The sequence below is a fragment of the Prionailurus bengalensis genome, chromosome C2 (genome assembly GCF_016509475.1).
Source record: "Prionailurus bengalensis isolate Pbe53 chromosome C2, Fcat_Pben_1.1_paternal_pri, whole genome shotgun sequence".
NCBI classification, from domain to species: domain Eukaryota; kingdom Metazoa; phylum Chordata; class Mammalia; order Carnivora; family Felidae; genus Prionailurus; species Prionailurus bengalensis.
In genome coordinates this window covers 118211484-118333379 of record NC_057350.1, presented here as the reverse complement: position 1 = coordinate 118333379, position 121896 = coordinate 118211484, and the positions used below count along the sequence as shown (strand labels likewise).

Below are 121896 nucleotides of genomic sequence, written 5' to 3'. Positions count from 1 at the left end.
GAGAGGGAGACACAGAATCCGAAACAGGCTTCAGGCTCTGAGCTGTCAGCAGGGCCCGACGCGGGCTCCAACCCACAAGCTGTGAGATCATGACCTGAGCTGAAGTCGGACACTCAACTGACTGAGCCACCCAGGCACCCCAACACTCATACTTTTAGAACTAATTACTATTATTAGGAATAGCCCCAGAGAACCTCTTCCATATGTATACAAGGAAATATGCACATACATAAATATTCTGGAAGATTGATTGTAGAGGAAAGTTAGTGTATTAGGATTCTCCAGAGAAACAGAATAAGGGAAAGGAAGGGTGGAAGGGGAGGATGAGAGAGTGGGGGGAAAAAAAGGGATTTTAAGGAACTTGGTTCACATGATTACGGAAGCTGACAAGTCCAAAATCTGTAGGGTAGTCTGACAGATCAGAGACCCAGGAAGATATGATACTGCAGTCTGAGTCTGAAAGTGGTATGTTGTCATAATTCTCTTTTCTTTGAGAGAGGGTTGATCATTTTTAATTAAGGCCTTCAACTGATTGGATGTGACCCACCAATATTATGAAGGGTAATTGGCTTTAGGCAAAGTCTATAGATTTAAATGTTAATCTCACCTAAAAAATACCATCACAGAATCATGTAGAATAATGTTTCATCAAATAGCTGAGTACCTAGGCCTAGCCAAGTTAACATAATGTCAACTATCATAGTTAACAACAACCAAAATGCCCGTCCAGAACAGAATAGGTAAATACATGGTATTATATTCATAAAATAGTTACTCTATATAACCAAAAGAATGTGCAAACCAGAGTTACAAATATCAACATTGGCAAGGTATGAAAGAGAAGAGTAATGAAAAATAATTTCAGTTGCAGAAAGTATATATAGTATGCCATTTATATGCTATTAAGACACGTGAAAAGTAATATTCTGTTCCATACACACACACACACACACACACACACAATGGGAAGAATAATGGCCCCACAGAAATGTCCATATTTTAAGCCCAATGTTATGTTACACAGCAAGGGTGAATTAAGTTGCAGATAGAATTAAAGTTGCTAATCAAGTAACCTTAAAATAGGGACATTATCCCTGATTATCCAGGATGGTACAGTGTAATCCCCAGGGTCCTTTAAATTTGGGAGAGCAAAGCAGAATTGGAGTCAGAGATAGAAATATTGTAATGGAAGCATTTGCTGGTTTTAGATGGAAAGAAGTTCTCAGTCAAGGAATCTCAGTAGCCTGTGAAGATGGAAAAGGCAAGGAGGATTCTACTCTAGTGCCTCCAGAAAGAAGGAAGCTCTTTCAGTATCAGTCTTGATTTTGATCTGGTATATTAGTCTGTTTAGGATACTATAACAAAATATCACAGACTAGAAGTCTTAAACACAGAAATGTATTTTCTCATAGTCCTCAAGACTGGAAGTTCAAGATCAAGGTGCCAACATGATTGGTTTCAGTTGGGAGCTCTCTTTCTGACTTGTAGATGTCCCCTTTTGCATATGTCCTCACAAGGCCTTCCCTTGGTGCGTGTGCATGAGAAGACACTAATCCAATCAGATCAGCATCCTTTATGCTCATTTAACCTTAATTACTTACTTAGAATAATTTATATTGGTGTTAGGGTTTCAACATGATTTTTGTGGAAACACAAACATTCAATTGATGCCTACTAAGACTCATTTCAGACTTTTGACCTCCAGAACTATAAGATAGCAAATTTGTATTGTTTAAAGCCCTTGAGGTTTTTTTCAGTGGTTTGTTATAGCAGTAACAGTAGACTAATATCGGTTTGGGATCTGGAAGTGGGGTGCTACTGCCACAAATACCTAAAAATGTAGAAGTAGTTTTAGGATTTGGAAATGGGTAGAAGCTGGAAGAATTTTGAGGAGTGTGAGAAAAAGCCAAAATTGCCTTAAGTAGATTGTTCCCAGAAATTTGGATATAAGGGACTCCACTGTCAGTACTCAGAAGGAAGTGAGGAACATGGTAGAGAAAATATATACTATTTTAGAGGACATCTCCATAATCATGAACAGACTGATGGTAGAAATATGGATTTAAAGGCAGCAAAGGGGAGGGTTCAAATGAAAACAAACAATGGAAACTAGAGGGAAGGGGATATTTGTTGTATTATGTCAGAAAGCTTAGCTGAACTGTATCCTACAGTAACTGTACAGTTACTGTCTTTTTTTTTCTTAATTTTTGAGAGAGAAAGAGAGACACAGAGCATGAGCAGAGGGGCAGAGAGAGAGGGAGAGAATCCCAAGTAGGCTCCACACTGAATGGAGCTCAAAGTGGAGCTTGGTCCTATCACCTTGGGATCATGACTTGAGCCAAAATCAAGAGTCTGACCCTCGACCGACTGAGCCACCCAGGTACCTCAGTATAAATTACTATCTTACTTTTTTAAAATTAGTAAGTATCTCACAGGGAGTTACTTTGAGCAGTGTAATACAGTATAATACAGCAGCATAGGAATACCACAAGTTTTTACCACTGATTTTAGCAGCCGTTCATGTTTTCTTGCGGGAATCTAATTATTATGGTGAGAACTGGCAAATGGTGATTTTCTAATTCCATTATTTCTTCTACATTTTTTTTAAGTTGGCTTCTGCAAAAACTAACTTTCCTTCCTTCTTTCTCTCTTCCATTCCTTTCTTTTCTTTTTTGGAGCAGAAAAGTTCTTGGGGAGCCTTGAATCATATTTTAAAAATGCCTTCTTACTCTAGCTACTGGATTAAATGGTGATTATTGTTTTCATTGCCATAGAATAATTAAAGGGAGTCAAGATAAATACACTAATGAACTTGAATTATGAGGACATTCCTTATTCTGCTTCTAACTGGAATCATTAGGTATCTCTACTTGTTCATTATCTTTTGACCAAAAGTTGCTATCAGCCCTCCTCCCCAACACCCTATCACCCATCAACTCTCCTCCCATAAACACACCCAGACACAACAGCTCTGAGATTTCTAGCCAGTCCTGAGCTCTCTGGGAATGCCTGTGGTGCCTGATAGCTAGCTTGGCAAGCCCTCCCCTTCTGGACCTGGCACAAGTCATGCCACTAGGAAACAGCCAGGCAAATCCCTTCTTTTTACCTGGGATGCTGTGTGTACCAATTCTAAACTGTACGTGAGCGTTTCGGTTACCTCTCATTGTTGGGATCCGACACGGGGGAATTCTTTGGACTATAATGAAAAGGGGTCTAGCTCCCCAGTCATCCCAATATTTTCAACACTAGGAGCTAGTGGTGTTGTTAGGGTTCTACTGAAGATGAACAGGAATCCTTCCCCTAAGTCCTTATTTTCCTAAACACACTTTTCCTTTGCAGCAGCTAAATTGTGGGTTGGACATCTCCTCTCACTCAATCTAGGCTTTCTTACAAAACACAGTATGAAAATTCCTTTGTTTCGGACAGGTAGAAATCTTAGTTTATAGCCCTGGTATGAAAATATGCTTTTGCTCCTTTTAAAGGAGAATTTGTAAGGGAAGAGGTGGTAAATGTGTAAGGTTCAGAATACCATCGAAATTGATTGTTCACAGTTTGTTTAAAAACAAAAATCAAATATGCAGAGAAATATATCAATAATTTTTAATTCAGTTATTTGATTGTTCATGTAAATAACAGACAGTTACTGAAGTTTCTACTCAGATGGAATATATACGTTCTATTTAATACCTGAGTGCTCTCCTAACTATCATGCTCTGTGAAAGACAGAATGAATACAGGAGCTAAACATTCCACGTGTAAATAATTACTTCAAAAATTATAACAATCCTCCAGTTCTATAATGAATTTTTAAATGTGTCCTTCTTTAGGACATGTCTTTTTCAGAAAATCATAAAAAAATCAGTAATTTATATTCTTATCAATAATGAAAATTTTTTTATAGTAGCAGATTAGCTTACAAAAGAAGTTTAATATACTGTGACTTGCTGAACAAAAGACAAATACACGTTTTATTTTTCTTTGGTAATATGAATATTAAGTGTTAGTTTAACATAATTGTAAAGGAAACAAATTACATTCATTTTTAACTTGTTTGAACATACATTATTTGGAAAATAACATGATTGTTATGTGTGAAATAAATTGGAACCATATTTAATAAAATGCACATTTATATTTTAAAATTAATAAGGACTTAATTTGGTGTAAAATTTGAAAATAGATTGTAGTTCAGAACAATTTGCCACAGGAAGTTTCATGATTAAATGTAAAAAAATTAACATGTCCTTTCTCTAAAATACACAAGGAAAAAAATGTATAAAACAAAACAAAATGCATAAAAACATTTATAGGTAAGTGATATAGAAAATAAACTCTATAATTTGAAAAGTCATCGCATATACCAGGCATCACAGAATTCACAAATGCTAGAAGTCATTTCAATAAAGAAAACCAATTAGTTTTTCCTTGACAAAGTCCCAGTAAGTACACAGACTTCACACTTTCTGAGGCTTTCATTGATCCCCTACCACACTCCTTCTTTTTATTCTGTGTTTCCACTCCTTTCAAAAAACATGAAATCCTAGATAAAAACAAAAATACAGAAATGAATTTTCAGCAACAAAGCACAGATCATAAATGTTAAGGGGTCTGATGAAACATAACATATCTGCTTAAGAGAAAAATTGACCAAATAAGCAGATCTGGGAAAAGTTGATAGTTTTAGCCTTCCATTTTAACAGCAATTAAATCCTGTAATTCTATTCACTTATTGATTACCTGCATGCATTTACATTAAAAAAAATTTTTTTTAATGTTTATTTTTGAGACACAGAGAGAGTGCAAGTGGGGGAGGGGCAGAGAGAGATAGAGACACAGAATCTGAAATAGGCTCCAGGCTCTGAGCTGCCAGCACAGAACCGGACGCAGGGCTCGAACCCACAAACCGTGAGATCATGACCTGAGCCAAAGGAGGATGCTCAACCGACTAAACCACCCAGGCGCCTTGCTCTGCATTCATTTAATTAATCCTCTGGTAATTTCTTTAAATTTCACTTTTTCACATGCCACTTAGAATATTCCTCTTTCAATCTTTCTTCCTTTCTCCTTCTCTAGTAATACAACTTTTCCTGAGACCAGAATACACTGTACACATTTCAGATTTTTTTTAGAATGACAGCCATCTTAGAGGTAGCAGGCATCTTAAGAGTTTTTGGGCCCAGTTTTATGATTTCTCCCGCAAACTGGTCTACCACGGTTTCTCCCAACTATCTCCCTACATCAGTGTCTAACCAGACCCACTTCCCTATGATTTTCATCAAGTCCTATGGATTTTCTCTCATGTCTATCATTTTCTCTTATCTGTTCACAAAGAAAAAATTGAATTCTTATCACCATTCACTTGCAGCTGCACTATTGCAATTTTCCCTCTCGTCAATTCACTTCTCATCTAGGTACCAAGATTTATCTTCCTAATAAAATAACGATTTTATTTATACCTTGTTTGAAACCAACCAAATAATTGTCAGTATCTTCCCAACAAGAAGTTGTCCAATATTTAGAAGTCCTTTAGAAGAGGCCCAATCTACCCCATAGTCATTTTCTGATAACCCCACCACAAATCCCAATCCCATTTCTCACCTATCCAAACACCCTGGACTAACCTCTCTTCCCTTCGCACACCAGATATTTAGTGATGGTATATATACCTTTGGTCAAACGGTTCCCTATGGTTAAGTTTTGATTTTACTTTTCATGTGAAATAAACAGTGAAAACACAATTTTTAAACAGAACTGTGGTTCTATTTTTAATTTATACAGAAAATATTGAATCTATCCCCAATGAGATAGAATAGCAAAATAAAATCCCAAAGGCCACTCATCCAGCTTTAATAATTAGTTAACATAACCTATCTTGGTTCATTAATTACTCCATCCCCTAGATCCCCCTGCCCTCACTCTCTTTATTTAAAAGTAAATCTTTGATATCATAACCATTTTATACTGAAACACACTTCAGTGTGAACCTGTAAAAATTTGGACTCTTGTTTTTATATAAGCCCAGTATCATTAGGATATCTTGAAAAAAAACAATAATCCATTAAAATATCATCAAATAGCCAATGTTCAGATTTCTCTTAAGTCCTTCTAAATGTTTTTTCAAATGGTTTTTTCAAATGGTTTGTTCAAATCAGTATCTAAATGTGAGCTATAAATTACATTGAGTTGATGTCTCTTAAGTCTCTCTCTTATGTTATTTTTATCTTTTTATTTTCCCAACATTTATTTGTTGAAATAACTGGATCCTTTTTCTGTATATTCTCTCACTTTCCACTTTTTGGGGATTGCATCCCCAGTGTCAGTGTTTAAGATGCTCATCTAGTGGCTCTAAATCTTCCTTGCATATTGGAATCACCTAAATCTAAACAGATTGCAGGCCTGATCCCACTTCCCGAGATTTTGATTTCCTATCTGGATGTAGTCTTGACCTAGGGAGTTTGGAAGCTATTCAGGTGTTTCTATTATGCAGCTAGGGTTGGAAACTATTGTGAGCCCTTGAACTTGGCTGCATATGGAGTCACCTGGGGAACTGTACAAACTTCTAATTCTGAGCTTCTAATTTAGTTAAATTGGGGTATGGCCTGATACTTGTTTTTTGTTTGTTTGTTTTGTTTTTTGTCTTTTTTTTTTTTTAAGTTTCCTAACTGATTTGATGTGAAGGTAAGTTTGGAATCACTGCTCTGTCCCACATAATTCCTCTCAAATGGCAGTTCCATCTAATGGCTTGACTAGTTATTTACTTTTATTGCAGTTTCACTCCTGTAGTAGATGATTTAATCAATCAGGAGGAAATCTTGTTTTCCTGAGTCTATTCCATGTAAGCCCAGATTCAAGCCAAGTTTCTTTTCCAATGCACTGATTTCAACTTTTAAATAAAAATTCCAAAGACCGAGGCCCTTCCTAATCACATGAGGTCCATTTGTTATCATATAAAATTGCATAGACTCTCTAGAGGAACTAGTTACCTGTGAACCCAGAGTACCAGGAGAAAATGAAATTTAAGGGCTTGAATTAAATGGTGCCTCTTTGAATAAAGCCTATAAACTTAACAAGGTCATTTAAAAATGTACAGTTTACTAAACCATTTCAGAATGGTACTAGAGAAACCACCTAAACCCAAGATTATTACGGATAGACTCACAATGAGGAAACATGCACCAAGCATTACAGCTTTCATTTTCACATCAAGGTCTAAAGGGAACTGGATACCAAAGTTATCAGCATCTGTAAATGCCTCTCTCACAAAACCAGTCCACTGCTTGGAAATCTTGCCAACTATAGTTTCTTCATCAAGAGATTTAATCTAAAATGGGAAAAAAAAAAGATTCTTAAAGAATTCTAGAAAAATGAAAACAAACTACCATAAAAGTTGAAATAAAATGAAATACTCTATTAAAATTATGTACCATACTTAACTATGAACATTGTATCACTCATTACATATATATGGATTCCTGTATCTACTTTTACATGCATGAAAAACACCTTTGCTGTAGAGAACTTACATGAAAGTAGTTCTGCTTAAATATTTAACATTTCCTATTCTACATTATGATAGGTAGCAATAAATGAATTGATCTAAAACAAAATTTAGGCAGGAAAAGACACAAATATAAAATGTTTCTTAGATGAAATTTCTAGAAGCCATCAGGAAGGCACTAAACTAATCCCCCATGTTACTTTTGTTGTAAGAGAAGCACAGAGAGTTTACATAGGCTGAGCATTTAAATGTGAGGGAGGGTTCATTGCCACCATCAGCAGGAAAATGTGAAATGCATAGATCCTGGAAAAGAGGACTGGCAGTTTTGAGTAAAGGAAAAGTTAAGTAACCAATAAGTAACTTGATGGGATGCCCCGGGTCAAGGGATAGGTTAAGACTGGACAGTGGGGTGGATGGATGGTGAACAACAAGAAGGATACAAGATAAAAAGAGCTCTGAAGTAAAGTTTTTCTAATTTTACAATTCTGCCTGAGGAAAGCCCAGGGCCATCGTAAAGAGTTGAACAGATTGTAGCTGGATAAATGGACCTCACCAAGTTGGCATGTGGGCGGATGAACAGAGCCCACACTCACCATGGCGTGTACATGGAGAGTTCTGTGAAACCAGAGGGGGAAATGTCCTTTTCAAATATGCACAAGGAACCACAAGTGCTAGCAACACCCACTGAAGCTCTAGTTCAGGTTGAGAACAGGAAAACAAATGTAGGGAAACTAAAAACAGTTGACTCATTTTATTTTGGTGTGGGTAGATGGGTTCTTTAAGATTTGAAACAAACATCTAATATGATAACTGTGATAACATCCATTACCGCTCAGCAAATATTCATGCACTACCCTCCCCCCGACAACTGTAGGCCCAGTATATATCCCTGCACACTGATAGTTAGGCTTGGCCATGTGACTTGCTTAACCAATGGAATGTTAGCAGATGTGACAAGAGAAGAGGGCTTCAAGGTGGCTAAATGGTTTGGCCTGGCTCTTGCTCCCCAGTGATCAGCCACTAGAAATGCATGATCCAGGTAGCTGCATTTGCTACAGCTGCAGAATGAATATATCTGGTATACACCTGAGGCCAATTTCCAGCCCAAATCAGAGCCAACTAGGAGAGTTGGATAGAGTCCCTAAGACAAAGTTGCCCTGCAGATCCATAAGCATGAAAATATATACCACTGTTTTAAGCCACAGAGCTTTAGGGGTTATTTGTCATGCAACACTATTGTGGCTCAACAGACTAACAGAAATCCCTCTTGCCTACCTGTTGTATACACTACTAACTGTCATCAGCATTTGAAGCTAGTAATGAAACCTTACATGTATTGTTAAATTTAATTTCTCAAGTGTTTTTTAAATGAAATATACAAAAGATAAAATAGCAACCATCACAGTCCTGCCACTGGACTTAACTAATATTGACATTTCTCCTTTATATTCCTAGAGCAAGATTTTAAAAGTTTACATAAGAAGTAGAACATATCATTTTTTTATGAAAAGGCTCAGAAATGGGAATGATTTACAAATGAAAAGTCAATAGGATCATATAATTTTTACCTAAATTTAGATATTTAAAAATGGAAAATCTATATAATGAAATGGCTGCAACTTCTCAAAATAATAAACTAGTATTATATACCTATGAAGCAAAACTTGATAGAGGTATTCTAAAAATAGATCTATAGGTTCATCTTATAATATAAATATAAATGCAAAAAATTCAAATTGAACAGTAGCACATAGACCTCAGGTAAGTATCAAAAGAATATACTGTAATAAATTGTATAATACTAGAAAATCATAGATTTCAAAACTTAGTGTATCAGACACTGAAAAAGTATTTTATTTACTTGCTAATTAAGCATTTATAGAATATTTAGTATATGTATAACATACAAATGCTTTATAAGTATTAGGTAATTTTTTTCTTCATATCTTTGTAAGATACATATATTATTAAACAGTTTTCATATGAAAAAACTGAGGCAGACAGAGGTCAAGGAATTTGTCCAAGTTCACACTGATAAGAAGACATGGGGAGGTTTTCAAACCCAGACACTCTTTCAGAGTCTGTAGTTAAGACCATTGTGATACCCTGCTTTTAGAAAGTTAAGTATCAATTCTTAATAAAAATCTAGGTCAGGGTGAGCGAACAATGGTCAGTGGGACAAATCTAGCCTGCCCACTGTTTTTATAAAAAGCTGTATTAGGACATAGTTATACACAGTATTCATGTATCGTCTGTGATTATCTTCATGCTACAATGGCAGATTTGAATAGTTGCACACAATGACCATATGGCCCATAAAGTCTAAAATGTTTTCTATCTCTTATTTAAAAAAGTTTGCGGATTCCTGATCTAGGTAAATAGTAGTAGAAAATCACTATGAAAAACAGTAGCCAATGTCTTTCTAAATTATGAAACATTTGCTATTTCAATTGAAGTCATCAGCTTGATAGGTATTCACACAATTGGCATTATTATTCAGTTTTGCTGTGAAGTAGATTGGAAAAGAAAAGGAGCTAATTGGTAAATATGAGAAGAGCAAAAATGATTTCATTTACTCTGTGATTTTGTATCTAGAAAAATCAAGTGTAAATAAGCAAAAATGTTTCTTTTTTTTAATCAAAAAAAAAAAACCTTAGTGTTTTATTTATTTTTGAGAGAGAGACAGAGTATGAGCAGAAAGGGGCAGAGAGAGAGAGAGGGAGACACAGAATCCAAAGCAGGCTCCAGGCTCTGAGCTGTCAGCACAGAGCCTGATGTGGGACTCGAACCTGTGAACCACGAGATGGTGACTTGACTGACTGAGCCACCCAGGCGCCTGAGCAAAAATGTTTCTTGAAGTTAAATATGAGAATCCAGTCAGAAGACTGGATAAAAGGTAAACAAAAAAAGTAGTCTTTTTTAATATTAACAACAAGAACCTAACATATACATTCCTGCTTAGTAGTGATAATGCCTATAAATTACTTAGGAAAATGTTAACATAAAGAAAAAGAGGGAAGTTTGGGCACCTGGGTGGCTCAGTCGGTTAAGCATCAGACTTCAGCTCAGGTCATGATCACCTGGGGCTCTGTGCTGACAACTCACAGCCTGGAGCCTGCTTCGGATTCTATGTTTCCCTCTCTCTCTGTCCCTCCCCTGCTCACACTCTGTCTCTCTCTGTGCTGACAACTCACAGCCTGGAGCCTGCTTCGGATTCTATGGTTCCCTCTCTCTCTGTCCCTCCCCTGCTCACACTCTGTCTCTCTCTCAAAAATAAACATTAAAAATTTTTTTTTAAAAAAGGGTAAAGTTCTATATAAAGAAACACATATGATCTTATGAAGAATATAAAATTAGATATGAATGAATAAAAAGACATAACACTTCTGGGATGAGAGAGGTTTAGCATCAAATATGCTAATTAAAAAAACTGAATACAAATTTAATATAATAGTAGGATTCTATCTTCTGAAAAATTGCTTTACTATTCATAGGAAAGGAAAAATCTGATAATAGCAAAAACCTATGATAAAGAAGAATAACAAGTGGCTGTTTGGCTAGGAGTAGATATATAATGCAGCATTAAGTTACCATAATTGAATCATAAGGCACTTGAAGGAACAGATAATTAGATCAATGAAACAGAGACAAATCTAAAATACATCCCATTACTTGTGGGAATTTAATGTAATGTATTTCAATTCAGTAAGGAATGAATACTTAATAAATCATGGTGACATAGTTCTCTAGTCACCTGAAAGAAAAAAATGTTCAATCTTGTATAAATACAATTAACTCTTTATGAGTTAAAGATTTAAGTATAAAAAGATTTAAAAGAGGAATAAATAAAATAGAAAGTTGGGGGTAACTTCATAATCAAGACAGGAGAATCAGAACATACTAAAATAGATATACGTGACTATATGTGACATAAAATAAATAAATGTATATAATAAGTTCCACAAAGAAAGGGTTGATTTGTGGAAACTAAGATCAGAGGACAGATGCAGGATCAATGTCTTCAACACACAAATTACATTTATAAATTGATAAGAAAAAAGTAAACAACCCAGTAAAAATACAGGCAATGGATATGAATAGACAATTCAAAGAGAACAAACACAAATAGCCAGTAAAATGTTCATAATCCCTAATGGTCAGGGAATTACATATTTGAGATAACCTTCCCCCCTCCCACTTGCTGATTTTAGATTTCCTTTTTAGTCTAAGTTTACATTTTATCTAAGTTGTCTCTGGGTGTCATTTCTTTTTCTTACCCAGAACTCCTTGCACTTTTTGATTCTGAAAATCCATGGCATCTAGTCTACAGAATTCGTATCCATTTATCTCTTTGGATATCATCTCAGTACATTTTCTGTATTCTTTTTCTGTGACTCCTCTTTGGCATATGCAAGAGTAGTTTATTCTAGCTTTCACATACGTTCAATTTTTTTTGGTCCCTTCAAAAATGTTTTTGTTTTAATTTATTTTTGAGAGGGGCACGGGGCAGAGAGAGAGAGAGAGGGAGGCAAAGAATCAGAGCAGAGAGGAGAGAGGGAGAGAGCCTGATGTGGGGTTCGAACTCACTAACCCACTAACCCACTAACCATGAGATCATGACCTGAGCCAAAGTTGAATGCTTAACCAACTGAGCCACCCAGTCTCCCCATCCCTTCAAATTTTTATCTTTTCACCTCTCCTATTTATTTTCCTCCTATAGATCGTCCAGTTCATTAATTCCCTCTTCACCTGTATCTAATTTTCAGCTCAACCTTCCCAATGAGGTTTCATCCATGAGTGTTCTTATTTATGGAATTTCTATTTGGTTTGTTTTCAGATTCTCCTGTCCTTTTTAAAAATAATCTCCTTCTTCTCAGTTATTGGAATAATATTACATCAGAATCCTCTCCAAATTTTCTTTCATGCTCAATTGACATCAAATCCATGAATCAGTTTCCCCTTGGTACACTTGTGAAATGTCTCTGAATTATTTCTTCCTTTAGCATGGCTCCTGCTCCTGCTGTGTTCAGGGCATTACCTCTTTCCTACTCTAAGTATCCATGCCATTAACACTATGATGGAGTCCATGTTCCATAGTGGCTCCTCATACTGATAATTCCTGCTTTCAAACTTTCCATTATCTAGCTTATAGAAAATGATTCAAGGGACTATTTTCTCAATCCCCTCAAAGATGTTACATAGTTAATGCCACCCTAGACAAGAGAGTAGTTAATTTATTACATGTAACAGATGGTTTAAGGCATCCACTGAGAAGGGCTGCTGGTTAGTTTCTAAATTCCTTAGCATTAAATATAAAAGTTTCACAGTCCAGCTTGATTTGTTGCACCAGTAGTTTCACTTACTTTCTACAAATATGTCAGCAAAAATTCTGTAATATTCCCTGAAAGAACAATTACCTCTCAGTCCTCTGGCTCATTCATAGGAATGATAACCCCTACATAGAGAACTATTGTTATACAAAAACCTATAAAGTCTTTACACATGCATGGTATACATCCCCCCTACACTATGTATATGGTTTTGTTAGAGTCTTCATAAAGTCTCCACTGTATCACATGTGTTTCCTCAAAACTGCCAGTCTCTCTCATTCTATTCTGAAGTCAGTAAAGGGAAGGATTCACTTTTATACAACTAGGGTCTAACAGAGGAATTGAAAATCATATGACTAGGGAAGCCAGGCAGATAATATAAAAGAATGAAGCTGGACAGTGGCAAACTTTCAGAAGCCAGGGGACAGTGGCAGATTTCATATATCTTATCACAAAGGGGCAGCCCTCCTCAGTTTTAGATTTTTGCCCCTCTTGTGGAAAAATGTTGGTGTAGCTTAACATATTTTGATTTTCCACGAGAATCACGAGAGCAAGATTAAATTATAAAAGTCTCCCTATTAAAAAAATTTTTTTAACCTTTATTTATTCTTGAATCAGAGACAGAGCATGAACAGGGGAGGGTCAGAGAGAGGGAGACACAGAATCTGAAACAGGCTCCAGGCTCTGAGCTGTCAGCACAGGGCCTGACGTGGGGCTCGAACTCATGGACCGCAAGATCATGACCTGAGCCGAAATTGGCCGCTTAACTGACTGAACCACCCAGGCGCCCCAAAAATCTCCCTATTTTTAAACATTTGCAACTACATTAATTTGGGCTACAAGGCTAGGACATCTATTGGACAACTGCTGTAATGAAATTACTCCATGTAATAGATACATAGATTATCATGTGGTTTATAGTGATCTAATTTAATAAAAGGAGAAGGAAAGACATAATTGGGAAGTATGTTTTACACTATCTTTCTTAAAACTCTCTCTGTATCATGAGCATTTTGTAGGAACTCAAAGATGTCAGAACTTCTGAAGAAGGGTCTAGAGCACTGGAAACCTGTATTTCAGACTAGGGAAGGATTCATATGCTTTGGCACTCAGACCTAGATGACAAGGTTAGCATTTTCTTTTAAATGTTTATTTATTTTTGAGAGACAGAGTGTGAACAGGGGAGATGCAGAGAGAGAGGGAGACACAGAATCCGAAGCAGGCTCCAGGCTCTGAGCTGTCAGCCCAGAGCCTGATGTGGGGCTTGAACATGACCTGAGCTGAGGTTGGATGCCCAACCAACTGAGCCACCCAGGCGCCCCACAAGGTTAACATTTTATCTTAAATGCATAACATATGGAGCCTGCATATAGAAACTACCATGGTCAAATGTTGGATGTTTTGCATATATTTATTTATTTGACTAAGAAGTTCTGCTTCTCTTTTTTCCATTTAGTATAGTCAACACTGATGCGTAATCAGAGCAAAAATCACCTCTCTGACCAAAGTTAAATATATAAGCACACTGACTTCCTCTTGAAATATCAGGATACACAAATTTAATGTATTTATAACATCCTCCCAAATTATATTATTCTTATATGAGGAAAGCAAGACCTATAAATGTTATCACATCTCTTACCTCAAAATCAACATCTGCACAACAGCTGCACACAACACATGGACCAATAATTTTTAGTACATCCTCTCTCCTCTCATTTTGAATTGTAAACCTTGGCAGGCATGGATGCCAGGTCTGAGTAACATAACCTACAGGTACACCAGGAGGAGCATGGACTTCAATCTACAAAGGCAAAAGAATATATATAAATCATAATAATTATGATGCCTGGTAATAACTCATTTATTGAATACTTTCTAAGTGTCAGACACTGTTTAAAGCACCACTTAATTCATAACACATCCCTGCAGGGTTGGTACTATCATCCCTATGTAGAGAGAAAGGAACCGAGGAAGAGAAGTTAATGAACCTGTATCAAGATTCCCAACTACAGGTGTGGGCAAGATGGCAGCTTAGGAGGACGCTGGGCTCACCGCACATCCTGCTGATCACTTAGATTCCATCTACACCTGCCTAAATAACCCAGAAAACCACCAGAGGATTAGCAGAACGGAGTCGCTGGAGCCAAACACAGACGAGAGGCCCACGGAAGAGGGGCCCCTCCTGAAGTGGATCACCTAAGAAGAAGCGATCTAAGCCTGCCCCACCTGCCCCTGAGCACCTTGCCTACCCACCCCAGCTAATACGCCAGATCCCCAGCATCACAAGCCTGGCAGGGTGCAAGTAGCCCAGACGGGCCACGCCACCCCACAGTGAATCCCGCCCCTAGGAGAGGGGAAGAGAAGGCACACACCAGTCTGACTGTGGCCCCAGCGGTGGGCTGGGGGCAGACATCAGGTCTGACTGCGGCCCCGCCCACCAACTCCAGTTATACACCACAGCGCAGGGGAAGTGCCCTGCAGGTCCTCACCACGCCAGGGACTATCCAAAATGACCAAGCGGAAGAATTCCCCTCAGAAGAATCTCCAGGAAATAACAACAGCTAATGAGCTGATCAAAAAGGATTTAAATAACATAACAGAAAGTGAATTTAGAATAATAGTCATAAAATTAATCGCTGGGCTTGAAAACAGTATACAGGACAGCAGAGAATCTCTTGCTACAGAGATCAAGGGACTAAGGAACAGTCACGAGGAGCTGAAAAACGCTTTAAACGAAATGCATAACAAAATGGAAACCACCACAGCTCGGCTTGAAGAGGCAGAGGAGAGAATAGGTGAACTAGAAGATAAAGTTATGGAAAAAGAGGAAGCTGAGAAAAAGAGAGATAAAAAAATCCAGGAGTATGAGGGGAAAATTAGAGAACTAAGTGATACACTAAAAAGAAATAATATACGCATAATTGGTATCCCAGAGGAGGAAGAGAGAGGGAAAGGTGCTGAAGGGGTACTTGAAGAAATCATAGCTGAGAACTTCCCTGAACTGGGGAAGGAAAAAGGCATTGAAATCCAAGAGGCACAGAGAACTCCCTTCAGACGTAACTTGAATCGATCTTCTGCACGACATATCATAGTGAAACTGGCAAAATACAAGGATAAAGAGAAAATTCTGAAAGCAGCAAGGGGTAAACGTGCCCTCACATATAAAGGGAGACCTATAAGACTCGTGACTGATCTCTCTTTTGAAACTTGGCAGGCCAGAAAGAATTGGCACGAGATTTTCAGGGTGCTAGACAGAAAAAATATGCAGCCGAGAATCCTTTATCCAGCAAGTCTGTCATTTAGAATAGAAGGAGAGATAAAGGTCTTCCCAAACAAACAAAAACTGAAGGAATTTGTCACCACTAAACCAGCCCTACAAGAGATCCTAAGGGGGACCCTGTGAGACAAAGTCCCAGAGACATCACTACAAGCATAAAACATACAGACATCACAATGACTCTAAACCCGTATCTTTCTATAATAACACTGAATGTAAATGGATTAAATGCGCCAACCAAAAGACATAGGGTATCAGAATGGATAAAAAAACAAGACCCATCTATTTGCTGTCTACAAGAGACTCATTTTAGACCTGAGGACACCTTTAGATTGAGAGTGAGGGGATGGAGAACTATTTATCATGCGACTGGAAGCCAAAAGAAAGCTGGAGTAGCCATACTTATATCAGACAAACTAGACTTTAAATTAAAGGCTGTAACAAGAGATGAAGAAGGACATTATATAATAGTTACAGGGTCTATCCATCAGGAAGAGCTAACAATTATAAATGTCTATGAGCCGAATACCGGAGCCCCCAAATATATAAAACAATTACTCATAAACATAAGCAACCTTATTGATAAGAATGTGGTAATTGCAGGGGACTTTAACACCCCACTTACAGAAATGGATAGATCATCTAGACACACGGTCAATAAAGAAACAAGGGCCCTGAATGAGACATTGGATCAGATGGACTTGACAGATATATTTAGAACTCTGCATCCCAAAGCAACAGAATATACTTTCTTCTCGAGTGCACATGGAACATTCTCCAAGATAGATCATATACTGGGTCACAAAACAGCCCTTCATAAGTTTACAAGAATTGAAATTATACCATGCTTACTTTCAGACCACAATGCTATGAAGCTTGAAATCAACCACAGAAAAAAGTCTGGAAAACCTCCAAAAGCATGGAGGTTAAAGAACACCCTACTAACGAATGAGTGGGTCAACCAGGCAATTAGAGAAGAAATTAAAAAATATATGGAAACAAACGAAAATGAAAATACAACAATCCAAACGCTTTGGGACGCAGCAAAGGCAGTCCTGAGAGGAAAATACATTGCAATCCAGGCCTATCTCAAGAAACAAGAAAAATCCCAAATACAAAATCTAACAGCACACCTAAAGGAACTAGAAGCAGAACAGCAAAGGCAGCCTAAACCCAGCAGAAGAAGAGAAATAATAAAGATCAGAGCAGAAATAAACAATATAGAATCTAAAAAAACTGTAGAGCAGATCAACGAAACCAAGAGTTGGTTTTTTGAAAAAATAAACAAAATTGACAAACCTCTAGCCAGGCTTCTCAAAAAGAAAAGGGAGATGACCCAAATAGATAAAATCATGAATGAAAATGGAATTATTACAACCAATCCCTCAGAGATACAAACAATTATCAGGGAATACTATGAAAAATTATATGCCAACAAATTGGACAACCTGGAAGAAATGGACAAATTCCTGAACACCCACACTCTTCCAAAACTCAATCAGGAGGAAATAGAAAGCTTGAACAGACCCATAACCAGCAAAGAAATTGAATCGGTTATCAAAAATCTCCCAACAAATAAGAGTCCAGGACCAGATGGCTTCCCAGGGGAGTTCTACCAGACGTTTAAAGCAGAGATAATACCTATCCTTCTCAAGCTATTCCAAGAAATAGAAAGGGAAGGAAAACTTCCAGACTCATTCTATGAAGCCAGTATTACTTTGATTCCTAAACCAGACAGAGACCCAGTCAAAAAAGAGAACTACAGGCCAATATCCCTGATGAATATGGATGCAAAAATTCTCAATAAGATACTAGCAAATCGAATTCAACGGCATATAAAAAGAATTATTCACCATGATCAAGTGGGATTCATTCCTGGGATGCAGGGCTGGTTCAACATTCGCAAATCAATCAACGTGATACATCACATTAACAAAAAAAGAGAGAAGAACCATATGATCCTGTCAATCGATGCAGAAAAGGCCTTCGACAAAATCCAGCACCCTTTCTTAATAAAAACCCTTGAGAAAGTCGGGATAGAAGGAACATACTTAAAGATCATAAAAGCCATTTATGAAAAGCCCACAGCTAACATCATCCTCAACGGGGAAAAACTGAGAGCTTTTTCCCTGAGATCAGGAACACGACAAGGATGCCCACTCTCACCGCTGCTGTTTAACATAGTGCTGGAAGTTCTAGCATCAGCAATCAGACAACAAAAGGAAATCAAAGGCATCAAAATTGGCAAAGATGAAGTCAAGCTTTCGCTTTTTGCAGATGACATGATATTATACATGGAAAATCCGATAGACTCCACCAAAAGTCTGCTAGAACTGATACAGGAATTCAGCAAAGTTGCAGGATACAAAATCAATGTACAGAAATCAGTTGCATTCTTATACACTAACAATGAAGCAACAGAAAGACAAATAAAGAAACTGATCCCATTCACAATTGCACCAAGAAGCATAAAATACCTAGGAATAAATCTAACCAAAGATGTAAAGGATCTGTATGCTGAAAACTATAGAAAGCTTCTGAAGGAAATTGAAGAAGATTTAAAGAAATGGAAAGACATTCCCTGCTCATGGATTGGAAAAATAAATATTGTCAAAATGTCAATACTACCCAAAGCTATCTACACATTCAATGCAATCCCAATCAAAATTGCACCAGCATTCTTCTCGAAACTAGAACAAGCAATCCTAAAATTCATATGGAACCACAAAAGGCCCCGAATAGCCAAAGGAATTTTGAAGAAGAAGACCAAAGCAGGAGGCATCACAATCCCAGACTTTAGCCTCTACTACAAAGCTGTCATCATCAAGACAGCATGGTATTGGCACCAAAACAGACACATAGACCAATGGAATAGAATAGAAACCCCAGAACTAGACCCACAAACGTATGGCCAACTCATCTTTGACAAAGCAGGAAAGAACATCCAATGGAAAAAAGACAGCCTCTTTAACAAATGGTGCTGGGAGAACTGGACAGCAACATGCAGAAGGTTGAAACTAGACCACTTTCTCACACCATTCACAAAAATAAACTCAAAATGGATAAAGGACCTAAATGTGAGACAGGAAACCATCAAAACCTTAGAGGAGAAAGCAGGAAAAGACCTCTCTGACCTCAGCCGTAGCAATCTCTTACTCGACACATCCCCAAAGGCAAGGGAATTAAAAGCAAAAGTGAATTACTGGGACCTTATGAAGATAAAAAGCTTCTGCACAGCAAAGGAAACAACCAACAAAACTAAAAGGCAACCAACGGAATGGGAAAAGATATTCGCAAATGACATATCGGACAAAGGGCTAGTATCCAAAATCTATAAAGAGCTCACCAAACTCCACACCCGAAAAACAAATAACCCAGTGAAGAAATGGGCAGAAAACATGAATAGACACTTCTCTAAAGAAGACATCCGGATGGCCAACAGGCACATGAAAAGATGTTCAACGTCGCTCCTTATCAGGGAAATACAAATCAAAAACCACACTCAGGTATCACCTCACGCCAGTCAGAGTGGCCAAAATGAACAAATCAGGAGACTATAGATGCTGGAGAGGATGTGGAGAAACGGGAACCCTCTTGCACTGTTGGTGGGAATGCAAATTGGTGCAGCCGCTCTGGAAAGCAGTGTGGAGGTTCCTCAGAAAATTAAAAATAGACCTACCCTATGACCCAGCAATAGCACTGCTAGGAATTTATCCAAGGGATACAGGAGCACTGATGCATAGGGCCACTTGTACCCCAATGTTCAGAGCAGCACTCTCAACAATAGCCAAATTATGGAAAGAGCCTAAATGTCCATCAACTGATGAATGGATAAAGAAATTGTGGTTTATATACACAATGGAATATTACGTGGCAATGAGAAAAAATGAAATATGGCCTTTTGTAGCAACGTGGATGGAACTGGAGAGTGTGATGCTAAGTGAAATAAGCCATACAGAGAAAGACAGATACCATATGGTTTCACTCTTATGTGGATCCTGAGAAACTTAACAGAAACCCATGGGGGAGGGGAAGGAAAAAAAAAAAAAAAGAGGTTAGAATGGGAGAGAGCCAAAGCATAAGAGACTGTTAAAAACTGAGAACAAACTGAGGGTTGATGGGGGTGGGAGGGAGGAGAGGGTGGGTGATGGGTATTGAGGAGGGCACCTTTTGGGATGAGCACTGGGTGTTGTATGGAAACCAATTTGTCAATAAATTTCTTAAAAAAAAAAAAAAAAGATTCCCAACTACAAAGTGGAAAAGATGAGATACAAACTTGAGGAGGCTACACGTATAGTCTCCACTCCTAAGCTTTGTTTTACTGGTCTCGTACATTTTTAATCTCCCCATTTATGAAAAATGTCCAAATTGTTAAGGAACTCTTTTCTTAAACTTTAAAAAAGAATGGTGGTTTAGATGTAGGAACATGGCTCTGATCGGTGGTGCAATTTTCAAATATAAATAGCAATGGCGCCAAAATGGAAAGAAAATGAGGCTTGGAGTCTTGGCTCTGCTACTAGGGAGGTGACCTTGAAAGTGCCTCAATGTGCTCATCAGTAAATGGTGACTTCCTAGGTCCATTTTTTACCATCAAATAGTATAATACATGTTAATGTACTATTTATACTGTAGAACATATTCCCTCAATTTCTCAGTATTTCCTCAGAGATTCCTATGGGTAAATATTACTCTATCTAACCTAAAGGACATGGGGAAAAAAAATAATTCAGTATGAACAACTTCGATTATCTTCTTAAAATAGGTACAGTATTAGACTTCAAATATTCATGTGCTTGTCACTCTGTCTTTCACGCTGGCACAACTACCTGTATGGAATGACTGAGAGACCCCAGCAGAGCTGGTCTCAAGCCAACGGGGACACAAGCAAAACCCCACATCCCTGTAAAGTCTCTGTGCCCCAGCATCTCCCCTGAGATCCACATTCTCCATCACTGGGCTGCCAAGTAAATGAAACAGACACTTGGTCTTTCTGGAGGTAGGTACTCACAACTAGTATACGCCCCTTATAGGCGACTCAAATACATTAACTTTTTTAGGGATTCATAAAAACACAGGCATTGGTATTTTTCAGGGAGGGCTCCTCCTAAGTTTGTTTCTTACGTAGGTTGGCCAAAATTGTGAGATGAACACACTTACGATATTTTGGGATATTTTTCTATAGTGTCCTTGCTTTGGCTTTGGCCAGGCCTTTCATGTTCATTTTAGGTAAGGGACTTGTCCAAGGTGCCCTACCTTCTCAACTCTCCATGAAGATCAACAAGACTGGTCTCTGAGATCTCTGATCACAACCCCATGAGACACACTACTCATGCGACATGGGGCTAACTGCTCAATTGTTTTTCACCTGCCTTTCTTCTTGAACAATTCACTTTCAAGTATAAACCAAGACCTTATGGACCAATTGTCCTTTAAATCTCTTTTGATTACATAAGTTCAATGAGAGGGTAAAAATTCTTTCTGAACTACTTTACAAATCACTCTGGTAATTGCTCACGGACCTCCTGAAGGCAGCAAGGGCAACAACAGCTGTCACACCTTAGTGGTCTCTCCAGAGTTATAACTTCTTGGCCCATATTATCAATAATCCTCATGGTAAAAGGCCGAGAAGCCCCACAGCAATTCCGGGTACAGCAGTCTGTATCCTCTACTGCAAAGTAAATCTTCTGTCCAAAGCTGTTCTTAATTTCATATTTGTTATTAGTTTCAAAACCTGTTATGACTAAAAACATAAAAGAGGGAACCATTATGACCATTATATAAAAAGAATGTTGGATCTATCCTAAGATCCTACAATATGTAGTTACACCATTTTTGGATTATACTTCTAGTAAAACAGGGAGAAAGAAAAGGAAAGGTGTTTAGCGATGATCTAGAAAGAGGAAGAAAGGGAAAGGGAAAGGAGAGTTTATTAAGGACTAGAAATTAAGCATCTGTATGTGAAACATGGGAAAGAAAACAACTCAAATGTTCCTAATTGCATAGACTTCTTCCAGAAAGACAGACTGCTCCTAAGGGATGGAGCAATGCTGTAGATGATAATAGTTGTGCTAGGTGTATGAACAAAATATCCATCTGTTTGCTATAGTTTTCTATATATTCAGTTATGTAGGGGAATATGAGATGGTTGCTATGTTTATCCTCTATGATATATTTTACCAAATTGGTTTGAGATTATATATTTATGTATACACACACACCCTATGCATGGCTTATCTTTTTTTGCACTGTATGAGGGGAAGTGATGAGAGGGCTTGCTCTTAATGCATACATGTAGGAAGGGAGAGGGTGAAAATGGAAGGTAAATTAGAACATCACATTGGGCCCAGAGGACCCTTGTTTAGCTTAGCGGTAGTTGTTCAGAAGTGGGAGATGAATATTCGACAAGGGGAAGAGGTGCTTGGCAACCAAGGTTGCCACTCACAGGATGTCTAGACCAGTGGCAGCCTAAGTGAGCTCTGTACCTCAGAGGGGGCTAATGTCTTCACAGGGAAACAGAAGTATGCTGGATGCGGACGCTCAAGTGGTATCTTACCAATGGGCTTCCCATACAGACCCACACATTGCAAACCTCTCCTTGCTTAGAGCCAGGAAGGAACAATTAATGGTCTTGCTTGTCTATAATTCTTGTTAACATGGGTCATAGCAGGTCAGAAGCCACGAAAATAACGATTAAAAGATATACAGAGAGATAAAAATCATTCTCTAATATCTGAGTGATTGACTTTTAGTCAGATAGAGATGTCCTTCATAAATTCCATCATCTTGACCTCCCTTCAGTTCCTTTGCTCTGGCTCAGACAGGCTCTGGACTCTTCCTTTGTAAAAAACACCCTTGACCTGCCAGTTAAATGTTATGCGAGAAAAAAAAATAAACTGATTCATAACATGGAATTCAATTATCTAAGTGTTTTACTAAGTAGCTTAATCTCAAAATTCTTCAGCTTGTTCATCTATGAAATGAGATCAGTGGGTTTATACAATCTCTAAGTTACTCAAAAAATGAGAATAAAACGAAAGAATTCTATGGCTATCATTGTTTATAAAGTTCTGAAATGGGAACTATTTAAGTGCCTGTCATAGACTCAGATGCTAAAAATAAATGGATTAATCTTCATCGCTCTTTAAATTTTTGTTTTGTTTTGAGAGAGAGAGGGAGGGTGCGTGTATGCAAGACTGGGGGAGGGGCAGAGAAAGAGGAGAGAGAGAAGTCCAAGCAGGTTCTGCACTGTCAGTGCAAAGCCCAATGTGGGGCTCGCATTCACTGTGAGATCATGACCTGAGCAGAGATCAAGAGTCCAATGCTTAATGGACTGAACCACCATAGCTTAGAGGCTCCTAAGCTTTATATCTCTTTATACTGTCATAATGTTACAATACACACTTTCATTGAGACAAGAAAACAGGACAATTAAAGACATCTCTTAAAAAAGAGAAGAATTAGTAAATACTAAATTTGGAGCTTACTTTATTTACATTTCATGATTAACACATACAAATTTCACAAATATATATAAAACTAACACATTTAAAAACTATAAATGGAGTGCTATATAATGTACAGTATCTGTTTTGTTTTGATGTCATAACCTCAAAAACAAATTTCTTAAGATAAAGCATTACAAAATTCAGGGCACAAGTTATCAAACAACAAAGAACTCCTTTCTAGAGAAAGCTTAGTATATACACACTAGCAAAACAAGAACATTATAAGTATCTAACGATGTGCATTATAAGCAATTTAAATAAAATAGGCAACAACTGTATATTCTAACCAAATATATTACTCTGCTTTTACAATTCATGTTATATTTCTACCAGCAGATAGGGACTTTGCAGAGAGGTGAAGAAGGACTTAACAGATATATTCTAAAAACTAGTCAAATGTTCATTAGACTCTTTATATCTAGAAGAAAGACACGGGTTCATGAATCCATCCAGTTCTCTTTCCCCTGGCAAGAGTCCTGAAACATCTAACAGCTTAAGTTTATCTTGCATCTCAGGAGTGCCGTACCCAAGGAGATATTTATTGAGGTTAGGTCCCATTCACAGGAGCAGGAGTGCTGTTCTAAGAAGCCAAGCCTCCAGGCTTGCTGGTCAGCATCCTCCAACACTCCAACAGAAGCCTTGCAAACCCAAGGCAGGAATACAATTTTCCAAAATATACCCATCCAAACTGAAGAAGTTCACTTGCTTTAGAAATGTACTGAGGTAACTGAACTACTGCATGTGGCTCTGTGTCAATCTCAAAAACATCACAGACTGGGGAAAAAACAGCTGAAGTGATGAAAGTCATGTAAAATGACAGAATCACTGGAGTGATTTCTAAAGAGCAGGGGGAGCAAAAGTAAGTTTGGTTTGGTTTCCTTCTAAGGTAAGGTCTGTATCATGAGGACAGATTGTCAGAGTAACAGTATTTTACTAGTCGACTCCTAATTTCCAGAAATGAGCTACTGATAATTGTCATCATTTTGTTATCATGAAGAAGAGAGACATTTGTAAGCAACCAGATTTAACTGTTCCACATCAGTGAAAGCATTACATTTGTGGTTGTTGATATGCGTTTATCTGCATAAATATCTTCTCTTTCTAGAAATATGACCAATACAATGAATACATACCTTCCAGAAGCTCAATTTGCTGATGAACCAGTATCTGATCTATCTATTATAGTAAAAAAAAAAAAAAAAAAGCTGTAAATATATTTCCATGTTTTCTATGCCAACTAAATTAACAATAGTGTTTTTATATTTTAAGAAATGCACATAATCACTTATCAATATTTATCAATATTTAATAATATAACTTTATACCTAAAAAAGTATAAAATTAAAGTCAATATATCTTTATTTATTTATTTATTTATTTATTTTTTTAAACAATTATTTATTTTTGGGACAGAGAGAGACAGAGCATGAACGGGGGAGGGGCAGAGAGAGAGGGAGACACAGAATCGGAAACAGGCTCCAGGCTCTGAGCCATCAGCCCAGAGCCTGACGCGGGGCTCGAACTCACAGGCCGCGAGATCGTGACCTGGCTGAAGTCGGACGCTTAACCGACTGCGCCACCCAGGCGCCCCAAAGTCAATATATCTTTAATTGAAAATCTATTGAATGTGTTCACTATTAATGTGGGTAAATCCAGGTCAAATAAAACTGACTTACTCTGGAATCCCTCTAAAAATTAAAAAAAAAAAAGTTCCTTCTTGAAAAGGCTTAAGAGATATTAAGATTCTTTATTCATTTAAAGAGCTTCTGTCCAAATCTAAAAAAAATTTAGAAGTGTGCTTGATATCCTTTGGAGCAGGTAATAATTTCCTCTATATATTTTGTAAGGCCTTGATTTAAAAAAAATATTTAAGCTATTTCTTGGAAAATGTATGAACTACTAAGAGTTCTTACAATACTTGCTGCCCAAGTGCATTGTGGGAAACTAAATTAGTACAGACCGTACAAGAGAGATAATTCATTTACTGAAAACTGGATGGTTACCACAGGGATATTTGTTTATAGATTAGACATATAGAATTTCATATTCCTATTCTACCTACCAGATTTCTAACACTAAACAAATACTAGCCCTCACATCGCTGGTATATGGTATCATGCAGTACATTATAATCCAGGATTTTTTCCCCCTTACTGATGGCATTAATAAAATTGGTTCTTTCAAAGCACAAAGCATCATAAAATACACTTTCATTAATTATAATAAAAAAGTGACTCATGTTATACACAAAATATGAACTTTTTTTTTTTTTTTTGGTACCACTATTGACACTCAACACTAAATTTAGTTTAATGTTTCTTTCCACCTCCTTGGATGTTATTTGGTGTTGGGAATAAAGACAGTGAAATCCAGAACCAAGATTACAGTAGCAAAAAGTCACTCCCTCTTCCTTAGTGTTTTGACTCTGAGCAAATTATATAATTTCTCTGGACCTCAGGTTCCTCTTCTGTAAAATGTATGGTAATTAATAGTACCTATATTATAGGTTTCTAAAAGGATTAAATAAGTTAATACATATGTTACACTTAGGGACAAAGTCTGGAAAATAGTGCTTAGTAAAGGTTTGCTATTGGTCATTACCATGGATTATATTCATGATCATAGAAAACACAATTTCCTAAGACATTTGTACTTTGCTTTAAAAGTTAACTTGACCTAGAAGAATTATAGTAATTTTTTAGGGAAAAATGTTTTGCCATTTCAGACTTTTGTGAATTAGTCATTTGTTAATTTCATTAAGTAAACTATAAGCACAGTTTTATTAAAAAATAAAACGAGTGTTTCATTTATTTGAAATTACCTGACTTAAATATTCCAATCCGGGTGGACAGCCTGATGGAGGTGGTGGTGCTGGCATCCATGGTACCCCTGCACGTCCACCTGGCTGATTATACACAGGCTGGTGTTGGACAGGAAACCCTACTGGGCCAGCACCTGAATAACCAGCTGGTGGAATTGAGTAGCCAGCCTGGGGGCCAGGATAGCCAGCCTGGGGGCCAGGATAGCCAGCCTGGGGGCCAGGGTAGCCAACCTGGGGGCCAGGATAGCCAACCTGGGGGCCAGGGTAGCCAACCTGGGGGCCAGGGTAGCCAGTATGTCCTGGAGGTCCTAAAATAAAAACAAGTGAAATAATTTGTAACTGCACAGAAAAATGGAAATATGAACTCTTTTGGGATTACTCCTAAAACTCTACAAACTCAAATTGCAGCTCAGATATCTTGTTTCTACGAAGCTTAAACTCTGTGTTTTTATCCTTCAGTGATTTTTCAATGAAGTATCTGTAGTTTCATATCCACTCTTACAGGGTTTGGGGCTGTGAACAGAGTTGGCCCAAGACTTACCCACCATTCAAATCTCAGTTGCAAAGATACTTGAAACCTAAGAAAGTGACAGAAAATCAACAATGGTCTAGAGTCACCTTTATAAGGATTATGGAATGCCTTAAGAGAAACGCAAGATGGCAAGAAAGAGTAAAAGGCCCAAAATAAAGGCTTTGAGTCAGCATTTCTAAAACCAAAGCACTCTATTTTTAAAAAAAAGATTAATTTATTTAAAAAAATGATTGTTAGAAATGGTACCTCCTTTATGTACAGAACTGGGGGTGGTTTTGCCCCCTCAAGGAATTTTTGGCAAGCTCTGGAGACATTTTTGGCTGTTTATAGCTGGAAGGAAGAGTGATACTGGCATTTGGTAGATAGAGGCCAGGGAAGCTGGTAAATATTTCCTAAAATGCCAGAATAGTATCCTGAAAAAGAAGAATTATCCATCTGAAAATATTAGAGTGCTGCTGTTGAGAAACTCTGGCGTAGAGGTAAAGACGCATCCTTACTTCCAGAACTGTCCAGATGCTTATCTGGGTTAACAGTTTGCCCGAACTTTTACCCCATGGTGCATTCCTATCCTAAGACTTCCTACATGAAAAGCAAAAAAAAATAAAAATAAAAAATAAAAAGAAATCATTATTGATAGTTAAGTTACAAATTTAAATTTCATAATTTACCACCCTCAGCACTCTGGAAAATACAGTTGGAGAACCAAGGAAGATAAAAGTTACAACAGGCAAACTTGCCTTGAGTATTTAATAAGCACAGGAGAAGAATAAATTTACTAAGTGTATACTCTGTATTCTATGTGAATTTGTAATTACAATGAAGCTTCATAAACTTATATGAATAGTCCAGAGTAGTAATCCATAGCAATGGAATACAATTTCAAAGGAATGTGTTCCATAATATTTTAACAGAAAAGGCTACATAAAATTTAATGCTTATACAATTTATAAATACTTTAAAAAAAGACACTGATGGCAAAATACATCCACTATTAAAAAGATTTCTGGGGCACCTAGGTGACTCAGTCGGTTGAGCGTCCGACTTCGGCTCAGGTCGTGATCTCACGATTCGTGAGTTCGAGCCCCACGTCGGGCTCTGTGCTGCTAGCTCAGGGCCTGGAGCCTGCTTTGGATTTTGTGTCTCCCTCTCTCTCTGTTCCTCCCCTGCTTGCACTCTGTCTCTCTCTCTCAAAAAGTGAATAAAGATTTTTAAAACATTAAAAAGGAGATTAAACCTCCTACTAGTATCTTTTAAATATAGTTTTTATAATTCATTCATTCTCACAACAAATAAATATTTACAGATGTTCTATAATGTGGGTGGCTCTGTTCTAGAATCAGAGGATTCAGTTCTCAACAAGGCAACCTGCCCTCAGGGAGTTTACAGGCTACTTTTGGGAGAGAGGAAATAAATTTTTTAAAAAAGATTTCAGATTGAACTCACAGAGAAAATGCATGGTGGAGAGGGAAAGGTATCAACCAGGTACTTCAGATAGAAAAAAATTCTGTTGAGATCTAAGATATGAGAAAGGTAAAGCTTTGTGTAAAGAGCTGGTAAGAAATGTTGCGGGAGGAAGGAAAACCAAATGCAAAAATCCCTGATTTCAGGAGTGAATTTGGCATGTTTGAGGCAGAGAGAAACATCGTAAGGGAGAGGAAGAGTGGAAACTGTTGTCAGTGAAAACGTAGAAACAGTTCATCTAGGGAGCCCATTAATAAGGAGCTTAGATTTGATTCCAAGTGTGATCGACAGGCCTTTGAGGATTTTAAGCAGACAAGTGAGTTCCATAATCTGATTTATATCTTACAAAGTTGGTGGGAGTGCTGAGCACTGGGATTTAAAATAAGAAATGCAGATGCCCTCACTGCCTAATGGGGTAGATAACTTCATATTTTATCCTTTACTCTAGGGATCTACAACACCAGTATGATCAATTGATTAACTAGAATCGAAGACAAGCTCTTTGAAAGGAGGGACCAGATTTTTATGACTATATGCCAGAGGAAAGTGATGGGATGGGGAGAGAGAAAAGGGAGGAGTTGGGACAGTTTCCTTGAGGGCTGCCTTTGAGCTGAGATCTAAAAGATCCAAAGGAGTAGAGAAGACCAGGGGCACAGAGAAAAACGTTCCACAGACAAGCCCTGGGATAGTAACACATACAGGGTTCCTAATAATCTGTAAAAAGCCAAGTCGACTTGAATAGCAGAGAGCCAGGCTTAATAGACAGGTAAAGAGAAGGCAGGGGAGGCCCTGTCTGGTGAACCAAATTAAGCCTTTTGGCCTTTATCCTAAAAGCAATGAAAAACCAATGATTTACACACTGAATACTGTCTGTAATATGGACAGATAGGCATTTTTAAAGATCACTGGCTACAGTGCAAAGATCAGACCACAGGCAAGCCAATGAGGAGGACATGTGAGTTCACATTAGCATTGTTTTAATCTTCTCAAGACCCTTGGAGAGAGAGGATAGTTGATTATTTCCGAAATAACAGATTAAACATACAGAATTACCTGAAATTTGGATATTTTCATTTGTATAAGGTCTAACTGATTTAACAGATTATTAACATAATTACAAATATCTGTCACTCAGTATTTGTAAATCATTATACCAGGCGCTTTACGTATACTCTCATTTAATCTCCAAGCTAACCTGAATGAGAAAATGTTATTCCTGTTTTATAGCTAAGAACTGAGACTTGCAGGTATAACGAGTTGTATGAACCACCACACAGCCATTTAGCGCAGAAGCCAGAACTGAACCAGAAGTCAGGTTTAGCGCAGAACTTGAAACCTGATACAGCCTCTCTTTGCCTTTTTCCCACTTGCACACTGGGTACATGATGCTATTTACCTCCTAAGATTGACAGTTAAATGAGTTTATTCACATTATGCACAGTAAGCTCTCAATTTTAAACTGTCACTATTGTTAGCATCATTGTCATATTAAGACCTGCACTATATATGGCCTTGGACTTGTGAAATAAAATTAGGCTATTTTTCTCACAAACTCTCAAGTCTGATTATAACTGAATTTAATTATGTATCACCTCATTTTAACTAGCTGTGGGTGGATTAAATCATTCTCCAAGTGCCCTGGATGAATATTCCAGCTTGCTAATAATTCATCAAACAACCACCATATAAGAATTTACGGCAGCGGTTCTCAGCCCTGGTTGCACATTACAACTAACTGGGTAATTAAAAAAATCACCAATCCCTGGGTCCCGTGACCTGAGCTTCTGCTTTAAATTCTCCTGGGATAGTGCCCTGGTACAGTGTTTTAAAATCTTCCACGTAATACTTAAGGGCAGGCACCCTTGAGAACTATCTCCTTAGAGATAGTCTAGCTCAGATTCTTCTAACTGCAAACACCTGGATGTAATCCAGGCCCCGCTGGGAAGTTTCTTGGCTACACAGTTAAACAGGCCATTGAGTTCCCAAGCAGAGTTATTCGCTCAGAGTAGAATACAAAATGGATACACCCATCTACCCAAACCGGATACCTTTTGATCCTAAGTCTCCAGAGTGGTCTCTCGGTCTCTCAAGAAGGAAGTAGCCTGACTACTTGCAAATCTGGGTACACCATCAATTTTGCCATGTAGTGAAGTTCTAGTAATTTTGATAACTGCATTTGTCTACATGAAAATCTCTGAGGTCTTTCAATAACTGGTTCAAAGGGAAAAATGTACTCCCTAGAATGTAGTGATAGGACTCGATTACTTTTCTTAGATATAAGGCATGATTAAGCATGCGTACAAAAAGCAAAGCTTTCATATATGTTACAAAGTGAACATGAGAATGACCCCCAAGCAGCTACACTTTTATTACCTACAGCTTCCAGTTTTAAGCACTCACGTCTTTTCTGTGACTCTCACTGTACACGATTACCCTCAGCTAATATAGGACTCAAAAATACCCAGGGATAAATCTAAATGTGATTATGTGATGACAATTTTCAGAACAGATGAAGGATCAATTAAATCTTTTACTTCTAATGTATATTTTGGTGCAAACTTTATTTTATTTGCTACATGTAAATGGACTGTTTTTGTTAACTCTATATCTTTACTATCCTGCATAAGTAAACATTACTTTTATGATATTATTTATGCTAATATATAGTCAGAAAAAAAAATCAAGAACTAGGCTGCCAATTTCATTATTACACTTTTAATAAAAGACACTACTAAAATACACAAACAAAGGCAGACACACACCCATACATATGCCCTTTGGGGAATATCAGTAATTGAATAATTTTGGATTTTTATTATTAGACAAATGTTTTACCTTGGAGTGTTGCTGAAGGATATTGAGGGGGATAGTCAGGTGGTAAATTTGTTCCTGGGTGAGGAGCATTCATTTGTCCGTCTGCAATTTAGGGAAAGGTAAACATATATGTGCTTTAATGAAATACATATTAGAAAAAAATAAGGGGCGCCTGGGTGGCTCAGTCGGTTGAGCGGCCGACTTTGGCTCAGGTCACGATCTCGCGGTCCGTGAGTTCGAGCCCCACATCGGGCTCTGTGCTGACAGCTTGGAGCCCGGAGCCTGTTTCAGATTCTGTGTCTCCCTCTCTCTCTGACCCTCCCCCCATTCATGCTCTGTCTCTGTCCCAAAAATAAATAAATGTTAAAAAAGAAAAATTAAAAAAAAAAAAGAAAAAAATATGTATTAGAAAGAAAAATACATTGTTCTTAGATAATTTCCATTGATATGATCTTTATATGATCTTGTGCTGTACTAAAATAATGTGATTTCTTCACTTAACAAAAGCTGTTTGTTATCAGACTTAATTGGCAGGAGCATCGGTTTCAAACAAATTCCTCTTTGGATAAAATGAGACAGCTGAGTTACCGGGGCTGAACTTCTAGCTTTCAAACATGTCTGATGAGTGTTCCATATTTGGAAGTGTTCCAAGTGTTAACACCTAATTCCATGTTGGTATTAGGGGAAAAAAGTGTTTTAGAACCACATACAGACTGTAAAGGAAGAGAGAGAGAAATGAAACTACTTGGATATGGGGATGATGATGGAAATAGTATGATGATTTTTAAAGATATGTAGTTATTGCTATACCAATTAGCCTTTTCCTTTTATCTTTGACAGAGAGAGCACATGCGCATGCGTGCAACCAGGGGAGCGGCAGGGGCAGGAGGAGAGGGAGACCAAGAATATTAAGCAGGCACAACCTCCAGCGCAGAGCCCAACATGGGGGCTCGACCTTACAACTATGAGATCATCACCTGAGCTGAAATCGAGAGTTGGACACTTAACTGACTGAGCCATCCAGGGGTCCCAAAGAATTATTTTCAAAATATTTAAAATAGTGCATATATTTCAATATTGAATATCCCCTTTATGCTTACTCTGCAATTACCCAATAAGGTTGAATTTCCAATAAGGAATTCAAGAATATCCAATACCAATAAGAATACCCAATAAGGAACTTCCTAGTCTCTGACTGGTTTTGCCCAATAAAATCATAACTGACTGAATAACAATAAAATACCACATTAAACGTTGAATATTCTTAATATATGTACAAATGGTTGAACCTCCTAGTCCTTCATATTTGTGTTTCCTAGTCACTCATTTAGCAGCCGCCCCAGCCAGACAATAAATACTTGTTGGCCATCTCCTGTATTGCCTCTGAGCTAAGCTCTGAGGCTATCCTGGCCCTGTCTTCATAGAACTTAAGGTCTAGTGGACACTACATTTGTCCCATGTCCTCCTCTGGCTCATTATGGCTTGCTAACTATAAACCCAAAACAGTTTCTTATTGAATGATGAGCACATGGCATCAATACAGAAGAAAAAGTTAGTCAAACTTTCCATTTGATACACTGTCTACACACTTCTTTATCATAGGCCTTCAAAGACTACTCAACTCATGTGGTTTCAGCGGGAAAGCTGGGTTGTGAGCCAGCCTTCTCCTTCACGCAATCAACTTCATGATCAACTTCAGCAGACTGGAGTCCACAGAGCTGGTGCATATTCCGGTAACAGAACCCTCTACTTTCATCAGGGCTTTTCCCTAAACAGTTGCCGCAACGTACCCTGACTGATTGCAGATCTCTCAAATACCACAAAAGTCATTCCATCCCGACCATTCCCTTGTTTGTTGGTTTCAAGTGAGTGGCCGAGTTCCTAGTTCTCCAGCTCTCAAGGCTTTGCCCACCGCTGCCACTCCCCACCTGAGCTGGAAACAACCGGATCACGCTTAACAGATCTCAAGGAAAACACTGCAAGTCTGACTAACATACCTACTCTTAAATGATAGGTCACATTTTGGCACCTCTAGGTACCAGTGTTTGAACAATAGTAAATACATATACATATCTAGGAGCTGACAGATTCAAGAAATTAGAAGCTCATAATCTCTGGGGTTTTGGTTCCAGAGTATTAATCCTGGTTTTAGGAATTTCAGCAGGAATTCATACAGAGGGAAAATAAGCAAATAAGCAAGTGGTCAAATATACCAAAGATCATATGAATTATGAATGGATTTCTGCATTTGTGAAATGGAACTTAAAATAATTTATAGATACCATAGGACTGTCACATTAATATAAAGATATTTTATTTTTACTTCTGTATGTATTTATATACATATATACATTTAACTCCTATTTATGCACATACACACAGATATACAAACAATTATGCATATGAAGATGAAGAGTTAAAAGGTGACTATGATGGTGGCAAAAAGAATCTTTCTATGGTGATCTGAAGCATCCTAATGCTTGTAGCAGATAGAAAGTGTAATACTATATCAATTTACATTTAAGAAGCCTTGAGTTTTGTAAGTAAAATTAAATTCATATAGCAAACATTAAGAGATCATGAAGCTTCATGAAGGAAAGCTGAGGTTTCTAGTCCTAAAGAGTATCTAATACAGCTAGTAAGGCTGACATTATGGTGAGAGATAAACATGTCTTCAGTATCTAAACAAAAGTAAACAGACAATGTAAATCTTCTCATAAAACAGGATTTTTTTTTCATATTTTCCCCCATATGCATTGCTTTTCTCTTCAGAACTTTAGATTAAAAAAAACAAAACCAAAGTCTTTTATTATATGCTTGGTCGATATCCATTTTATTTAGAATTTTCTTGATAGGAAAAAAGCCAGAACGTAATCATTGGTATTTATTAAACCTGTTCATGTGTGGATGTTATGAAATATATAGCAGGGATATATCCAAAGATTTTGTTACAATGATCTGACATATTAAATTTATTATCTGGTTAATTTGAGTTGAATGATGTTTATGTATATAAAATGCACACAAAAAGGGGAAAACTGACCTAAATGGAATATAGTATAAATTATATAACATATTTCCCAGTAAGACTAAAATTCCTTAGGCTTATCTAAGGTTTTATTTTTACAGGAAAAACTAGCAGTAGTGGATATATGTGTACATTGTCTTTACAGTAAAAAAAAAAAAAATGACCTAGACTTCGGGTTCTGGAGCATAAACAAAGTAAATTACATCCTTTCAGAAACTGAATACAGCATCATATAAGACAAAGAACATATTAACAACAGATTTAACATTATAAAAGGAAGTCAACACTTAAATTACTTACTTTGCTTTTCCATGATTTATAGAGTTCTGAAAAAGAAGACCTGATATTACTACATTGTCTACAAATTTATAGGTCAAATATGACTGTTGTAACAAGATATTATGAAACTATACGTACACATAGGATATTCCTCTATTCATCTAGTCTACCAGAATCTGGTTATTTAAACCCTTTGCTCTTGACCCCATCCCCTGTTGATGTGATTCTGAGTATGACTTAAGAAGTTGTGAGTCACCCCAGGATGGTGGATGTTTTCCACAAACCTTTGCGGGGAGAAGGTCCTATAAGGCAGAAAGCTGAGAGGAAAACGTTGTAAGCCTAAGACCCCACCTTGTAACCGAGTCAAAAACTGAAGCCTTCCAGTCTACACAAAGGAGGCTGGGCTCTAAGTTCACCAGGACAGACAGACGGGTTAGCTATCAGACCACACTAATGCAAATATCTCTGGATTCCAGATTCTATGGATAAGTTCTGCCCATCTTGAACAGCAAATGTGAAAAGGCCTGACTCTTTGTTATGTTACAAGATATACTTTTAGCCAGAAAATCCACTCTCAGGGGTTGTCATAGTTGTAGCACCATCACAGACCAACCAAAACTTTGTGTTAGGTTATTTCTATACAAAATAATAATTAAAAAACCCAAAAAAAACCATTGTACTCGGCACTTCTGATGAGGTTTTTGGGGTGACAGTGGGGTTTGTGGGATCCGGAACTGACAGCCAAGAAAGAATTCTTGGAGATGTTTTTGGTGCAAAAAGGTGATTTTATTAAATAAAGCACGGGGACAGGACCCGTGGGCAGGAAGAGCTGCCCTGGGACTTTGAGGAGAGACTGGCTATATAATAGGGAGTTGAGGGGGTGGTAAAGTCCAGGGAAAGTTTCCAGTGAGATTTGCATATGCTAAAGAAGACTCCCAGGATACTGGAGGCCTAACTGTTGTCAAGCTAAGGTTGTTTTCCCTCTAGCAAAGCATTAGCCTTAAGACAGTAGGGACTTCCTGGAGAAACAGTTTACTTGGCCAGACTCAAGTATTTGTCAATGGGCTGCAGGTTACAAGGAAATTTAGTTCTATCTGCCATTTCCTTCTGTTTTTGTCTTCCACAGCACTATGGAGGGGTGATACTGAGGCTCCAGGAAACGAGGTCCATCGGTTTCTGGAGATTGGGCTATTGATATTTGTAAAATATTTGTAAATAGTTGGGAGACTCAGGTACTGGGCACAATGATCTCTATCAGTTAACCATTTCTTTTTCCCCTTTCTTTTGTTCTTGGGCAGCCAGGAGTGCCTGAGGAGTATCACATGGATTCCCCCCGGGGTGGGGGTGGGTTGCAGCCTGTCAGTTTGCCTTAGGCTCCCTCACCACTTCTGCCTTCCAGTTCCTTGATTCTTTTCCCCCTGATCTCTCCACTTTAAATCCCAACCCCCTTGATGCCTGTTAATTGCAATTAACTCATAAGGCAAAACCTCTCGCCCAGAGATCCCAGGAAGTGAAACTGAACAGACTCTAAAGCAGAGCTTATTTGTCCCTATTTGCTCTTTTCTTTCCAATTTGGTTACATTATTTTGAGTCTTAAAATGGCACATGTGTGAGAATAAGTCCCTAATGGCAAAACTACTGCAGAACATAATCTGGGTCCTCTCTTTGCTGTAGGTTTTAGAATTTTTGCAGTTAAATAATATCTCAAGCACAAAACGTGGCATGTCATAAGTTCTGGTACAAAATGTTAAGTGAGTTGTAGTCACCTGTGTGCCAGGTAGAATAAAGCACTTGTGGAATAAAGATGATGCCACAACACCCTGTCCGCTCCTGTTTGCTGTTTTGAAGATCTTTTGATTTTCTCAAACTTAAGGGTCTATTAACAAGAGGTAATGTCACTCAGTTTTGGAAATGACTAGGCTGAGTCCTGGGTGATTTCATTAATTAATTAACATGATAACTTTTAAATAATGTTTTCCACTACTCTTTTTGTTTTAAATTTATTTTAAGTAGGCTCCACACCCAATGTGGGGCTTGAACTCACAACCCTGAGATCAAGAGTCACAGGCTCTACCAACTGAGCCAGCCAGGTATACCCCTGCCTTCCACTACTCTTAATAAGAAACAAATCCTAGAAAATTTTCCAAGAAAAAGAACATCATATTCATCCTGTACTAAAAAAAAGTCTCTAAGAAAGTCATATATGTTGTACCACTGGAATCTTAATTACTTCAAGACAAATATATAGTTTCAAATTATAATCTGATTACTATATACTCATCCCTAACTCTGCTAAATGAGAGTTTCTGAGATTTAACACATCATATACTATATACAAGTAAGTACATCTCTGGTAAAAATTATTCTATTAGACACCATAAGACCTGATGCAATTTGAAGTGGGGTTCATATGCAAATGGCTAAGAAAGAATTCCTGAGACATGTTTGGTGCAAAAATATGATGTTATTAAAGCACAGGGTCAGAACCTGTGGGCAGAAGAGCTGCTCTGCGACTGTGAGGAGTGAGTGATAATGTATTTGAAGGTTTGTGGAGGAGGGGACATAAAGTTAGTTTCTAAGAAATTTCTGTATGCTGAAAGCAGGGTCTTACAGGACGAAGATTTACCTACTGTCAAGATAAGGTTGCTTCTAGTTTTTAATGGAATGTAAACATGAAGGCCTTAAGGCAGCCGTAAATTCCTACGGAATGTTACAGACTGCAGGTCTCTGGTATCACTGGGCTTCAAGCTGTAAGGGGATTTAATTTAAACGACATTTTTTTGCCTTTGTTTTCCTTATCAAGACCCATTGCTGCTCTGGGCTATTTGAAAATGATAAATCTCTTCCATCAGGCATAAGGAGAAATGATGCCGGTGACATTAGTCATGGTTCCACAGTTCACAGGACAGTGACATTCTTGACCCATCTATCTCTTGGGGTCCTGGAATTTCTATCTTATTGCTTTCCAAAAAAGTTATTGATGTAAAATCTGGAACCCAAGGGAAGCATCCATAATTTTGGAAGTTCCTAAGACTCCTATGCCTATATACTAGGCATAATCTAGATTTGGATTCTTTATCCACATTTACTTCTTAATTAAGAACAAACCACTTAAATATTTTTCTGAGTCCTAAGAGGCAGACACATGTTCTTAATTATTTTAGGAAAATGTTACTGCTCTAATGACAATGGTAGAAATCTATATCCCTAAACTTCCTTTGAATCTGAGAGCCAAAGGTAGTCTAAAATCCACCAGGCCATGGGTTGGGGGGTTGAGACAGGTGGTTAGGCATTATACACAGAGGGAACTGTACAAGTCCTGTGGCTACAGGGAGCTTGACTCATTCAAGGAAATGAAAGACTTGTGGATTATAAAAAAAAAAAAAAAAAAAAAAAGATAATCAGATATGAGAATAGAGAGGTATATGGGACACAGTTTGTACCCATTTAATGTCTCTCTATCTGCATTCTATGCTCTCAAAGACCAGAATATGGCCTGTCTTGTCCAGGACAAGAGACTTAACTGCTGCTTGTTGACTGAACAATATGTGCACAGTATGATTTCACTCCTTTTGTTCATAAAGAACAGCTCCCTTACTAATGGGAAGGCTGCTGAATCTCTGACCCAGCCACTTATTTTACATGCCACTTTTCGGTTTTTTTTAATATATTAAATATAATTTATTATCAAATTGGTTTCCATACAACACCCAGTGCTCATCCCAACAGGTGCCCTCCTCAATGCCCATCACTCACTTTCCCCTCTCCCTCACCCCTCATCAACCCTCAGTTTGTTCTCAGTATTTAAGAGTCTCTTACGGTTTGCCTCCCTCCCTCTCCATAAGGTTTTTTTCCCTTCCCCTCCCCCATGGTCTTCTGTTAAGTTTCTCAGGATCCACATATGAGCGGAAACATCTGGTATCTGTCTTTCTCTGCCTTATTTCACTTAGCATAACACCCTCTAGTTCCATCCACGTTGCTGCAAATGGCCAGATTTCATTCTTTCTCATTGCCAAGTAGTATTCCATTGTATATATAAACCACATCTTCTTTATCCAGTCCTCAGTTGATGGACATTTAAGCTCTTTCCATAATTCGGCTATTGTTGAAAGTGCTGCTATAAACATTGTGGTACAAGTGGTCCTATTCATCAGCACTCCTGTATCCCTTGGGTAAATTCCTAGCAGTGCTATGGCTGGGTCATGGGTAGATCTATTTTTAATTTTTTTAGGAACCTCCACACTGTTTCCCAGAGCATACATGCCACTTTTTGTATCCACTGCAGAAATCCACTCGTTTCCCTTTTCATTTTAAAAAAGGGAAAGATGAGTAAACCATATTTCTCAAATTGCTCAACTAGGAGAAACAATGCCGCCAGTTCCTGGAACTGAGAAGCGGCCATTCCAAGATTTACTGGAATAACCCTAGAAATAAAACCATGTGGGAACCAGATTCATGAGTTTAGAAGCAGGGATTCTGTCAAGTATCAAAAATAATAAAAGCTAACCTTACCGAGTACTCTTGGGGCTAGCACAGCTCCCACAGCTTTACACTAATACACGCCATACTGTAACTCTTGTAACTCTTTTTTGACCATCGCACAATTTCAGAGATGAGGCCAGGAGAGCACAAGGATGAAGAAACTGGTTCAGAGTCCACAGCAATTAAGTAGTAGAGGTAGGATTCAAATCAGGCAGGTGGACTCCTGAACTAATTAATGGTCTTAGCTTCTATGCTATAAACCAGCTCTATCTTTCCAATTCGTCTGGTGTTCCAGAGGGACTAGCACAGGTTTAGGGTACACCATACTCCTGAGGAATACATACGGTTCTATGACAGCTACGAGGCCCCACTAATCATCTCTTCTAATCCTCCCAGCGCGACAGCGGACACCCACAGTCCTGGTTCTTGCCGGGTTCTTCAGCGCGGCCAAGAGGTGGGCAGTGGTAGTAAAGGGGCGCTGAGCACGCAAGGCAGTTTCGGGCAAGAAACACCTTACCAGTGGTGCCGGGTGGTGGGGCCTGGGGGCCAACTGGGGCCACTCGCGAGTCGCAGCTCCGCTTCCGGGGGTCGCTTCCCCGGGACTCTACCCACCCCCCACCCCCCCGCGCCCGCCTCCTCTACTCAGCTCACCCCGCACAAACACAGCTGGCCGGACCCCGCGCCCCGCCCCCGCTAGCGGCCCCCAGCGCCGCGCAACTGGCCCCGGGAACCCACGCGAGTCCGGCGCCCGGTGCGCGCGCGGGGCCGAGGGGCGAGAAAGGCGCCCGCCCACCTGGGGCTGCAGGTGCTCCGCGCTGCCGAGAACCTCCGAGGTGCGGACACGCTCTCGGTTTCGTTTCCCGGATCCTAGGTACACAAAAGGGCTCTCCCACCGGCGCGCCCGCGTCGCTGCCGGAGGGCGTGAGAGCTGCAGGCCCCCGCCCCCTTCCTCGCTCCCCGCAGAGATTCCGAAGTCAGTTCAGCGGGGAGGGCAACGGAGAGCTAACTAACTGGGAGGTGGCCGCCCGCTCCGACACGTAAAGTCCTCCGCAGGGGAGTGGCTGCCGTGGGGGTGCTGTAGTGGGCGCCAAACCGTAGGGAACTTCCGTTTCTCGGCTCTCAACCTGCATCACTTGCATTTCTGTTACTTTCAAAGCTTGTGAGCAGCGCTGGCCCCGGGGACCAATGAGGACGGGTCCGGCGTGTTTGTCTCGACGGGGCTTTTTCTCTGTAGCTTCCTGACTCTTTGTCTCTCTCCCAAGGTCTCTGTGTCTCATTGTCTCACCCTCTCCGTTTTTCCCTTTCTCTGCCTCCGTCTCTCCTCTGCCCCCCCCCCCCCCAACGCCATTAACAACTTTTAACAATCACAGCGACTAGACGTGTTTAGACTGTTGAATTTTTCTTCACCGCCGCCCGACCGGCAAACAGACTCAGTAAACAGGTATTTGTTGAGCTGAGCTAAAGGACCCATTGAGTTTTTTTTTTCCATGAAATTATTTTATTTACAAAAGGAACCTGTGATCTTCCACACAATAAAGATGAGTGTGGAGAAAAGGTGAAGCATACTTTCTCCACCTCCCCTCCCCTTTTCTTCCCCTGACTCTGTTGACAGATACTTGAAGGATTGCCAAGACACCTCCTTGGAGGAAGGAAGAGGGTACTGGAAGGGAGGGGACTAGAAAGCGAGATTGAGAAAAAAAGTAAGAAAGGAGGGAGGAAACCAGCTGCTTGAGTTTGAATCCCTTCTCCTCTCTGTGACTGTGCAAATTAGAATCTCTGTGCTTCTTTTTTAATCTGTAAAATGAGGGTATTTTATCTATCTCATAAGATTTTTATGAGGATTAAGGAAGTTAAAATACGCAAAAAGTTTAAGTGATGCCTATCATAGAGTAAGCACTCAATAAATATCATTAATCTACCACTGTTCTTCTGCCAATAAAGTTTTACCACCTCTCCACTTCCTGAATATCAACTCTAAATGTTTGCTATTCTAATTGGCAAGTATGACCTTGTTATTGTTTTTGTTAATTCTGACTGTTGGCGATATTCAGTAATCATTCAGAGGGTTACTGAACATTTTAACATTTTATTCTGGGTTATGTCTGACATTTAATACAGAGTTTTCTGTCAGATCGGGATTGTTTATTTTTGAGACAGAGAGAGAAAGAGCATGAACGGGGGAGGGTCAGACAGAGAGGGAGACAAAGAAACGGAAGCAGGCTCCAGGCTCTGAGCTGTCAGCATAGAGCCCGACGCGGGCCTCGAACTCATGGACCGTGAGATCATAAACTGAGCCAAAGTCAGACGCTTAACTGACTGAGCCCCCGGGCGCCCCAGATTGGGATATTTTTTGCACTTGCTGATTTGTTGTGCTCTTTACATTTTGTGGACTGAATCCCTCATTTAACAGAGGCCTACTTACTGGGTCTCTGGATTATAATCTTATTTAAAGTTGCTTTCACAACTCTTTCATTTTTAAATCATCTTTTACTGTGTTTTTTACTTTTCACCTCTGGGCTTTCTCTCTTATTTTCAAAAGCCTACTGTATGTTAGGACATCCAATATGATTCCTTCCTTACACCTGTTTATTCCTAATTGCCAAGAAGTTAGAATTTTCTAGTTACCTTATTATATATAGTTGTATTGTGGTCCATGAATATACTATGAATAGTTTTAATCATTTGAAATTTTTTGAGACTTGCATTATGGCCCTTCAGTACATAGCCAATTTTTGTACACACTTTATAAATACTTGAAAAATAGGTATACTCTTCAGTTGTTGAGTATGGTATTGTATTTTTTTGTGTTAGGGCAATTTCTTTTAAAATTTATTTTTTTAATGTTTATTCATTTTTGAAAGACAGAGAGAGATGGAGCACAGCAGGGGTGGGTCAGACAGAGAGGGGGACACAGAATCTGAAGCAGGCTCCAGGCTCTGAGCTGTCAGCACAGAGCCTGATGTGGGGCTTGAACCCACCAACCGTGAGATCATGACCTGTGAGATCATGACCTGAGCCAAAGTCAGACGCTTAACCGACGGACCCACCCAGGTGCCCCATGTGTTAGGTCAATTTCTTAATTATGCTGTTACCTTAGCTGATACTTTGTTTGTTTATTCTACCAATTATTCAGAGGAATATTAAAATTTCTCATTAGAATGATAGATTTGTTTATTACTTCTTGTTTTGACTTTTTTGCTTATAGTTTTTGGTTTTGTGATTAAGCAAAAACTAAAAGGAGTTCTATTATCCTGGTGAATTGAACCTTTATCAATAATGAAGTGATATTTATTTCTAGTGATGCTTTTCCTTCAAAGTCCATTTTGTCTGAAATCCATGCTCTTATTGTAAGTTAAGGAGTTTACAATGATACTTCGATCGATCGATCGATCGATCCATCCATCCATCCATCTTTTTGTGCATCCATCTTGGTGCACAACTGGCACCAAGGCCCAGAGGGTAAGTTTTCTCTGTGCCCTTCCCTCCTACATGGTGGAGTTTACTTCTCTTTCATATTACAAGGTGGTAATTCTATGAGCAGAGATTTTAGTGGGGGGTCTTCTCTTAACTTTTCCTTCTTGATGGGCCAAAATTTATCTTTGGTTTTAACACTTTTATGGGAGTCAAAGTAGATGCCCAAAGTCTCCAGTGCTTGCAGAAGCTTCTCCTTAAGATTTAGCTTCCTGACTGCTGAACTTCTGCTGTAGATGGGGCAGGAAAACTGTAGAGATCTAGTAGATAACACTTTCAATGTTATTTTTCAACCTTTCCACCTTGATGAATATTATTTTTGAATCCCTAGATATTTCCATTCTGTTTTAAACAGAAGTCTCCTGTATCTTGCTTAGGGTGGTACGCACCATTTCCATATTCAATCCATGGGGTAGGTGAATAGGCTTCTTAATTCAGGCTTTCAAGCATTCCTCCCTTTAATTTCTAATTTTAAACTTTATCCTCTCTTTATTTGTCATCACTAAGTGCTCTGTCTCTCTGGGAGTCTGTGGAGGTAAATTGAATCTCAATTATTCTTACACATTTTATAACTTCTTATGTCTTACAAAATAGTTACCACATCTGACTCATCTAATTTCTCAAATTTGTTGAAATCTTATTCCGCCTGTACATTATTACCTTTTTGTAACCCTTGTGGTTTTTACATCTTTTGTGTTTTTTTATTTTGTTTTGTCTTGACTGTTTTCTATTTAGTTTTATTATGATCTCCAAAAAAGAGTACCATCTTTAATTAGAAAATATTTAGGTAGGGTATAAACTGTTAGTGGCCTACCCAAAACTTAGTATTTTCTTTTACAGGGTAAAATAGTGGTTCTCAAATTTTAGCATGCAACCAAACTACCTGAAATTCTCCTTAAAACTCAACTTGTGAAGCTCCACCCTCAGTTTTTCTGAATCAGTAAGGCAATAATGGACCTGGAGGGAATCCTACTTTTGTAAGGTATTGGAGAACAATGTGTTTATGGAAGGAGGGTCCTAAAGCAAAAGATGCTTTTTCATTACTAGAAAATCAGCTTCTTTCCTTATGATTGGTTTGCATGTGGGCATATAACACAGATTTGGCTAAGGAAAAATCTTCTAGAGGACTTCTAGAAATCTGCTTTCTGCTTACTTGTATGAATGTATATATGTGTATGTGTGCATATATATATTTACACACATACACATACATGTAGGCAAACATATACATGTATACACACACATACATATAGGTATGTATATGCCTCCTTCTCTATATATGGCAATGATATGTGGAATTGTCTTGAGACTGTGAGGACAGGTCTTGATGATGATAGAATCAAATTGTGGAAAGAGCTCAAGAACTTGATGACACTGAAGAATTACAGCACTTATCATGGACTTACATAGTTCCAGACGACTTGTTCTGTGAAGGTTAGCTGGTGGTTATGGACTCTCCAAGGACATTTATATTTGTTTTCTGTTCAGTTTCATACTCAAAATAAGCAAGCTTCTTTATTGTTGTTCTCTTATGCATGGTGGTGTGTAGGATTTTTTAATTTTACACCTCGGTTGTATCTCTTAGTGTTTCAGGCTTTTTATTTAAGCTATTTAGGGTTATTTTCAGTCAAAAGCATTGTACCCTTGAGAATCTTGAAGGTATTCTTTCCAAAACTCTCTTTATTGCTCTTAATCTCTGTTTTCTTGTCCAGGCTAACTGCTGTAGATATTAGCTCTAAGAGTCCCACAGCCCCAAGGTAGAATTGATGTAGTAGGGCTTCATGGAAACAGCATGAGAATGTTGTGAAATCTGGGTGCCTTAAGTTTATTTGTGTAGGACAGAATTTTCTATGTTGAAATATTAACCTTAGCAAAGATTTTTAACTTTCCAATTAGATTATCAAACGCAAATTCTTTAGTCATCAACATTGGTCCATATTATTTGGGGGTACTGCTGGTGGCATTATCAACCTCCAACTCCAAACTTCAATGACATACCAGAAAGCTTGTTTGTTTTTTTTTTTCTTTTTACATGATGTAACAACCAATGGAGGTGTTCCTATGCTGGGGTAGGAGCTCTGCTTTACAGCATGGCCCAAGGACCCAGGCTAATGGACGCACTGACATCTTTAGTACATAGCTTCCATGATTTTTCTGGGCTTTGACACTGAGTCTGCAGAGAGGAGAAAGGAGAAGTTGGTTGCATAGGGGAGGTTTTTATGGGCCAGACCTGGAATTGACACACATCATTTCTGGTAACATTTCCTTGGCTGAGCTCAGTTGTATGGCCACACTGGACTGCAAAGCAAGCTGGGAGATGCTATCTGGTGTCTTCCCAGAAATATAAAGAAATAATTTATTATTAAGCAAGAGATTTTTAGATTTTTATATCATCTTCTACAGGTTTTTCTGAAGATAAAAACAAACCAAAAGCTCCTCTTTTAACAAACTATCTATTGCCAGATGTATGATCACAACTGTTTATAAAATCTGAAGTTCTGTTACTTTACCAATAATATTTTCAGAAATTTGTCAGTGTGCCTGGGTGACTCAGTCGGTTAAGTGTCTGACTCTTGGTTTTGGCTCAGGTTATGTTTCATGGTTCGTGTGTTTGGGCCCCATGTCAGGCTCTGTGCTAACAGCTCAGAGCCCGCTTGGAATTCTTTCTCCCTCTCACTCTGACCCTCCCCTCCTCATTCTCTCTCTCTCTCTCTCTCTCAAATAAATAAATAAATAAATATGAAAAAAAAAAATAAAGTTGTACCAAGAATTGCTCCAAATAAGTCAAGTGTCATTTTCGATACTCATAGTTTTCCAGTCCCACTGAGAGGAGAAATGGTCATTTTTAAAGTAAAAACGTATATAACTGAGTCTATCAAGACTTTCCAAGCACCTGTTACAACAGGAAAATAAAGAATGTATAGAGAGGATATTCACCCAGAAATAAGAATTCTGTGATGGCTTTCTCTATAAAAAGATTTTTCAGCTAGATTTTGAAAGAAGACTAGAAAATAGCCATAAGCAAAAAGCAGCAGCATATGCAAAGTGAGGACATATATCTTTCAGAAATACAAGTGGTTGAGTATGCTGCAGTGTAAGCGGGGGCAAGATAGGGACTTGAACTTTTGATGTTGAGGCAAAGACAATGACCTGTTCGCCAAAATTTGTGTTTTCTTTTTCTTGGTATAGAATTGCTGCTGAGAAGCGGTCACCTAACATGTGGCAATATGGCAAAATTTTAGCCAATAGAATGTGAAAAGGAACAAAGCCAAGGTTCTTAGGAAGTAGGTGAACCTTCACCGTGCTCTTTCCCTCCCATTGACCTGATGCAGAAGATGATGAGACCCTATGAAATGGTGGAGCTACAAAACAGAAGGATCCTGTGGCCCTGAAACACCATGTGAATAAAAGCTGCCCACAGACTAGAAACTCCAACCTTGATAAGTAAGTAAGAAATAGCCTTAAATTGAAAAATCCATTGAAATTTGTTACAATAGTTATGATGATCTAAACCCATCAGTCCTGGAGAAGGTAAGCAGCAAGCCACAGGGAGAAGTTCATACACTATGCTAAAGAGATGGTGTTTGATGTTGGAGGGTGGATTGATGCCATAATTTTAAGTATGAAAAGGACACTATTAGGTTCTTGCTTTAGAAAAACTAAATTAGTGTCAAGAATGATTTGTAGGATGGGAAAACCAAAGGAGAGCATTTTAGTGACAATTCCAGACACAAGATAATACAATATTGAAAAATATAGTGAAGTGTGTTCAGTGAAATTGGAAGGAAGGGGATGTACTCCAGGGATAGAAAGAAAGAAGGAAAGAAAGAAAGAAAGAAAGAAAGAAAGAAAGAAAGAAAGAAAGAAAGAAAGAAAGAAAGAAAAAGGGAATAGGTTTTGCTTGGTGACCAATTTTGGGTAGGGAAAGGGGACAGAATTATTTTAAGAATGTTTTCATCTTGAACAACTGAATGAATGGTAATGCACACATATAAACAGGGATCACAGAATAAGATTAGGATAGAGTCCGGTTAAATTAGTTGAGTTTAAGATGCCTATGGAACAAAGGGCAGACAACTGGTAGATTGTTAAAATATTCCTACTTACCTGTTGAGAGAAACAGAAATATGCACAATAATCAAATTTTCAAAACAGGTAGACTCCCATCATTGAAACTTTGCAGCATGAGGAATGGGTCAGGTATGGAAATAAGAGACACCAGTATTTAGAGATCATGGGCTCTTTATCTGTTGCCAAAACAAAAACAAAAACAAAAACCAGGAATGGCAAACAAGGATGTGTAAAAAAAAAAGAAGTGTGATAGTTCTGGGGCACTTGGGTGGCTCAGTCGGTTAAGTGTCCAACTCTTGGTTTTGGCTCAGGTCACCATCTCCTGGTTTGGTAAGTTCGAGCCCCGTGTCGGGCTCTGCGCTGACAGTACAGTACAGAGCCTGCTTGGGATTCTCTGTCTCACCCACTGTCTGCCCCTCCTCTACTCACGCTGTCTTTGTCTCCCTCAAAATAAATAAATAAATTTAAAGAAAAAAAAAAGTGTGGTATTTCTAAAATTGAGGTGGGAGAGACTTTTAATGAAGTAATCTCTGGTGTCAAAATCTGCAGGAAGGAAAAGGAGTTGCAGCTGTGGTGCCGAGTGCTGTATGTAGGTAAAACATCATGTTCTTTTGCTTATATCCAATGACCGGAAGAAGTGCTCACACATAACTTCTGGTTAAACACAATGCCTAATTTATTACGCCTTCCACTTCCCCAGTTCTAGTAGGAAAGGGTGGTCACTGAACAGAAAACATATCCCATAATCTCATACCACAGTCTGAAGCCTAGTAGGTGGATATAACCACAGTGGAAAGAAAGTAGGATCTCACTCTATTTCAGGTCCCTCTAATGTACTAGTTCCCATTCCTTTTCAGGCAGGAGACAGAGACACAGAGTGGGGTGGGGGTGGGGATCCTGTGTTCAGTCGGCAGAGTGAGATTAACCAATGCTGCTTTATCAGGTTGTCCTGGCAGGGTTACAGGGCTAAATTTTTTCACGAGTTATACCAGTTGTAGCTATGGTCTATCAGTCACCATCTGATAAGCTTATCTCTTTTAGTTCTTCACTTTGCAAATATCAGTTTTCACTTACCCAAAATCCAAACCAACAAAACAGAACAAAATGGTTGAATTTAGGGCCTAAAAGTTTCCACTTATTTAGCCAATATCAAATGACTGTATAAAGGGAGAATTATTCAAAATCTATAAAGAACTTATCAAACTCAACACCCAAAAAACAAAGAATCCAGTGAAGAAATGGGCAAAAGACATGAATAGACACTTCTCCAAGGAAGACATCCAGATGGCCAACAAACACATGAAAAAATGCTCAACATCATTCATCATCAGGGAAATACAAATCAAAACTACCACGAGATACCACCTTACACCTGTCAGAATGGCTAACATTAACAACTCAGGCAACAACAGATGTTGGCGAGGATGCAGAGAAAGAGGATCTCTTTTGTATTGGTGGTGGGAATGCAAGCTGGTGCAGCCACTCTAGAAAACACTCAAAAAACTAAAAAGAGAACTACCCTACAACCCAGCAATTGCACTACTAGGCATTTATCCACGGGATACAGGTGTGCTGTTTCGAAGGGACACATGCACCCCCATGTTTATAGCAGCACTATCAACAATAGCCAAAGTATGGAAAGAGCCCAAATGTCCATTGATGGATGAATGGATTAAGAAGTGGTATATATATATACAATGGAGTATTACTCGGCAAACAAAAAGAATGAAATCTTGGCATTTGTAACTACATGCATGGAACTGGAGGGTATCATGCTATGTGAAATGGGTCAGTCAGAGAAAGACAAATATCAAATGACTTCACTCATATGAAGACGTTAAGAGACAAAACAGATGAACATAAGGGAAGGGAAACAAAAATAATATAAAAACGGGGAGGGGGACAAAACAGAAGAGACTCATAAATATGGAGAACAAACTGAGGGCTACTGGAGGGGTTTTGGGAGGGGAGATGGGAGAGGCACTAAGGAATCTACTCCTGAAATCATCGTTGCACTATATACTAAGTTGGATGTAGATTAAATAAATAAATAAATAAATAAATAAATAAATAAATAAATTTAAAAAGATAAAGGGAGAATTATAAGGTTTAGAAAAAAAGGCCAAAAAATCTAAGCACAGAAGCTATTTTTTAAATATACATTTTTTTTGGCTTTCAGTTAATTAATAGTTTTCATGAAGTCTATCAATGAAAAGGCCATTGCCAACCTTAGCAAGGGCAACTTTATTGGAATGGTGTGGGGGGGGAACCATATTTCAATGGTTTGCAGAATAAAAGTGAAGACAATGAAATATAAACAAGTTTAGGATTAAAAGTAAAACAAACTATAATTACTGCTAACCATGCTTACTTAAAAGTAATTATGAGCAAATATCAAGATTACTAACACCAGGTTATAATGAAAGACCCAAAGGAGAATCAAGTTCATTGGATTAAACCTTTTTTTAGTTGAAAACAAACTTTCCTGGCTGTATCACAAGCAAAAACAAGAGATATTTTAATGAAACTCTAAGAACAATTTGAAACCTTGCTAACTGGAGAATTTAATATTCAGATTCTAAAGTTCATGCTTATGAAGTACAAATATTTGGTTACTGAGTCAGTGGCTGAGCTTGTATGTCATACTTTTTTTTTATGAGTGCTAAATGTAAACAAACAAAGTAAAACATTACAAACAGAAACCCATAGGTCAACAGTGACTTCAGCTCCTCAATAAGTCATGTCAGTAAGGATGTCATATGTCAACCTGAGTTCACGTATAGATTATATATTCAAAAAGGTCAATGGATAAAACCTCAATTATTAGTTACATTGTATCATGTTTACCTTCTGCTTGCTCTCTCTTCTGTACTTATTTGTACCACCTACAATCAGGTTGCCAGTAGAATCAAACACTGACAACAAATAATAACGTGGCAACCATGTATCACAGTTTGGTTAGAGATTAGTTCTACCTACACCAGTTCAATACTGTTGGTAATTCAATATTTTAACTGCATTTTAAAAAGAAGAGCACCTTGGGGCACCTAGGTGCTCAGTCGGTTGAGCATCTGGCTTCGGCTCAGGACATGATCTCACAGTTTGTGGGTTCGAGCCCCACATTGGACTCTGTGCTGACAGCTTAGACCCTGGAGCCTGCTTCGGATTCTGTGCCTCCCTCTCTCTCTGCTCCTCCTCCACTCTTGCTGTCTCCTTCAAAAATAAATAAAAACATTTAAAACATTTTCTTTTTAATAAAAAGAACACCTTAAACTTGAACTTTCCAGTAATGATATGTCTTTTGTGGTAAAAAGAAGAAATTGCTTGTTATTTGATGTTCAGTGTAGGTTTGCAAATACAGATGTGAACTAAATTCATTTGCAAAGTAATCTTTTAAATGTATACCAGAGAAGGAATGATATTTATTTATTTAGTCATATATTCATCTGTAAAGAGATAATAGTGAAGAAAAACTTTCATAGCCATGTGTGATAAATACAGTGATATTAAAAAAAATTTTTTTTAATGTTTATATTTTTGAGAGAGAGAGAACCCACGTGTGTGTGCACACAAGCAGGGAGGGGCAGACAGAGGAAGACACAGAATCCAAAGCAGGCTCCAGGCTCTGAGCTGTGCTGTCAGCACAGAGCCTGATGCGGGGCTCAAACTCACTCACCGTGAGATCATGACCTGAGCTGAATTCGAACACTTAACCAACTGAGCCACCCAGGTGGCCCTAAATACAGTGATATATTAAGGAATGTGATTTGCACTTATTAGCCTGGTAAACAGATTCCAAACCATCCCTTCACTGGGTACTGATTTCTAATTTATTCTTTAGGTTTATAGGATTAGTACATATTGGGGCATTAACAAATAAGGTATAGTCTAGGTTGTGTAGGTGAGGAATTCAAACAATCAAGGATAGATGCTGGTTTTTTTAAAGCTAGTATTGGAAGGAAAAATTTTAAATGAAGTTAAATATTCATTTATTTCTTTTTCTTTTGAATCATTTTGTGAACCTAAATTTCCATGTAAATTTTACAGTCAAAGGACTTGATCATTTTAATTGTTTTTATATATCTTGCTAAAATACTTTTCAAAAGGATTATACCAAATTTATTGCCACCTAGACGTTTATTTATATTTCTACTTATACAATGAAATATTTTTTAAAAAAGGATAGCTTTCCTAAATTAAAATTGATATACATAATGTTTATTAAGCTTTGAGTTAGATGCTTAAATCTAATTTTAATGACATAAAATAGTTTTGATAAATGTAGCCTCTTTATATATAATCATTAAAATAATGAATTCAGTTAAAGATTCTTTCTTATGAACATATATACGAACCTTATTTTATTATGTCAAATGTTACTATAAGGCAATGATAAAAGCATAAATGTTTTGAAAAGTCACAGAACAATCTCTATGGTTGTCATTTACATAAGAATATTACTTAACATCACAATCCCAGACTTCAAGGTGTACTACAAAGCTGTAATCATCAAGACAGTATGGTACTGGCACAAGAACAGACACTCAGATCAATGGAACAGAATAGAGAACCCAGAAGTGGACCCACAAACATATGGCCAACTAATCTTTGACAAAGCAGGAAGGAATATCCAATGGAATAAAGACAGTCTCTTCAGCAAGTGGTGCTGGGAAAACTGGACAGCAACATGCAGAAGAATGTACCTGGACCACTTTCTTACACCAGACACAAAAATAAACTCAAGATGGATGAAAGACCTAAATGTAAGACAAGAAGCCATCAAAATCCTCAAGGAGAAAGCAGGCAAAAACCTCTTTGATCTTGGCCGCAGCAACTTCTTACTCAACACGTCTCTGGAGACAAGGCAAACAAAAGCAAAAATGAACTGCTGGGACCTCATCAAAATAAAACCTTCTGCACAGCGAAGGAAACAATCAGCAAAACTAAAAGGCAACCGACAGAATGGGAGAAGATATTTGCAAATGACATATCAGATAAAGGTTTAGTATCCAAAATCTACAAAGAACTTACCAACTCAACACTCAAAAAACAAATAATCCAGTGAAGAAATGGGCAAAAGACATGAATAGACACTTCTCCAAGGAAGACATCCAGATGGCCAACCAACGCATGAAAAAATGCTCAACATCACTCATCATCAGGGAAATACAAATCAAAACCACAGTAAGATACCACCTTACACCTATCAGAATGGCTAACATTAACTCAGGCAACAACAGATGTTGGCAAGGATGCGGAGAAAGAGGATCTCTTTTGCATTGTTGGTGGGAATGCAAGCTGGTGCAGCCACTCTGGAAAACAGTATGGAGGTTCCTCAAAAAACTAAAACTAGAACTACCCTACAACCCAGCAATTGCACTACAAAGGCATTTATCCATGGGATACAGGTGTGCTGTTTCAAAGGGACACATGCACCCCCATGTTTATAGCAGCACTATGAACAACAGCCAAAGTATGGAAAGACCCGAAATGTCCATGGATGGATGAATGGATAAAGAAGATGTGGTATATATACACAATGGAGTATTACTCAGCAATCAAAAAGAATGAAATCTTGCCATTTGCAACTACATGGATGGAACTGGAGGGTATTATGCTAAGTGAAATTAGTTAGTCAGAGAAAGACAAATATCATATGACTTCACTGAACTGAGGACTGTAAGAGACAAAACAGATGAACATAAGGGAAGGGAAACAGAAATAATATAAAAACAGGGAGGGGGACAAAACAGAAGAGACTCATAAATATCGAGAACAAGCTGAGGATTACTGGAGGGGTTGGGGGAGGGGGGGTGGGTTAAATGGGTAAGGGGCACTAAGTTACACTATATGCTAACTAATTTGGATGTAAATTTAAAAAATTAAAAATAAAAATTAAAAAAAAGAATATTACTTAAAATAATCTAAAGATAAACTAAGGTAGCATTTTCCCAATGCTTTGTGTTCGTGTTTTTATTATCTTAACTGTCTTCAAAACTCATGTGGTAGTAGGATGGAGAACAGAAACATTTGTCTTGATTTAAGACATAGCATACTTAGCGTCCAGAAAATGCTCATGAGGGATGAAAGCAACAGTGACATGAAGGAGAAAAAAGCAACGTGAGGGGTGTGTCAGTGGCTCAGGCGGTTAGGCATCTGACTCTTGATTTTGGCTCAGGTCACAATCTCAGGGTTTGTGAGATAGGAACTGCAATTTCCAGCCCCACATAGGTCTCTGCACTGACCAGCAGTCCGGAGCCTGCTTGGGATTCTCTTTCCCTCTGTCTCTTCCCCTCCCTTGCTCTCTCTCTCTCACTCTTTCAAAATAAGTAAATAAACTTTAAAAAAAAAAAAAACAAAAGAAAAATAACAAAGTGCCAAATCTAAGTGATGACTCTAGGGAGATATATTATAAACCGAGGGTTTTCTTGACACTTCTGTATGTAGATATTCTTAGAATTTTTATATTCAAAGAGATGTTAGGCCCTTTGGGTCAATTTATTTTGGGAAATCAGGAAACCAAAGTGCTAAAAAGTTAATTTCTCAAAGTAATATATAGAATTAATGGCATATGTGTACATAGCAAACTAATTCTACAGAGTAATATTTGCTTTAAAATATCAAATTCTAAAAAATATGTAGACATTTTATAAAATATATAAATAAAAACATGTAAGAATTACTAATAACTCTACCACCTATTAATGACCTCTATAACACAATGTATTCCAGTCTTCTTTACAATGTGCAAGTATTTTGTGTTTATAATAAAATTAGACTCAGTGGATACAATTTAGTATCCTCCTTTCGTTTAATATATAGTAATCCTTTCCTTCAAAAATCCACGGAAAGACTGCATAATATTTCATGTAGTAATTGTGCCATAATTTGTTTATTAATATATATAATGCTGTGAACAATCCTTTCCATCAAATATGTGAGCCTCTACAATTTTTTTTTGTTTATGTATATATTTTGAGAGAGAGAGAGAGAGACCAAGTGGGAGAGGGGCAGAGAGAGAGAAAGAGAAAATTCCAAGCAGGCTCCACACTGTCATTGCAAAGTACAATATGGGGCTCAAATTCACAAACTGAGATCGTGATCTGAGCCAGAGTCAGATGCTTAATTGGCACAGTCACCCAGCACCCCTAGAATGCTTTGAGTGGGTTATAATCCTAAACATAAAATTATTAGATATCAGTGCTATTTTTCCTTGGTAATAAATACTTGTACAAAATGGGATTATTCTGCATAGAGAAAAAATATTCAGGCATTTGGTTTTGTGTTATGTAATTGTAGATACAATGTAGGAGCCGATATGTAGCACTCAACTTGCTGTATTTCAGCCGTTAGCTGGTTCAGGTAAAACATTACATGGCATGGCCAGGTCTGGTAGTTAGCAGTTGCTTGACTGCACGCAAGGTGTACTGATAAGTTGGGTGTTTACAGTGGATTTGTATTGCTGCTGTTAACAAATGACCACACATTTATCAGCCTAAAATAACTTCACTTTGTCATCTCACGGTTCTGCAGGTCAGCAGTCTGGGTTGGCTTGTCTTTGTTCTCTGATCTGAGTCTCACAAGGTTGAATCATCATCTCTGCCCCTTGGGCTTTTAACTGGAAGCTCTGGAAATAACCCACCTTCCAATTCATTCAAGTTGTTGGCAGAATCCACTGTGGTTGTAGACTGAGACCTCAGTGTCCTTGTTGGTTGTCAGCTGGTGGCCTGCTCGAAGCTCCTCAAGGGTCCCCATACCTCAGAGCCAGTGACTGTCCTTTGAATTCTCCTTATGCCTGGAATCTGTCTGATCTCCGTCTTTGCTGCACCTTTCCTGTCTATCGCCCCTTCTGCTTTTTAGTCCTCCTGTGATTCCATTGGACCCACCCAGACAATCCAGGAGACTAGCCCCATCTAAGGTCAGCTGATCAGTAAATTTAGTAACTTTCACAGCAGGAGCTAGACTGGTGTTTGATCAAGTAACCAGAAAATGGCAAACTGGGGGAAAATCCTTAGAATTATATCCACTCCAGCACCTATCTTGATTGCTTGGGCCCCATGCCAGATGAGTTATACTTTTGATTTTAATTCCTGAATATAATCTACTGCTCATAGCAGTGAGCTATGGGCTTCACCTTGGGTGTCACCCCTCTTCCTTACTCACAGTAACTGGTTGAGGGAGCACCAGTTATTCCTGGAGTCCAAACCTTGCGGTTATAGCTGTTTCAGCTTGTGGACCAGTCCTGATTTCCTCTTGGCACTCTACCAGGGGTTCTGCAAAGCTAACTTCCTCTCCAGGGGGACAGCCTCTCAAGGATAAATCAAGTTAAACTTTACCATCGGTTGTGCCTATAAAAATAGTTTAAGCTTTGAGATTTGGGAAAAAGCTGCTTGTTTATTTGGTACTTATCCTTGGGCTCATAGATAATAAGAAATATAGGGCTGCTTTAGCTCCAAATGACAGCGGTAGGTCTCAGTATGATGTGTTGTGGAAAGACCTATTTTTGATTGGAGTGAAAATTCAGAATCCATTCTTCAGAGAAGTGTGAGGCTGCAATAACCATAGATTTGGCTCGGAGCATTTGGGACACGGAGAGATCTCTGAAAATAAGAGCATTATCTCCATTTATAATTAGAGCTGAGCCATTCTTTGCAAGTAATACTTAGAAGGCTCTCTCACACACGTCTGGAATTTTCCTCCGCAGAAGAGCCGGATCATTTTACTTAAAAAAGAGTACTCGTGAAATGTGAAACAGAACACATAAATTCAGGAAACAAGCTTCAGTTATTCTCTGCCCTCTACCCTTCCTCCATTCTTGGGAAATGAAAAAAACAACCACCCGGGTTAGCTTCCTCTGGACCAGAGCAGCCTGCTTTTTCTGTGAGTCTGATACCAGGTGCAAATATTACTGCTCTTTCAAATGGCCAAGGTCAACCAGCGTTCCTCTCCTAAGAGGGTGTTTCAATTTCACCTTTTTCTCATTTGCATTCTTCTTCCTTTCCCTCCATCCTCTCCTTCCTCTTTTTCCCTATTGTCTTTCCCATTTTTTGCTTGCAAAATTTCTTAGATTTTCTCAATTTATCTTTTATACCCTAACTTAATTGAAAACTTTTCCCTTGTGAAAACTTTTCCTATTGTTAAACACCCTCCCCTCTGCCCCAAGCATGTCCTGCCTTATAATTTCCTATCCTTCCTTCTGTACATTGTTTTTTCATGTCTGAGAGGATATTAATTATGGGGTTTGGGTTTTGTTTTGTTTTGCTATTTTTTTCAGCAGTGTATCTGTTTTTTTTTTTTTTTCCAAGTTTTGCTTTTCCTTTTGTTTGTTTTTGTCTCTTGTCTGAGGCCGTCTCCAGGTTTTGGTGATTTTTAGACAGCCCCCTTACCCAGATGTCAGAGAAAGTAGAAGAACAGATTTCAGCAGCACGCCTTGCTGATTGCTTTGCCTCACTGGATGGTAAATGAGTAGAAAGCTGCAATTTTTTTTTCTTTCAGGTGCCCCCCACATTTAGTTTTCTTAGGCTCTTCAATTTCCTTGATCCTTTGGTAATTTTGTGACCATCTGCATATTGCAAAACTCTTCTAGCTTTCTTGCATCCTAATGAAAAAGAGTAATTAGCAAGCTCAATGTATGTACAATATAAGAGAGAGAGTCTGAGAGAGGAAGAAAGAAAGGAAATGAAAAAGAAAGGTAATTTTGGATATCCTGTTAGGAGAGGACCACAGGTTTGCCTTGTTCATTAAGAACAGAAGTAACCTTTGTGACCAGGTTTGGACTCACCGACTAGGCTCCCTAGTTCATAGAGTACTAACCTCTTTCTGTAGGCAGCAGTTTAAAGTGGAAAAAAACTAACTTCTATGTCGGTTCTGCTCTTTGAAATCATAGCCAAACAAAGCCACCAAGGAACACAAACTCAGTCACACACTGCTTCATCCTGAGCAACCACCAACTGATTGAAATTCTCCCATTTTCTAGGACAGGTAAGTGTCTCTAGTATGAGCCTTTATCAGCCATTTACCAGGTTCAGCGTTATTAGACATGGAAACAGCCATAGACCCTCTCTCCAACATCTGGCTGGCACACTAGGATTTTTAGAGACCTGTCACTCTGCAAATGCCTTCACTCTGTCCTGCATATTCCCACAAATATTTCCTCTGAGTATAAGGGAAACATATATATGCATCTATTTCCACTTTAAAAGGACCACCTCAGACTAAACTACTACTTCTATTAAGACTCCTTGGGGTGCCTGGGTGGCTCAGTCAGTTAAGCTTCCGACTTTGAGTAGTCTTTCAGTTCTTGAGTTTAAGCCCATATTTGTTTATATGTTCTAAAATTCTACAACCACAGTTTATATATTTTTCTATTGAAGTAAAAATTTCTTTGAAAAAATCATATTCCTAGACCCTGACATTCTTTTTTTAAATTTATTAAATTGTTTATAATGTTTCCTTATTTTTGAGAGAGAGAGAGAGAAAGACAGAGACAGAGACAGAGCACCATCAGGAGAGGGGCAGAGAGAGAAGGCTCCAGACTCTGAACTGTCAGCCCAGAGCCTGACACGGGGCTTGAACTCACGAACTGAGAGATCATGAGCTGAGCCGAAGTCGGACGCTTAACTGACTAAGCCACCCCACCTTGGGGCTTAGTCACCCAAGGGCACCTTGCCCCAATTTATTTTTTAATGTTTATTTATTTTTGAGAGAAAGTAAGAAAGAGAGAGAGAGAGAGAGAGAGAGAGAGAGAGAGAGAGAGAGAGAGAAGGAGTGGAGGAGGGGCAGAGAGAGAGGAGGCAGAGGATCCGAAGCAGGCTATGCCCTGAAAGCAGTGAGCTTGATGTGGAGCTCAAACTCACCAACCATGAGTAGGACCTGAGCCAAAGTCGAATGCTCAACTACCGAACCACTCAGGCACCCTCTAGCCTGACATTCTTTTTTTTTTTTAATTTTTTTTTAACGTTTATTTATTTTTGAGACAGAGAGAGACAGAGCATGAACGGGGGGGAGGGTCAGAGAGAGAGGGAGACACAGAATCTGAAACAGGCTCCAGGCTCTGAGCTGTCAGCACAGAGCCTGACGCGGGGCTTGAACTCACGGACTGCGAGATCATGACCTGAGCCGAAGTCGGCCGCTTAACCGACTGAGCCACCCAGGTGCCCCATAGCCTGACATTCTTAAAGCCAAGTAAGGAAAATTATTTTTACTGAAAGTCTTTTAAATGTCAGAAATTATCGCAACCTTGTAAAGTCACAAGTAATCTACATAATATTTTTTCCTACAGATTTCAAAAATATTTAGATAGGTCATCATAAGTCTAATACGTCTAATAGGTATAGTATGTGACACCTTCTCATAGATGTTCCTTGATGAATGCTGAATAATTTACCTTACTCAGAGTATTCCTTGGGTAACACGAGATTTAATGGAGAGTCATTCTCTTTGGAACACTGGAAGAGTTGAGACTGTTCAAAGATTTTTGAGTACTGGTATTGGTCAGCTTTGCCATTCCAGATATAGCCTTGCTAGTACTAAAATTTGGTGCAAAAATTTGGAGAGCTTGATGTAGACAGTCTCTTAAATATAAATAGCTAACTTATTAAAATGAATTCCTTCTCAATGGCAATGTAAGCCCATGTCTAAAAAAGTAGTGGCAGAACATGAATTTGATATCCTTCCTAAAGGCCATGATCCTATGTGAATGGAGAGCCTTAAGGAACTAATGCTGGCAACAGAGCTAGCAAAAAGACATCAAAAGACAGGTGACTGTGTTACTTAGAAATGTCTTTTTAAATCCTAAACATTTTTTCTAACTTTTTGTTAAAGTATTGCCCTCCCTCTTTTTGCCTTTTATTCAGTATGAAATTAGTTTTTAATTTTTTTTAATCTTTATTTATTTTTGACAGAGAGAGAGCATGAGCTGGGGAGGCAGAGAGAGAGAGAGAGAGAGAGAGAGAGAGAGACAGACAGACAGACAGACAGACAGGATCTGAAGCAAGATCCAGGCTCTGAGCTATCAGCACAGATCCCGACGCAGGGCCGAGGGATGAGATGGTGACCTGAGCCAAAGTCAGACGTTTAACCAACTGAGTCTCCTAGGTGCCCCTGAAATTAGTTTTTAAAATATTTGTCCAGATTCTTTTTGTTACAGTTTGATAAATATTTCATGTGTGTTTCAAAACAATATTTATTTTTTATCTGTTGCATATGGGCACCAGTTCTAAAAATGCGGTCAAAACTATTTCCCGTATCACTTAGATGTTATTTGTCTTTTCCACTCTCTCTCACATGAGAGTACAGTGGAAATTTCCAAAGAGTTGTGATAATGGTGATAATATCACCACTCTGAGAGCTAATGGAATGTGAACTTGTGCTTTTTGTTTTTAACAGTTTCTGTTTTAATCTCTAATTCGGGTAGATGTCACTAGATAAAACCCACATAATCAAAAGCTCTGTGGGGTCTTCATTTAATCTGGTTTCTATTGTTAGATTTTCAACGGCCTTAAATAGCTGATGTACATTCAGTGCAGGTTTTAATAGTGATATTAAATGGGAAAGACGGGATGCATTGTACTTAATCCATATTACCTGGGTCTGGAATCTTTGATTCTTTTCTGAATTCTATTCTTTTTATGTTATACTGCATATTATGTATGTGTATATATATGAACATTATGAACTGTGAATCATATAATGTATTTAGTCAGGATTAATTAGTTACAGGTATATTAAGATTTGACATTTGTGAGCAATTAATATTTTGATGACCTTTTTTTAATATTTTGCCATATTTACTTCAGATCCTTAAAAAATTATAAACTATTTTAGAAAAAGTACAGAGAATAATCTAATAGACACCTATATATTGGGGCAGTTAAAAGCTCTCATTCTTGAGCCAGGCTGCCTGGCTCTGTAGTGTGGCATTATCAAGGTTATTTAACCTCTCTGTTCCTCTTTCATTTTTTCCCATTATTTTCTGAGATCAGATTAGACAAACTTAGGGAAATAAGGAGACATGACTGATCAGTGAAGTCACATCTGAAGAATGATGAGGACATCACCACGCAGGATAGATGTACTTGGAGAATTGCCATCTTTTCAGAGCGGAATAATATTCTTCTGTGTGTGTGTGTGTGTGTGTTGCATTTTCTTTATCCATTCATCCTTCAATAGACACTTTGGCAGGTTCCATGTCTTGGCATGTAAATACTGCTGCAGGAAATATGTGAGTGGAGATTTTGATTTCATTTCCTTTGCATATATCCTCAGGAGAGGAATTGCTGGATCAGATGGTAGTTATATTTTTAATATTTTGAGGAACCTTTATATTATTTTCATTAGTGGCTCTACCAATTTAGGGTTCCTCTTCACATCCTCACCAGCACTCATTTTAATTTGTCTTTTTTTTAAATAGCCATTCTAACAATGAATATCTCATGGTAGTGAAATAATATCTCATGGTGAAGTAATATCTCATGGTGGTTTCGATTTGCATTTCCCTTGTCATTAGTGATATTGAACACTTTTTTATGTACCAGGTGGCCATATATATATATCTTCTTTTGAAAAATGTATATCCAGGTCCTCTGACCACGTTTAAACATTTGTCTACACAAAATACAGAATAAGTCATTCCATTCACTACAATAACATTATTCTTAGCTAGTACCTAGTGTAGCCAATAACATTCTTAAAAATATGTTAATTAAATGTCTTTAAACACTTGTCTATATGCTTTACACAGTTATCAGCACATCCACTCACTGAAAAATCACTTTTCTAAGTATGGCAAGTAAGAAGCACATTTAGAAATATATACAATGGGAGGCACGTCTGTTCACTGATATAACACTGTTCTCAAGTGCCGAGCATGAAACACTCTTTAGAATCATCTCTTACATATGTATTTAATACTCTCTACATACATTACAAAGGAGTCAGCACATCCATTCAACAGACAATAAAGTTCCATTCCAATCAAGTTTCTTACTTACCAAGCAACTGGTAGCACTGTTATTTTTTCTCTTAAAAAGTTTCTTTCTTGGGGCACCTGGGTGGCTCAGTCGGTTGAGTGTCCGACTTCGGCTCAGGTCATGATCTCACAGTCTGTGAGTTCAAGCCCCGCATCGGGCTCTGTGCTGATGGCTCAGAGCCTGGAGCCTGCTTCCGATTCTGTGTCTCTCTCTCTGCCCCTTCCCTGCTCATGCTCTGTTTTTCTCTGTCTCAAAAATAAATAAAAACATTTAAAAAAAAATTCTTTCTTTTTTCTTTTTGCTCCTTTCACCTATTTTTCCCTCTACCACTACCACCTGACTCTGGCAACCAGCAATCTGTTTTCTGTATCTCTGAGCTTGGTTTTTTGTTTGTTTTAGATTCCACATAAGAGACATAGTATTCGTCTTCCTATATCTTACTTATTTCACTTAGCATAATCCCATTCAGGTCTCTGTCCACGTGGCAAGATTTCATGCTTCTTATGGCTGAATAATATTCTGTTGTGCATATATATACCACAATTTCTTTATCCATTCATTCCATCAGTAGAGACCTGGGTTGTTTCCATTTCTTGGTTATTGCAAATAATGTTTCCATTTCTTGGTTATTGCAAATAATGGGTGTGCATATATCTTTTTAAGATACCGTTTTGGTTTTCTTCAGATAAATACTCAAAGTAAAATTTCTATATTATATGCTAGTTCAATTTTTTAACTTTTTTTACTATACTGTTATCCATAATGGCTGCACCAATTTCATCCCCATTAATAGTGTATGAGGGTTCCTTTTTGTCTATGTCCTTGTCAACACTTGTTATTTCTTGTCTTTTTTATAAATGCCACCCTACAGATGTGAGGTGACATTTCATTGTGGTTTGATTTACATTTCCTTGATAAGTGAAATATCAATATCAATATATATATGTCTATATATATAATATATATGTCTCTATATATAATATATAATATATATTATATATTATTTATATATTTATATTTTTATAATATATAATATATAATATATTATTTATAAAAAGTGACAGTTTTACTTCTTCTATTCCAGTTTAGATATAATATATATAATATATATAATTTATATAATATATTATTTATAAAATATATTGTTTATATATAATATATATAATATATAAAAAATATATATTGTATATATTATATATATTATATATAATATATAATATATATAATATATAATATATATTATATATTATTTATATATTTATAATATATAATATATATTATATATTATTTATATATTTATAATATATAATATATTATATATTATTTATATATTTATAATATATAATATATTATATATAATATAATAATATAATATATAATATATAATTATATATTTATATATTATATATTTATAATATATAATATATTATTTATAAAAGTGACAGTTTTACTTCTTTTATTCCAGTTTAGATACCTCTTATTTATTTTTCTTGCCTGATTGCTGTGGCTAGGACTTCCAACACTATATAGAATAAAAGTGGTGAGGGTGAGAGAGTAGGCATCCTTGTCTTATTCCTGATCTTACAGGAAAAGCTGTAAGTTTATCACCATTAAGCATGATGTTAACTGTAGATCTGTCACAGATGCCCTGTGTGGCGGTATGTTCCCTCTATACCCACTTTGTTGTGAGTTTTGTTATAAATCGATGTGGAATTTTGTCAACAGCTTTTTGTGAATCTATTTCAATAATGACATAATTTTTATCCTTCATTTTGCTAATGTGGTGTATCACGTTGACTGCTTTGTGGATGTTGAACCATCCTTGCTTCCCTGAAATAAGTCCCACTTGAGCATGGTATATGATCCTTTAACTGTATTGTTGAATTTGGTTTGCTGATATTTTGGGGAGATGTTTGTGTCTATGTTCAACAGGGATATTGGCCTGTAATTTTATTTTCTTGTGGCATCTTTGTTTGGTTTTGGTATCATGGCAATACTGGCTCTTAAAATTAGTTTGGAAGAGTTCCCTCCTCTTCTATGTTTTGAAAGAGATTGAAAAGACTGATATTCATTCTTTGAATGTTTGGTGAAATTTATCAATGAAGCCATCCTGTTCTGGACTTTTGTTTGTTGGGAGGTTTTGAATACTGATTCAATCTCTAGTAATTAGTCCATTTAGATTTTCTATTTCACCATGATTCAATTTTGGTGGGTTGTACGTTTCTAGATATTTATTCATTTCTTCAAGGTTTTTTAAGTTTTGGGTGAATAATTGCTCATAGTCATCTCTCATATATTTCTTTGATGTCAGTTTGATGCCTTTGTATTTCTGTGATGTCAGTTATAATGTCTCTTCTTTCATTTCTGATTTTATTTATTTAAGACCTCTCTCTTTGTTTCTTGGTGAGTCAAGCTAAAGATTTGTCAATTTTGTTTATCTTTTCAAAAAAAAGCTCTTAGCTTCACTGATCTTTTCTGTTGTTTTTGTAGTTTGTTTTATTTATTTACACACTGATCTTTGTTATTTCTTTCCTTATACTACACTGGAATGAGTTTATTCTTTTTCTAGTTCATTGAGATGTAAAGTTAGGTTATTTATTTGAGATCTCTCTTATTTCTCAATGTAGACATTTATTGCTATGAAATTCCCTCTTTGAACTACTTTTGCTGCATCTAATAATTTTTTGTATGTTGTATTTCTTTTCTTTTTCCAGGATGTAGAAGGTATATTGTGTGTGTATTTTCATTTGTTTCAAGATTTCTTTTTTAAATTTCTCTTTTGATTTCTTTTTTGATTCAGTTTGTTCAGTAACATATCGTTTAATGTTTACATATTTGTGAAATTTCCATTGTCTTCTTATACTTGATTTCAATTTCATACGACTGTAGTATGAAAAGATGCTTGGTATGATTTCAGCCTTCTTAAATTCATTAATAGTTGTTTTATGGTCTAACATATGCTGTATCCTGGAGAATATTCCATTTGTACTTGAGAAGAATGTTTATTCTGCTGCTTTTGAATGGAATATTCTGTAAAAGTCTGTTAAGTCCATCTTATTTACTGTAACATTTCAGTCTAATATATCCTTATTGATTTTTCTGTCTTGATCTATCCATTGATGACAGTGGAATATTGAAGTCCTCTACCATTATTGTGTTGCTATTTTTCCCTTAATGCCTGTTAACATTTGCTTTATATATTTAGTTGCTTCTATGTTGGATGCATGAATGTTTACAAATGTTATACCTTCTTGCTGGATTGACTCTTTTGTCATTATGTAATGACTGTCTTTGTCTCTTATTGCAGTCTTTGTTGTAAAGCCTATTTTGTCTGATATGGGCATAGGCGAAAACTGGGGTGCCAGACATGTGCATGATCTCCTTTCTGGGATTCTGGTGACTTGGAGTAAGGCAGAGGGAGAGCCTGAAGATTGTGCCTACTGTCTCCCTATCTCTAGAGATTATTGTAGTTTGCCTCTTGATGTGTGTTAAAATAGAAGCTTGCTCCTCAGGCCCAGCTATTATGAGAAGCTAATAGTCCTTTTTCAAGGAAAGACTGGGTAAGTTTCAGTCTGGGCTCTTTGCACTGTGCCCTGGGGGGTGGGGGGTGAGTCATGATGAGTCACATGAGCCCTTTAACAACTATCTCTGCGTTCACCATAGCCTTGTGGGTCTCCTGGATGAAAGCCCTACTGGCTTTTAAAGCTAGATGCTTTGGAGGCCCATCTCTCAGGTGGAAGTATTAAAAATTTTGGTGCTACCAGTGGGGTCTGAATCCTCACTCCTCAGGGAGAAGTTGGGAGTTGGGAGTTCCTTCTTGTTTTTTTGTCCCCGAACTAGGAATGGGATTTATGGGGGAGATTGTGTCTCAGCCTCTCTTACCTGTTTCAATGTGGTTTTTTTTCCTCATTCACTTCATGTGTAGGAGTCAGTCAGTGATCTTTTCGATTTCTTTCAGAGGGAATGGTTCCATATATAATGTAGGTGCAGCATGTTCATGGGCAGAAGTGAGTTTAGGAGTTTTCTATGTAGTCATCTTGAACCATAACCCCTCAAACTTCATCTTTTTAATCATTCTTCTTCAGATGTCCTCCAATTTGCCAGTGTTCTTAGACTTTGGAATCTATTAGTATAGTGCTTCTAGCACCTAGGATGGAGGATTATTGACCCACATAGTGCTATAGCTACCACTTTTGTTATGGACATTATGTTTCCATCAATTCATCTTTTTTTTAAGTTTATTTATTTGTTTTGAGAGAGAGCACAAATGGGGGAGAGACAGAGAGAAAGGGAGAGAGAGAATCCCAAGCTGGCTCCGCAATGCCAGCACAGAGCCTGATGTGGGTCTCGAACCCACTAACCATGAGATCATGACCTGAGCTGAAGTCGGATGCTCAACCGACTGAGCCACTCAGGCACCCCTATTAATTCATCTTAATGAAACTTCAGCTTCTTGGTGGTTATTCAAGCCTGTATTTAAATAAAACCCTTATTTTTCTTTTATATGAAATGTTGAATTTTGAATTCTTAAAGATCCACTTTGAATTCTTGAAGATAATTTTTAGTCAAATTTGACATGTTACATGTATCTGCTTAAAATTTTTGTTTATTCCACAATAAGAAAATACATATCTATTGAAATTAATTATGTGCGATGACACATTGCAAAAAATAGCTTAAAGGCAGAGCCTGCCATGAAGGAGCTTATAGTCTAGTAAGTAATATGAATCATAAACAGAAGACAAATACCTAATATGTACAGTAAAATGTGCTAATTTGCATAGTATCACCATTTTATCTTGACATGAAGAGAATGGAGAAAATAATACCAACTGAACAAAAATTAGAGAAGTATTTTAGGCAGAAACAGTTTTGACATTAAAAAATGAAGAACATTTGGACAGACAGAACAATGTATAAACATGCCACGATGAGGGAAGCGTATAAATATACATAGGGAATAGAAGTGCTTCAAGTATAGCTAAACTTGAATAAAGGACATGATCCTAAGATTATGTAAAATCTAGATATTTTCATTCTTTGTGCTCTAAAATTAAATTTGAAAATTTTCATAATAATGTTTTAACAGTGGGATTTCACTGCCTTCCTCCCTTGTGAAGCTAATAGATGCGTAGGTTTGTTTTCGTTTGTAATTGTCTACAAATATATCAAGTGCAGGAATCAAAGGTTGTTACCAGTGTGGTGATTCTTGATGCCTTGCCTGCCCTCACTACTGTCCCATTTGCTGTTTGAGAAATTGAAATATTACTTCCTGCAAAGGGATTTACATTTTGGCATCCTCTAGAAGCTACAACCAGGCATAAACCAGTGAGTGATGCACGTATGAAAATGCTTTCTGCATTCATAAGTGTATATAGTGGACCTATTTTATTAGAATATTTGTAGTATAGAATGTGAGAGTCAATTGCCATATCTTTTTAATAATTATTCAATGCACAATTTTTATCCATTGTACTTTATTCCTGGTATTCATTTTTGTAAAAATGCATGTTAATTATAAGGCAATATAATAATGTTTTTACACATTTGACTCATGTGATAATTGCATAGTTCATTCATAATGGTTATTAAAAATAGATAAAGGGGCACCTGGGTGGCTCAGTCAGTTAAGTGTCTGACTTCGGCTCAGGTCATGATCTTGCTGTCCGTGAGTTCGAGCCCTGCATCGGGCTCTGTGCTGACAGCTCAGAGCCTGGAGCCTGTTTCAGATTCTGTGTCTCCCTCTCTCTCGGACCCTCCTCCGTTCATACTCTGTCTCTCTCTGTCTCAAAAATAAGTAAATGTTAAAAAAAATTAAAAATAAATAAATAAAAGTAGGTAAAATGAGAACTAATTTTCTATAGGTTAATAAAATTTATAATATACTTATTTGTTAGAATTTTGCATTTTTCTGGAAATAACAACATTAAAATCTAAGAAAGGAGATAGTGGGTAGGGGCGCCTGGGTGGCGCAGTCGGTTAAGCGTCCGACTTCAGCCAGGTCACGATCTCGCGGTCCGTGAGTTCGAGCCCCGCGTCAGGCTCTGGGCTGATGGCTCAGAGCCTGGAGCCTGTTTCCAATTCTGTGTCTCCCTCTCTCTCTGCCCCTCCCCTGTTCATGCTCTGTCTCTCTCTGTCCCAAAAATAAATAAACGTTGAAAAAAAAATTTAAAAAAAAAAAAAAGAAAGGAGATAGTGGGTTGCCAATTATTTATAGGTATCATTCATATAACAATATATTTATAATTTTCTTCTTTTCTAGTATTATGAAATAATATAGAAAAATAATTAAGCCTTTATTTTCTTTTTTAAATACACAAATGTGGCTCCAAAGTCTTGTGCCAAAGTGCAGAGCCGGTGGTACACTTATTAAGCACATGTAAACAAAATGTTCAGCAAGTAATATATGCCTTTTCTTACCTTTTCTCCTTTTGATTAATGGTATATTTATTGCTGTTATTTACTTTCATCTAAGAGTTAAAAGACTTAGTATTTAAAATTGGCTAAAACTAAAACTATGCCCTTAATTAATACTTGTAGTAAATATTTCCTGGGAAGGAAATAAAACTCTTAGTTCAAATAGAAAATTCAGATTTTTTTTAGCTTATGATACTAAATCACAGAGATTCTAGGAATGTAGTAATGTTACTTTCTGAGAATTCTTAACATTTGTTTTCATGACCTGCTATTCTTTAGTGGATGTATTAATTTTTCCAATTCCTCAGTATACACTGGTGTTTTATTCTAGAATTCTCTTTATATTTATTTATATACTCTCATGTATTTGTTTCTTCTTTGTTCAGCAGTTTTTATTTATCTTAGTCTTCTGTCTTGCCATATATCTGGTAGTCTTAGTTTATTCATATTTAAGAATAGAAGACTGCTGACTGTTGTCATTTTCCTCTGCTTTTTTTATGCCTGTTTCTCTGCTAGCTTTCTCCCACCTGTTGGCTAGGATTGGTAGCTCAGATCTGAAATAATTCTTGTCACCTTTAGGGTGAGCAGACAAGGAAACTGCTCTTTGAATGCTAAAATGAGGAAAGGTTTATTCTGTGGCACTGGAAGCCATTCTATAACATTGGAAGCCATATGCTCATGCAGTTAATTATGATTCTCTGAGTGCTATTTTTGGATGCCTGGGAGTGTATTACTGGGCTGCAATGCTCAATGAGCATGAGGGAAAGGGAGGGATTGAAAGTGAAGTGAGTGTGGGACACCTTACTAGTATAATATTTCAGTATGCAGACTTTCAATTAGCTCTGTTTTTAAAGGGTTTCTATTCCCACCTTGCATGACACTGCTCTTTGAGCCAGGTACCTCCATGGGATAAGCAAGGGCTTCCCTCCATTGTTGACTGTTCATGTGTACACAGGGCTGCCTTTTGCTTCTTCTGTTTTTCCACCAGTGTCTTCATTTGCTGTAATTTTATTAGACACTTAGGAGAAAGGGGGGACAATTTCTTATTTTTAGTTGTTTTGAAGTGGAAGAGACATTCTGAAATAATTTTTTGGAAAAATCAATGTATCCGTTACATGGAGAATGGACTGTAGGAGGGAAAGTCTGGGGCCAAGGACATAAGTAAGTCCACTCAGAAATAAGATAGTGACAGCAGAAATAGAGATGAAGAGAGAGACATAAGAGGTAAAAGGAAGATAGAATTTGTAGTATTTCGTGACTAATTAGCTTGTCACTGGCTATTGTAAACACACAGGAAGAAATAGTTTCTTCCTTTTTCCTTGACCAGTAGACATAATTTTCATATAAAAACAATATGTAGAACTCCAGACTACATGTCTCTCCAGAATTATTTTCTAACCGTATATAAAATTAGATTCTAAGTAATTAAAATTTGATCTACTGACTTTAATTGGTACATTATATTTTCTGAAATCTAATATGGAGCCATGATGTTTGGGGTTACATGGAAAGAGTATGGACAGTTCATTGAAAAGCAGGAAATCATCATCTAATTCTTCACTGTTCCTCATTTTTTTCTATAATTTCATAACATGATATCTGGGGTTCAACCTTTTAATTCATGTTAATCAAATGTTTATGCTTTTGATTCTGGAACAACTACCCAACTCTTATCATAATAAAAAGTTTATCCACCTGTTTTTGGTGTATTATTTTTGGTGTATTATTCTATGGGCTTTGCTTACATTATTATTTTCTCTGTTTCTGCAGCATAGTAAAATACTCCTTGCCTGATAGACCCGACATTGATACCCTCTTCCAGATCCTCATGGTTGCTGATGTTTGCTCTCTATACTTATTCCAAATTATTTTTGTTATATTAAAAACATTCTTCATTCGGGGCGCCTGGGTGGCGCAGTCGGTTAAGCGTCCGACTTCAGCCAGGTCACAATCTCACGGTCCGGGAGTTCGAGCCCCGCGTCAGGCTCTGGGCTGATGGCTCAGAGCCTGGAGCCTGTTTCCGATTCTGTGTCTCCCTCTCTCTCTGCCCCTCCCCCGTTCATGCTCTACCTCTCTCTGTCCCAAAAATAAATAAACATTGAAAAAAAAAATTAAAAAAAAAAAACATTCTTCATTCATTTTCTCTGCTTCCTTTATTTTCATCATGCCCAATTGCATGAAAATAGGACCCTTAACAAAATTCATTTAATACTACCTTCTGTAGGGCATAATAATAGTCAAAGAGCTAAATCCAAAGAAAATAACCAAATCGTGTCCTTTTTTTTTAAACTCACTATCCACTGAATGTGCTCAAATACTACTCACCTCAAGGAATTTTTCTTCTCTTAATTTCTATAGCAGCACACTCTGTCTCTTTTCTTGCTATTCTACTTTGTCCTTTGTGGATTCTTCTTCCTGTTTGCAGTTTTGAAATGTGGTGTCCCAAGGCTTTCTTCCACTTTTAACACTCTTCTCTTTTCCATGCACTCATGGCCTTGGTTCCAAAATATGTTTATTTTTTCAAAAGTTAAACATAGAAGGTTTAATCTTAGAGTGTGCATATTATATAATTTTTCTATTTTATTTTATTAAAAAAATTTTTAATGTTTATTTATTTTTAAGAGAGACAGAGCATGAGTGGGGGAGGGGCACAGAGAGAGGGAGACACAGAATCCAAAGCAGACTCCAGGCTCTGAACTATCAGCACAGAGCCCTTTGCGGGGCTCAAACTCATGAGGTGTGAGATCATGACCTGAGCCGGAAGTTGGACATTTAACTAACTGAGCCACCCAGTCGCCCCTATTTTATTTTACTTTATTTTATTTTATTTTATTTTATTTTATTTTATTATTTTATTTATTTCATTTCATTTTATTATTCTATTCTATTCTATTCTATTCTATTCTATTCTATTCTATTCTATTCTATTCTATTCCAGCCTATTCTAATTCCAATATAGTTAACATACAGTGTTATATTAGTTTCAGGTGTACAATATAGTGTTTTGACAATTCCATATATCATTCAGTGTTCAGCACAAGTGCCCTCCTTCATCTCCTTTACTATTTCACCCATCCTGCCTCCCCTCCCCTCTGGTAACCAACGGTTTGCTCTCTGTTTCTTGTTTTGTCTTTTTCTCCCCCCGTTCATTCGTTATGTTTCTTAAATTCCACATATGAGTGGAATCATATGGTACTTGTCTTTCTCTGACTGACTTATTTTGCTGTGCATTACACTGTCTGGTTCCATCCATGTCATTGCAGATGGGAGGATTTCATTCTTTTTTTATGGCTGAATAATATTCCATTATATATATATACCACATCCTTTTTGTCTATGTATCTATCAATAGGCACTTGGGCTACTTCCATAATCTGGTTATTGTATTTTTTTCTTCCAAGTTTTTCTTTAAATTCCACTTAGCATACAGCATACTATTAGTCTCAGGTGTAGAATTTAGTGATTAATCACTTACATAAAACACCCAGTACTCATCACAACAAGTGCCCTCCTTACTACCCATCACACATTCACTTATTTTACCCATCCCCCCTTTCACCTCCCCTCCAGCAACCCTCAGTTTGTTCTCATAGTTAAGAGTCTCCTTCTTGGTTTTCCTATTTTTTTTTTCACTCTATGTTCATTTGTTTTGTTTCTTAAATTCCACCGTGAATGAAATCATATGGTATTTTTGTTTCTCTGACTTATTTCGCTTAGCATTACCCTCTCTAGCTCCATATATGTTGTTGCAAATGGCAAGATTTCATTCTTTTTATGGCTGAGTAATATTCAGCCATATATTTGGCATCACAATATGGCTGAGTAATACACACACACATACACACACACACACACACACACATATTATCCTTTCATCAGTCAGTGGACACTTGGATTGTTTCTGTAATTTGGCTATTGTAGATAATACTGCTATAAACACCAGCATGTGTCCCTTTGAATCAATATTCAAATCCCTTGTATCCCTTGGGTAAATACCTAACAGTGCAATGCTGGATTGTAGGATAGTGCTGTTTTTAACTTTTTTAAAGTTAAAAAAGTTAAAACGTTTTTAAAGTTTAAAAAGTTTAAAGTTTAAAAAAGTTTAAAAACTTTTGCATTTACACCAACTGTGCAAGTAAGTTTCTTTTTCTCCACATTCTCGCCAGTAGTTGTTTCTTGTGTTTTTGATTTTAGCTATTTTGACATGTGTGAGGTAATATCTCATTGTAGTTTTGATTTGCATTTCCCTGATGATGAGTGATGTTGAGCATCTTTTCATGTGTCTATTGGCCATCTGGATATCTTCTTTGGAGAAATGTCTGCTCATGTCTTCTGCCCATTTTTGAATTGAATTACTCATATTCTTGGGTGTTGAGTTAGAAGTTATTTATATATTTTGGATACTAACCCTTTATCAGATAAGTCATTTGCAAATATCTTCTCCCATTCCATAGGTTCTCTTTTAGTTTTGTTGACTGTTCCTTCACTGTGCAGAAGCTTTTTATTTTGATGTCGCTCAATTGTGTATATTTGCTTTTATTTCCCTTGATGCAGGAGACATATCTAAAAAAAGGTTGCTATAGCTGATGTCAGAGAGATTACTATTTGTGCTCTCTTCTAGGACTTCTATGATTACAGGTCTCACGTTCAGGTCTTTTAATGAATTGTTTCTTTTTCTGCATGATGTAAGAAAGTTGTCCAGTTTCATTCTTTTACATGTAGCTGACCAGTTTTACCAACACTATTTGTTGAAGAGACTGTCCTTTTCTCATTTGATATTCTTTCCTTCTTTTTTTTTTAATGTTTATTTATTTTTGAGATGGGGGCGGGGCAGAGAGAAGAAAGCATAGAATCCAAAGCAGGCTCCAGGCCCTGGGCTGTTAGCACAGAGCCTAATGTGGGCTTGAACCCATGAACTGGAAGATCTTGACCTGAACCGAAGTCAGACATTTAACCAACTGAGACACTCAGGTGCCTATCATTTGATATTCTCTACTTCATTGTCAAAAATTGATTGACCATATACTTGTAGGTTTATTTCTGGGTTTTCTATTCTGTTCCATTGATCTATGTGTCTGATTTTGCGCCAGTACCAAACTGTTTTGGGTACTACCACCTTGTAATATAACTTGAAATCGAGAATTGTGATACCTCCAGCTTTGGTTTTCTTTTTCAGAATTGCTTTGGCTATTCCAGGTCTTTTGTGGTTCTATATAAATTTTAGAAATTTTGTTCTAGTTCTGTAAAATGCTGTTGGTATTGCATTAAATCTGTAGATTACTTTGGGTAGTATAGACATTTAACAAGATTTGTTCTTCCAATCCATGAGCATGGAATGCCTTTCTATTTCTTTGTGTCATCTTCAATTTCTTTCATCAGCGTTTTATACTTTTCAGAGTATAGGTCTTTTACTACTTTGCTTAGGTTTATTCCTATGTATCTTATTATTTTTGGTGCAATTGTAAAAGGAATGGATTCCTTGATTTCTCTTTCTTCTGCTTCATTATTGCTGTATAGAAATGCAACAGATTTCTTTATGTTGATTTTGTATCCTTTAATGAATTCATTAATGAATTTTAATGAATTCATTCATCAGTTCTAGACATTGTTTTTGGTGGAGTCTTTTGGGTTTTCTACGTAGAGTATCTTGACATCTGCAAAAGTGACAGTATTACTTTTTCCTTACCAATTTGGATGCCTTTAATTCTTTTACTTTTCTAACTGCTGTGGCTAGGATTTCCAGTACTATGTTGAATAAAAGTGGTGAGAGTGAACATCCTTGTCTTGTTCCTGACATTAGGGGGAAAGCTCTCAGTTTTTCTCCATTGAGTATGATGTTTACTGTGGGTTTTTCATATGTGGCCTTTATTAAGTTGAGGTATATTCCCTCTACATCTATTTTGTCGAGGGCTTTTATCATAAATGTTGTAATTTGTCAAATACTTTTTTGTATATGTTAAAATGATTATTTTTTTTCCTTTCTTTTATTGATGTGATGTATCATGCTGATTGATTTGTGAATATTGAACCACACTTGCATCCCAGGAATAAATCCCCCCTGATTGTGATGAATTATTTTTTTTAAATGTACTGTTGGGGAGGCACCTGGGTGGCTCAGTCGGTTGAGCATCTGACTTCAGCTCAGGTCATAATCTCAGTTTGCGAGGTCAAGCCCCACATTGGGCTCTGTGGTGACAGCTCAGAGCCTGAAGCCTGCTTCGGATTCTCCCTCTCTCTCTGCCTCTGCCCCACTCATGCTCTGTCTCTCTGTGTCTCAAAAATAAAGATAAACATTAAAAAAATTTTTTAAATTTAAAATGTACTGTTGGGTTCTGTTTTCTAGTATTTTGTTGAAAATTCATGTATCTGTGTTAATCAGAGATATTGGCCTGTAGTTCTCTTTTTTTGTGGTGTCTTTATCTGGTTTTTGGTATCAGGGTGATGCTGACCTCATAGAATGAATTTGGAAGTTTTACTTCTTCTATTTTTTGAAATTGTTTGAGTAGAATAGGTGTTAACTCTTCTTTAAATGTTTGGTAGAATTTGCTAGTGAAGTCATCTGGTCCTGGACTTTGGTATATTGGAAATTTTTTTATTATTGATTCAATCTTGCCAGTAATCAGTCTGTTGTTCAGTTTTTCTGTTTCTTCCTGCTTCAGTTTTGATAGGTTGTGTGTTTCTAGGAATTTATCCATTTCTTCTAGGTTATGCAATTTTTGGCATTTTTTTAAAGTTTATTTACTTATTTTGAGAAAGAACAAGAAAGCGCAAGTGGAGGAGAGGCAGAGAAAGAGGGAGACGAAAATCCTAAGCAGGGTCTACACCATCAGCACAGAGCCCAACATGGGACCCAGACTTGTGAATCATAAGATCATAACCTGAGCTGAAACCAAGAGCTGGACACTTAACCAACTGAGCCACCCAGGTACCCCGGCATGTAGTTTTTATAATATTCTCTTACAATTGTTTGTATTTCTGTACTGTTGGTTTTTATTTCTCCTGTTTCATTTGTTATTTTCCTTTTTTGAGTCTTTTTTTTATGACTTTGGCTAGAGGTTTTCAATTGTTTTGAACTTTTCAAAGAACCAGAACCAGGTTTCATTGGTCTGTTCTATTGTTTTTTGTTTCTATGTCATTTATTTCTTCTCTCATCTTTACGATTTTCTTCCTTTTGCTGGTTTTGGGTTTTGTTTGTTGTTCTTTGTTTAGCTCCTTTAGGTGTAAGATTAGAGTGTTTGAGACTGTTCCTGCTTCTTCTTCTTCTTTTTTTTAAGTTTATTTATTTATTTTGAGAGAGACAGAGAATGTGAGTAGGAGATGGTCAGTGAGAAGGAGAAGTCCAAGCAGGCTCCACGCACAGTCAGCACAGAGCCCAATGTGGGGCTCAAACTCATGAAACCATGAGATGATGACCAAAATCAAGAGTTGGACACTCAACCGATTGAGCCACCAAAGAGCCCCTCTTGCTTCTTGAAGTAGGTCGGTATTGTTATAAACTTCCCTCTTTGGACCACTTTTGCTGCATCCCAAAGGTTTGAGACTGTTGTGTTTTCATTTTTGTATCTTTCTATTTACTTTTTGATTTCTTCTTTGATTTCTTGGTTGACCCATTCATTGTTGAGTAGCATGTTGTTTAACCTCCATGTATTTGTGGTCTTTCCAGATTTTTCTTGTGGTGGACTTCTAGTTTCATAATGCTGTGGTCAGAAAAGATGCATGGCATGACTTTGCTCTTTTTTAATTTGTTGAGGCCTGTTTTTTTATCTAATATGTAATGTATTCTGGAGAATATTCTATATGCACTTCAAATTAAGGTGTATTCTACTGTTTTAGGATAGAATGTATCTGTTAAATCCGTCTGGTCCAGTGTATCATTCAAAACCAAACACAAAACACGATTTGTGTTTGGATGATCTGTCCATCAATGTAAAGTCTCCCACTATTATTGTGTTACTATCAATTAGTTCCTTTATGTTTGTTATTCACTCTTTTATGTATTTGGGTGCTTCCATGTTGGGTGCATATATTTACAATTGTTATATCTTCTTGTTGGATTGTTTCCTTTATTATTATACAGTATTCTTTTTGTCTTTTTACGGACTTTCTTTTAAAGTATTTGGTCTGATAGAAATATCACTACTCTGGCTTTCTTTCAACATCCATTTGCATGATAAGTGTTTCTCTATCCTGTAACTTTCAAACTGCAGGTGCCTTTAAGTTTAGAATGAGTCTCTTGGAGGCAGCATATAGATAGGTCTTTTTTTTTTTTTAATTCATTGTGTCACCCTATGTTTTTTTGTTTGTTGATTTATTTTTTGGGAGAGGCAGAGAGAGTGAGCACAAGTGGGGGAGGGGCAGAGAGTGAGGGAGACAAAGAATCATCCAAAGCAGGCTCCTTGCTGTCAGTGCAAAGTCCAACATGGGGTTTGAACCCACAAACCATGAGATCATGACCTGAGCCAGTCAGAAGCTCAACCAACTGAGCCACCCAGGCTCCCCCAAAATTTCCCACATTTTTTAAAAGTTTACTTAATTTAAAGAAAGACAACACGAGAGAGAGCAGGGAGTGGCAGAAAGAGGGAGAGATAGAATCCCAAGCAACCTCTGTTAGCGTCGAGTCTGATGAGACTGAGAGTCCTACTCAATCTTAGGAACCAAGGGATCATGACCTGAGCCAAGATCAATAGTCAGATGTTTAACCAACTGAGCCCCCCATCACCCTATGTCTTTTGATTGCAGTATTTAGTCCATTTACTTTCAAAGTAATTATTGGTAGGTACGTATTTGTTGCCATTTTGTTTTGTGGTTGTTTTTGTAGTTTTTCTATGATCCATTCTTTTCTTTCTCTCTTTCATGGTTTGCTGGTTTTCTTTAGTGATATCCTTGGGTTCCTTACTCTTTATTTTTGCATATCTATTACTGCTTTTTGATTTGTGGTTACTATTCAGTTTATATATAACGACTTACGCATATAGCAGTATATATTAAACTGTTGGTAACTTAATTTTGAACTCGTTCTTTCCTCCTTTTCCCTCCATGTTTCAGACATTTGGTATCATATTTTATATCCTTTTATATTGTGCTTCTCATGACTGATTTTTATAGGTATATTTAAAATTTTAAAACTTTTTTTTTGCTTTAGTGCTTCCTATTTTTCTTACTCTTACTTATGGTTTTTGTTTTCCACTTACAGAGTCCCCCTTAACATTTTTTGTATAGCAAGTTTAGTGGTCATGAATTCCTTTATCTTTTGTTTGTCTTAATGCCCTTCTATTCTGAATGATAGCCTTGCTGGATAGAATATTCTTGCCTTGCTATTCTTGGCAGATTCTAGCCTTGCTATTCTTGGCAGATTTTTCCCTTTCAGCCCTTTGAATATTTCCTGCCACTCTCTTCTGGCCTACAAAGTTTCCCTTGAAAAAATTAACTGATAGCCTTATGGGGTTTCCTTTATGTAGCTTTCTTCCTTTCTCTTGCAACTTAAAAAAATTTTTTTTATTAAAAATTGTTTTTAATGCTTATTTATTTTTGAGACAGAGAGAGGATGTGGTGGGGGAGAGGCAGAGAGACAGACACAGAATCTGAAGCAGGCTCCAGGCTCAGAGCTGTCAGCTCAGAGCCTGACGTGGGGATCAAACCCTCAAGCCATGAGATCAAGACCTGAGCTGAAGTTGGATGCTCAACTGACTGAGCCACTCAGGCGCCCCTAAAATTCTTTTTTTATCAATGTTTTTTTTTTGCCATTTTAATTACTATGTGTCTTTGGGTGGACCTCCTTGGGTTAAATTTGTTGGGGGATCTCTGTTTCCCTCTCCAGATTCAGGTTTTTCAGTTATTATTTCATCAAATATATTTTCTGCCCCCATTTCTCTCTCCTCTTCTTCTGTGATTCCTATAATGTGAATGTTATTTTGTTTGATAGAATTACTGAATTCTCTACATCAATGCTCATTATGCAGTATTTGCTTGTCTCTCACCTGTTCAGCTTATTTTCCATTACTCTATCCCTCAAGTCACTGATACATTCCTCTGCTTCCTATAGTATACTATTTATTCCATCTGTTGTTTTTTTAATACAAATTATTGAGTTCTTCATCTCTGATATGTTGTTTTTATCTCTTTGTCAAGGTCTCACTGATGTCCTCCAACCTTTTCTGAAGTCATGATTATTGCTTTAAATTCTCTATCAGGTGTATTGCTTATTTCTCTGTTTCACTTAGATCTCCTGCTGTGATTTTGTCTTGTTATTTCATGGGGGACATATTTCTCTGTCTCCTCATTTTTTCTGCCTCTCTGGGTCTATTTCTATGTGTTAGGAAAGTCAGCTCCATCTTCTCTAGAATGTAAGGCTTTATAAAGAACAGTTTCTGTAAGGCTCTGCAGTACAGTGTCCCCTGGCACTTCAGGGAAGCCTCCTATGTGTGTTGTTTTCATCCCCCACCCACCAATGATGAATTAGTTAATAAATAATTATACATATAATACATAATATAATGTATAATACATGTAACATATAATACATAAACATATACAAGTACTTATTAACTAATCCACTGTGTGTATATGTGTGTAAAAGGGAATTTTTTTTCTTACAACTATATAGATTGATAGTTATTTAGATGAAGGACAGGGGACAGGGACAGAGGATAGGGAAAGACAATGGGAAATATCTAGAATATAGTTGGTAGAGGAAAAGCAAGTTACTTTGCAAAAGTATGTTGAACTATGGTTCATTTTTATAAAAAATAGTAATTACATATATATTATGTAAGATATTCTTAAATTTAAAAACCTTGAAGAATGCAACCGAATTTTTAGTAGTGATTTTTTCAGAATTGAGACAGGCATAATGAAGGAATTAATTACTGCCTTACATTTCTGAAATGTTTGAACAAAACCCATTACATGCATATATACATACACTTACTGTCTCCCCCCACACACATAAAAGGGCTAAAGTGTAATATCTTTAAAAGCCCTCATTCTGGGGTGCCTGGGTGGCTCAGTTGGTTAAGTGTCTGACTTCGGCTTAGGTCATGATATCATGGCTTGTGAGTTGGAGCCCCAGAATTGGGCTCACTGATATTGGCATGGAGATGGCTTTGGATCCTTTGTCACCCTTGATCTTTGCCCCTCCCCACTCATTTTTTCTCCCTCGAAAGAAAGTTTAAAAACACAATAAGTAAAAGCCATTGTTCAGATTTTCCTCATAAGAGAAAATTTGTGACATTTCTTTAAGTTATAGAACAAAAAATTAAGGATAAAATTAAGAAAAATGAAGACTTTCTTTTCCTTTACAACTACTCCCAGTCTTTTCTTTTTGATTGTGTTCAAAATGAGTCCATCTTTTATGCATATCTGTTTCAATTTTTCATTGATTTATTTGTCATCAGGCTCAACCTGTAAACATGTATCCAGTTTCCTGGGATCCATGACACTACCCAATATATTAAATTCCAGGCTGTCAATATTCCCCTTCACATAATTCGATAGTAGTCTGATCTGAGATGACGTTGCTGATGTGAGCACTGGATATAAGAAAGAGAGAAATATCTTTCTGTCAAAATACTAAATAGGGCAAAACTTATACTCTGAAATAACTTTATATCTAATTTATCATTAATGTACATTATAATCTTTTTTTTTTTTACTTGTTTATTTTCCATCCACATAATGCAGTCAGAAGAGAACTTAGGAAATGAAGTTCATCGCTTACTGGATTAGTTTTGAGGTGATTATGGAACATCGAAGAGAAAAATATTGATAGGTATCTGTCAGGAGAGAGCTCTAGTTCAAAGGTGTAAGTGTGGCAACTGCAGAGGCTTAGGAAGATGACGTAGTAGAAGGACTGGACTGTAAGTTCACCTTGTCCCACGTTTTAACTAGATATCACTCACATCTGAGTAACTAAACCAGAGAGTGATCTGAAGACTGGCAGAACAGCCTCCACAACTAAATGTAGAGAAGAAGCTGCCTCAAAGCGAGGTTAGGAAGGGCAGAAACGGTGTCTGGGGGCTGCCCACGGGAGGTGGGGAGCTGCAGTTGGTCATGAAGACAGGAAAGCACGGGGAGCCCACATGGGGGAAGTGAATCCTCATAACATCTAGCCTTGAAAACCAGTGGGGCTAAATTCTGTGAGATTGTGTCATCAGCCGGACTTGGAGCCTGGAGCTGTAAAAGTCAGCTGACTTACCACTGGGCGAGTGGGAAGGCAAATGCTAGTGGGAATCATTTGGGCAGTCTAAGTCCTTAGACAGTCTAGGGAGAGGCAACATAGAAGGGTGAGTAGCTTACACAACAGGAGGAGGGTCTGTTTATCCTGACTTCAGAGCAGTCAGGGAATTGTCCAGGCGCAAAGGGGCTGACAGGTGGCATTTTCCTCTCCCACCCCCAGCATAAACACAGGGCCACCTTCAGGAGGGAGTGCTAGAAGGACACTTGCTACCCGACCTGCTAGGAGTGTGCCCCACCCAGGAGTTCTCCTGAGGACTTGCCCACTCCAAGCCTACTGGCCTTCGGCCCTGGGCTCAATCCACGTTTTGTTAACTATACCCGCATCCCTTGCACGCACCACACTTCAAGGAATCTAGCCTAGGACCAGTGGCTCAGTGCCAATTTTGCTAACGCCACCATCCCACTCAGGAGCTCTCCTGCAGTCAGTCTCCCTCACAGACAGCTTACCTAGGTCTCATCAACCTCACAGAGAGCACGCACAGCCCACAACGGGCCGAGAGACCATTTGCTTTATTGTGAGCATTAAAACAATTTTGCCACTAGGACCCTGATACATATATCTTTAAAAGCAAAACAAGGTTGCTTGCTTAAGTAATGTTGCAGGATTTTTTACCTCAGTACACAAGGTTCGTTGTCTAACTGCTTTGAACAAGGAAGAGGGGTACACAAAATAAGCAGCAGGCAAAAGTTTATTAGCATATAAGGCCAGAAAGGAAGAATGGTATGAAGGATGTCTTCATAGAGAGGGGGCATTCGAAAGTGAAGGCTCACAGCTATAGGCAAGGGTCCTTGTTTTAGAAGGTTCTGGTTGTTCCCCCCACCCCCCTTCCCTTCCCCTGTGTTCCTTCCCATCCTACCCTTATTGGCTAGATAGCTCTAGGTGCTGGGCTGTCCATTCCTGACTGGCTCGATTTCATTGTATGAGGGGTAGTCTGTGGCCATAGCATTTCTTGTGGGTCATACATTCTATGGTCTACGACTTATTTTTAGTTAGGTCTTTTGTCGAATTCCTGAGGGAAACCTGAGAGGGAGTAGGTGGTGTCTGTTACATTCCTAACAGGAACTTTAAGCCTGAGGGGGTTTGCTGTGGTCAGGCACTCACAGCATTGGTGGAAAATCTGTGTTCTTCCCCCACCCATGGACCTCAGGTCCTAACCCTTTCCTCTCTGCCTACTGAATCTTATCTTTTCCTATCATAGTAATGTCTACACTTAAAATTTTTTATACTTAATGCCAAATATTTTCCTTCTGATTAACATCAATTTACTCTTCCATCAAGAGTGTATAAAAAGTGTTGCTTTCTTGAGCCTTTGATAACAATATATAATTCAAACTTTTGAATCATCTGTTATCTGACCCATTTCCTAAATAGAAAAAATTGAATAGTTTTATTTTTACTAGCCATTAATATTTCCTTAAAACTTTTTTTTAATGTTTATTTATTTTTGAGACAGAGAAACACAGAGCCTGAGTAAGGGACAGGCAGAGAGAGAGGGAGACACAGAATCGGAAATAGGCTCCAGGCTCTGAGCCATCAGCCCAGAGCCCGACGCAGGGCTCGAACTCCCGGACTGCAAGATCGTGACCTGGCTGAAGTCGGACGCTTAACCAACTGCGCCACCCAGGCGCCCCTTCTTTATTTTTAAATGTTTTTTATTTATTTTTGAGAGAGAGACAGAGAGCGCTCAAGCGGGGGAGGGGTAGAGAGAGAGGGAGACACAGAATCCGAAGCAGGCTCCAGGCTCTGAGCTGTCAGCACAGAGCCCGACGTGGGGCTTGAACTGAACTAGGAGATCATAACCTGAGCCGATGTCGGATGCTTAATCAACTGAGCCACCCACGTACCCCCTCATTTTCTATAATGTAGCAGGATCCTCACACCAAAAGCCATGACACCGAGGCTTTTCTTTCCAGGAAGCAACTTTATCTATGCGGACATGGGCTCAAATGCTTTGTACCTGAAAAACTGAGCCCCAAATGCTGGGTGGTGTAGGCTTTTACGCAATTTTTACTTCTTTGTCTCCCTTATATGGGTAATGTATAGACATACAGTCTGATTGGGTGGTCTCAAGTTATAGGGTCATGAGGGATGTCACCTAGCACATAGCCAAGTTACCTTCCCTTATCTCGAAGTCTTTTGTCAACACATTCCTTAGGGAGGGGACTCTACCACAATAATTTTAATACAAGGAAGTTGTACCCAGTCATCTCCAAAGTTATGCACAATTAAAGCCGCTTTCTTGTGAGGCCCAGCCAGCTCTGGTCATTTGTATGTGTGGAATTGCTTTGAAATACTCTAAAGAATTCTACCAATATATAGGTGATAATACTACCCTTATTGTGATTTTGCAATCACTCAGTACATTGAAAACATGAGTTTAAGACAGTAGACCGGGGACCTGGCCAGGGATCCCAGAGAAACATGGCTCGACTGCAAAGGGTTCAGACTAGTGGGAGGTTTATGTAAGTAAACCGTAGCCAGATTACTGAAAGCTTTGAATGCCACATTTGGATTTTGGACATAAAAATAAAGTTTATGCTGTTGTGTCAGCATTTAATATAAAGTTGTTTGTAACACTGGTTGCATATTCATACTACTGGGAAGATTTTTAATAAAGAATATGTGACCCAGAAGACATGCCTATGGATTTTGGTCATATTGGTTTGGAATGAGCCCTGGGCATTGGTATTTTAAAAGCCTCTTCACACTGATGTTTTAAAAAATGTGATTTGTACATTCAGACTGGATTGAAAATCACCCTTACAGGATAAAGTGGATTTCTCTATATTTTACATTGCATTTTCCCCACTTCTGCTCCCCTTCCTCCCCCCTTCTGGATTGAATATTTGTTATGAGTTTTGTGTTCCTATCACTTTAGTATCTTAAAAGCCTTTTTAAAAAAGGCTGGTGCATCCTTGATCAGACTTACTCACCCTTGCTTGATGATCCTGGAATCACCAAAGCTTGAAGAGATTTGACTCCGTGTATGGGCCACAGCTTTGCCTATACATTTCCTGTGAAGATGATCAAGATGCAACATACAAATGATCAAAGTGAAGAGACTGCCTGCATGATTGTAAATCATTCTAGATTTTCTGTAAGATTGTTTAGCTCTTTTTAAAAAATTTTTTAATGTGTATTAATTTTTGAAGGAGAGAGAGATACAGTGTGAGTGGGGGAGGGGCAGAGAGCGAGGGAGATACAGAATCGGAAGTAAGCTCCAGGCTCTGAGCTGTCAGCACAGAGCCTGACGCAGGGCTGGAACTCACGGGAACTTAGGAACGGTGAGATCATGACCTGAGCTGAAGTCAGACGCTTAACCAACTGAGCCACCCAGGTTCCCCAAGACTGTTTAGCTCGTAAGTGAGGAATAGCAAATCAGATTTGGGAATCTACTTTCAGTTTCATGGTTGCCCTTATTTAACTATTTGATAAGAGAATGTTACTCAGTTTCCTCGGAAATATAGGAATATATGCATTCACGGAATCGATTGAAAATGTATTCAGGGGCTCCTGCGTGGCTCAGTTGGTTAAGCCTCCGACTTAGGCTCAGGTCATGATCTCACCCCTCGTGAGTTCGAGCCCCGCGTCAGGCTCTGTACTGACAGCTCAGCCTGGAGCCTGCTTCGGAATCCGTGTCTCCATCTCCCTCTCTGCCCCTCCCCCACTCATGCTCTGTCTCTGTCTCTCAAAAAAAAAAAAAATGAATAAATGTTAAAAAAAAAAAAGAAAATGTCTTCAGTCTGTTCATCCAAAATAGTAATTACTAAACTTCTGTGTTGCACATAATGCATATATAAAAACAGTCTATTTCTTGTTTGATAAGAAAAATAACATCAAATGTCTCCCACCTGTATGTAAAATGTTTTACAGATTACGGAAAGAAAAAAGTGAATACTCAACAGAAATTTGTCTTTCCATGTGTCTGCTGGTATAGCTAAGCAGAGCCGATAATGTGAACTGCTGCTGCCATCTGCAGCGTGGAAGGCTTATTAAAAGCATGTTACCTCTGTGTATACGAAGAGGGAGTGTGGGGCAAGCTAAGGGCAAAATACAAGCTAGCACCACTCCCCCCTCCACCCCCACCCCAGGTGGGATATGTGGGCTATTCCTCAGGCACTCCTGGATGCCCAAGAACAAAGGAAAGGAAAGAAAACAAATGGCTGGGGGTCTCCATCAGTTTATAACTATCTTAGTAAATTACCAGAGGAAGGCAATCTTATCACTAGCCTAATCTCCAGAAACCTATAGAGCCCCAACATCACCCCTCCCTGGTTTTGTGGGGAACAAAGGCAAGAAGGAAATGGCAGGTACAATTAAGTTTCCTTATAACCTGCAACTCATTGACAAATATTTGAGGCAGGCAGAGTAAACTGTTTCTCCAGGAAGTTCGTACTGTCTTCATGTTAATACTATGCTAGACGGAAAAACAACTTTAGCTTGACAATTAGCAAGGCCTCAGGTATCTTCGAGTCCTCTTTAACATATCAAGTGTCCCTCTGGAGGCCTCCCTTTTGTCTTTACCTCCCCCAATTCCATAGTAAATAACCAGTCACTCTTCAAAACCCCAGGGCGTCCCTGTGCTTTAATAAAATCACCATTTTTGCACCAAAGAAGTCTCAAGAATTCTTTCTTGGCCGTCAGCTCCGGACCCCATGAACACATCCCCCGTCACCAGAACTTCATATATAACTGGGTTTTGAACACCTTGCTTATTTAAAAGGTAAGAACTACTTAATTTCTCTATTAGTCTATGTATTTTCTACAGCTAGCTTTAAATGTATGTAGAATGTAGTATATTTTAAATTATTAAAAGCATATATGAATATGATCTGCACCAAAACGAATACTGAGATTATATTTGGTTATGCTGAAATTAATTTTGAACAAGCAATTAAATGATAGACTAAAATGGCCCTTATGATTCATTGATACTAGGAAATCTTTTCTAAATCATTTATGTTTACCAAAGTTTTATAAAAGTCACTAAAATACAATTTAAACGTTTTTTTCAAATAGTTTTTTTTTTCAGGTTTACCCATTACTTACTTAATCTATCATATAGATTAGTAATACAGGTATCCACAAAGATGACCCCAGACATGCACTGTCAATGGATGAAAGATTTTAAGTTGTGTATATGTTGCTTTCCTAAACAGAGATAGCACAGTGATGAAAATACTACTTAGATCTTAGGGGGATGAGAAATTTTCTCTCTTAGGTTTCTGAATTCCCTATGTATTTAAAAAATTCTCCCTTTGCCATTTCTTGTCCACTCATATTTTCATCATAAAAGGTAGACAAAAAGTTAACAACACTGTGAAACTTGCAAGTTACTTAACCTTACTGAGCATTGATTTCCCTATCTGTGCTTTTGGGTTTATAATAATCCTTTTGTTGTTGCATTGCAGTTAAATGAGAATTGTATGTGAGAAGTGTAGCACAATATCTACAACATGCTCATTAATGTTAACTTTTACATTATGAAACAAATCATTTCATCATGTTTAATTGTGTTCAAAATAACCAAGTTTTCATATTTTATTTTTTTAATTTTGAAAATTTAATATTAAAAAAAATTTTTTTAGAGGCAGCAGGCGTGAGTTGGGGAGACAGGCAGAGAGACAGAGAGAGAGAAAGAAAGAATCTTAAGCAGGCTCTGTGCTCAGTAGAGCCTGAAATGGGGCTCAATCCCATCACTCTGGGATCATGACCTGCGCTGAAGTTAAGAGTTGGATGCTTGACCAATCAAGCCACCCAGGTGCCCACAAATTTTCATATTTAAAATCTCTTACATTTCTATTGTAATTGATTGTTAAAAACTTGACATTTATAATTAAATGCAAAATTCCAAGAAATGCATTTTCAATTTTTTTAATAATAATATTTGGCAAATAAGATACTGGCTCATTCAACAAAATCTAGTATGATTATCTCCTTTTCTTTAGCAAAATTTTAGTTACTTCATTTTTTATCTTTAAAATAGATCATAGATTTCTTAAATTATATAACTTAAATTTGTGATGCCTCATCAAACACCTACACAGTTGGATAAACTACAACACAGGTCACTAGATACAATGCTCACGTGTTTTTATGACAAAAAATGTCGTAGCATAAGAAATAAACGAAATCCATTTGCATTTAGAGAATTTTTATTAAAAAGGCTTTTTCTTTTTGAGATAGTTCCAAACCAAAATGTTGGAAGAAAAAAATAAAAGTTTAAATGAAGGAAAAATTGCTGAACTTGATAACTCAAAATCTCAAAATATTGTCAACAATAGTTTCTTTTCCCCATAACTTTAACAATTAAAGAGACTATGTCAGAACTGTTAAAATAAGAGTAAGTTGTGAAGTATTAATATTTTATATTATTTCCTATGTTCACATTTTGATAGCAAACAACAAATCTAAAAGAAATGTATATAAGCCTCAATGAATTAGAATTTTAGTGAACTGCTACATATGCTGCTGGGCTAGACTCCGATTCTTCAGATCATCCATCAAAACCCCTCTTTTGTAGGGAAATTTGGGTGACTTGTCTAATGAGTGTTAATTCCTTTCCTCCAGGATATTATGGATAAGGAAGGATATTAAAAAGTGTGTGTGTGTGTGTGTGTGTGTGTGTGCGCGCGCGCGTGTGTATTTTTTTTCTTCAGTACCTGTTGTTTCACCCAGACTCCGTTTGAGTTCAGTCTAGTTTGTAAATAATTTTCAAAGCCATTAGAGGATGCTTTGGTCCAGTATAGACAAAATGCATCCAGGAGAAGCTATTTTTTGAATCATGATGTAGCACTACTATTGGAGGAACACCTGTGGTGCAGCTGAGGGGAGAAGGGTGGCCTCGTTGCTCAGGAAGAGTCTAAATTCATTAGGTGCATCCTGAACTCATGGGGCCTCTTTATTCTTGGTGATAATTACAGTGTTTCTCACTTCTATGTCTTGTGCTGTGCTCTTGGCTTGGCATTTTTTTTTTCCTTTTTTAAGTAGACTCCACACCTGGTGTGGGGCTCAAACTCACAACCCCGAGATCAAGAGTTACATACATGCTCCTCCCACTGAGCCAGCCAGGCAGTTTGCTCTTGGCTTGGAATGTTCTCCTAGGTGTACATTTCTGCCTTTGACCCCACCTGGCCGGGAGGACACACATACACTCATCTCACGATTTGTTATCCTCTCTCTAAGGGCTCTAATCTGTCACGCTAAATGTACTGAATGTCTCCTCTTTTTGTGCCTGGACGTACGTTCTTTAACGTTCTTTAACACTGTAGTATTGTATGGGTTATGGTGAGTGGTATGGGACTGGGGCTGGACAGAAACAGGCTTTTCCTTGAGTTCTTGATATCCCTTACATCTCTTATCCAATCAAGTGCCCAGTTTTGTTAATTCCTCTTAACATATTTAATTCCTCTTCCATACCTTACCTTGGAAGACTCTATATGATCTAGCCCTGACCACTTTTCTTACTGCAACTCATGCCTCCCTCTCTCTTGTTTATTATACCTCATTTGCACAGGCTTCCTGTGTTTCTCAAGCTTGCCAGCAGGCTCTTGAGTTGGAGAGTCAGGTGAGCCTGGAACTCACTTTTCCATCAACTACGAACTCTGTTTTTCCATATATTCTAATGGATTGCTGCTGCCTTTTCCCCTTTCTCTGCTCAAATGCAAAGGAACAGCAGCTCCATTTTTCTCGATTTATTTATTCTCAAGTACTTTTCTTCATGAAAAGAAAAATGATTGTTCATCATAGCAATGGGTAACAATCAAAACCAGTATTAAACTTGTTTAATCAGTGATTGATTACAAAAGTGCACACATGTATGAAAGAAATTCAGTAACATTCCCTGCAATCTACTTTTGAAAAATCAGTAATCAGCCGTAGCTTTACTCCAGTGAACATTTCTGACAGTCAGCCAGTCAGAAACCATCTTACTTTGGTAAGTTAGTTTCCATAGCTAAAGTCAACACTCTAGCTTCTACACTTCCCACTTTTCCAAAAACCCTGTGCAAGCTTTCTCCTTTGCTTATAAACTATGTCTTACAAATTCAGCTCTCCCTTGCCTGAGTAAGCAATAAATTCAACTTATTGTTTTAGATATTGAGGGATGGACTCTTGATCAGTATTTATGATCACCTATGATAACGTGATATTTTTTGTTACCTGTTGGTTAATGTCCATCTGTATTAAAATACAAGTTCCAAGAGGGCAAGCACCCTGTTGCTTTGTTCACTGCTGGAACATCATACTGACAGAGATGCCTTGTACATAATACCAATGTCCTAAATATTTGGTGAATGCATCTTTAGAGTAGGAATTGTTGCCACTTAGCATAATGTCTCCACTGCCTAATATAGTGCCTAGTACATAGAAGGAATTCCAGAAGATACTAGTTAAATAAATTAATGAATAAACTCATGGACAGTACATGTTTTAGAATATTTTTTAGGCATGTCCTTGAAGTGAACCAATGATTATTTAGATCTCTGTGTGTCCATATAGGTCTTTTGTACTCATCTGTCTCTTCAGAAATATACTAGATGAAAAGATGCCCACTTGCCTCTTTGACACCTTCTTCTAGAAAACTTAAAGGAATTATAAAATCAGTATGTTTGAAACTGAACCCATGCTCTTTATCCCTAAACCAGATCGTCCTCTAATTTTCTATCAGTACATTTACTGATAGGCTGGGAATTCCCTTTCTCCCTCAAGTCTTGATTTTCAGTCCAGCATCAAGTAATGGTGATTTTATTCCTTAATGGATCTCGAATCTGCTCACTTCTCTTCCTTTGCATGAGTGCCACATGTCCAAGCTACCATTAACTGCACCTAAGCTACTAATCGGTCAATGAACATCCTTTCCTATACTCTTACCAATCTAAACTTCAATTAGTTAACTCTCTTCTTATGAACTTTTATCAGATGCTTTGCTGATGAGACAAAGTCTAGAATCTTTAACATGGCCACAGGCCCTATTCATCCCATCTCATACCATATTCCACCTCACTGTCTGAACTCTAGTCACTGGCCTTCTTTATGTCACATGAGATTGTCATGTCTTCATCCTTCCCCATCACAGAGCTCAGCCAAACACATTCCTCCTTCTGCTCCACTTATTGTTCATATATTAAATCTACAATTACTCCCTCACAACCTGACCAAGTCAAATACCTCTGCCGAACTTGGCACCTTGTCCATCTCCTATAAACACTTGTAGTTAAAGTCTAACCTTGATGTGTGTCATTATTGGACTAATAAGGATCTCTTGGAACTCTAAGCACCAAAGTGGGGGATACAGTATTTTTGGCATACTGGAGACAGTCAATAAATATTTATTAACTTAAGGAAAGAATGAATGAATAAATGGGAGGCATTTGAATTTGGTCAAATCTTTCCTAGTACATCTCAGAATAAACAGGGCTGGAGCCTGTGTTCTGAGAGTGTAGTGGGGCCAAGAAGAGTCAGTAAACCAGAAAACTGTGATGTACAGGGGATCTTACTCATTCTAGAGCTATATGCTTTTTACTGAATATTTTACTGAAAAGTGAGAGTCTCGCTCACCTCTCGTGGACTCCTGTTTGGTGGGAAAGAAAAAAGAAAAGTAGATCACAGAAGACATGTAAAGATTAATTTCACCTGTAGTAAGGAAGAGGAGAAAGGATGGATCTTAATTTGTTGTAGTGTGCAATTCAGGAGCAAAGTACTACAGGTTTTTGTTTTAATATAGCCAACTTTAAAATAAGTGCTGTATTCTAAGAAGGAGTTTTATCTTTTGGGAGTGTCCATTAGAAGTAGGTGTTTTACCAGTCAGAGCGGCGAAAATTAACCACTCAGGAAATGTAGAGAACCCTCTTGCACTGTTGGTGGGAATGCAAACTGGTGCAGCCACTCTGGAAAACTGTGGAGTTTCCTTAGAAAATTAAAAATAGAACTATCCTATGACCCAGCAATAGCACTACTAGGAATTTATCCAAAGGATACAGCAGGATTGATTCATAGGGGCACATGTTTATAGCATGTTAAGGCTCAATGTTTATAGCAGCGCTTTCAACAATAGCCAAATTATGGAAAGAGCCTAAATGTCCATCCACTGATGAATGGATAAAGAAGATGTGGTTTATACATACAATGGAATACTACTTGGCAATGAGAAAGAATGAAATCTGGCCATTTGCAGCAATGTGGATGGAACTGGAAGGTATTATGCTAAGTGAAATAAGTCAGTCAGAGAAAGACAGATATCAATGTTTTCACTCATATGTGGAACTTGAGAAACTTAACAGAAGACTTTGGGGGAAGGGAAGGGGAAAAAATAGTTACAAACTGAGGGAGAGAGGCAAACCATAGAGACTCTTAAATACAGAGAACAAACTGAGGGTTGATGGGGGATGAGGGAGAGGGAAATGGCTGATGGGCATTGAGGAGGGTACTTGTTGGGATGAGCTCTGGGTGTTGTATGTAAGTGATGAATCATGGGAATCTACCCCCAAAACCTAGAGCACACTGTATACACTGTACGTTAGCCAACTTAACAATAAATTATATTTAAAAAAAAGAGCAAAAATAATGCACAGCCACCGGCCCATAAAAAAAGTAGGTGTTTTAAACTTTTTACTAGTTTTAGGGTTCATGTAAATAATTTTTTAAACCCAAATGTTGGTCATATTAAAATGTAGTATTTTTAAGTAGTATTTTTCTCCCATTTTTCCCACCATGAGAATCTCAAATGCTGCCTTTGTGACACCAAGTTAGAAAGTATTCCACTTTAGAAATCAAAAGTACAAGAAATACAAGAAGAAAATATGAAGCAGGTACACCTTGAGGGAGGAAATTTGGGACATGGAGCAGAACGGGGAGAGGAAAAGATAGAATCACAGGCAGTCTTCCACATACTTCCTGATATTCCTGTGTTTTTACTTCCTTTTGTTCCTCGACCAGGAATTCATAGGAAGCATATGCCTAATATGTGATAAGCCCTCAGAAAATGCTAACAACTTTTCTACATTTTATTAGTTAATAAGCATCTGCTTTAAAAATGCCACTTCCTGGGGCTCCTGGGTATCTCTGTCAGTTAAGCGTCTGACTTCAGTTCAGGTCATGATCTCACAGTTCCTGAGTTCAGGCCCCACGTAGAGCTCTGTGCTAACAACTCAGCCCGGAGCCTGCTTCAGATTCTGTGTCTACCCTGCTCTCTCTGCCCCTTCCCTGCTCGCACCCTGTCACTCAAAAAATAAATAATAAAAAAAAAATTAAAATGCCACTTCCTTTAGCTGGTTATGAATGACTGACCATAAGTCACACACACGTCAGTTAGAATAGACAAAGGGGAAAAGGAGGAAACACTGACGTCCCCCTAACTGTCACCGTAGCTCTGCAAAGTGGCAAATGGGAAAGTGAGAAGGTTCAGAAAGACTACAGGACAGATGCGAAGATACATAGCTACCACACAGCAGAGCTAGACTGAAGACAATGTCTCACACACAGGACTGTCGTTTGCTTCTGTGACTGTACTGTTCCCAACATGCAGGTCACACCCGTTACACTGAAAGAATGGATGGGGCCACTGGGAGAAAGATTGGGTGTGATGTGGAAGCACGGTTCTATTTTTGGTGGTCAATGCTTAAACTATTCTGCTCCACTAATCCATTTTTTATGGTTTGCTGAGGCATGCCAACAGAGAGGGCACTCAAAAAGGTGATTCTTTTCCTTTTCATCTTAATACAACCTAGAACCCTTACCCCAGAACCTAGCACTAAATTGCTATTTGTGGGCTATCTTGGGAATTTAACTAACACATACAACAGTATTTCTAGATGATAGATTCTTAATCCCAAGTAATTAACTTAGTTACAGATGCTTGGAACATAGTTCCTCTACCAAGTAGAGGATTGCTTGGAGTTGGTCTAAACACCTTTGTCAGTAGTTAAAAATTTGGGTAGTATTTGTATAATTCTAAAGTATTTGTATAATTTGGGTAGTCTTTGTATAATTTCAGATGGCTACATGGTGCTTTGCTTAAAACAAGCTTGTTTCCTCATTTTGAAAAGGGAGGATCTCTCGTCATTCCTAAAAAAAGATTCTAAAAGCTTCTTGTGTGGGCTTTGGGAAAGAGTGGGTAACTAGATGTAGTTACCTAGAGGACTCTGAAATGTTAAAATAGAAGGCATTAATTAATTGAATTAACTGTGTGCCCTGACTTCTGCATTTGCCTCATGTATTAAGGTTTTATTTATTTATTTATTTTTCTTTGCTTATTTTTAAGTAAGTCCTGGAATTGTGCTTTTTTTTCAGAGCCCTGGATTCCTTTTCTGACTGAACTTTCACTGTAATAGATAAATTTCCTGCTCTACACTACTGCTTTTACTAACTTAGAAGTCTGTTTATATGCTTGTTTAAATCTCTGGTGTGGGTATGTGTTTACACCATGCTTTGGTTTGTAAATTTTAGCTTCCTTCTGGAAATATTAGCTTCTTACCACTAGAACAAATTGATTTCATCTATCTTCCTCCTCATCTTTAAATATATTATTTATCCAACTTTTAGCCTTTCTGATATAAAGTAAAAATATCTCACTACAATAAGGTTAATAAACAAAGTCAAAAGACTACTTGATGAAAAAATATTTTGGAAAGCCAGTCCTTTTGATTAGTAACCAGCCTTAGTACCAGAAAAACTTCAAAGTGCTCTCTAAACATTGAATTTTCATCAGTGATGCTGCAAGCCTTAGTTCTCATCTTTCATGCTTACCCATGCAACAACTTCAAAAGGATTTAAAAGAAAGAATGACAATCTCTCAAAGCAACCCTGTGCTCAGGCCAGTAAGGCCAGTAATCTTTTCTTTAGCTAACATGCATTTACAACCAGATAATTGCTTCATTACATTATGCTTTAATAAATGTAATAATTAACATTTGTTACAAAAAAAGCAAATATTGCAAACCATTGAGAAATGAAATCCAGAGCCCAAGGGATTTCTAGAAGAAAATGAAAAAGAGTTAGACAGCGTCAAATATAGACATCTTCAAAGGGAAAGAGATCATTTAAACTTTACTTACTGAAACATGTTCTTGCATACTTGATTGTTTTTGTCATCTCGCTTGTTATAATCCAGCTAGTGAATGTTCAAAGAACATAAAATCCTACAAATAAATAAACTGAGTATGAGTGAATTTACAAAAAGGCGACAATTGAGATCAGGAGTCTCACAGGTAAGCTTTGATTATATAAAGAAATTATGTTTCCCAATGGTGTTTTAGCAACATGAGATTCATCAGTAAGAGGAAAGTCAAAACGTTTTAAGCTTCATGACACTTACATGTTTAGTTTTCAGAGTACAAGTTACTTGGAAATCTTATTGGAATCAGCAGGGTATCATCAGTCAAAATCTTAGGTGATCAAGACAGTGCAGACTTCGACTGCAGGACGTTCTCTGTCAGTGCGGGATGTTGTACTAGACACTGACCTTTGAACAAGTATTAGATATATCCTCATGGACTGTGTGGCTAGCAAGCAGGTAGTCATCGGAGGAAGTACTGAAAACTATACCAGAGGGAACTTAGAAATGGTAATTAGGGCTGTGGGTTGTGGAGTGGTAGCCTCAAACCAGAGAAGACCGAAAATCAGATAGTACTTGCGAATTTTGCTGTTTGGATCAGGGAGTTCTCATACCAGCTACTTTCTGATGGTCTCTCTCTCAACACAAGGTAATGAAATGGACACAGTATTTAAAAATTAAAAACATGGGATGCCTGGGTGGCTCAGTTGGTTAAGCATCCGACTTCAGCTCAGGTCATGATCTCATAGTTCGTGAGTTTGAGCCCCACATCTGGCTCTGTGCTGACAGCTCAGAGCCTAGAGCCTGGTTCAGATTCTAGTCTCCCTCTCTCTTTGCCCCTCCCCTGCTTGCACTCTTTGTCTCTTTCACTCTCTCAAAAATAAATAAAAATATTTTTAAAAATGTTAAAAATTAAAAACACAATTCTTCCTGTCCAATTATATGTAGAAGTAATTTAGCTTGTATCTATGTAATTATCTAATACATGTCAGAAATTGTTTTTTTTTTAATTTTTTTTAAACGTTTATTTATTTTTGAGACAGAGAGAGACAAAACATGAACAGGGGAGGGGCAGAGAGAGAGGGAGACACAGAATCTGAAACAGGCTCCAGGCTCTGAGCTGTCAGCACAGAGCCCGACGCGGGGCTCGAACTCACGGACCGTGAGATCATGACCTGAGCCGAAGTCAGATGCTTAACTGACCAAGCCACCCAGGCGCCCCCAGAAATTGTTTTAAAAGCTATATTGGCCAAAAAAAAGTGCAAATGTTTTATATTATGGTAAAAAGGAAAAGAAAGAACTGGATGGGGCCATTAGATATTCTCAGTAAGTAGGTTTTTCCCTGAGACAATGGAGTTAAAAAGTTATCTTTTCAGATGATTGGGGTGTCATCTGGATCAGAGCTTCTCCAATTCATAGCGCATAGTGAATTGTTGACAGTACATTTTACTGTTTGTCTGTTAAATGATATAAGTGGGTAGGGCAGATTAAAGATGATCTGGTTTTTATTTTTTAAACATTTTTTAAATGTGCATTTTTATTTTGAAAGAGAGAAGGAGCATGAGCAGGGGAGGGGCAGAGAAAGAAGACAGAGAATCCCAAGGAGACTCCACGTTGTCAGCACAGAGCCTGATGCAGGGCTTGAACTCAGGAATCGTGAGATCATGACCTGAGCTGAAATCAGGAGTCAGATGCTTAACTGACTGAGCCACCCAGGCACCCTAAAATGATTTTTTTAATATAAACATTAAGTGTGGAGCTTAATCAGAAAGGCCAAATTAAGGTTTTGGGGAGAGGGTGTGTATGTGTGTGTCTTCTGTGTGTGTCTTTGGAAAAAACGGAGTAGATAGAGCCATTTTTTCCCCCACAGCAGCCCACATTAAAATATCCATAAGATTTAGGATCCTAAAACCCTGAAGGACAACAAAATATGAAATGAAGAATGTAGGTTTATTTTAAAATTCCATGGGTTTTTGTGAGAGCATTGACAATGGTAAGCAGTGAGGGAGATATTAGAGGAAAAATTGGGACAGGAGATGGGCAACCATCTGGCGTAGGTGTTACTTGACTTCTGTTTTCTATCACCAATCTCCACACCAGGAAGAAAATATTTTTGATAAAATTATAAGTTGGAAAGAAAGGACAAAGATGTAATACCTTTGTAATAATGGAAGCTGATAAATATTAACCCCTCCCTCTGAATTCATGTATCCATCTTCATGTTCGAAGGGAAGAAAACTACTTTTCACATTCTGAGGGTCACTTAGTTCATTGTTAAACAATGAAACGGTCCTGAACTTTACCCAGGATCAATAATGTGATATTTACATATTTTTTCAGTGAAAATGAAAATGAGCCAAAAATCTAAATTGAAATGGAAAGAGAATGGGTAACTAAGTTTTTGAAGAAATGCTGAGTAGCACATGACAGGGCACTGCTTCTTGTTTTTTTTTTTTAATCTTTTTAATGTTTATTTTTGGGAGAGAAAGAACATGAGCAGGCAAGGGGCAGAGACAGGGAGATAGAGAATCCGAAGCAGGCTCCACGCTCTGAGCTGTCAGCACAGAGCCCTACGTGGGGCTCGAACTCAGGAACAGCAAGATCATGACCTGAGCCAAAGTTGGAAGTTTAACCAACTGAGCCACCCAGGTGCCCCGACAGGGCACCAATTCTTGACGAAGACCGTGTATGAGGGTCAGCAGAGAAAGGCTGTCTATTAGAAATGCAGGCTCCTAAATTCTGACTTCTGAAGAGGTGGTCCCAACCTAGCCTTCTATGCATAAACCTCTGTGGGATAAATGTGGTGCTGTGTAAAATGAGATTGGCTCTGTAGTGATTAATGAGGAAAGGGTGAGAAATAAATCACTCCTATGCTTTTAAGACCATACTTACAGGGGCGCCTGGGTGGCTCAGTTGGTCGAGTGTCAGACTCTTTTTTTTTTTTTTCAACGTTTATTTATTTTTGGGACAGAGAGAGACAGAGCATGAACGGGGGAGGGGCAGAGAGAGAGGGAGACAACAGAATCGGAAACAGGCTCCAGGCTCCGAGCCATCAGCCCAGAGCCCGACACGGGGCTCGAACTCACGGACCGCGAGATCGTGACCTGGCTGAAGTCGGACGCTTAACCGACTGCGCCACCCAGGCGCCCCGAGTGTCAGACTCTTGATTTTGGCTCAGGTCATGACCCCAGGGTTGTGGGATCGAGTCCTGTGTTGGGCTCTGCACTGAGCATGGAGCCTGCTTAAGATTCTCTCTCTCTCTCTCTCTCTCTCTCTCTCTCTCTCTGCCCTTCTCCCCTGCTTGTATACACTGTCTCTGTCTAAAATAAAAAATAAATTAAAAAAAGACCATACTTACAAAGAGAAAACAAGCACCAATCATTGCTGCTTTGACTGTCACATCTAGATCTGCGGGAACATGAATTCCGAAGTTGTCAGCATTGGTAAAGACATCATTTACAAATCCTGACCAGTACTTTGAAATCTTCCCAATTGTAAGTTTTTCATTAATGGTCTTCACCTTTGAAAAGAAAATAAGAGATGTTAAACCGGAAGGTGAAATGGATGGCTTTACATATCTTAGTATGTTTGCTTTGAGAGAGATGTGAATTATTTTATTAATCATCTGTAAATGACAGTTCCATGTCATTCATTCCGTTATATAAGCATAAGTTTGGAGATTTAACTTTCCAGTTTACTCTTCCGGAATTTTGTTTTTTTGACAGTTTTTTGATTCATCATAATTCCTTTATTTTTTCTTGCTTTTTGTATGCAGATTGAGAAAATAATAGCAATAAATAATTAAGGCCAGGCTACCACAAGATGGCAGCAGGTACATAGTCTCAATTACATGGTCTAACCTTGAAGGTAATTCCATTACCTGAAGTCTAGATTTTAAACCTGAATTCTTCAATAACAACAACAACAACAACAAAAGGAAGAAAAAGAAAATATTTTTGAGAAATATTGGAGAAACAATTTTTAGAAGAAATTCATTTCTACGTACAAATTGTAAACTTTAAATTTTTATTGTTAAGATTATAGAATTACTAACATATTTAAACATTATCAGCCATTGCTTAATCTCATTTTTATATTATACTCCAAAATTTACTAGGTCTTTCCTTTATAACTAAACCTAAGTCCTATTTTCACTAAAAAAAAATCCTCTAGGCAAATATAGCACAGGAAATTCAGATTAATTTGACATCAAAATCTATAGTCCTTCACAGCTAGAAGAAATCTACAGTTAAACTTTATCAACTATTCATTTGCTTGCCCTGTTTCTCATTCAAAGGCTGAAAGGATTCAATATAAATTGTTACTTTATGTAAAGTGGGAAAAGATAGAAATAGAGAAGGTTACTTAGGACATCGATATACCTTTACTAAAACTTTTTATTTCTCAATCATAGGGCATATTTTTATCTTTTAGTCTTAGGAAAGCATGCCAAGTCTTTTTGGAGTGCGGTAGAGTTACAACAGTTCGCTTTGTAAAATTTCCATCACATTCTAGGTAAATAGTGTTCACTAAAGTTCCTCAAACTGAATGTCCCAGGTAGGCTACATATGAATGTATGAATGAAGGAAGGGATGAATAATAAATAGACACTTTAAATGAGCTCTCCTTTGCCTAAAAGATATTTCCAGGAATAGTAGTTAACATAGTTCTTATTGTTACAATTGAATTTACAACTGCCTATTGTTTTTTAACATTGAGTTAAAATGTTAAACATTTAACTGTTTATGTAAGTGTAGATTGTTTTATAAAATTAACGTAGTGGGGCGCCTGGGTGGCGCAGTCGGTTAAGCGTCCGACTTCAGCCAGGTCACGATCTCGCGGTCTGCGAGTTCGAGCCCGGCGTCAGGCTCAGGGCTGATGGCTCAGAGCCTGGAGCCTGTTTCTGATTCCGTGTCTCCCTCTCTCTCTGCCCCTCCCCCGTTCATGCTCTGTCTCTCTCTGTCCCAAAAATAAATAAACGTTGAAAAAAAATAATTAAAAAAAAAATTAACGTAGCAAGTCTTATGATCATAGCTTTTAAATTAGTGATATTTTCTCAAATGTGGATCTTGAGAAACTTAGTAGACCATCGGGGAAGAGTAGGGGGAAAAAAGTTACAGAGAGGGAGGGAGGCAAATCATAAGAGACTCTTAAATACACACTGAGGGTTGATGGGAGGTGGGGGAGAGGGGAAAGTGGGTGATGGGCACCGAGGAAGGCACTTGTTGGAATGAGCACTGGATGTTGTATGGAAGCCAATCTGACAAAAAATTATATTAAAAAGATAAATTAGTGATTTTTAATGGAGTGTACTTCTTAGATGAGATCTGAAGTAGGATATGTTAACCACCAGAGCTAGAGGAAAAGATGATCTAATTTAAGGTGATTCTAAGCTAATATATATTTACTTTATACCATGGGTGCTGTAATTCCACATAAACCAAAAAAGTTTTAGTGTGTTCTTTATTTTTATTTTATTATTATTTTTTAAGTTTATTTATTTATTTTTGAGAGAAAGAGACAGTACGAGCGGCGGAAGGGCAGAGAGAGAGAGAGGGGCTCAAACTCGGGAACTGTGAGTTCTGACCTGATTCTTAACCAACTGAGCCCCCCAGGTGCTCCTTAGTATGCTTTAAAAACAAAAACAGGGGCGCCTGGGTGGCGCAGTCGGTTAAGCGTCCGACTTCAGCCAGGTCACGATCTCGCGCTCTGTGAGTTCGAGCCCCGCGTCAGGCTCTGGGCTGATGGCTCAGAGCCTGGAGCCTGTTTCCGATTCTGTGTCTCCCTCTGTCTCTGCCCCTCCCCCGTTCATGCTCTGTCTCTCTCTATCCCAAAAATAAATAAACGTTGAAAAAAAAATTAAAAAAAAAATAAAAACAAAAACAAAAAACCTTGAACTTAGTATATCTGAAATTATGAGTTCTTACTGGCACGCACAATATGGGCTTATTACATTATTTCACAAATACGTTATTTTCTAAATTTATTTCAGAGATATCCCATGATTTGAATATTTTAACATTGAATTCTGTTGCAAACCATGAGGACCTAAGTGAAAACCTCCTTCACTCTGTCAACCGTACCTCAAAATCCACATCGCCAAAACAGCCACATGTTGCACAAGGACCAACAATTTTCAAAATATCTTCTTTGTTTGCATTTTGGATTGTGAATTTAGGCAGAAAGGGGTCCCACTTCTGTGCAACATAACCAACTACAGTACCAGGAGGGGCTTGGATTTCTAACTGCAAGAAGAGATAATAATAAAATAAGATTTTCCTACAGTTATTGTATTTTAATTTTACAAGTCGCTTTCCTTCTAAAGAGTAACTTTTATGAAATTATTTTTGTATTCTACAAAATATTCTAAATATCTGCTTCTAAGGAAGCACAGCAGTGGATTTTTTTCATATTTTATAGAAACAAAGATATTCACTATACAGGTATTTGCTTGGCATTACTCACTAAAAATTCATGTCTTTCTTTGATCTTACTTCCCTGAAGACAACCTCTCCCAGAACGGTCTTCTGACCCTGGGACACTGTCTTCTTTGGCATTTTGTTCCGGGTGTGGCAGTTGGCCAGGCACTGTTTCCTGTGTCTTCCACTGCCTCTAATGTGTTGCCACAACACACATCTATTTGTAACCCTCACTTACCAGTTGTTAACTATTCATGATTGTTTGCCCTTCAGGCTGTCAGCTTCCAGCTTCTCTGGGTTCAATTAAAAACAAATGTTTCTTGTGAAGTTACAGTTTTACGCACCAATTTGATTGCTGTTTCACTTTTTCCAAAGTGTGAGAGACTTGTAATTGCATTTTTAGGCTTTACTTTAGTGCTGTACCCCATTGCTTTCATTTCCTTAATTTCATTACTTTTCATCATGTTGTATTTCAACATGTTTATATGGTCAAACCAAGTCAGACCAAGTTGTGAAATAAGCCAGAGGTGGGTGAAAATAGTGACAATTGTTTGCTTTTAAATCCAATCCACTCCTTATAATCTGTTTTCCTTTTGTCTTTTTTTTTATTATTTATTAAGTTCATAGTCATACGTGTGTATCTGTAGTGCTCCTGGATCAACAAAGGTGGTTTCAATAAGAGTGCCTAGAATTACAGGGATTCGACTTGTCAAATCGCTAAATTGTACACCTGAAGCTAATGTAACATTGTATGTCAACTACACTTAAATTAAAAACAAACAAAAAACACTGAAAAGGCAGAATTATATAGATTTGTTCTGGGATCACTTTCAAAATAATTGGCTTGATTCTGAGCAAATCTTTAAAAAATTGTTAAGCGGTATCAGATACATCTTATTTTTAATTTATGTGACATTGGACTACTATGAAATAAAACATCAATTATCAGAAACATTCATCAGAAACATCAGAAACATTCAAATGGATATATTATATTATACTGACTATACCATCTTAAAGCATATTAGATCTTAAATATCCTTAGTAGGAGGATGAAAATTCTTGGACACCAAATGAGTACCTTAGCGACTTTATCACTTAGTCAAGTAATTGCCTATAACAATTGGAGGATTAGCTTCAATATATATTCCAGAAACTTCCCTACTTAACTCCAATTCATATTAATATTTTTTTTCTCATCTTGCTAAGTAGAGTACTTATACATAGGTGCACAGTAGAGAAACTTGGGCTTGAATAAGTATACCTGGATCAAGCCCCATTCATCATATTTCCTGGATGTGTGATCGTAGGTAAGTTACCTCCACTCTCTAAGCCCTAGTTACCTCAATTGCTAAATATGGAGAGTAAAATCTATTCTTTCTAGCTCATAGAGATGTTATGATATCAAAGACATTAGAATAAGTAAAGGTTCCTTATCAACTTAACTGCATTATGTCAGTGAAGGTTATTATATCTACTAGATAATGATGAAAATCTATTATATATTAAAATAAAATAATGAACTGATTCCCTTCAGAACAATAGCATAGTCTTGCCAAGGTTTAAAGTTTGTCATAAATGGATGAATGGAATGTGAGATTCTGTACTAAAACTGATACCTAACCAAGAGAACACCTTGGAAGATTTTAGTATTACTTGGTACTTCCCAAACTTTGCTCCAGTTAGAGAAGACAAAGGGTAGATTTACTTAATGGTGGAACTCATAGGTATTCCAGTTATGTGGCTAACACAGAGATTCAGGAGGATGTGTCCCATTTACATGATGCATGAGCTGTCTGCTAATTAACAAAACGAAAGCCACTACAGTTTTTGGTTGGGAAAAAAACAAAAACAAAAACGAAACAAAACAAAAAACTAGTGAATCACCATCCTTAAGCTGTTTGGATCCTAAAGGAGCAACTGATAGGGGAATTGCCTTATAGCTCCAGATGAATGCCATTTGTTAAATAAATAATTGCCAACCTTTTCAAACGTAGAAAAATACAAGTACACCCAGAGCCAATGACTAACCTCTTGCAGGTAGCAAGGGCACCAGCAGCTATTACACCTCAAGGGCCTGTTTACTGTAATCACCTCCCGACCTGAGTTATCCATGACCTTCAGAGTGCAAGCTCGAAGTGTGGAACAGAAAGTACGATTGAAGCAGATGCTTTCTTCCACTGCAAAGTAAATTCTTTGTCCCAAACTGTTTTTAATCTCATATTTGTTGGAGGTCTCAGTGCCAAGTATCACTAAGGGAGCAAAAAAACCAAAAAACCAAAAAAACCAATCATCAAAACAGTGCTATTGCCTAGTATCAAATCTTTCAATAAGTAAAAGGGGTAGTGTTATTAAAAGAAAACAGTAGCTAATTATTAAGTATGGGGTATCTTCTTCACCCAAATCTACTTCCATGCTCTAAAATTTGAGGACTTAGCTATGGAAATCAAAGTAAACTCAGAGCAAAGCTGTGTGATGATTACATTTTGATTCCAGATATAGGACCTACTGGGCACATGTAATTCCACATTTCAACTAAGGAAGCAAGGCTGTAAAGAATGGAATCCTCAAATAATTCTAACACTGCTGTGGAATTTACGGGATGACTCACAGCATAGTAATGATTTGGTTTAAAATCTATTCGACAGTGTATCTATGGCCGCGGGCTATCCTGCTACCTATATATTATGATTTTGACATATTTTAGATGTTAAGGACAAAAAATAATTAATTGGAATTCAGTCAGTCATCGAAAATCTATGTACTGTTGAATAACATGCCATTTGATGAATCACTGGTGAAATGATAAAACATCAAATTTTGTTTGATGGGTTTTTGTTATTTACTTATCATTTTCAAGTTTTTATTTAAATTCCAATTAGTTAACATATAGTGTAATATTAGTTTCAAGAGTAGAATGGGTTTTTGTTATTTAGTCTCAAACTTGATTTCCATTTATGAAATTATTAAGTAAATATAAATTATTACCAAACATGGAAATGATAAAATCTTTTGTTATTTTAAGATAAAAATTGTTAGATTCCTGATAACAATATTATCAAAGACTCGGAGAGTTCATGCTTTTAGGTGTACCTATATCAGACTAACAATTTACTTCAAATGTTTATTTTAAAAGACCTACTGATCTTTTTAAAAAACATTTTATTGTTTATTAATTTTTGAGAGACGGAGAGGGGGAGGAGCAGAGAGAGGAAGACACAGAATCTGAAACAGACTCCAGGCACCAAGCTGTCAGTACAGAGCCTGACACGGGGCTCAAACTCACAAAACTGTGACATCATGAAGTTGGAAGCTTAACCAACTGAGCCACCCAGGCACCCTGGCCTACTGATCTTTTTGATCTACCTTTATCCTCAATTTAACATTATTGTTTAGAAGATATTTAAATATAACAAAATTTCTGAAGCCTAAAATATTTTTAACCGTTTTAATAAGTATAGAATATAATATACTTACTTCCAAGAAGCTCCACCTGCTGGTGTATAATTATCAGGTCTAACTGTTAAAGAATGACATAAAGGAAATAAAAGGTATTACACCACACTTTGAAAACCTTTGGAGATATTACTATTAACTTGCTTATCACATGACATTCATTAATTTCCATGTTCTTTACTGGGGAAATATTGAAAACAGCTCACATTTTATAATGAAAAAGAAGATACATTTTTTAATTCAAGTAAAAATTTAAAAAAAAAATACAAGAACCCTGAAAATTCCAAGGCAGAAATGCCAAGAATCAGAATAAGAACTGTGGTTAACTCTGTGTTCTCCTGTGATAAAGTGATAATAGAGTAACTCTTGGAAACAATACTCAGAGAAGATTTTAAAACAGTCTCTGAACAATGATGCCTAAAAGGTTTCAAAACTCATTTTTTTAAAGGAAATGAAACAAAACATCAATGACCCCCGAATGCCTGGCCTTTCCTCTCCACCCTGCCTAACTTCTCTTTCACTCTCAACTCATTCCTCATAGCGATAAAATGTCTTTGTTAAAGCTGAGAGAGGTTATTTTATAAATTATTCTCACTCACACCTTCCTTTGGATTAGAAAACACGAACAAATCCTGCTGATGCCAACAAAATACCCATTTAAGCAGAATAAGTTATGCCACTAACAGCTAATATTAGGAAAGTTGCTTTATGTAATTAAAAATGAAGTTAACTTACAGAGATAAAATAGCCACAGATAGTTGAGAATGACTATATTAAAAAGTATACAATGCAGATTTTTAAAGGAAATATTCAAATATGTTGTGAGAATGAATTTTCACTAAGGTAGACTCATGAACCCTGAAGACCATTGTCTTTTCTAACACTTTCTTTTCTATTTCACCTCTAAATTATATTCACTTTATTTTCCCTTCACATTAATAAACTCACTGGTAATGCTTGAGCTGAAATAGTCATTAGTAATATCAGGTATTGATTGGGCATCACAAGTCCGGAAAATTTGACATTACATTATTTCCTTCATTCTCCTTGTATATCCTGAGGTACAGGCAAAACTAAATGTCTTCTATTTAAATTTTATTATTGGTAAAAGAGTGCATGGGTCCTCTTTTTTTAAGGTTCACAAAAAATCTTTTCCATAAACAATTTATGATTTAAGATATTATAAAACCTATTTTCAGAATTATGGCAATTTTTAAATATTAGAATCAGTCTTTCATAGAGTACTATTGTTAGTTCTGTTCTCTTCTTTTGAGAAAAATGGACGGTTGAAAGAAAAGTCACAAAGGATATCCACAGTTATTTAGCGGTGGATCCATTAGAGGTAAGTTAGGGATGAAGAAAATTATGGGGGCAAGACTAAGATTTGAATTTAGGAACTTTAATGTTGGTGCCATGGATCAAGTTTTAGTCTTGAAATTTAGAGACTATCAATTGAGATCCATTCCACATTGGAAAGGTAAATTGTACCTCTCTGCTTTCTAATAGTAGCAGTTGTTTATTTAATGGCTATCGTGAGGTAGTCCTTGCGGTAGATATTTTGACATAGTGTATGATGTAATCCTCACAAAAACTTAGAGACATAGGCATCATTACATTTATCTTGTGAAGAAGCAATCCCAGAGAGATTAAGCAGTTTGCCCAGGATCACAGAGCTTGTAAATGGTTGGGCTAGGACTTGAACCTAGATTGATTGTACTGCCACCAGTTTTGACATGCTTTCTACTCTGTTGTATTGGCATCACTAAACAAGTGTTAGGAACTGGGATAAACAATTCTTAAGTGATACTGTGGAACTTCTGAATACCTTTCCTTCCTATTTTCTCTACCCTTACACCCACCGCAGCCTCTGTAATAACATTTGATTTGATCTGTCTCTGTGGGCAATACCCCTGGATTTGAGGGTCTTGTTTTGTTCTTGCAGTTTCCTTCAAGTAGTGCTAGGCCACTTACACACTGTGCTCCAAATGAGCCCTTACCACTGTTTGCTATTATTTGATGGACCAGGAATCTTGGAAACTTTAAAAAGATTGGATCACATATTTAGGTGTCAGGGCCAGTAAAGCACTCAAGTAGGAAAGCCATAGGATAGAAATCAAACGACAGCCTTGGATATATAGCTTAAGAATAAATTCTTATGTATAACTTATCAGGTTTACAAGTATTCCACTTAGTATACATACTTCCAAATAAATAGGATCTATACATGTGTCTTTGTAGACTTAACTCACTACTCTTACCTATAGGCAACTAAATTATAATAATTATCCTTTGTTTTGACACTAATAGTATAAAATGATATTACCTATTAGAACGTGTTAATCCAGAGAGATAATCTATTTGCTTTATATTTAGGTTTAACTCTACATGAACAACATAAATGCATACACATACATCCATACATGTATACACATGTGTACATGTGTATATATGCATTATATATTTACATACATACCTGAAAATTTATTTTCAAACTGTTAATGGAAAAAAGATTTTCATTAGTCATTGGATGGACTTGATTAAAGGAGAATAGATGTGTTTTTAAATTTTTACTGTGATTTTTTTTAATTTAGAAGGATTTTGTGTATTTTCCTGTTTATTGAAGAATGTACTATTTTCAAATGTTCATGATTTTATTCAGTTCTTACAGTTCTCAGATACAATTTAACACACAAAAATTCATTTTATATATATCTCTTGCAGACTTGTGGTATAAAACATTTAAAATGCTCATTTACCCTGTTTAAGTACACTGCTTTAAAGCGAGTAAGTGTTCTTTTAGGGTAAAGTGAATAACTTATACTTCCCTTTGAAGTAAGATATTCGCCAATTTGTGGCATATTTTTATTTTCTGAAATAGATCACCAAAGGTATAGGTATGGAAAATCGACTTCATTTTAGAACTGAAGCCAATGGGCTCATATCTCTATTTATGGAATGTAAAAAAAATGTATTCATGTCAAGCATCTGGCTCCGGGTGTGTCATCATTCATGGATGGAAGAAGAATATGTGATGACCATATGTGATCATCAAACCTCAGCCCTCTGGCACTGGTATATCACTTTTATACTTGGCAAAACCTTGTCTGACAACATTCCCAAACAGCTTGCAGCAGTTAATCAACTCTAGTCAGCTATTACAGCTGATCCTTTCTGCAGATGGAAGATGGTAGGTTAGCTTTTCCAGCTCTTTTCCACATCTCCCTGAGCTCTCCAGTCTCTGTAGTACATTTGTCTGCCAGTGGGTTTCTGGAGAAGGCATCTGCAATTATAAACATTTTCCCAGGAACATATGCTGCATGCAGCTTAAACCCTATCAGGCATAACAGAAATCTCTTGTACCTTAAGGGAATTAACACAGAGATTTGATTTTGATAAAGGAGATAGACTTTATGGTTTGAAAGAATGCCAAACAAGCTGAAAATTGCAGCAGATGTGCTGACATCTCAATATCAGTGTATTTCCGATCTTCTGTGGGATAAAGTACAAAAGCAACAATAATATATAAAAGTATAATTGTCCTTTGTGTGCCACATAATTCAGAGGATGGTATTTCTTGATTGATTTATTATAGGGCTTTAATCACCGCTTACCCTCCAATGACTATATCTAATAGTAATATGATCTTGTAAGCACATCGGCCTAAAGATGCAACAGTATCAAAGACAATGATGTTAACTTGGTAACTTGCTTTCCCTTGGATTTATATCATCTTTTGAGATTCAGTTGAGGACCCTGAATTCTTAGATCATTATGGAACTCTCTCCTGAGTACTTAGATCCTTAACGGCTTTCTCTGCTCTATGCACCTGTACACATTACAACTGTGTGCTTATATGGCTTTAGTACATCACCTTGCACTTCTTGTCAACACTTTTTGCATGCCAATTAGATTACAGAGTGTTTGGGTGAGAGGGACTAGGTTTTATGCTTTTTACATGTCTCGATTATAGCAAGTACTCAATAAATATTCTTTAATTAAATAGCTGTAGGTGACTAGATGTGTTAGGCAATTCCTTGAGGATACATTTGCTTATACCTTGAGCAATGAGCAGAAGGAGGATAAATGTGCTAAACAGCTCCATCAAAAATGTTTAGTGTCATCACTCTGCCAAATAAATAAGAAAAATAGAAGTGGAAATAAAAGAGAATGAATTTCTTTCCAAATAATAGAAACAATTTTTTTTCATAATTTCATGATTTATAATGCTTTTCTCACTTCAACACGTCATTTGTTGAAGTCCTTCAACCTTGGTTGATGATGAGGGAGCATAAGGCAAGCTGAGAGCAAAGTACAAGCTAGCACCCCCACTCCCACGTGGAATATGTGTGATACTCCTCGGACACTCCTGGCTGCCCAAGAACAAAGGAAAGGGCTTTAAGTGCTTGCCATGGTGATGTGAGAAACCAAGGCAAATGAAAAATTAAATTCCCTTACTGCCCACAGCCCATTGGCAAGTCCTTGAAACCGGCAGAGTGACCTAGGAGCTCAGCTGCCTCGATGATGACACTTTGCTGGGGGCAAAAGGGAATCTTGACTTAACATTATCCTGCCCCCCCCCCCCCCCATCCTGTAAATCTACTTTAACATCTAAAAATCCTTTTGGAAACTTCCTTTGTCTCAGCTTCCCCAAGATGTATGCTGGCAATCATATTCCAAGCTTATGGCCCCCTGATATACGCCTGAAGGGTCTCATGATTGAGGTTTTACTAAATGGTAATAAATGGTGTTTTCCCAATAGGGGCCTGGAAACCTGGCTTCCAAAATTCCTTAGTGATTTACTCTATCCCTAACCCCCTCCCAACTGGAAGGTATATAATTAGTTACCCATCACAACCCCAGTGCAGCTCTTTCTGCCCATGGGTCCTGTCCCCGTGCTTTAATAAGATCGCTTTTTTGCACCAAAGAAGTCTTCAAGAATTCTTTCTTGGCCGTCAGCTCCGAACCCCCATCACCCCAAAACCCCATCAGTTGAAAAGCAAGAAACCAAGTTGGTATTCATTTTAAGGGGCAAACGTGTGTAGAAATAGAAAAAAACACCTGGCTTAAATATTCTAGCCCAGGAGGAAGACTGCCTGGCCGAGGGAGAGCTGGCTGCCACACTTGGTTCTCTGGGTGGGGATATGAGAGGTGAAAGCTGCGGTCAGGGGCTGGAGCTCCAGGAAGAAAGCCAGGCAGACCTCTACTTCTTTGGTCCTGTGCATCTGCAAGAGAATGAAAATCTCAGCCCATATTTAAATTTAGGCCATTTCTTTCATTTTTCTCATAGTATCTGTGACTTCTGAATTCAGAGGACCAATGATCTCCTGCCTCCTCTACTGCCTTTCCTGCATTTTCCCTATTCACCGTTGCCGTAACTTACCCCCTAAACCAGAGGAAAAGGAGTGCGGAAGATTGCTAGTAGTGGTTGTGAGAAAAATGGTGGGTAATTTGGGCAAAATAAATGATTTCCAAATATATATATATATATATTTAATGTTTACTTATTTTTGAGACAGAGAGAGACAGAGCATGAACGGGGGAGGGTCAGAGAGAGAGGAAGACACAGAATCTGAAGCAGACTATAGGCTCCGAGCTGTCAGCACAGAGCCCGAGGCGCGTCGAACTCAAGGACCGTGAGATCGTGACCTGAGCCGAAATCGGACGCTTAACAGACTGAGGCACCCAGGGGCCCCTAAAAATATATTTTTTGGAGTCCCATGAAACGTCTGCTCAAAGAGCTGCAAAATTATAAATTCCAAAGTGAAACGGTAAAAGGAACTAGATATTCTCTACTCCTAAAAGGATAAACTTAGACATAAGTTTTGAATCATAATTCTGAGTTTCTTTTTAAAAAAATTTTTTTTTTCAACGTTCATTCATTTTTGGGACAGAGAGAGACAGAGCATGAACGGGGGAGGGGCAGAGAGAGAGGGAGACACAGAATCGGAAACAGGCTCCAGGCTCTGAGCCATCAGCCCAGAGCCCGACGCGGGGCTCGAACTCACGGACCACGAGATCGTGACCTGGCTGAAGTCGGCCGCTTAACCAACTGCGCCACCCAGGCGCCCCATAATTCTGAGTTTCAAGGCATAGTCTCCCTTCCCTAAATATTATGAGGGTACCTTGTAATTGCTGAGGCTGTTTTATCGCTTTTTATCAATCCTACTGCTATTGCAAAGTTTGCTTCAGGTGCTTATTCTTTCCGCTGTACCAGAACCACGTGGAGGGCTTGTTCAAACACAAATTCCTGGTCCCCTTTCTGGAGTTTCTGATTTCAGGAGTTGGGGGTGGGGCTGAGGCTTGAATTTGCATTTCTATTTCCAGATGAACTAATGCTGCCCCCTGACCATATACTTTGAGAACTAGTGGTTTAATTCTATATACTATGAGAACACACAAATCTAATTGATGAGCTTAAGGGTAGTATAATATCTAATGGAGCTTTGGTTTCTCAGTACTTTGTAATAAAGCACCCAAAAATTTTTGATAGTGTGAATGCCTTTGTAAGCTTACCTGGTATTACAAAAGATAAAATACGGAATTCTTTAATGTTTGGCTTTGATTTTTTTTAGAGAATCACCTGTTTTCTATATTATTGCCAGGTGAAAATGTTACTATTTCACTTATCTGTTAGCTTCAAATTTAGAGATTTGCTGCATTAGTCAGGAGCCTGTGTATTATTATATATAAGCCCTAATGCATGAAAAAGTCTTCTTTTTAAAAAAAATATAAATTACAGCTTTTCTAGTATCATTTTTCCTTTTGCTCTTCACATGACTGCCATTTATATTACTCCCTAATTAGATACCATTTTTTTCCCAAAGATTATCAGAGTTTTTACTCCTCATCTTTACAAATCCATAAATTATTGGAGTTCTCACACCTGCATTCATTTAGTCCGACAACACTATGCTGTCTTTGATTGAACATAGGTGTGGATCAAGATTCATGATAGTTATTTTCAAAAATTAGAGGGACCATTATGAAAACAAATTATTGTCACTATTCTAAAGACATATGAATGGGAAGGACAAAGGAAAATTGTTCTGGTTTACTGTAAGGAAGAAATTTATAACAGCTGCATGCAGATTTGGATAAGTACCCTCACTATACATAGACTAAAGTTGGAGTGACATCTATATAATTCTCAGATTAGAATGACCTTCCTTCAGCACTGATACCAAATTCATGCAAGTTGTATGTATGTGGGGGTATAGTTTTCAGAATCCTTTAAGTCTCTAAAAAATAAATTTGAAGAAAGGACTAAGTTTCCTTTGGAGAAAGTAAGTTCTCCACTATTAAGAGAATTCAAGCATAGTGTGAATGAGTTCTTGGAGAGGGATTAAAAACAAACAAACAAAAACTGGTGAAGGAACGTGGACATCCAGTGGATGGTCCTTTAAACATTTACATAAACTTTGTAGTAATGATAGGCTCATTAAGGTTGTGTATACATGTGGTGTTAATGAGGAACAGTTGCCAGGTGATTCATGTATTTATTTAACCTTCAGGTTGGAAGAATGGATCAAGATAGGTATTTAAGTTTGTACATTGAGAATTTGGACATTTAGAATTTGGGCACGTTTAGGGTTAGGATCATGTGGAAACAAACTTGTCATTTGGCCTCATTAAACTAGAGGTCCATACCAATGATATATAGCAGTTTGCTTCCCACGGGATTCAACCTGAACTTCTCCCCTCTGGGCATACAAAAAAACATACAGGCAAAAGTATTCCTTTTGCTCTTGAGAAGGTGGTCTAAGGGACCTCAAGCAGTAAAGTGGGAGGAATACCGTGTAACACCACGTCAGATTTGGGAGAGGAGAGAATGGCCAATCAATAGCAACCAGGAATAGTAACACGGGAACAAACAATCCTTTCTTGGGTTTGGTGCCAAAAGCACTGTTGTCATTGGCTTTCAGAGAAAAGTAGAGGCAAAACTGTGATGTAGGGAAAACTAGTTCGTAATGATAAAATTGCAGAGAGAAGTTCAACCTGATGTGGAGGTGTAGGACTATGGCTAGAAAGGGAACTTTATGAAGTGCCAGAAATGTTCTATATCTTAATTTTGTTGGTGGTTACAAGTGCTCTTTAGTTAAAAAATCATGAACCTGGGGCACCTGGGTGGCTCAGTCCGGTGAGCTTCTGACTCTGGATCTCAGCTCAGGTCTTGATCTCATAGTCGGGAGTTTAACCCATAAGACTCCATACATAAGGCTCTACTACTTAATAGTGGAGAACTTTTAAGTACATAAAAAAATAATGTACTTCAGTTTGGTGCTCTTTATGCACTTTACACGTGTTATCCTTCACTTTAAAAAACATATATAAGGATCAATTTTTTTTTAATTTTTTTTTCAACGTTTATTTATTTTTTGGGGGGACAGAGAGAGACAGAGCATGAACGGGGGAGGGGCAGAGAGAGAGAGGAAGACACAGAATCGGAAACAGGCTCCAGGTTCCGAGCCATCAGCCCAGAGCCCGACGCGGGGCTCGAACTCACGGACCGCGAGATCGTGACCTGGCTGAAGTCGGACGCTTAACCGACTGCGCCACCCAGGCCCCCCATCAAGGATCAATTTTTTAAGTGTGTTTAGTGTTTACTTATTTTTGAGAGAGAGAGAGGGAGAGCTAGGGATGGGGCAGAGAGAGAAGGAAACAGAAGATCTGAGCGAGGCAGGCTCCATGCTGTCAGTGCAAAGCCCGATGCAGGGCTCGAACTCACAAACCGTGAGATCATGACCTGAGCCAAAGTGGGATGTTTAACCGATTGACCCACCCAGGCGTTCCTGTCTACCAAAATGTTTTAAGTAAATAATGATGATAATCTGTCTTGCCCTCTCAAACCAGATTTCTGATTCAAAAGGAAGCTTCCTTTTCATTTCTTTTAAATAGAATAGAGTCTCTGACAGATGTTTTGCCCACTTCATGTGCTATTTGAAATAGGTTGCAGGAGTATTGGGTTTTCATCTGAAAATTTGCCTCTAAGTTTAGTGGTGAGTCTTTATCATTACTGAACATCCCTGCTTTTTTGGTAGATTAATCATATTTTGATCTTACTATTGCTTTCCAGTCACAAGTTTCTTCAAAGTCTCAGACCACCAGATAAAGAAGGAACTCCTTTGAATTTCTATCTGGCTTTGAATTTCTATCTACTCTTTTAAAAATGTATAACTAGCTTATAAATATTTCACGTACTCTGCAACTCTTTACCTTACAGGCTACTGTTGTTGCTGTAACTCTTATAAAGTGATGAAGTGTTTTGGATTAAGTGTTTGTGTCAGTCTTCGGTGAAAGAAAAGACTTGTCAAGATTTTTTTTTTTAGTTCGTCTTCAAGTGTAAAAATGAGGCACACATATTAAAATTCATGATTTTGTTGTTTCATGTCTATATTTTACAATTTGTTTGAGCTTTCCTTGTGATACTCAGGGACTGGTGTACATTAAATGTTGAAGAAAAATGAAAAGATTATCTCCTCTGTTCCATATTAAATAGCATCCAAAAGTGTATTTTGGTGAAGAAAGCAAATAAGCGATACATGTTTCTTTGAATGCTTCATTAATTTAATTTCGGATATTTTACATTGGTGTACTCTCTTATCCTATTTGTGATTAGGTTAAAAGGTTTCTGCCAATTATACTAATTTAGCTTCATGCTAAAACTTTTTATTATAGGCTAGAGTTTAATGGTTTGTTCTGATAATGGAATGAAAGCACATCATAATTTCAATTTTTATATAACTTCACAAGTGTTTTCGGTGAGACTGAAACTCATTACTTACAACAAATCCCTCTCTCTTGTCTTTTGAGAAGGTATTTAAAGTAAAACAGCACTTATGATATTTATGCACTTTTAGGAACTTGAGAAAATTCCCAGCTCCCCCTACAAAATCCTTAATTAATCTGCTTATTTAAATTAGTTATTTTCTGTTTGCTTTTTTATACATAATTTACTATCAAAGAAGTTTTGAAAGATTTTTGCTCAGAAATGATTACTTTTAGTCCATTAAATTTATTAGAATTTACCACTACACCTATTGAATTCTTTAAAATAAATGGGTATATCACACATTTTAAACAACAAATGGGAAATTTAAAAATACTGAACTGTACTTTAACACTTCTTAACTTCTGTGTGAAAAGTTTTCTTCAAATCCCTTTAAACTTGGAATATCAGCCTGTCTTTGTGTTTGGCATTAAATACTGCCCTTCTGAATTCTGCTATGCAGCTTTTGTTATTAATTCACTATGTTTATATTCATGATAACTAAAACATTGTTTATATCTTAACTTTTACATTCAATCAGGTAGTTTTTATTATTTTTTTAAAATTTTAATGGAACATGCTCCTTGAAGTTAAAAATTCCAGTGTTCAAAAGGGATAAGTGACAGGTTTTAAAGTATCAATCTCACTGATTGTAACATCCCTGCAACTGCATATTTTTAGTCATAAATAAGGAAAAATTATTAACTGGCTGTATTTACTCTTACCTTTACAGGCCATGAGGATGTCTGAGTCACTTCTTCAAAGGCAGCCAGGTTAAAAGAAAGGCTTTTCCTGTTGCAGCAAGAAGAAAAAACACAGCATGCATAAAACTTCAGAAGGTGTCTGTCTACTTCACGTCAGCTTACAAATAACAGAGAAAGGGAGTGTCTGTTTCCAGAGTGATGTATTGAATCACTTTGGACAACAGGGGGAGACGAAGATATCACCAAAGGTAAACACTACTCAGAAACCATCATATCTCTTGGTGGCTGAAGGAACAATTTAAACATAGTAAAAACCGTAAAGGAAGACTCATTTTAAGAGTCTTGTTTTTAAGACTCTTTCAAGTTTCTTTCCTTTTTTTTTAAATTTCTTGGAATATATACCTTTGCATTCACTATTATGTCAGAAACATTCTATGTTTCTAGTTTCTAGAAATCGTCTGTGCCAGAGTTTATGATTCATTTTTCTTTTTTTTTTTAACATTTTTTTAATTTATTTTTGGGACAGAGAGAGACAGAGCATGAACGGGGGAGGGGCAGAGAGAGAGGGAGACACAGAATCGGAAACAGGCTCCAGGCTCTGAGCCATCAGCCCAGAGCCCGACGCAGGGCTCGAACTCACAGACCGCGAGATCGTGACCTGGCTGAAGTCGGACGCTTAACCGACTGCGCCACCCAGGTGCCCCTATGATTCATTTTTCTATCCTGTGTTAACTTTCTAAGAGTTCTAAACATAATATTTCATATTTTGGAAATGTTTGAACTTCAATATTATTTTTCTCTTGGGATTTTTTTTCACACTCTCTCCCCCCAAAAGCAAATAAGCAGGAAGTAGATTATTCCTTACAATTTATGTAATAAATAAATCTGTATTTTCATTTCTAATTGAATTTGACGAATCAGAGGTATTTGAAAATGCAAGCCCTCAATAACCTTGCAAAGTTAATGGGAACACACAGGTGATATTTAACAGTATTGTATACTGAGGGGGAAAAGAAAGCACTGTAACCTTGCATAGACAGCTCATCTTTCTAAATGCAGGTGACCAGGTGACCATGGAGATTTTGCTCCCCAAGTTAAATCCCCTGGATGACATGAATTGCAAAGGTTGAACTTGCAAGATATACTGCATTATAAGTAACACTGTCTACTTCTAAAAATAGTTAAGTGGCCTGATAAACCATAGCCTGTGATGAGAAATTATAAAGTCATTCTCACAGGTTGTTGGCAGCCAAAAGTTTATGTTCTTATTTGGCAAAGAGATATTTCTTTTTATTATTGTTGTTGTTTTGAAGTATTTGGGGTTGAAGAGCTGCTGTTACCTGACCTGTCATTTTGCAGAAGAGGTGAAAAAAGATGATTAGTATCTTAATGAAATTATATGTTTCCTAGATTTCTTACTGTTTGTCCTGGTCATTTGAAAGAAAAACTTCATTCCAAAGAAACTAAGTTGTTATTAACACTAGCAAACCTGGCAACTTTAAATTATGGTCGTAATCGACCAGTTAATTTTGACTTGCTACAGAGCACCAAGTTTGAAATAAAAATCTAAGCCAATTAAACATATATTGAGGCTGTATAAGGCCATCCATCCATGTATTAAGATATGGCCGTATGACTGAGGGAGGCTTTCAGTCATTTAACCTGCAAGGGAGAACTTCCAGGCCACCTAACTTGGTGTGGTGTAGGAAGTGCCCGTTTCTTTCTCTCTCTGTCCTGCTGGGGACAGCACCCATATTGCTCTTTCTTTGCAAAGGCCCAGCAGATACCAACCTGAGGTTTCCCCTTCTCTCCATTCCTTTCTATTTCCCAGCTCTTCTAGAAGAGAGGCTCACAAACCCTTCTGATGGACCCTTCGGACGTTGAAGCGTCCTATTACCAAGTGCTTGTCCTGCCAGGTAGTGTTGCCCCAAGGGCGGGCCTGGCCACCTCTCCTGCTGCAGTTGCTGCGGTCACTCAACTCCACCTGCATGGTGCCCTCAATTCCTTCTCCTCACACCTGCTGCCTCCACAGAAGCACCAGGACCGTGCTGCCCTTCAGCACCGTGCTCAGAACCCTCACTTTGACCTCTCTGCTTTGTGCTCTGAAGCCCTTGACTGTTTCAAGCAGCATCAATACCAATTTCCCTTTGCCATCAGGCTGCAGTTTTCTCATCGGCTGGCTTGATTCCACGAAATATAGCCAATACAAGGTGGGCGTGTCTAACAGACATAAACCAGGGGATCGCAGTGCAAAAAAGGAGACTTAAAAATGAATTCTCAGGAAACAAGACAACGGGTCTGCCCCTTTGCAGGAAACTGCCCTCTCCCGAGCCTTGCTCTGCTGCTCTGCTCCTTGGGCGTGCTCATTTTCTGAGGATGTCCTGCCTTGCCTGTCCTTGTCCCTTCTAAAAGAAGGGTCTCTATTTCCACCCCCAACTTCAGCCTTAGCCAAGAGGAAATGGAAAAAAATTGCATCATAATTTCACTGCAATCACCCCCCCTACTCATGGCCTTTCTGCTGGACACATTGCAGCTGTTCTGAAGAGCTGTTTATTCAACATTATGTAATTGTTTAGAACTTTCCCCATTATTTAATCACTTCATGGTTAGACACTTGAGTCAAATTTTCATGTATGAAAAGGCTCACCAAAGCAGTCTGCCTCAGTATGAAGGAAGAAGCTGCACATTATTTAAATCCATAGAGTGACAGATAAGCTCCCTGCTATGACAAAAACTGCATTATGCTTCAGACAGCCTCCTTTGAGGAAAGGATGGCGAATGGAGTAAGGTGTAAGCCTACAGGCCTGAGGCAGGACCAAAGACCAAGGAAGGGAAGAGCCAGCTCTAGGAATATTTCATGATTATGTTTGTTTTATTATAAAATTATGGGTTCTTAAAAATTAAATATATACATATACAAACATACATATGTGCATATATAATTGAATATATATACGTACATACATACATATATATATGGAATGAGAAGGAATTATTTTGTTTTCCTGACTTATATTGAGGTATAGTTCCAAAGCACATTTTATTTAGTTGAAACTATGTCTTCTAAAATTCATGACAATGCAGGGCTCCTGGCTCAGTCGGTTAAACATCTGACTTTGGTTTAGGTCATGATCTCACAGTTCATTGGTTTGAGCCCCGTGTCAGGCTCTGTGCTGACAGCTCAGAGCCTGGAGCCTGCTTGGATTCTGTGTCTCCCTCTGTCTCTGCCTCTTCCCTGCTCACTGAGTCACTTCTTCAAAGGCAGCTCACTCTCATGCTCTCTTTGTCTCTCTCTCTAAAATGAGTAAACATTAAAACAATTAAAGAAAAATAAAATGCATTATGATGCATAAAGTTACATTTGTTTTTAGCCACTGCCTGTTACTACATTTAATGGATGTTGTCTTTCCGTGGTAATTTAGATTGTTTCCAGTATATAAGGCAGTATGATTTTTATGCCCATGCGTAGCAGTCTTTTGAAGGTGGTGTACATCCAGAAATGAAAATGCTGGCTATGGAGTATGAAGATCCTCATTTTTGCTAAGTATTATTGCAGGATTTACTAAGTACTAGTAAATATTAAGAAATTACTGGGGCGCCTGGGTGGCGCAGTCGGTTGAGCGTCCGACTTCAGCCAGGTCACGATCTCGCGGTCCGTGAGTTCGAGCCCCGCGTCGGGCTCTGGGCTGATGGCTCGGAGCCTGGAGCCTGTTTCCGATTCTGTGTCTCCGTCTCTCTCTGTCCCTCCCCTGTTCATGCTCTGTCTCTCTCTGTCCCAAAAATAAATAAATGTTGAAAAAAAATAAAAAATAAATTAAAAAAAAGAAATTACTAAGTATCACTGGAGATCATCGGAGACTTGATCTCAAATGTGTTTGTATCAATTTACATTCTCAACAGTGATGGGTAAGTATTCCTATTTCCACATATCCCTTTCAACACTGGCATGGTCAGTAGGGTGTGGAATTAACTAGGGACTTCCAAATATTGATTTATAAGAAGGCAACATCCAGTCTTCTTTACACTATACCTAAGTAATGTAAACGTTTTGTGTCTTTATGTTTTCAGCTATTCCTATCATACTGTATCATATAAGAATCATTAATAGCAAATTTTATGAATAACTGGCCATAAAAGTAATTGCTATAGGTGGGGAATGGTTTGTAAGTGGACTATAATTTAGTGATAAAATAGCTTCTTTCATTCAGTGAGTCTTGTGGCATAATCAGTTAAAATGTGAATCCACTTTTAGCAACTGTGCAGCACGAGAGGTATGCATTTCTATGCATAAATCTTATCCCTCGATTTGTAAGTCCCCATACTGAAACTTGTTGTGGAACAAGACAAGGTGTGTATAAATAAATAAAGAAAGAAAATAAACAAATATGTGGAGAAATAGCATTATTATAATCTTTTCCCAAAGTCATTTGATTTATAACCTCACTATTAAATATGAAATATACAATCTCTTAATGTAAACTTGGATGTTTCTTTCCTGGTAATGCCCACCTCCTATTTCATTAGTCACTTACGTACACTTTGCAGACCCATCAAAGTGCATTTCTCTACTAACTTATTCAAATCTGTCCTTTTGAGACAAAGCTTTATTCATTCATTCACTAAACATGTATTAACTTTTTACCATGTGCCTACCATTATAGAGTATACTCAGATGTAATGATATGGCCCCCACTCTGGGGGATACTCTAGTGAAGTATCATAATATAGGATTGTAATATTCTTTTTATTTTTTAAAACCGAGAGTAAGTTTACAACCTCCTGAAAATACAATGATGTAACTCATCCTGTATTTGAAGAGCAAAGCTAACTGGAATCAGTAATGCATCATTCAAAAGATCAGTTCTTCGTTTCACACATACATGTCTGATTTTCCTTACCTCTGTTCTTATCAGACAGGAAAATAATAATTATTAAGATTTTTTTCCTTAAAGAATGAAAGGATAGTAAACTGGATTATGCTTCTTAGCTGTTAATAAAAGATGGATGTCTTACCCCCTCTGCATACTTAAAAAGATATCGATCCAAAGGATAAGAAAAAAAGGACAAGAATTCTGGATACAGAGAAGAATGTGTAAAACTAAGAGAAAGCCGGTTCTAGCGCGAATCTAGAGGGAGGGTCCCCATTCACCAAGATGGCATGGAAAGGACTCTAATAATTTAAAGTCCGGTGCATAGACTCCATGGGACAAAAGGTATCCCATAATCAGACTGTAAAGCCTAAGGAAGAAGCAATAGTTTAGTTTGTGTGTAGAAGTTCTTTTTAAATTTTCAGCCTTATACATTTTCTTTACATAGGACTACGTAGAACCGAATGGAGTTTTTTGAAGTATTCTGTCTTCATTGTGTTTTGTCTTCTGGCATTTGCCTGATCTGTTGTGTATATTGCAACTTTGAAGAGTTCGTAATTGTACTTTCCTTTAAAGAGTCTAAAAGTAGAGGGAATATTCTGAGAGGTTCTGGCTCATTCCAGGGTACATTACTAGAAACAGAAATGGAAATTATAAGCAGAAGGTGTGGACAGACATCTGACATATCAACAACTGTTTATATGTCCTTCAGGAGGTATGTTTATGTGTGTACCAGAGAGAAAGAGAGAGAGGAAGATATAGAGAGAGAAATAGAGAGAGAGAGAGAGAGAGGGAGAGAGCGAGCGACTGAAGCTACTAACTAGATTGAGAAGGAGAATTAAGATGTCAAAAATCTTCAGAGACTTCAATGCTCCCCACCAAGAACTGCTTTACCATTTTGACAACCTCTTTATTTCTCCCATTATTTTACATATACTTACCTTGTGCCTTGGTGCTTTGCCTGGCTCGGTGTGGTCACTGTGTCCTCCCAACATTTGCCTGCATGTGAGACATCATCAAAATCCTGCACCAAGCCCTTCGGTCGCTGCTGCTGACAGCCCAGCAGTGCTCTGCATACAACCGCCTTCATTGGCAGCAGCCGTATCACGCACGGCCGGTGCAGCTGCGATTCAGGGCCAGCTAGAGTACACCAATTGTTTCCCGCAGCACATCTTTGCATTTCCAGCATTGAAAATAAGCCTCTGCAAGCTTGGAACCCCCAAGAGCCCAGTTCCCAAGAGCCTGAGATAACGGTTACAACAAATCTACATTAAACATATAGGCAAAGTGCATTAATGTATGCTTAATAGTGCATGTGTAGTGTTTTCTTGCGCTGCTGTTTATAGACTGGATCAGCCAGGAAACGTTACCACATTTAAATGCATGCTTTGCTCAGCGGTGGCTAAAAGAGTGGGAGGTGTCCTATATGCCGCGGAGAATGTGGTTTCACTGAACGGGAGCGGAGAGCGAAGGTCCGCTCTCGCGATTTGTGTATGTTCTTTTCGGTGGTGGTGGTCGTGGCGTCCAGTGCGGGTCCCGCCTCGTTGGGCGTATTCGTGAAATAACTGAAAGAATGACGGATCGACGTAACCAGCAGCACTGTTTCTCGTTCGGACCTTCTTCCTTCCCTTATTTCGTCTACAAGCAAGTGCATGAATTGTGACACATGGACAAGAATTAGGATCATGCTCCTGACTTCAAATCATAGTCAGTTGTGATTTGAATGAAATTTATACACAAATGCTACTGTGTTTTGGGCATATCTAAGAATGACTGTGTTTGTCTAAAGTGAAGTGTATTTATGTTTGCCTAGTTGTATTTTTTTCCTTTTGAAGTCTCCCTAGCTGTGTTTTTCTCAAGTTACTAAGTATATTTTCTGCAACAGAAGTGTATTTTGTCGATAGAAATGTCTTTTGAGCCACATGTGTAATTCAAACTTTTCTAGAAGCTGCGTTACAATAGACAAAGAAACAGGTGAAGTTAATTTAAATAACATTTTATTTAACCAGCTCTTTCAAACATATAATTTCAACATGTGGCACTCACCAATTTTCAAGGGCTCAGTATCCACATGTGGCTAGTGACTACTGTATTGGATATGGAAATCCCTGTATATTTATCCAGCGAAAGACTTGGCTGGTGACAGATGAAAGGTGGCTTATTAATCTTATGTGTTTGTTTAAAAATTTTTTTTTCAACGTTTATTTATTTTTGGGACAGAGAGAGACAGAGCATGAATGGGGGAGGGGGCAGAGAGAGGGAGACACAGAATCGGAAACAGGCTCCAGGCTCTGAGCCATCAGCCCAGAGCCTGACGCGGGGCTCGAACTCACGGACCGTGAGATCGTGACCTGGCTGAAGTCGGACGCTTAACCGACTGCGCCACCCAGGCGCCCCATCTTATGTGTTTGTTTAAATAAGCATGTGCTTTAAAATAATTTTGAACTTCAATTTTTAATTTGTATGAAAGCTACTCTATAAAAGTAGACATTGATACGAAAACAAGTGGAAATTATACTGAAAAAATATATATATAAAAGGATATCTTCTTTCCCTCACCAGTTTGTTCCTCCAAAATAATAACTATGAATGCTCATGTATGTATTTTCAGGTAAAAAATATGCTTATAATCTGGGAATATTTTTGTATTTAGAAGACGACAATATATTTAGAATTTCTACCCGTATGAAATCTTACACGAACAGACCTGTCCCGTGCTCAATGGTAAACAGAAAAATTAAATGAGATAGCCTTACGTCCTTCTTAGAATGGCAAAAATTGAAAGGACTGACAATACCAAGTGTTGCGAGACAGGTACCAAGGTTAGCTCTTTTATGCTGCTAGTGAGTGCGTGTTTTGCTACAATATGTTGAAAACAGTTCGGCATTATTTAGCAGGTTTGAAGAGACACATACTCAATGCCTTAGCGATTCCATTTCTAGGTACATACCCTAAAGAAACATTTGCACATCTATACCATAAGAAATATGCAAGAATATTCCTAGAGGCATCCATCATTATCACCCCCAATTAGGCAAACAATGCAAACTGGCACCTGTACTGCAGAGGGCAAGGAAAGAGGTAGATCACTCCAAACTGGGCGGTGGTAGTTGTAATAAGCAATGAAATTTACTTACAAGGCTTGTCTTGGGCTCCTGCAAGACAACCTCTGCACCTTCCTGCCAGATTCTTAGGTTTATATAGAGGCCTTAAGTGGGTTTAGTCATGTAATACATCCAGATGGTCTTAACACCTTTCTCTCTCAAGGCCACAGGCTTGAGGAGCCTCTGTCAGAGACTAGCTTGAGGGTTACCCAGAGATTATGTCCTCTCGATGACCTCCTTTAACACAACCAAAAAGTTCATTCACAAAAAATTTGTGGTGAATAGTGTGTGTATATATATATATGTGTGTGTGTGTGTGTGTGTGTATATATATATAGTGAATAGTATGCATATATATGTCAAGAGCCAGACAACTAACTGAGCCACCCAGGCACCCTAAATCACATATAAATGATGAAATACTACACAAAACTCAAAGTGAATAAACTACAGCTGCATGCATGCAATATTGGTATTTCTTTCAATTATGATATTGAATGAAAGAAGCAGGTCACAGAAAAATGCTTGTATAGAGTGGTTCAATTTCTACAATGCTTGAAGTAGGCTAAACCAAAGGCATACATAGATACTAAAACTGTACTTTTAAAAAAATGCAGCAATTATCAGATGTGTAGTTACCTTTAGGAAGGAAAGAAAAATGTGTGACTAGGCAGAGACCTACGAGAGTACACATAAATGATCCCAACAATGCTGTGTCCTTTTACCTTCCTCCAGTGACCTTGTTTCCTATTCTACCTCAGCCTACCTTAAAAATTGATATATGCTTGGGGCGTGTGGGTGGCTCAGTCAGTTAAGCGTCTGACTTCGGTTCAGGTCATGATCTAGTCTGTGAAATTGAATCCTGCACTGGGCTCTGTGCTGACAGCTCAGAGCCTGGAGCCTGCTTTGGATTCTGTGTCTCCCTCTCTCTGCCCTTCCCCTGCTCGTGCTCTGTCTCTGTCTCTCTCCTTCTCAAGATAAATAAACATTAAAAAAAATGATATATATTTTATAGGTATATCTTAGAAATTTTTGTAACCAGTAAATGCAGTCTTTCTATCGTATCAAATTCATGTATCCTGTTCTCTATTTCCTTCCTCTATTCCTGGCTCATTCTCTCTGGTCTTCCACCCAAATGAACTTTTGATGCCCCAGTACCTTCAATCCTACCCATCAATGGCCCCCTTTGATGGCCTCATTCTCTGGTTCATCCAGTCTAAATTCCATGGAGAATTGTTATCATCACACCCTTGCATATATACATTTCTTATTTCATAGTACTTAACTGAAAAATAAAATCCTGATCAATCCAACTCTTCTGATCCTGGCCTGCA

The 121896-nt window shown here is 37.8% G+C and overlaps 2 protein-coding genes across 5 annotated transcripts; both read right to left on the bottom strand.

Annotated features, from left to right (window-relative positions):
* Positions 1-3586: 3586 nt before the first annotated feature.
* Positions 3587-40342, bottom strand: PLSCR1 (phospholipid scramblase 1). Of its 4 annotated transcripts, none has more exons than XM_043595197.1 (9): positions 39548-40342; positions 34570-34595; positions 31263-31343; positions 26435-26742; positions 24747-24789; positions 21628-21848; positions 14471-14632; positions 7160-7321; positions 3587-4540 (listed from the first exon to the last, which is right to left on the bottom strand). In XM_043595197.1, exons 2-9 carry the CDS (start codon positions 34580-34582, stop codon positions 4502-4504), a joined length of 1029 nt encoding a protein of 342 aa, XP_043451132.1. In that variant the 5' UTR covers positions 34583-34595; positions 39548-40342; the 3' UTR covers positions 3587-4501. The 4 variants fall into 4 exon arrangements, with proteins under 4 accessions (XP_043451132.1, XP_043451131.1, XP_043451134.1 ...); XM_043595196.1 differs by having other exon boundaries at positions 39824-40333; XM_043595199.1 differs by lacking the exon at positions 31263-31343.
* Positions 40343-40387: 45 nt separating this feature from the next.
* PLSCR5 (phospholipid scramblase family member 5) lies at positions 40388-118615 on the bottom strand. The gene is made up of 8 exons (XM_043593310.1): positions 118400-118615; positions 112612-112678; positions 107179-107342; positions 102142-102184; positions 100696-100916; positions 98329-98490; positions 95600-95765; positions 40388-40488 (listed from the first exon to the last, which is right to left on the bottom strand). Exons 2-8 carry the CDS (start codon positions 112622-112624, stop codon positions 40388-40390), a joined length of 870 nt encoding a protein of 289 aa, XP_043449245.1. The 5' UTR covers positions 112625-112678; positions 118400-118615.
* Positions 118616-121896: the final 3281 nt, after the last annotated feature.

Bases quoted from the DNA above. Each gene is read 5' to 3' on its own strand.
- PLSCR1 (XM_043595197.1), bottom strand. The intron at 21,849-24,746 runs GTATGTATTCAT...TTATGTTTTTAG, and splicing joins GCAAATTGAGCTTCTGGAAG to TCATAACAGGTTTTGAAACT. The intron at 14,633-21,627 runs GTCCGTGAGCAA...TTGCCTTTGTAG, and splicing joins GCCCTTGCTGCCTTCAGGAG to ATTGAAGTCCATGCTCCTCC.
- PLSCR5 (XM_043593310.1), bottom strand. The intron at 102,185-107,178 runs GTGTTTTTTTCT...ATTCTTTAACAG, and splicing joins GGCTAGAATATTTAAGCCAG to TTAGACCTGATAATTATACA. The intron at 100,917-102,141 runs GTAAGTATATTA...TTGCTCCCTTAG, and splicing joins GCAGGTGGAGCTTCTTGGAA to TGATACTTGGCACTGAGACC.